This window comes from Haliotis cracherodii, unplaced genomic scaffold (genome assembly GCF_022045235.1).
Source record: "Haliotis cracherodii isolate W230 unplaced genomic scaffold, xgHalCrac1.p SCAF_5, whole genome shotgun sequence".
Lineage (NCBI taxonomy): Eukaryota > Metazoa > Mollusca > Gastropoda > Lepetellida > Haliotidae > Haliotis > Haliotis cracherodii.
In genome coordinates, this window is record NW_027266308.1 from 48,557,041 (window position 1) to 48,701,219 (window position 144,179).

The 144,179-nt window shown below is 40.2% G+C and overlaps 3 protein-coding genes across 3 annotated transcripts; 1 reads left to right on the top strand and 2 right to left on the bottom strand.

Annotated features, from left to right (window-relative positions):
- Nucleotides 1-14,050: 14,050 nt before the first annotated feature.
- On the bottom strand, nt 14,051-47,030 carry LOC139443151 (sushi, von Willebrand factor type A, EGF and pentraxin domain-containing protein 1-like). The gene is made up of 26 exons (XM_071224105.1): nt 46,953-47,030; nt 46,156-46,354; nt 44,931-45,050; nt 44,245-44,374; nt 43,683-43,804; nt 43,208-43,405; nt 42,867-43,049; nt 42,248-42,499; nt 41,642-41,839; nt 41,091-41,285; nt 40,313-40,488; nt 25,503-25,803; nt 24,840-25,001; nt 23,964-24,125; nt 23,292-23,499; nt 22,950-23,122; nt 22,161-22,328; nt 21,684-21,914; nt 20,544-20,714; nt 19,919-20,122; nt 18,238-18,498; nt 17,496-17,678; nt 16,489-16,644; nt 15,801-15,818; nt 15,293-15,383; nt 14,051-14,186 (listed from the first exon to the last, which is right to left on the bottom strand). The coding sequence occupies exons 1-26, from the start codon at nt 47,028-47,030 to the stop codon at nt 14,051-14,053; spliced, it is 4,476 nt and encodes a 1,491-aa protein (XP_071080206.1).
- Nucleotides 47,031-53,859: 6,829 nt separating this feature from the next.
- On the bottom strand, nt 53,860-57,675 carry LOC139443927 (sushi, nidogen and EGF-like domain-containing protein 1). Its single transcript, XM_071224816.1, has 6 exons — nt 57,359-57,675; nt 56,928-57,101; nt 55,844-55,957; nt 55,444-55,698; nt 54,950-55,147; nt 53,860-54,575 (listed from the first exon to the last, which is right to left on the bottom strand). The coding sequence occupies exons 1-6, from the start codon at nt 57,669-57,671 to the stop codon at nt 54,403-54,405; spliced, it is 1,227 nt and encodes a 408-aa protein (XP_071080917.1). The 5' UTR covers nt 57,672-57,675; the 3' UTR covers nt 53,860-54,402.
- A 1,124-nt stretch (nt 57,676-58,799) lies between these two features.
- LOC139444046 (sushi, von Willebrand factor type A, EGF and pentraxin domain-containing protein 1-like) lies at nt 58,800-82,484 on the top strand. Its single transcript, XM_071224952.1, has 27 exons — nt 58,800-58,853; nt 60,456-60,537; nt 61,521-61,689; nt 61,861-61,992; nt 62,315-62,450; nt 64,445-64,569; nt 65,500-65,670; nt 68,568-68,744; nt 68,981-69,229; nt 69,738-69,962; nt 71,200-71,388; nt 71,785-72,258; nt 72,523-72,684; nt 73,152-73,313; nt 73,750-73,942; nt 74,329-74,519; nt 74,891-75,034; nt 75,665-75,895; nt 76,354-76,524; nt 76,971-77,174; nt 77,638-77,922; nt 78,693-78,893; nt 79,388-79,546; nt 80,002-80,037; nt 80,166-80,258; nt 81,156-81,280; nt 81,728-82,484. Exons 2-27 carry the CDS (start codon nt 60,463-60,465, stop codon nt 81,809-81,811), a joined length of 4,563 nt encoding a protein of 1,520 aa, XP_071081053.1. The 5' UTR covers nt 58,800-58,853; nt 60,456-60,462; the 3' UTR covers nt 81,812-82,484.
- The last annotated feature ends 61,695 nt before the right edge of the window (nt 82,485-144,179 follow it).

Genomic DNA, 144,179 nt, shown 5'->3' on the forward strand with positions numbered 1-144,179 from the left:
AGAGAATCCTTTTGTTATATTTCCATATTTTCTGTATGCAAAAACATGGTGCCGTTACAGCCAAGCACTGGTGTTTTAGGACTACTGTTACAGTAGGAGAGAAATCAGACTACATACCACCAAGCCTGTTACAGTAGGAGATAAGTCAGACTACATACCACCAAGCCTGTTACAGTAGGAGATAAGTCAGACTACATACCACCAAGCCTGTTACAGTAGGAGAGACGTCAGACTACATACCACCAAGCCTGTTACAGTAGGAGAGAAAATCAGACTACATACCACCAAGCCTGTTACAGTAGGGAGAGAAGTCAGACTACATACCACCAAGCCTGTTACAGTAGGAGAGAAGTCAGGACTACATACCACCAAGCCTGTTACAGTAGGAGAGAAGTCAGACTACATACCAACAAGCCTGTTACAGTAGGAGAGAAATCAGACTACATACCAACAAGCCTGTTACTGTAGGAGAGAAATCAGACTGCGTACCACCAAGCCTCACACAACACACGCTATATACACCCCACAGTCTACATGTACCGACTCTACACACTACAGCTGCCCATGTCACACTGGACACCAAATCTTGTAACGTTCTACACAACCTGTCGTAACGTTCGTATCATTAGTTGTATGTGTGAGAGAGAGAGAGAGAGAGAGAGAGAGAGAGAGAGAGAGAGAGAGAGAGAGAGAGAGAGAGAGAGAGAGAGAGAGAGAGAGAGAGAAAGGGAGGGGGGGGGTCGATACCACAGTTCATACATAGCCTATATCACAGCACGGGCTGATGTTTGTCATGGCGCGCGTGTGTGTGTGTGTGTGTGTGTGAGTGAGAGTCGATACCACAGTTCCTACATGTCTGTCATGGCGTGTGTGTGAATGAGAGAGAGAGAGAGAGAGAGAGAGAGAGAGAGAGAGAGAGAGAGAGAGAGAGAGAGAGAGAGAGAGAGAGAGTCGATACCACAGTTCCTACATAGCCTATATCACAGCACGGGCTGATGTCTGTCTTGGCGCCAATGTAATGTGTCATATCACGAATGTTTTGATAATCCCGACCCGATTGTGGCGTAAGTAGAATGTGATAATACCCCTGGCAAGATAATGTAACACGACTGTTAACTGTTCTATTTAATACTGATTCTCAATAAGAAGATCATATATATATATATATATATATGGCGTATAAAATGTAGCGAATATAATCATCCAGACGATAACTGTGGGGAACACACACACACAGACACACACAACTCGACTATCGAGGTGCATAACGAGCTAGGATCTATAGCGAGGTACTATATACTATATACGATGTCGATCCATAAACAGGTAAACTTAGTTACCATACATTGTACTATAACAAAAATCAATGCACTTGTTTTGCGCATCTGAACGTGAACATTCGATACTTCAGAATTAACCTCTGTGTTCGTTTATGAATATCGTACAGCCTATATATGACTGTTTACCACAATCAATACCTGATCTGACCAAGCCAAAATCCATTTTTGGCCTATTTCAGTGGTGAGTTATAAGTTAGGCGTTGTATGTCGTTTAACGCCGCACTAGAAAATATTCCAGCAGCACGTCGGTAGTAAGGAATTGAATTGGTACGGTGACACCCAGTCCTAATCAGGGCGATTCTGGGAATCAAACCCACGATCCGCACGCTCCCCGGGTAGACACCTTACAACAAAATGCCGCGCCTTGGATGACTGGGCCACCCCATTGTGTACTGCTTTTTCGGGATTACACAACATTTATAATTAAAAAAATCTATTAATTATTGGTTTCATTTGATGCACAAGATATTTGTGTCCAACGTCAAAACTAGAGCTGATTTACAAATCAAACTGAACTAGAAATGTGCTCAACCTACCTTCACTTCAATATACAGCTATCCACGCCTGATGCAGAACATATACAAACTACTTGCACCACCAATTTTCTCAAACACGTTTGGTATTAATCTACAGGTTGTGTCATTACCTAACCGTGGCAGTTACGACTCACGTGACCCAGAGAACCCCCCCCCCCCCCCCCCCCCCCCAAGTGATTGATTAACCTTGCGCAATTCATGGCGTAATGAGCACGACATTGTAGATGTAACGTCTGAGTGATCAACGCGCATGGGTTTTGTTCTTCCAAATGTAAGACACATCCACGCAATGGTTTAATTAGGTCGTATCCCCTTTCTGACATACACCACCTGCCAGTAAGTAGTTAATTGTAAGGGTATTGTGCGGTGTGACGTAAGCACTTATCAAAAAGCCCCGGTGTCGATTGTAAAAGCTGGTCGCAAGGTTAAAAGGAGATCATATCAAAGGCCCATATAAGGACATAGCTCTCTTTGTATGCCGTCGTTTCCATTATTGGTTTAAAGAAATTACTCTTCCAGAAAATACTGGATAAAATACCTACAATAATTTTAGCTTATGTTTTACATATGAAGAATTTGCCGCTGGACATTCTGGATGTCATGACAACAAACAAACAAACAAACAAACAAATTTAAACAATATAGCACGTGAATACAAACCGGTGCATCCATGCACACATATACGCTTGTACAAATATACCTTCACTCTTCAAATACTAGCATATCAAACAATACAAGCAAGTCTTAGATTTGTGTAAATGTATTAAAACCGCATATTCAAGTGTTAAATGATTCTTATGAAAGGTGTGTTTTTCATAAGGGAACCGACTGTGTAATAGCAAGGTTAATATCAATAGATGTTTTAGCATGTCACTACAATTCTGAATTCAAGTCATGTCCTGTTATACAGTAGTACATACTATTACAAAGATTGCAATAGTTACGACATGAAAAGAAGGAATCTGTATTATCCTCATGTGTTTTTTCTCCTTTACAATTTTTATTGCATGTAGATCATTTACACAATTACATGAAAAGCATATGACATGTTGACCAGAATTTGTAAAATTTATCGGCATTGCTGGTCATAGCAGCTGCATATTTTGTTATACAGTAAACTACGGTTATAGCGAACACGCTTATAACGAACTGACGGATATAACGGACTTACTTTTTGGGTCCCGACTATTTGCTGTAGTTATGCTGTATATATGCTTGTAACGAACTACGGTTATAACGAACTGAAATTAGAAATCCCTTTGAGTTCGTTATAACCGCAGTTTACTGTAGTATAATATTCTGACAGTTTAGACTCATGAAGATCAGAATAGGTCCCTGCTTGTCGTAAGAGGCGACTAACGGGATCGGGTGGTCTGGCGCACTGACTTGGTTGATGCATGTCATCGTATCCCAATTGCGTGGATCGATGCTCATGATGTCAATCACTGGATTGTCTGGTTCAGGCCCGATTATTTACAGACCGCTGTCAAATAGCTGTAACATTGCCGAGTGCGGCGTTAAACAACAAACACATGTGTTGATGGAGGAACGTAATGTCTATTGAAGTATTGACGATGAAGTGTGTTGCTTGTTTATGCCACTCATGTGAGTCTGCTGGTCCTTTTTGACAGATTATTTGGTCGCATTGTGTGACTGTTGGGACCAGGATGACAGTTTAATTTGAATATATTGGAAAGATGGCAATCTTTGCTGTCTACTTTCGTAATTGAGTTTTGTTTAAAAAAAAATATAACTATAGGTTCCCCACAATGTTACGCACATGAGAAGGTAGCAGAATCATGAATATGCTCGTGGTACTTATGCGCATTTTAATCACTCCATCCGAACCTTAGGCAGGAACGGATAATTAGACAGAAACGGGAACGATGATGTGTAGTCTGATTTAAAGCCACATATTTTAAGATCTTCAGTTGTAGTGATACTTTTAATAAAACCATAAACAGTATTTTTGACCGAACATCATCACGTAATATTCTCACTGTAACAGGTATCGCTGTTTCACTGTATGAGTAGCTAACTGTTCTAGCATGTCCTGTGAAGAAGTTCTTAAATAGTAACGAACACCCACTGAGACATTAGGAGGAACAAGATTACATAGATATTCAGGAGGCAACTTTTAAGTCATTTTGTAAAATGTTTTTCATTTATGAGATTTTCCGAAATTGTATTGTACAGAGTCGTTTACCATTGGTGTAGAAACACGAGCACGGGTATGCTGCTGACAAAGGATCTTAATTAGGGTAAATCTGGGATTCCAACCCATGATCCATAGGACGCAACTCAGTACGGTCCACCCACACTACCTGGTCGGAGAGATCGTGCATACAAGCCTCCTGCAATAAAATAACTCTCTTTCATACAGTGAGAACCGGGGGCACGGGTGGCCCAGTCGTCTTAGGTGCCGCGATTCGCTGTGCAAAGTTGCGTCTCTTGGGCACGCCAGAAACCTATGATTGTGGCTTCGAATCCCGGTTCGCCCCGATTATGTTTCTAGGTTTGTCAGCACCATACCCGTGCTCGTGTGTTTCACCGAAGTGGTAAACGTCTGAGACCTGCATCACTTCGGGCTTTCCTCCCACATTTAGTTGACACGCCCGCGATATAACTGGAATACTGTTAAAAGCGGCTTTAAACCAAAGTCACTACAGTGAGGACCACATCATCACAGATACGGCCGTATGTTATTTTACCAATGTTAGTCTCAAGTTCCAAAAGACACTTGAACAAAATATTTTACACACCATGAATCGGATAAATCAACGTGTTTTCTATGTGTTCCAACACCACATCTTGAGGCGAGGCTGGTTATCAAGTACATCAACCCAACTGTCCTACTTTACCAGGGATAACAGGATACCAGGTTTTTGTCACATTGAGCAATCTATAGGCTGTTTGCAGCAGCAGGACATGGCGTGGCAAGTAATGACGTGTTGTTGACGGTCAAGGTTACAGTGTTGTTTACTTTGTCCGTGTATACGAAGGCATGTAATATACTTACGTTGTATGAATATGGTTATTATAACAAACGGGTACACGTGTAATAATACGTCACTGTACATGCGTACCTCTGGGAGAAGCAGAGCGGGTTTTTGAAAAGGCAAACATGATTAAGATTATTTTATTACATGGCCTCTACAAGGATTCTTAAAAGAAATACATGTATCTCATATCAAAGAACATTAAATAGAGATGTAAACATAGATTGAACTGTTGATGTATTGTATAGTAAATTGATTATGACGATAATAAGAAAAATAAATAATAATGTGTGTACTTATATTGAGTAAGCTTTCTCACACAAGGTGCATGGCTGACATTATTATACCGGTCAATGGATCAGAGTGCACTCGAATTTCATTCTCAACTTCCTGGGGAATATACAACCCAACCTGCCTTGCAAGCCGCTAGAAGGTTAACAGTCACATTATAATCTCATACAGGGTGTCATTTGTGTCTGCTGGGTGAACTGGGGCATGTGCCGAACAAAGTCACATGCCTAAGGAGACACCACATGTAACATGTGCTTCAGTGTTGAGGAGGACCGAAGACCTAGTATCTCTCAGAGGTTTACCCGCCGAACGTTATGACCCTTCTAACTACTCTCCCCGACCGACATTGCGTAACTTCACCTGAAGTATGACCTGTGAGCTGTGCACAGGACCACGTCATGTTAAGTGAGTGGCCATATAAAATAATAAAATATCAGTGGGTGACATCGATACCCCACAAGGCTATCGGTACTTTCGTTTAGATGGAATAAAATGAAAGATATATTACTGTCTTGCAAAAGAAAGTATACACCCTTGTTTGATGATGGCTACAATGAAACAAACAAGAAATGGTTATTCGATGGTGATGTATTTTATATGGATATCATTGTTGTGTTCCGGACATTAAATTTGCAGTGTATCGGCGATGTTTTCAGCCTGGCAACGTTTTGATAACGTTGATAATTGTTTGGTCAAATCCTATTTTGAAGTGTATGCTTACTCTTTCTTTTAGTCGTACATTGTGTATACAATGGGTACTTTTAAATGTTATTTAGCAAGTACATTACCGTTAGTTTTAAATTATAACAAAATACAAGTAGCGCATGGGCCCATTACTCAAAACCTGTTGGGGGGCACGGGTGGTCCAGTAGCCTAAGGTGCCGCGATTCGCTGTGCAGAGTTGCATCCCTTGGGCACGCCAGAAACCTATGATTGTGGGTTCGAATCCCGGTTCGCCCCGATTATGTTTCTAGGTTTGTCAGCACCATACCCGTGCTCGTGGGTTTCACCAAAGTGGTCAACGTCTGAGACCTGCATCACTTCGAGCTTTCCTCCCACATTCAGCTGACACGCCGCGATATAACTGGAATACTGTTAAAAGCGTCGATAAACCCAACTCACTCACTCAAAACCTGTTGCAAGAGGCGAACAAAGAGGATTGAGAGGTCAGTCTGAGTTGAAAGAATGTCCAGATGGTGTGGGCCGATCCCGGGGCTTTCAGTAATTGGTTTGTCTAGTGCAGACTCGGTTGTTTAGAGATCGATGTGAAACAGCTGGATAATAGCTGATCTATAGTGGCGTATAGTACCACTCACTCACCTACATTGTTTAGTGGTGATGTTTACAGTCACAACAGGGGACACGGGTGAGGCGCCGCCATTCGCTGTGCAGAGTTGCGTCCCTTGGGCACGCCAGAAACCAATGATTGTGGGTTTGAATCACGGTTCGCCCCGATTATGTTTCTAGGTTTGTCAGCACCATACCCGTGCTCGTGGGTTTCACCGAAGTGGTAAACGTCTGAGACCTGTGTCACTTCGGGCTTTCCACCAACATTAACCTGACTCGCCGCGATATAACTGGAATACTGTTAAAAGCGGCGTTAAACCCAACTCACTCAGTACAGTCACAACAGACTGAAGGGCGCACATCAGCCAAGTCGGACAGTGAATATAAACAAAGAACAGGACTGACACATGTCAGAAAAAGGCGCACCCCTGGCAATAAACAACTACACCAAGACGGCATGTATATAATCGAGTCTGTATCAGGCAACTCAGTGTTTGATAGCATGAGCAACGGTTGATGCTGTCGGTATACGGCGACACTCGCTCACCCAGATCATACACTGCCGATCCCAATCTTCATCGACTCTCACAGCACATATACTGCACACCTTTTATGTTGAACACCTTTTATGAATAAACTTCCTTCCGATGGGTTAATTATGCAGCCATCATGACAGTGATCCTTACTTGTTTTGTGTTGTTGTTTAACGACATACGCAGCAATGTTATGACTATAACGGCTTCCTGTAAAGATTAAACAACTGACCAAGACATCAATTCAATCACCGTGTACGACAAGCACAGACCAAGACATCAATTCAATCACCGTGTACGACAAGCACAGACCAAGAGATCCATTCAATCACCGCGTACGATAAGCATAGACCAAGATATCCATTCAACCCCCTCGTACTGCAAGCACAGACCAAGAGATCATTCAATCACCGCGTACGACAAGCATAGACAAAGAGATCCATTCAATCACCGCGTACGACAAGCATAGACCAAGAGATCCATTCAATCACCTCTTACGACAAGCATAGACCAAGAGATCCATTCAATCACCGCGTACGGCAAGCATAGACCAAGAGATCCATTCAATCACCGCGTACTGCAAGCACAGACCAAGAGATCATTCAATTACCTCGTACGGCAAGCACAGACCAAGATATCCATTCAATCACCGCGTACGGCAAGCACAGACCAAGAGATCATTCAATCACCTCGTACTGCAAGCACAGACCAAGAGATCATTCAATTACCTCGTACGGCAAGCACAGACCAAGATATCCATTCAATCACCGCGTACGGCAAGCACAGACCAAGACATCAATTCAATCACCTCGTACTGCAAGCATAGACCAAGAGATCCATTCAATCACCTCTTACGACAAGCATAGACCAAGAGATCATTCAATCACCTCGTACGGCAAGCATAGGCCAAGATATCCATTCAATCACCGCGTACGGCAAGCATAGACCAAGAGATCATTCAAACACCGCGTACGGCAAGCATAGACCAAGAGATCCATACAATCACCGCGTACGGCAAGCATAGACAAAGAGATCCATTCAATCAACTCGTACGACAAGCATAGACCAAGAGATTTTCAGTCACCGCGTACGACAATTATAGACCAAGAGATCCATTCAATCACCGCGTACTGCAAGCATAGACCAAGAGATCCATTCAATCACCGCGTACGGCAGGCATAGACCAAGATATCCATTCAATCACCGCTTACGGCAAGCATAGACCAAGATATCCATTCAATCACCGCGTACGACAAGCATAGACCAAGAGATCCATTCAATCACCGCGTACGGCAAGCATACACCAAGAGATCCATTCAATCACCGCGTACTGCAAGCATAGACCAAGATATCCATTCAATCACCGCGTACGGCAAGCATAGACCAAGATATCCATTCAATCACTGCGTACGACAAGCATAGACCAATATATCCATTCAATCACCGCGTACGACAAGCATAGACAAAGAGATCCATTCAATCAACTCGTACGACAAGCATAGACCAAGAGATCCATTCAATCACTGTGTACGACAAGCATAGACCAAGAGATTTTCAGTCACCGCGTACGACAATTATAGACCAAGAGATCCATTCAATCACCGCGTACTGCAAGCATAGACCAAGAGATCCATTCGATCACCGCGTACGGCAGGCATAGACCAAGATATCCATTCAATCACCGCTTACGGCAAGCATAGACCAAGATATCCTTTCAATCACCGCGTACGACAAGCATAGACCAAGAGATCCATTCAATCACCGCGTACGGCAAGCATACACCAAGAGATCCATTCAATCACCGCGTACTGCAAGCATAGACCAAGATATCCATTCAATCACCGCGTACGGCAAGCATAGACCAAGATATCCATTCAATCACTGCGTACGACAAGCATAGACCAATATATCCATTCAATCACCGCGTACGACAAGCACATGTTGCTGCATGGGGATCAGTTCTAACACGGAATCCCCACTGTGTTTTTGAAGTCTGAATTGAAGCAACAATTACAAGGCCCTAATCAGGACATGAACATTGATATGATGAAATATGTGAACTTCGATATCTTCTCCATTAGCATTTTAACGCTGCTGTCATATAAAAGGGTTTGGGGTGGGACATCTAACCAATGTACACACAGGCTAAACTCATCCCTGAAGCTGTAGAGCGACCTAGTTATGCTCAGCATGTGTGAACCCAAGTCAACATGCTCTCGTCGCCATCTGCTCAGGTGTATAATGAGAAAATATTTTCTGTAATTGGAGTTTTGGGAACACATTTACGAGATATGAATGCTGACTTAATAGTGTGAGACATTGGCTTTCTGCATTGTTTATATATTTTACCTGGTCACAGCTGAAATTGCTACAAATGTAATTAATGGATGGCAAATAGACTAACATCTAGTCACTGAAATGAACATATTTTACAGTTGTTAAATTATGGTTATAAAATATAAAAAGAGTTTGCCACTAACGTGGCTATATCCCCCGCCCCTGTTGCAGAATTTATGACATAATTAAATCTAAACAAACCCTAATCTTTTTTAACCGAGGTGGAACTTATCATGGAAATTGTAAAAATAGAGGGGTTTGGACCCTAAGTCCATCTTGTTGCCATGGAAACGTAAAAAATAAAAATTTCTAAAATTTCTAAATAGCAAAAGGCATCAGTTCAGCTTGTACTTGACAGACCTGCAAAGCTTTATGAAAAAATGTTGAACGGTTTCTGAGTTATGCTCCGTAAACGAAACGTGACGGACGGACTGACTGACGGACGGAGCCCGTTTCTATATCCCCCGCCAACTTTGTTGGGCGGGGAATAATAAAAAGGGAGCTTAGAGAATTTCTCCATTTTCAGATACTGCAGTAATCTAGACTGTATGCCATCCTGTAACCGTCCAAAGGGCATCCGAGCTTTTGATGTTAATAAAACTTGACCACTCGTGTAATTTTGCATATGGATATAGCCAGAAAACCGCACCTCATATATGAAATAGTTTGGAGAATTGACGTGTACGTTATGTGTGTGTGTGTGTGTGTGTGTGTGTGTGTGTGTGTGTGTGTGTGTGTGTGGCTGATGCCACTGAACAACCATGCCGCAGTTTAACATGAATACCCCACTCCGTTTTAGCTTTCCCCTTAATGCCGAGCACCAGATAGAGGAGAGTTCAAGTATGCCTTATATAGGGAGGTTCACGTATACGTTATGAGAGTTCAAGTATGCATTATACAGGAGAATTCATGTATACGTTTCATAACAGAGTTCACGTATGCATTATATGGAGACGTCCACGTATACGTTATGAGATTTCAAGTTTGCCTCATATAGGAGAGAGAGAGAGAGAGAGAGAGAGAGAGAGAGAGAGAGAGAGAGAGAGAGAGAGAGAGAGAGAGGGGGGGAGGGAGGGTGGGTGAGTGAGTGATAACGCCGCAGTTCAATCACGACGTGGGGGCTAAATGAGAGGTAAGTCAGACGTGATGTAGAGCATTGAGTGATCAGATGTTTGAACAGAAAACAGGAGCAAGTGTATGATGCTGACAAAGGACCTTAATCAGCGCGAATCTGGATTCGAACCCATGATCGACAGGACGCAACTCTGTACTGGCCGTTCCGCACTGCCTGGCCGGAGAGGCCACGTGTATTGTGTAGGTGTTAAAATATAATACTTACTCACTTTCCAGGAGATAGAACCACCTCATTACAGATACGGCAGTAAACGCTAATATTACTTATGTTAGTCGTTAGTCTTTATTTATTCGTACATGTGTAGGCCAACGGCCCATGGTACATTTAATGGTCCACAGCATATAATACAGGTTCACGATGATTAAAGGCGTGATACAAATACATTGCCCTAGTTCTAATTGTAGTTTGGTCATAGTCACACATTAAAGTATCAAATGTATCTAGTGTAGGATGGACATAATACTTTTCATGGATATAGTGTTGCCTTACATTAACATATACTTCACAAATAACAAACCTATTGCCGACCTAAATATACCAGTAGTTTTAAAGCAGATACATATGGTTCAGCACAGAATGATGTTTTAAATAGGGAATAATAATGCATTTGAGAGCTATAAGTAATCGCCGACTGCCATTTCTGTTTATAAATCCATTCTAAGCGTGATACAAATTCATCAACAAATAAGTTTGGAAAATCGACAATCGGTTTATCCCAAACATTGTCAAATCCAACATGACACAAGAGGCGCTTAATTGCAGCCACACAATTATAGATTTCTCTATTAGAAGCTTCAAGATACAACATATTATGTTAGTCACAAGTTCCAAACTGTAATTGAACAAAATATTTCACACACAATGATTCTGATAAAACGGCCAATGGGCGGTGGGATAGCCTAGGCTCGGCACGGCGAAGACCCGGGTTCGATTCCCCACATGTGTACAATGTGTGAAGCCAATTTCTGGTTTCCTCGCCGTGATATTGCTTTAATATTGCTAAAAGCGGCGTGAAACCATACTCACTCATCTGATCCAAAACCGTTCCTTCACTCATCACATGATAAAGAGGATCAAACTGGTTATCAGGTACATCAACCCAGTGGTCTGACAGGGATAAAAAGATGTCGTGTCTGTCATTGTCACATTGAGCAATCTCTAGGTTGGTTGCATCAGCTGACGATGACGAATGACGCGTTGTTGATGGAGGAAATTATTTCACCGCCAGGTGACGCCGCTGACGTTATGTGGATCAAGGTTACGGTGTTGTTTAGGATTGGCGATCTGAGGACACCTGTAACCGTTGGCATCCGTGTCGGAATCCATTACTAAACGGTTTAAGAAAATATACATTTTGAAAAGCGGGCGCATACACTGTAATGCTTCACTTTACATACGCATATATCTGTGAAAAGCAGAATAGGTTTTTGATATGCTGAAGGCGAGTCAGTCGTGTAACATTACATGGGAGAGTGAGTAAGTGAGTGAGTTGGGTTTAACGCAGCTTTTAACAGTATTCCAGTTATATCGCGGCGTGTCAGCTAAATGTGGGAAAGCACGAAGTGATGCAGGTCTTAGACGTTTACCACTTCGGTGAAACCCACGAGCACGGGTATGGTGCTGACAAACCTAGAAACATTATCGGGGCGAACCGGGATTCGAACCCACAATCATAGGTTTCTGGCGTGCCCAAGGGATGCAACTCTGCACAGCGAATTGCGGCGCCTTAGACGACTGGGCCACCCGTGACCCCTTACATGGGAGAGCTCGCGTACAGATCATAGAACAGAACTCAGTGTATATATTGTATAGGGCAGTCTACGTATGTATTGTACAGGAAAGATCACGTATACATTGTGTAGAGCTCCCGTACATATTGTATAGGACAGTTCACGTATATATTGTACAGGAACGATCACGTATACATTGTGTAGGAGAACTCACGTACATATTGTATAGGACAGTTCACGTATATATTGTACAGGAAAGATCACGTATACATTGTGTAGGAGAACTCACGTACATATTGTATAGGACAGTTCACGTATATATTGTACAGGAAAGATCACGTATACATTGTGTAGGAGAACTCACGTATATATTGTATAGGACATCTCACGTATATATTGTACAGGAAAGATCACGTATACATTGTGTAGGAGAACTCACGTATATATTGTATAGGACATCTCACGTATATATTGTACAGGAAAGATCACGTATACATTGTGTAGGAGAACTCACGTATATATTGTATAGGACATCTCACGTATATATTGTACAGGAAAGATCACGTATACATTGTGTAGGAGAACTCACGTATACATTGTACAGGAAAAATCACGTATATATTGTGCAGGAAAGCTCATGTATAAATTGTATAGGAAAGCTCACGTATACATTGTGTAGGAGAACTCACGTATATATTGTAAAGGACAGTTCACGTATATATTGTACAGGAAAGCTGACGTATATATTGTATAGGAAAGCTGACGTATATATTGTATAGGAAAGCTGACGTATATATTGTATAGGAAAGCTGACGTATATATTGTACAGGAAAGCTGACGTATATATTGTATAGGAAAGCTGACGTATATATTGTATAGGAAAGCTGACGTATATATTGTACAGGAAAGCTGACGTATATATTGTACAGGAAAGCGGACGTATATATTGTATAGGAAAGCTCACGTATATATTGTATAGGAAAGCTCACGTATATATTGTACAGGAAAGCTCACGTATATATTGTACAAGAGAGATAACGGATATATTGTATTGTATAGGAGAGCTCACGTGCAGGAGAGGCCACGTATATATTGTATGGGAGAGCTCATGTATTTGTTATACATGAGAGCTCATATATGTTTATGAGCTCAATCTATATGTGAGTATATATATATATATATATATATATATATATATATATATATATATATATACGTATCGATTGTGATGGAGATAATTTTGCATTAACTTGATTTAACACAGAATATTTAAAAAGCAATGTAGAAATACATATTTTACGTGCGTTTCAAACGATATTAACTAGGCGTGCGTCCGTTTGGCAAACAAGATGTTGTTCATCTAAATAACCTTGTTACAGTAACAATATGTTTTCAATGACTTCTACCAATAAAATCAGTCTTTAAACATTTTAGTCTTACCTATACAATTAGAGTTGTCATGAATATAAACATGCAGGTGATGACATGGACACAACTTTTATAATTTTTCACTTATTTCAAGTTATGGGTTGGTGGGATTGCCCAGTGGTTAAAGCGTTCGCTCGTCACGCCAAATAACCAGGTTCGTTTCCCAAAATTGGTACAATGTGTGAAGCCCATTTGTGGTGTCCCCGCAGTGATATTACTGGAATATTGCTAAAAGCGGCGTCACTCACTCTGTTGAACTGCAACCGTGCTTGTCGTTAGAGGCGACCAACGGGATCAGGTACCAATAATGTCAATCACTGGATTGTCTGGCCCAGTCTCGATTATTTACAGACCGCCGTTATATAGCTTGGATATTGATTGGTGCGGCGTCAAACAACAAACAAACAGACAATCAATCAAACATAGGCCCCTCTTTACATCTCTCCATCGTGAAGGGACAGTGCGGTTTTGGGTCGGAAGTGTGTGTTTCTGGGCAGAATATACGGTTGCTGTCGTTGTATTGTCTCCATCTCCATCTGCATCACCTGCACCTTTCGGTAATGCGTCCGCCTGGAATACAAAGGATGTGGGCGCCACTTAATCGGGTTGATATAAGTCTTCATACCTTGCATACACCACTACTACTACTACTACTACTACTTCTACTACTACTACTACTACTACTACAACCATCTAACATAAAAGGGACAAAACCCTTTCCATTTTCATAAGAAAACTCTGCCAATTGCAGTGTCGACTGTACGATTTGAACTATATCATGAGCATAGGTTTATGAATCACTGTCAAATTAATTGTGATGATAGCATATGCGTTCGCAAAAGGGTGAGCGTATCCTGTCCCACCGTCACAAACACATGCAAAAGAAAGCCCATTGTTCACCTGAAAAAACACGGGAACGTATGGTACAAGACAAAATGGGTACTTGCATCGGACGTCATTCTTGTCACTGATGCGTCAAATTTGTAAATTTCATCCACATGTCTACCTAAAACGTTTTGAAAGCTTGAAGGCACGATGGTACCGCTAGAGTTATTACCTCGATTAACTGATCAGTGTACATGTATCGTGCATTCTCTACTCCCAGGAGAGTATGTACAACCCAAGCGGCCTGTGTCGTTCTATATGGTTCTGCATTCACATTTACAGCTAATCTGGGGCGGTCGGGTAGCCTAGTGGTTAAAAGCGTTCGCTCGTCACGCCGAAGACCCGGGTTCGATTCCCAACATGGGTACAATGTGTGAAGCCCATTTCTGGTGTCCCCCGCCGTGATATTGCTGGAATATTGCTAAAAGCGGCGTAAAACCAAACTCACTCACTCACTCACTTACAGCTAATCTACCGGGTACCCATTTACTACTTGGTGGGAAAAACCTCTTCCCGAGGAGACACCAGAGGTTGTACAGCCTATGTTGAAATGCGGGTCAGGACCGAAGCGCTTGTAACTCTCAGGAATGAAGCTGCTACCCATTCATCTGATATGTTACCTGTGTTTTTGACACGAAGCCATGTGCAACCTTTCGGCTAATGGATCACTTAACACACCGTCATACTCATTTCGGGCTTCACTATACTGAGTCGGTGAACGTCGATATGACACCGTTATTCTGAATCCAGCCTTGTAACAGAAATCATATTAATACAGCATATTGTCTCACCATTTCTTACATAGTACGACAATGACGATGGCAGTGAGAACACAGCATGCAGACACGGAACCGGCAATGGCAGCTACAGGAAGGTTCCAATCTAATATTGAATTAGAAATTATTATTTGACCTATAGTCACCCTTAAACTTTTTTAACCTATTCATATTATGGCGAAATAACATACTCATTATAAATACTTTTACATAATTTATGTACATAATTGTTGTCATTGAATCAATCATATCTTAAAAATAAATGTTTTCATTCAACACACGTTTCTCAACTTCGTTAGATAGGAAAACAACACACATAAACACTAAAAATGTTCTCTCGCTATCAATCTATATATCTGATGGTAAACCCGTGAACAATATATTTTAATCCCTACAGTCATACTTAAACTTTCTTTTTAACCTTCTCATTTTTCATATGACGAAGAACATAATCAACGAATATGTGTTTCACTGTATGATCATAAGTCTACAAATAGGTGTCACAGTAGTTATTGATACATACCTGAGCCTTTTACATCAACTGAAAAATACAATGAATTAGTCACGATCATTACAATTGATAGGATATATAACAATAATGTAAGGAAATACACATCATTACGTTTATGATACGTTAGTTTAGCAAATATTATTATTTCCGTACACAGTGAGTGAGTATGGTTTTACGCCGCTTTTAGCAATATTCCAGCAATACCACGGCGGGGTACACCAGAAATGGGCTTCACACATTGTACCCTTGTCGGGAATCGAACCCGGGTCTTCGGCCTGACTAGCAAACGCTTTAACCACTGGGCTACCCGACCGCCCCATTTTCCTCAAACTCATTATGAGAAAATGATTGCAAAAATGTTATTATGTGAATTTTGATAGATCACACCGAAGCAACAAAATGTAATTAGATAATTTAATTAGATTTAATTTAATTTAACCGTTGGTTTTAGTGCGTCAGATAAGTAGGCACTGGAACAATTTTTGTTGTTGAAGTATATGAGTTTTAATCAGTAAATGAAAACTACAGTTGTAGTAAACATTTGACAAAGCTTGTTTATCAATCTTGAAAAAAAATATTGGCCTCATATCCTGATATTTTCGACCAAAAAAAATTTAACGCCAATCTTCACCAAAATATGTTTGTCACGTCATGGATGATATAATTAAGCATTTTTTATATTATAGAAAAGAACATGTACCGTTGCACTCGTTCACGTCAACAGCCCCTCGCCCAAGAGTTGTCTTCCCGGAAGTACAGGCCTTACAATATGTCTGCCCAGTTGCATCCTGGTATCTTCCCTTGTCACATGTCTCACAGAGGCCGTTCAGCAGGTATGTGCCGGGTCCACACGGCACTGTCAACACATACGTCACGTCAAACACGTGACAAGATACACATACATGTACAAATATACATCAACGTTTAGGTTTGGGTGGAGGTGGTGGTTATAACGAGATTTGTTTCAGTCGAGATAAACTGTTAATTTTTGATTGTCCATATGCAATATGCAATTCTTTGGGCTAAAATATAGCCATGTTTTTTCTGGCCTCTGCACGTATTTTTCAAAATTACCGCTTCCTATGGTAAAGTAGACTCTGTCATCCATACAAGTGACACTGGTATTGTATTAAAGAACCGACTTCAGTGTGTTCCCAATTGGTTTAGTTGGTATTCTTTTGTTTACAATACAAATATAAAAAAAATATATAAAAAGCATACACCCCTTCTCACTTTTGAGAACGATTTGTGCAGCTTTACCATCACTTTTTCTGTATTAGGTATACATCCTTTTGTTTGATACATTTATCGACACAGCCACTATTTAAACAAATAACATTCTGAGTAAGGAACTACCGTAGCCTAGAGCATAGTGACAAGTGAGCTGGGTTTAACGCCACTGTGAACATTATTCCAGTTATATCACGGCGTGTCAGCTTGATGTGGGAGGAAACCCTGAAGTTATGGAGGTCTTAGAAGGTTACCATTTTGGCGAAATCCATGAGTACGGGTTGGTGCTGTCAAACCTAGAAACATAATCAGACTCAACCGGGATTTGAACCCAGTCTACTACAGAATATAACCTGGGTATTGACACGAGGGGGCAGCGCAGGCGCTGATACGGTATTTTTGAAGTATTCTATTAATGTTCATCAACGAACATGTTTACAGTTTCGATGACTGATGGACAAGTCGTAATAGACCCACCACAATAGGCATCCACCCTTGTCAGAGTATCGGGACACGTGACGTCCCCTGTGATGGTGGTAGAATGTTGGTTCAAGTAGAAGTTCCTGCCTCCGATGTTGACAGTGAAGACTCCGCTTTGACCTGATGTGTTCATGTGTATCACTGCACTTTCCACATCTTTCAAGCTGACTATGAGGCCAACTATGAAAAAAACGGACAATATTTGTATTTTATCATCCAGCTGAGCTGTCATCAGCAGTTTTTGTAAATAGTTACATTGTCTCTTCATACTAAACAGAAACACGTTATAAGAATGTTATGGGTGTGTGAGTGGTAGAGTGAATTGTGTTTAACGCAAATCGTGTCCCATGAATATTCAGAGTTATGGTTGTTTTCATTGATGTTTGAAAAGAAGAGAAGGTGACATTAACCTATGTTGTGTACTCCAGTTTAACATTCTCAATAATACACACTGAATATATGAACAATAACTTTTTGCTTGTTTGTTGTTTAACGCCGCACTCAGCAATATTTCAGCTATATAACGCCGGTCTGTAAGTAATCGAATCTTGACCAAAATCCAGTGATTGACAACATGAGCATCGATTCATGCAATTGGGATCGATGACATGCATCAACCAAGTCAGCGAGCCTGACCACCTGATCCCATTGGTCGCCTCTTACGACAAGCATAGTCGCCTTTTACCTGTGACCTGTTCTAACCCGGATCTTAACGGGCCGAAACCATACCTGTACATACCAGAAACAGGACTGTTTCCAAACGTCACCGTGAACCCAGTTGGAGCTGCCGAACGTTTTTCCCGCCGTGACGCGTCACAACTGTCGATGGTAATGTTTTTCACCTGACACCGTTTGTCTATAATACAAGGGACTGAGGTTGTTTCAGCACGAACCGCCCCTTCAACCTTTCTCTTTGCATCATCCATATTGGTGTGGTCACATATAAGATCCATATACTCGGCTTTATAATTAACTGTCAAGGCTTCTGCTGGATGGATTTCTACAATGTAGATAAAGGAATCATTTTTCCATGGGGAAAAGGTATATCATGATTGTGTGGAAATCTCAGCCGTTACAAACATACAATGCCTTGACTGTTTTTGTTTGACGTCGCTCTCAACAATATTCCAGCCAAATTCATTAAAGTATACAACAAAGCCAGAATTACCAGTGTCGTTTATCCAACGAAACAAATAAAATTGGACGTAAAAGGCAAAATAGGGTTGAAAATTATATTAGTGGATCACTGAAAATCAGTGATGACACCAGGTGTTCTCGAAACCGGTTTTCATGTCCTGTGCTTCCGGTGGCAATCGCCACTCAGAAAATGTGCACAATCCAGTGATGGACCATTCATCCGCATGAAGAGGTGTCAGTCATATCAGAGTAAACAACCTGATTTTAACGAGATTTATGTCACCTTTACGACAGCTTGTAAATAATCAAGGTTGGACCAGTATATGTTGCTAGGGACCTATATTTTACCAGGGGTCCCCACAGGTCGATTTGTATACGGTTCAGTTTACGTCACTGTGGAGTGCACATAACGCCTACATGAGATGATTTAAACTTCTTAAGAAAGAGACTTTCGGGTCGATTGATCCTGCCTTAATCCGCGATAGTTCAGCAGAGACAGTAGTATTTTACACATTCGCATTTAGTAGTTGTTGCGTTTGATAAACAAAATATCCAATTATGATGGGTAATTTAAGACCATCAGCTCACAAAACACGTACCTCAAAATTGTACGACTAACATTCATATTCATTCCGTCTTAACAGGTCACTTACATTTGCTGATTCGTTTATGACGATTAAATGACAAGCCATGTGCTGGATGAGGAATCATGACACTGTAATAACAGTTGGTCCTAACAGTGTGCTACAGCAGATGTCACGCCTTTTAGTCATGTGTGTGAGTGAGTGAGTGAGTTGGGTTTAACGCCACATTTAACAGTATTCCAGTTATATCACGGCGTGTCAGCTTAATGTGGGAGGAAAGCCCGAAGTGATGCAGGTCTCAGACGTTTACCACTTTGGTGAAACCCACGAGCACGGGTATGGTGCTGAAAAAAACTAGAAACATAATCGGGGCGAACTGGGATTCGAAACCGCAAATATAGGTTTCTGGCGTTCCCAAGGGACGCAACTCTGCACAGTGAATCGCGGCGCCTTAGACGACTGGGCCACCCGTGCCCCTTTTAGTCATGTAATACACTGATAGAATGTATACTAAAGCATTTCGTTTCACATATAAACATGTCAATCAAGAAGAATAAACATCAGTTATCCGCTGATGGAACCACTGCAGAGTTAAAATTATATTAATCAATAATATAATTAGGATGATAAAATGAATATGGTAGTGGTGATAATCCTGTGTATGTTATTAAATACATGTTTATTATATTTGAATCTTACCCATGCACTTTGGCAGTCTGTGGTAGGGGTTGTCTTCAGTGATGAAGTTCCACACGTATCCCGTCTCATCACCACACTCGTACACGTCCAGAGGGGGGATGTCGAAGTCGTAGCCTTCTTCGCAGCTCACGTTGCAGAACATCATCTTCCCGTTCATGTCGCAGTCGAAAGTGCCATTCATGGGTGGGGTAACTTCCGAACATGCTGCAACAATAAAAAAGTCGCCAGAATTGATCATAGAAGCGTAAAATTATAATACTAAACCGATGCTTATACTACAAGTATTTCTGAATAAAGCTTCAAAAGAGTATTCAGTACAAACAAAAAATATTACCATCCAAATCTTTCATAGTTTAATGTTTGTACCCGGTGCAAAAACATCGTCTGACCACAGAACACATTGTGGGCTTTGGGCATCATCTCCAAAATAGAAAATGCGAGTTACAAATGAACCAATACTAATATTTGATAAAGTCGGGTCAGTTATTAATCCGTGAACTCAAACATCTAGTACCCATTGTAAGCACTCGATCAACAAATGTAGTATTTTTATCACAGAAGCGTTACTGTCACCTTTGACTGAGGGACGTTGAACCCCATATGTCACCAGTCGCCCGCACTATACCTGGACACGTCTGTGTGTTACAGTCCCTTGTGTTAAAACTGTCCCCCTCACATTCGCTGCCTCCATGTTGTGGTACCGGGTTGTCACAGCGTCGAGAACGATTTTGTTTCCCTCCATCACATTCCTCGCTGCATCTGCTCCAGTTTCCCCAGCTTCCCCACCCGCCGTGTACTGCAGAACAAAACATGTCCCTATAGAGGTGTCTAGGTCACTCGCCGTGTACTGCAGAACAAAACATGTCTCTATACAGATGTCTAGGTCACCCGCCATGTACTGCAGAACAAAACATGTCCCTGTAGAGGTGTGCACGTCACCCGAGGTGTACTGCAGAACAAAACATGTCTCTATACAGGTGTCTAGGTCACCCGCCGTGTACTGCAGAACAAAACATGTCCCTATAGAGGTGTCTAGGTCACCCGCTGAGCACTGCAGAACAAAACATGTCCCTATACAGGCAACTAGGTCACCTGCCATGTATTGCAAAACAAATGTCCCTAAGTCTGTGTTTTGGTCTCCCATCTTGGACTACAGAAAAATACATCACCATATGAACGTTGTCTGGGTCACCCGTCGTGGCAATCCAATACAAAACATGCACTCGGCAATATTCCCGCTATACGACGGCGGTCTGTAAATAATCGAGTCTGGGCCAGACAATCCAGTGATTGATATCATGGGCAACGATCCACACAATTGGAATACGATGACATGCATCAACCATGCCAGCCAGCCTGACCACCCGATCCTGTCAGTCGCCTCTTACGACAAGCATTGTCGCCTTTTACGGCAAGCATGGGTTGCTGAAGACCTTTCTACCCTGAATCTTCATGTCGAGGTGCAGGAAAATGTACAGGTGACTCGTCAGTAGAAAAATAATCTTTATATTGGATGGCTATAAGCGACACTTTCAATATTTACCCATCTTTGGGAAATGGTCAATAACCCACAACCAATGTACGCATCGACATACTTGTAAATCTTGGGTAATTGTAAACTTGTCGATGCGGCCTAAATTAATATAGATTCACTCACTCTGTAGTTCTATCAAAAGGCTGTTGAGATATTTTTATTTATTCACTCTAATCGGAAAGTGAGCACATAGCGTAAGGGATCATTTCTCATGAAATTCAAAATACTGACCTAAAACATCGTCACAGTATTGGCCCGTGTATTCCGGCGTACACAGACAGGTGTAGCTCGCGACGCCATCCACGCACGTAGCGTCGTTTGCACACACGTTACCGCCACAGTCGTCCATGTTGGCGTCGCAGTTCACCCCGGTGTAGCCCTCACTACACGTGCACCTGTAGCCGCCTAGCTGATCCGTGCAATCGCCATGGACACATGGACCAGAGGTGCATTCGTCACTGTCTGAAGAGAAAACCATGACGTTGTTCAAGAAATACTAAACACACCGTAATGGTCGCTCCCGTATTTTGAACCCTATATATTCACACCATCTTCTATCAAAATGACATAACATCATAAGCTTCACCACTGCATATAGTAGGAATCATATTCCTTTACCATATTTCATCTAGCAACTTCATCTGTAGTAAGCCTAATTTCCGTTTAATAGATTTTAGTTTAATGACTTCTATTGTGCATAAGTCGTACCATCACACTCGCTAGGTATCTGCAGGAAGCTGTCCACTAAATCAGCTTGACCAAATATTCGCCATGAAAGAATGTCTCCACTGTCACGGCTGAAACACTTATGAGGGTTGTCGACATTGCTTCCGGACCAAAGGTTCATCTGTGAGATGCTCCCGACGAACCCTTCCCCTGTTACACAGGAATGATTTTTGTGTTAAACTTGTGCACCCAATTCTACTTAACTCGACCTATTAACGTTTCTTAATACACATATGTCATGTTGTGCCATGTTTGGTTTGGGGGTATTCGATATGTACAGTTACACACGATTATTTATATACCTGTACGTTTATATGACAAAAAATCTCACTTTAGTGACATTGTCGTGTTGTTGTCCATACAGAAAAGAGCAAATAGTGGCAAAATTGAAAACAGCTGGACAAGTACTTAAAGTGTTGTCGTTTATGTAAAGGTTGATATATTAATAATACAGACATCACAAAACAAATTATTATGAAGTTTGTTCATAGTAATTATTTTCGAAGGGCAATAACGCGACAATAACACTTCTTAGATTCCATACATTATATAACAACAATGAGATATTTCTTTCACATTACGTTATATCATGTAAAGTATTAAAGGAGTAAAAGTATAAGTATTATGTTCGTCAAAGGCACACACTACATAAGTTTCAATCAAGTATATGATATTTACGATAGAATACACTCGGCAAATAATCTACGTAATGATGTAACTGTTACAGATTTGGCGTAGTAACGCCATATAATAAATGATAGTTGTCCATACCACCAGCGGTGAAAAACAGTGACTCGTTGATGGTCATGAGCTCTGTGTGTATATACCCTGACGTCCTTCCACGAACACCGTCTGTGTGGGCTTCAACTTCGCCAAGTGTGACCACGACGGTGTGCTGGTGCCACCTTGTATCATTTAGGAGGACCGGTGACTCGATGATGCCACTTCAATATACAAGTATAAAACTATGAATAGTTTACTCTTTTGCTAGAATTTGCAACGTACAATTTCGAACAACAAATAACTTTTGATTTCGACGTTAATAACAGAAAATCAGAAAATAGTAAATTTACAAGTGGCTTTAGGGCACTGAAAAAGCAACTGATGATGTACCTTTGTGAAGAAGTCTTAAGCTGATAGTCTTCCAACCGAATTGACATCCAGTCTTTCCCCTCCGATGTGACCATAAGGACACGACCTTCACCTTTGGCTGCCTTCAGCCATAGGGTTAAAGTGAAATTGTCTACATCCATCTTCTCTCTAACAGATATCTCAACTTCCGCAGTAGAGTTTTCGCTCTCTATAAACTCAACATCAAATTCTACAACAGAATATAGGTATCTTTAACCTTTTCAGAATAGATCAATTAGAACAGATGCGTACCTATACAGAGTGCACAAGTATCTGGAATTACGTAAAAGCCATCCTAAAATAATAATAAACGCATTTCAACATAGAAATAAGTTGAGGATGAAGCTACTGGTACGAATGCATTTTGCCGGACACCTTCCGGCATGTTTGTAAGAGATGTACAGGAAGAGCATGTAATTTGTAGTTTATGAAAAATACCAAGTTTCTGATGAAATGTGTCTCGCATGGATGTCAATGATGGGGTCACCGCATTCCTTTATGAAACTTCTAATTACCACTATTTGTTTGTTTAAATTTCGAGGTTTAATAATGTTAAACCACAATGCAAAGTAGTGGCCGATAGGTGTCCGGTAAAATGTATGTGTACCAAGCTATTTTACCATAAAGACCAAATGACATATGATAATATTTTACCCTGGCATTTGTCAACTGACTCTGCTTCTTGGTTCAAGGTAGTCCTTCCACCGGGACATTCCAGACATGACCTGCTTCCCCATCTCTCCTGATACTGGCCGATGTCACACAGACTGCAGGGCTCCACTCCGCTCGCAGAGAACGTGCCCGGCTTACACATAGCTGGCAACATGGAAGCGAATTGTGAACACCTGCTGAATCAATGTCATTGTACAGATGACATTTTATTAATTGACTTTTTTCATGAATAGTATTTTAATTTTGCTTCGGAATACCCACAAATTATATGCCCGAGAAAGCTTCGCAAGTAAAGTAAATGCAGCAAGTAAAGTAAATACATAACGTCATATCCGAGAAGATCCGGGGTAGGATAGGTCTTCAGCAACCTATGCTTGTCGTAAAAGGCGACTATGCTTGTCGTAAGAGGCGACTAATGGGATCTGGTGGTCAGGCTCGCTAACTTTGTTGATGTATGTCATTGTATCCCAATTGCATAGATAGATGCTCATGACATCAGTCACTGGATTGTCTGGTCCAGACTCGATTATCTACAGACCGCCGTCATACAGCTGGAATATTACTGGGGACGGCGTTAAGCAACAAACAACAAGAACATAACGTCAACTCCAGAGAATAACAAGTCCTGATTATCCACCGAAACATATCATTGAGCGTAAAATCTAAAATAGATGTAAATATAGTAAACTGTTCAATTTCAAGTTCAATATGATCAATGAGTTATGACCGCAAATGTTGTTCAAAAGCAAATCAAGTGCGGGAAATGACACGTAAAAGTTAACTGATAGTTTGCTACTCTGTCCGAGAGTCAGAATTTCTCTATCCTGCGTGGCCAAAGACACTCCACCCTACTATTACCTTCACAGTGCGTTGTAGACGTTGCTCCTGTTGCCACTGTGGTCGTGTGGGTGGGACAAGGACTGCATCTTGTCTGTCCAGCACTGTCTGCATACTGACCCACTGGACATTGTGTACATTCGGCTGTATCGGCGTTGAAGTAACTGCCTCGGACACAGCCAACTGCAGACAGTAAGATATTCATATATACACTGAGAACGAGAAGCGGTTATGAAACATGCCATAACAAATCTTCAATAGAAATAGTTCAAAATTGGCAGGGTTATAGCAAAAGTTTAACTTCACTTGAGACAGCATTTTATGAAGGATTCAAGGAACATTGGCGTTTAAAAGTCAACACAAATGTTGCTCTTTTAATCATATTCAGGAACGGACATGGCCTCTGGAGGAGGCTGCTTTTTTTGGGTTAGAAGCGGGATATTTGCCGGTTACTGTGAAAGGTAAAGCCGAACCATTTAAGTTTTTATACCTTGTTTTTGGTATATGCCTCAGCATCAAATTTGAGTCAACATATATAAAAAACAAAGCCCGGGACAATCATAATGGTGAATGGCGTCTTGCGCATTGTAAATTGGAATATTAATATTATTGTTGTAATTGTTGTTGTTACTTTTACAAAGTGTTCGCTTGCCATAAAGCAACTTTGTGGCATAGCATACTTACCACATCCATATGATCTGTATGAGGGGAATGTACCCAAAGGACAATCAAGACTCAAATGGTCACTGGTCACTCCTACTGTGTTAACAGGTTTGATTGAGGCGGGAATGAATGCCGAGGAGTTACTGTTTACGTCAGTTCTTATCGCCTGTAGCAGGATCTGCATGTTTGAGTTGGCATCTTCAAACTGTGCTTCATTCAAACGTGACGGATCCAGTGGTGATACAATGTTGGTATGAATGTGATATTCCTTTAGATGAGTCTCGTTGACGCTACGCTTTACGGTAATAGCTCCACACGTAACCTGTATGATGGCGAAAGGTTTGGATGTATAAAAGTCTTATTGGAAAAAATCCTATTCAAGAGAGTGGGAAAAAATGTCTAATATTATATTGAAAATAATGCATAATGGTGCAACTTTGGGGAAAAGGTACATGACATGGGCATCAGAATTTCATACAGTGAAACCTTGTTATTTCGGACGGCAACGTTCCCCATCAGTATTCCGGTTTAACAAATTTGCGGATTAAAGTCACATGCGTGGAGTGTGATGTTCCTCAGTATTTATGTATACGTGCCTAGCGATATCGCCCGAAGATGGACTTTCCGGATTAACGGCATCCGGACTAAACAGGTTTCACTGAATATTGGTTTGTGGATGGACTGGTCAGGCACAGTACTAGGTTATGGGAATGATGTTTATGCAACCATTAACTGGTGTGAATTATCCACAATCGAATGCGTGAGTGAATACTGTTTAAAGCCATATGACATCGGCTTGAAACGAGTATTCTGCAATTGGGCAAGCCAGTTGTATAACATTTAATCAGTCAGTTACAATTATACAGTGAGAAATGGAAACGTAATATTAATATGGATAGAAACAAGGGTAGTTGTGTTCACGAGGGGAAATAGACTTTCGGCTAATGAATCATGGTCTTTCGTTGGAAAACAATTGGTAACTGTCACATCAGATAAATGCCTTAGCGTTTCAAATCTTTGAATGGCATTTAGAAGTTAAACACATAAGGAAGAGAATTTATTTATGTCAGTTTCTTTATCAAGAGGAAACAACGCTTCGGAGTATATGCTTACTCTTTCATCGGGTGAATGAATGCTATGAGACAGAGAGCATATATATGCACGTGTTAGGACAACAAAAGTAACACGATAACAAACGATGGAAACTCACATAGGAGGCGAACAGATAATTGCCTCTGATAGGTGATTAGCAAAAGACGATGGAAGCCAACGCTTTACAGTAATTAGCGCTGATGGTTATGGACAACTGAAAGCCAGCCCTTAAATAAAGCCTCTCTGCCTCATGCCAGTTGCAGTTTGTACTCCAAGCCAGCAACACCTCTCCAAGCCTCCAGAGCCTCCTCAAGCCCACGCACAGCACCGCTGATAGCAAGCCCAGGGAGAACTTCAAAGGTAATTATATAACCACTCACCCATCCATTCACAACAACCTACACCTCCTAATCAACGCTCACACCCAAGCCCAAACCTAAAACTACACTCACAAAGCCCACCTAAACAAACTCAAACACTTCAAATTAAAACACAAGCCCTCCAATTAATCTCTTAAAGCTTTAAACAACTCACAAACCCAAAACAACCAAAACACCGCAAACACTACTCACCCCTTCCAAAACACTCCATCCACAACCCCTCACCTCAAACACCAAAACTCACACACACATCCTATACACCCAATCCCAGCATGACAGACCAAAGACAAATCGAGATATGCGAAATATCTGGCATTACATCCCCTACACCTGCGGAGGCGCACAACACCTCCGACAGGGCAACACCCTCACTCATTCCCGCAGGCTACGGCGATGAAGACCCTCAAGCCTCCTACATGGAAACTCAACCCAGCACCCCACCTCCCCAAGCATGCAACTCAAAAAAACGCAAACTAGACGCATCGGCATCACCTACCTCACACACCCTCTCACCCGCAGCCCTCATCACCACATGGGCCCTCTACTTTTTTTCGGCCACCCCCTCAGTACAACTAGCTCCAACACTGACCATAAATAAAATAGGCATGTGGCTAAGGCAACAAAAAATCAATTACCTAAACATCAAACGTAGTTTCAAAGGATATCAGATAATCTTCCCAAATCAAGAATCCTACATAGCAGCAACTAAAATTAAACAAATATTCCAATTCACCGTAAATAGCTCTAAACCTAACTGGCAAATATACACTAGGGGAGTTATTCGAGTGCACCCAAGGGAAACCGACGAGGACCTCGACATATACGCCAAAGAAGCTAACACTATCCAAACCCAACCACAAATAACTAGCCTCCGCAGGATTAAATCAAACAGAAACGGGAAAACCACCCCCACACCTATTGTAATAATAAACTTCAAAAAAACAGCTAAACACCCTGAAGCCCCCAAACATATCACTTTCGGCGCTAACCATAACTTAGAGGTCAAACCATACATCAAGCAAGTAAAGCAATGTTCTAATTGCCTACAATATAATCACACCGCTAACCAATGTACTTTCAAAAAAACTAAATGCAAAAACTGTGCTCAAACGGACTGCCCAGGCATATGCACACCCTGGTGCATCCACTGCAAATCCATAAAACACTCATCACTCTCGAACCAATGCCCCCACAGACTATCACTCACCCAACAGGCCAACAGACATATAGACATAAACACGGCCAAAATCCAAACCAAAAAACACACACCGCAAGCATACAAACCACTACTACCAACACCACCCCCAAACAACAACACTCACGCACGCAAAACAGTATACCCAGTCTCCGTATGGGACCCAAATCAGCGAGACGCATACACCGCAAATGAAATAAACACCCCACACATCCCACAAACTCACACTCTCACCCTCCCCGCCTCTCACCCTACAATTACCACATCTACACCCGCAAGCAAAACCCAACGCACAACGACCACCACACAACCAGCACCAACACAAGCCATCACAGCCACAAGGGCAACAACACTCCCAAACCTACAGGCAACCCCCGAACACCCAGTCAACAGGGAAACTACAGAAACCACTCAGACTCTCGCACCCAAACCCAGCATGCAACCCACCACCGAACAGATTGACCAAACTAAAGACAACTTAACCGAAGAGGACCAGTACACATCCTCAGAGGAAATAAACGAGCTTACCTTGTCAGCCCCAAAAACCAAAAGCTATAGAAAAAAACTCACCCAAAACGTAGCAAGCAAAAATCTGAACAACTTAGTCCTCCTACTAGCTTACGTGTTAAAGCAGTCTAATCCAGAAGCCAGCTCCAAAGCCTTCTTTGGTGTAGCACATAAACTAAAACTCGTCACCACCTCTTTCGAACGTTTCAGCAGCAACCTTAATAACCTACTAAAGTAAATACCTAAACCAAGCCTAAACCAAACATAAATCCACCCATTTTCCCAATGGAAGGCCTAAACATTTTTCAATGGAATGCCAATGGCCTCGCCGGCCATGGTTCTGAACTCAAAGCTAAATTCAAAATAGATAAAGGTCCCCATGCAGCTTGTATTCAAGAAACCAAATTCTCACATAAAACTAAATTCAACCTACCAAATTATAACGCAGTGAGAACCGACAGGTCCAAAACCATGCCAGGCAGAACAGGAGGAGGTCTAATCATCTACGTTAGAGAGGATATTAACTACGAGGAAGTTAAAGTAAACACTCCTAATCTAGAAGCTAATGGAATCCAAGTCACCATCAATAACCAAAAAATAAAAATCATTAACATCTATCACTCAACACTAAAACCAATTAAAGATACAGACCTAGATGTCCTTTACCAATTAGGAAATAAATCAACCATCTTCCTAGGAGACTTCAATGCCCATCATCCTACCTGGGGCATTGCAGATAAACTAGACAACCATGGACAACTAATATCAGAGTGGATCGAAAAAAATGACCTAATACTATTAAACAATAACCAACCAACTAGGTACGACAAAACCCACCACACCATGTCGGCTATCGACTTAACAATATGTACGCCAGACTTAGCACAAAGTCTGATGTGGGACGTCCACCCAGTACCTCTAGGCAGCGACCACTTTCCCATAAATATAACCCTAGGAAATATAAAAATACCAAATCAAACCCCTAAACAGGAACCTAAATTTCAGTACAAAAACGCCAACTGGGACCAATTCCAAGAATTATGCAACGAAGCTAATCTAAACGATTTAGAAACAACAGACCCCGAAACATTCTGTCAAAACCTAACTAACTTCATAATCAACGCAGCCAAATCCGCAATCCCCTTCAAATCATCCAACCCAGGAAAACCCACTGTCCCTTGGTGGAATGAGGAAATAGAGCTAACTAGACTAAAACGCAAATCAGCTTTCAACAGAGCTAAACGAGACCCCTCTCATCTCAAAACAGCTCATGAACTTAACCACCAAGTGCAAAACCTAGTTAAAACTGCTAAAACCAAAAACTGGAAAAAATTCTGTGAGGAGCTAAATCACCACACCGACGCTAGGAAGGTGTGGCGCAAAATCCACGCCATCCGAGGCATCAAACGGCACAAAAAAAGCCCCAATATAAACAACTCAACTAACCCCACCCAAAAGGCCAACAACCTAGCCAAACACTTCTCTAAAGTTAGCAGCAACAGTAACTTCAGTAAGAAATTCCAAGATAAACTAAATAAAGAAACCAAATTCTCCAAAGAAAACAGACAAGACAACCTAGAAATAAATCAACCTTACACCATAGAAGAACTAAATCACGTACTAAACAATAGAAAAAAAGGAACAGCCCCTGGCCTAGACCTCACCTCTTACCAAATAATCAAACACTTACCTACCAAACTACTCCAAACTTTACTTAAACTATACAACCTAGTCTACCTAAACGGACAGGTCCCATCCTCATGGAAGGAAGCTCTAGTAATCCCAATACCTAAACCAAATAAACCAGCAGATCAGGCAAACTCCTATAGGCCCATCTCCTTAACCTCAAATCTCTGCAAAATAATGGAACTTATGACTAAAAATAGGCTACAGCACTACCTAGACCAAAACAACATCATAAACCCTGACCAAAGCGGCTTCACTCCTGGCCGATCAACTCTCGATAACCTTGCCCGACTAGAACAGGATATAAAAACAGGACAGTTAAACAAGCAATACACCATAGGCATATTCCTCGACTTCTCTAAAGCTTTCGATATGGTATGGCACCAAGGGCTAATACAAAAACTAAAAAAAATAGGACTAAAAGGTCAAATAATAAACTTCATCCAAGATTTCCTAAACAATCGCAAAATTACCGTGGGTATAGACCATACACTATCGGACCAGTGTCCCCTAGAAAATGGCACTCCCCAGGGCAGCATCCTCAGCCCAACCCTCTTCAATATAATGATAAATGATCTATTCGAGGGCTTATCCCCTAAACTAAACACTTCAAAATTCGCGGATGACGGAGCCCTATGGATCCGCACTAAAAGCATTAAAATGGCAGAAAACTTAATCCAAAAATCTCTAAATAAAATACAACAATGGGCAGACAAATGGGGCTTCTCCCTTAACTCAGATAAAACAACAGGAATAGTATTCAAACATAAAAACATGAAACCTGCCTACCCAATCCTCCAGCTAAACAACCAAACAATCAAATTCCAAAAACAAACAAAATTCTTAGGACTTATTTTCGATCAACACCTCACCTGGGAGGCTCACGTCCAAAACCTAAAAACTAGATGCAGCAAAGACCTTAACACATTAAGATGTCTCACCGGCTCTAACTGGGGAGCCTCCAAAGATACTCTCCTCTCACTATATACAACACTAATTAGATCAAAACTAGACTACGGCTGTGCCATATACAATACCCTAAACAACTCTCTTTCTAAAAAACTTGACTCAATACAATATCAGGCTCTCAAACTAATTACACGCACCCAACATGGCACCTCTTACACCTCACTTCAGGCCCTTACAGGAGAAATGCCACTAAATCTACGCAGGGAACATCTAAGCCTTAATTTCTGGGCCGCGTCCCAAACAAACCCTCTCATCCAAAACCTAATTAACCAAAACATTAGCCCAAGAAACCAAGCTCTAGCTCGCAAACACCCCTTACTCACCCCAATATCCCAAAGAATAACTAACTACCTCAATGAACACCAAACTCAAAATCTTAAACAAAACTGCAAAAAATCAAATATCTTCACCCCTAAACTCAAAATACCCCAAATAGACACAACGCTAGCTAACCAAATAAATAAACAAACCGACCCAAACATAGCTAAAACCACCACACTTGCATACATACACGAAAATTGGCCAAATTGGTGTCACATATACACTGACGGATCTTCAGACCCGATCTCCAACCACACAGGCTTCGGAGTCCATACCACACAACCAGTTATATCCACACAATCTTACCGACTCCCTAACAACCAATCAATATTCACGGCCGAACTTATGGGCATGGCCTCAGCCCTGCATAACCAACAATCTAAAAACAACAAAAAAATCCTAATTCTCACTGACTCCCTTAGTGGACTACAAGCCCTCCAAAACAAAAATACCAAAAAACGACCTAAATTAATAAACCAAATACTTAAAAGCTCCAACGACCTAACAAAAGCAGGCAAACAAATAACCTTCTTGTGGATCCCCGCCCACGTAGGAATTTACGGCAATGAAAGCGCCGATAAAGCAGCTAAATTATCTCTCAAAATACCAGAAATAAGCCTAAACCTACCCATCTCAAAATCAGAAATTAAAAGTGTAAACAAACAAAAAATAACCAAAAAATGGCATAATCAATATCAAAACTCAAATAGCCAAATAAAAAAAGTGCTCAGAAAACCACTAGCCAAACCTAAAATCCTACACCCCTCTAAAAAAATTGACAGATTAATTACAAAACTCCAAACAGGACACACCAACCTAAATAACCACCTAAAACAACTTAAAAGACACACCACAGGCAACTGCCCCCACTGCAAACAACCCGAAACCACAGAACACGCACTCATTCACTGCACCCACTATCAAACACACAGAACCACACTACAAACCGCCCTCAATCTAAATAAGGTTCCTACTCTAGATGAAATACTAAACCCTCAAAATAAACTAGAAAACTTCAAGGCCCTAGGCGTATTCCTAATCAAAACAGACCTAATTAAGCGCATCTAAAAATTAATTAATCTACCAATCCAAAATCCAATAAACATACAAACACGCACCTCATCCGGCTCCCTTAGTTCCCTCCTCCACCCACCTCGGCATTTATTCCAAATTTAAAAATTTCAAAAAATCAATATAAGCAACCCCTAAAAGCCCCCTCTTGGGTTGCACACACCACTTTCACCCTTCTCGGAATACACTAAATGGTCCGGCCAGGCCCGTGTGCGAAATACGCTGTAGTCGGAAAGCGCACGTTAAATCTTTTATATCAGTCAGTCAGACTCATGCCATTCATTCAGTTGCAGTTTGTACTCCAAGCCAGCAACACCTCTCCAAGCCTCCAGAGCCTCCTCAAGCCCACGCACAGCACCGCTGATAGCAAGCCCAGGGAGAACTTCAAAGGTAATTATATAACCACTCACCCATCCATTCACAACAACCTACACCTCCTAATCAACGCTCACACCCAAGCCCAAACCTAAAACTACACTCACAAAGCCCACCTAAACAAACTCAAACACTTCAAATTAAAACACAAGCCCTCCAATTAATCTCTTAAAGCTTTAAACAACTCACAAACCCAAAACAACCAAAACACCGCAAACACTACTCACCCCTTCCAAAACACTCCATCCACAACCCCTCACCTCAAACACCAAAACTCACACACACATCCTATACACCCAATCCCAGCATGACAGACCAAAGACAAATCGAGATATGCGAAATATCTGGCATTACATCCCCTACACCTGCGGAGGCGCACAACACCTCCGACAGGGCAACACCCTCACTCATTCCCGCAGGCTACGGCGATGAAGACCCTCAAGCCTCCTACATGGAAACTCAACCCAGCACCCCACCTCCCCAAGCATGCAACTCAAAAAAACGCAAACTAGACGCATCGGCATCACCTACCTCACACACCCTCTCACCCGCAGCCCTCATCACCACATGGGCCCTCTACTTTTTTTCGGCCACCCCCTCAGTACAACTAGCTCCAACACTGACCATAAATAAAATAGGCATGTGGCTAAGGCAACAAAAAATCAATTACCTAAACATCAAACGTAGTTTCAAAGGATATCAGATAATCTTCCCAAATCAAGAATCCTACATAGCAGCAACTAAAATTAAACAAATATTCCAATTCACCGTAAATAGCTCTAAACCTAACTGGCAAATATACACTAGGGGAGTTATTCGAGTGCACCCAAGGGAAACCGACGAGGACCTCGACATATACGCCAAAGAAGCTAACACTATCCAAACCCAACCACAAATAACTAGCCTCCGCAGGATTAAATCAAACAGAAACGGGAAAACCACCCCCACACCTATTGTAATAATAAACTTAAAAAAAAACAGCTAAACACCCTGAAGCCCCCAAACATATCACTTTCGGCGCTAACCATAACTTAGAGGTCAAACCATACATCAAGCAAGTAAAGCAATGTTCTAATTGCCTACAATATAATCACACCGCTAACCAATGTACTTTCAAAAAAACTAAATGCAAAAACTGTGCTCAAACGGACTGCCCAGGCATATGCACACCCTGGTGCATCCACTGCAAATCCATAAAACACTCATCACTCTCGAACCAATGCCCCCACAGACTATCACTCACCCAACAGGCCAACAGACATATAGACATAAACACGGCCAAAATCCAAACCAAAAAACCCACACCGCAAGCATACAAACCACTACTACCAACACCACCCTCAAACAACAACACTCACGCACGCAAAACAGTATACCCAGTCTCCGTATGGGACCCAAATCAGCGAGACGCATACACCGCAAATGAAATAAACACCCCACACATCCCACAAACTCACACTCTCACCCTCCCCGCCTCTCACCCTACAATTACCACATCTACACCCGCAAGCAAAACCCAACGCACAACGACCACCACACAACCAGCACCAACACAAGCCATCACAGCCACAAGGGCAACAACACTCCCAAACCTACAGGCAACCCCCGAACACCCAGTCAACAGGGAAACTACAGAAACCACTCAGACTCTCGCACCCAAACCCAGCATGCAACCCACCACCGAACAGATTGACCAAACTAAAGACAACTTAACCGAAGAGGACCAGTACACATCCTCAGAGGAAATAAACGAGCTTACCTTGTCAGCCCCAAAAACCAAAAGCTATAGAAAAAAACTCACCCAAAACGTAGCAAGCAAAAATCTGAACAACTTAGTCCTCCTACTAGCTTACGTGTTAAAGCAGTCTAATCCAGAAGCCAGCTCCAAAGCCTTCTTTGGTGTAGCACATAAACTAAAACTCGTCACCACCTCTTTCGAACGTTTCAGCAGCAACCTTAATAACCTACTAAAGTAAATACCTAAACCAAGCCTAAACCAAACATAAATCCACCCATTTTCCCAATGGAAGGCCTAAACATTTTTCAATGGAATGCCAATGGCCTCGCCGGCCATGGTTCTGAACTCAAAGCTAAATTCAAAATAGATAAAGGTCCCCATGTAGCTTGTATTCAAGAAACCAAATTCTCACATAAAACTAAATTCAACCTACCAAATTATAACGCAGTGAGAACCGACAGGTCCAAAACCATGCCAGGCAGAACAGGAGGAGGTCTAATCATCTACGTTAGAGAGGATATTAACTACGAGGAAGTTAAAGTAAACACTCCTAATCTAGAAGCTAATGGAATCCAAGTCACCATCAATAACCAAAAAATAAAAATCATTAACATCTATCACTCAACACTAAAACCAATTAAAGATACAGACCTAGATGTCCTTTACCAATTAGGAAATAAATCAACCATCTTCCTAGGAGACTTCAATGCCCATCATCCTACCTGGGGCATTGCAGATAAACTAGACAACCATGGACAACTAATATCAGAGTGGATCGAAAAAAATGACCTAATACTATTAAACAATAACCAACCAACTAGGTACGACAAAACCCACCACACCATGTCGGCTATCGACTTAACAATATGTACGCCAGACTTAGCACAAAGTCTGATGTGGGACGTCCACCCAGTACCTCTAGGCAGCGACCACTTTCCCATAAATATAACCCTAGGAAATATAAAAATACCAAATCAAACCCCTAAACAGGAACCTAAATTTCAGTACAAAAACGCCAACTGGGACCAATTCCAAGAATTATGCAACGAAGCTAATCTAAACGATTTAGAAACAACAGACCCCGAAACATTCTGTCAAAACCTAACTAACTTCATAATCAACGCAGCCAAATCCGCAATCCCCTTCAAATCATCCAACCCAGGAAAACCCACTGTCCCTTGGTGGAATGAGGAAATAGAGCTAACTAGACTAAAACGCAAATCAGCTTTCAACAGAGCTAAACGAGACCCCTCTCATCTCAAAACAGCTCATGAACTTAACCACCAAGTGCAAAACCTAGTTAAAACTGCTAAAACCAAAAACTGGAAAAAATTCTGTGAGGAGCTAAATCACCACACCGACGCTAGGAAGGTGTGGCGCAAAATTCACGCCATCCGAGGCATCAAACGGCACAAAAAAGCCCCAATATAAACAACTCAACTAACCCCACCCAAAAGGCCAACAACCTAGCCAAACACTTCTCTAAAGTTAGCAGCAACAGTAACTTCAGTAAGAAATTCCAAGATAAACTAAATAAAGAAACCAAATTCTCCAAAGAAAACAGACAAGACAACCTAGAAATAAATCAACCTTACACCATAGAAGAACTAAATCACGTACTAAACAATAGAAAAAAAGGAACAGCCCCTGGCCTAGACCTCACCTCTTACCAAATAATCAAACACTTACCTACCAAACTACTCCAAACTTTACTTAAACTATACAACCTAGTCTACCTAAACGGACAGGTCCCATCCTCATGGAAGGAAGCTCTAGTAATCCCAATACCTAAACCAAATAAACCAGCAGATCAGGCAAACTCCTATAGGCCCATCTCCTTAACCTCAAATCTCTGCAAAATAATGGAACTTATGACTAAAAATAGGCTACAGCACTACCTAGACCAAAACAACATCATAAACCCTGACCAAAGCGGCTTCACTCCTGGCCGATCAACTCTCGATAACCTTGCCCGACTAGAACAGGATATAAAAACAGGACAGTTAAACAAGCAATACACCATAGGCATATTCCTCGACTTCTCTAAAGCTTTCGATATGGTATGGCACCAAGGGCTAATACAAAAACTAAAAAAAATAGGACTAAAAGGTCAAATAATAAACTTCATCCAAGATTTCCTAAACAATCGCAAAATTACCGTGGGTATAGACCATACACTATCGGACCAGTGTCCCCTAGAAAATGGCACTCCCCAGGGCAGCATCCTCAGCCCAACCCTCTTCAATATAATGATAAATGATCTATTCGAGGGCTTATCCCCTAAACTAAACACTTCAAAATTCGCGGATGACGGAGCCCTATGGATCCGCACTAAAAGCATTAAAATGGCAGAAAACTTAATCCAAAAATCTCTAAATAAAATACAACAATGGGCAGACAAATGGGGCTTCTCCCTTAACTCAGATAAAACAACAGGAATAGTATTCAAACATAAAAACATGAAACCTGCCTACCCAATCCTCCAGCTAAACAACCAAACAATCAAATTCCAAAAACAAACAAAATTCTTAGGACTTATTTTCGATCAACACCTCACCTGGGAGGCTCACGTCCAAAACCTAAAAACTAGATGCAGCAAAGACCTTAACACATTAAGATGTCTCACCGGCTCTAACTGGGGAGCCTCCAAAGATACTCTCCTCTCACTATATACAACACTAATTAGATCAAAACTAGACTACGGCTGTGCCATATACAATACCCTAAACAACTCTCTTTCTAAAAAACTTGACTCAATACAATATCAGGCTCTCAAACTAATTACACGCACCCAACATGGCACCTCTTACACCTCACTTCAGGCCCTTACAGGAGAAATGCCACTAAATCTACGCAGGGAACATCTAAGCCTTAATTTCTGGGCCGCGTCCCAAACAAACCCTCTCATCCAAAACCTAATTAACCAAAACATTAGCCCAAGAAACCAAGCTCTAGCTCGCAAACACCCCTTACTCACCCCAATATCCCAAAGAATAACTAACTACCTCAATGAACACCAAACTCAAAATCTTAAACAAAACTGCAAAAAATCAAATATCTTCACCCCTAAACTCAAAATACCCCAAATAGACACAACGCTAGCTAACCAAATAAATAAACAAACCGACCCAAACATAGCTAAAACCACCACACTTGCATACATACACGAAAATTGGCCAAATTGGTGTCACATATACACTGACGGATCTTCAGACCCGATCTCCAACCACACAGGCTTCGGAGTCCATACCACACAACCAGTTATATCCACACAATCTTACCGACTCCCTAACAACCAATCAATATTCACGGCCGAACTTATGGGCATGGCCTCAGCCCTGCATAACCAACAATCTAAAAACAACAAAAAAATCCTAATTCTCACTGACTCCCTTAGTGGACTACAAGCCCTCCAAAACAAAAATACCAAAAAACGACCTAAATTAATAAACCAAATACTTAAAAGCTCCAACGACCTAACAAAAGCAGGCAAACAAATAACCTTCTTGTGGATCCCCGCCCACGTAGGAATTTACGGCAATGAAAGCGCCGATAAAGCAGCTAAATTATCTCTCAAAATACCAGAAATAAGCCTAAACCTACCCATCTCAAAATCAGAAATTAAAAGTGTAAACAAACAAAAAATAACCAAAAAATGGCATAATCAATATCAAAACTCAAATAGCCAAATAAAAAAAGTGCTCAGAAAACCACTAGCCAAACCTAAAATCCTACACCCCTCTAAAAAAATTGACAGATTAATTACAAAACTCCAAACAGGACACACCAACCTAAATAACCACCTAAAACAACTTAAAAGACACACCACAGGCAACTGCCCCCACTGCAAACAACCCGAAACCACAGAACACGCACTCATTCACTGCACCCACTATCAAACACACAGAACCACACTACAAACCGCCCTCAATCTAAATAAGGTTCCTACTCTAGATGAAATACTAAACCCTCAAAATAAACTAGAAAACTTCAAGGCCCTAGGCGTATTCCTAATCAAAACAGACCTAATTAAGCGCATCTAAAAATTAATTAATCTACCAATCCAAAATCCAATAAACATACAAACACGCACCTCACCCGGCTCCCTTAGTTCCCTCCTCCACCCACCTCGGCATTTATTCCAAATTTAAAAATTTCAAAAAATCAATATAAGCAACCCCTAAAAGCCCCCTCTTGGGTTGCACACACCACTTTCACCCTTCTCGGAATACACTAAATGGTCCGGCCAGGCCCGTGTGCGAAATACGCTGTAGTCGGAAAGCGCACGTTAAATCTTTTATATCAGTCAGTCAGCCATTCATTCACCTGATCAAGGAGTAAGCATATAATCCGAAACATTGTGTTTCCTCATAATAAAGATGTTGACATCCATAAATTCTTTTCCTTACCTTAGCGTTTCATTTCCAAGCAAGTAATGCTGGAAAATGCATGCTAGTACTGCAGCAACTCAGGTTAAGAAAGTATTATCAGGAACTTTTACAAAATAAAAAAACAACTAAAGTGGTATTTCTTATAACACATTCTTTAAGATATTTGATGATAAAATATTTCCTTTACTGTTTTATAACTCAGAGATATGGAGCTTCCATGAATCCAGGGCTATTGAATGGGTACACTTATATTGATGTAAACTAGTTCATGGTGTTAAACAATGTACTTCAAATGTAACGGTCTGTGGCAAATGTGGGCGTGTACCTATACATGTGTATATGTGTTTCAGTATACTAGAATAATTAAAGATTGTTTTAAAATTTTAAATTATGCCTTGTAATAGTTTGCAACAAAATGTTGTAATTTGATGTTGTTATATGAAAGCCAAGGAGTTAAACACTGGGTTTATAATGTAAAACGTTTGTTAAAAGAATGTGGGCACAGTTATGTAAGGAATCGATAATGTGCACCAGAAAATCCAGATAAAGTAGTATTCTCCATAAGACAACCCCTTTAAGATATGTACCTTAAAAATGGTTTTCTATTGTTGACATTTTTAGTAAATGTAATTACTATAACCCTTTTAAATCCCATATAAACACAGAAACCTATCTTCTTTATGTCAATCTTAGAAAATACAGAATTTCCTAAGCACAATTTCGATCCAGTTCCAACAAACTAATGATTGAATTGGGAAGAATAAAATTATACATAGACATTTAAGATTTTGTAATTAGAGTAATTTAGCTCTTATTGAAGATGCATATCCTGTTAATATGCCATAAATATGTTAATCTAAGAAGTAGATACTTACAAAAACTGTTTCGTTTTATGTAAATCCAAGAATCCACAAATTTGTCTAACTAATATTTTCAGTTAACATTCATGTTATTTGAAATTTGTCTGTGTATATTTATCATGCTATGTCAGTTTGAAAATAGTTTATGTTGTATACAACCGCTTCCTAAATAGTGTATACCATGGGTCTGTGGCCTTACTGTTTTCTATGAATAAATTATCTATCTATCTAAAAAAGGTATCAAACCTTGACGTCGTCAGCCCGACAGTTGGACTTGTCGCAGGCCTCCTTGAAAGTGCTGGCTTTGAAAGCAGTTACAAAATTCAGTCTGATTACATCCATGGTAGCTGCATTTGGACATTCTCCATCAAAGTACCAATGAATGCCCATGCGCAGTGTCGCTGATCCGGGGTGTCTTACCTCTGACAAAGAATATGTAACATCTTAATATATAACATTAATACATCAGACCTAGCCCAGGGAAGTGAGGGACCCACCGGCCTTCAGGTATGGAGTTTCGGGTATGTATAGCTAAATGTTGAGATGTCTGACTATTTACAGCTGATGTCGACACAAGAATATATTCAACTCACAATATCATCTTTATTTTTAGATGGCACGAATATGGAAATGAATGTGTCGCTTTTATTTATTGCAAATACAATAGGTTCTGGTGTGTCTAATACTTATACTTTGTTTGTTATATTTGAGTAGAACACCGTAATACACCTTCATACCGTCAACAACATATATGTAAAGTCGTTAATCATTTAATGCCGTATACACATGGAAGCTAGGTGAGACTCCAGAGTATTTTGGTTTGCATTTGCAACTACACGGTACTTATTTGGTTCGGGAGGAGGCCAATTTCCCAATACTTTCTTCCCACTGAGCTTGTCGTCTGAATAATAACGTATACAACTGGTGTGTAAGTAGTGATGGGTGTTAGTTTTGAAGAATAACCTTTTAACACATGAAACATTGGAACAAGGTTAAGCAATGAAAGTTAAGCAAAGTTCAATACTTGCGCAGTCTGGTATGCTTCCTGCGAAATCCCATGAACCCGACTTTCCACACACGAAGAGTTTCTTGTACAGGAATGTTGGTGGGACATCTGTACCCTTCATACACTGCATCTGACAGTAGTTGCCTCCCTCCCACAGATCACAGGCCAGGGCACCGTTACCGGGTGGAGCCAATTGGGGGCAGGTTCTGGATACTTCATACACATGAAATATTTACGATTATAGCTGTCAAAGACAGTTGACAGGTAAACAAGTGCACCGTGAACTTGAATGTTGGATTCGAGAGATTCTTAATTGTAGAATTGAAAGAGACAAACATAACCAATAATGTACAACGTGAAAAAAATTCAGAAGACAATGTAACTAGTTTTCCCCTACACCCCCCCCCCCCCCCCCCCGAATGGTCCTAGCACAGGATCATCGTAAGCTCCTGCCCCCCCCCCCCCCCCCCCCCCCTCACACACACACACACTAACAGTGGTCTGAGTGTAATATATAAGTTCAAAAAGTCCTATTCAGTTCAGTTAAACAATCACTGTTTTATACTCACAGTGGCAGACTGGTTGCCTGTTCGTCCATGCAACATACTTGGCGTCTTTCCCTGGTTTCTCACACCTCGTGTGATCTGGCCCCCCGAGCAGGCTGTAACCTGACTGACAGGTGAAGTTACACCGCGCCCCGTATCTGTGACCATGGGGACAGTCCACTCGCATGTAGGGATGGGCGTATTGGCCCGGACACTTCAGTTCTGAAATTGTTTGAAAGGGCCAAACGCTTTTTGTCCGTTCCATCCAATAATACAGTCGTGTCGTGTTGGGAATCTACCAGAGAATATTGTAAGTATTTTGACCAGATAAGCGTGATTTAACATTAAGTCGAGACTTTATACAGAGTGATTAGGGATACCACCGATCCTTAAAAATGGAAAACAATTTATAAATGAAAACTACCATTGGTTTATTCCTCTGAATGCAAAAGAATGTTAACCACAAAAGATGGTACAATAGGTTTGTACACACATTTGTCCTCAAATAAAGAGTAATGTGTTGCTTTTAGCGGGGAGACTGTAGAAAAATATACCAGTTTATAGACTCCCTGCTCTTAGTGTACCTTAGATCACATCATCGTGTAGCAACCTTACTTTGCTCAGTATTACCTCTTATGACGACCTTGAAGCTACACTGTTGCCCTTTGTTACCCTGGGCGTCTGTGGCTGTGTACACAACTGAGTATACCCCCGCAGCCTCGAACCCATTGTTGGACAGTTTGCTTACAGGGGTCACTGTGACCTTGTTACTGTTATCACTTGCCGTTGGTTCCGCCCAGTCAACGAAGCCGTTTCTTGACCCTTGCTCCGTGAAGAACAGCTGGTAGCTGGGACAGGTTGTGAATCTGGGCGGTTCTGTGTCTGTGGGTAGACTTCATTATATAACAGATTGTATGTAATGGAAGGCCGAAGGAGCTGTTGATGAATTATGAGAATAACATTCTACAAAATGTATCATGTAACATATAATTGCCAAACATGGTTTGTAGATTCCCAATGCGGCTACATAAAAATCTTGTGTGATTATATAACGTTGAAGATAATAACTTGATTACTAAAACAAAACATGTACAAAAAGGTAAACGAAATAATGACGATAGTGATGTGTACGTATGTTATCATGAAATGACCCACCTAACACGTAATCATAAAATGACATAGAGCATTCTTATTGCATGCAATCACCTAGATGTTGGATGCCTTAAAGATTGATAACGTGAATAATTACCAATGCACACTGGATTTGTCCCACGCCAAGTTTTCTGAGCAGTGCACACTCTCAGACGGGTCATGCCTGGCTTAACGTCATATCCGGGGCGACACTCATAAGTACACATGCTTTTGAAGTACTCCTTATCAGAACACTTGACGTCAACATTTGCCACAGGTTCTAAAGATGGACATGTTACTCCTGAAACAATTGTGCATACATGTATACATTGCTAACTGTATTCTCTTTTAGAAGTATAGTCAACGTAACAATGGTATGTTATGAAAATCAGCCGACTCTTTGAGAGCATGTTTTGTATATGGCTAAGGGTTTTTGCAAACAGACTTCAGTAACTTTACTTTCACAAGTTGGTTCAGGTGCCGACCATCTGCCCTTGTCCCCTTGTGGTTCGCATGTCCGGACACTGTTTCCGTGTATCTCATACCCGCTGTAACAGCCGTAGGTGCACCGTGTACCCTGAACGAAGTCCGAGCTTGGATGACACACGTAGTACCCGTTGGGGAACACCTTGCTTGGACCAGGGCTGCATCGAATCACTGAGCACAAAAGCCTGTTATGTCACAAACAATTGATATTTTCACATGTCGGTTTTACGGCAAATAAATACAATTGTATCAGATGAATGAATCAATATTCTATGCTTATGGATGCTGCATCGGAGTATCAGGTAATATAACATCTTCTTCACGTCATACCTTAGAATCTGCCAACCAAACTGTACTGTCCGGTACAAAATGGTGTTATCTTAGAAAAGGCGTTAGTTATTATGTAACGTAAGTCATGTCATTAAACAGATATAAGGCAAAACCCTACCCCGTACGCAGACATAGAATGACATTCGGTTTTCATTTCCTGATCTGTCCTTAGCGGAATAGAGTACTCTTGTTCCGCCCTCTCCGAACGTGTATCCCGGGCCAGGGCCGTATCGATGTACACTGTTGGTACGAAACAAGTAAACGTTAAACTGATTATTGTCAAGTACAAGGAGAGCTGATTTGTCGTATATATGACAGATATAAAAAATGCTTCAGACTGTGGAAATATAATGAATTGTCTGCTACAAAAATTACATTGATGCAAGATGTCTTCCTTAAAAAATATTCAGGCTTATTGTTTGGATTAAGAAAATATTCTCAACCAAAGAAAAAGAAATAATGCTGTGATAGCGACTGACGCTAGTTGTCTGCGTCATATCATCCAAATGTAGAGTGCCCCAGAAGATTAATATACATTTTAGGGCAAAAGTAATGTAAAATATGGTAATTTGTCGCGTTACGTGTAGAAGAACAATTACCACATCAAAGTACATGTGTTGCTAATTTCACGATATATCTTATAGAAATGCAAACATAAGCATTATATGAAAGAACCCTACCTCACAGTTCCGTCTCTGTCATCCGTGGCCGTGGGCTCCTTCCAGGTGACACCGCGTTTGTTGGTCTGTATTGGGTCAGCCGTTTTGTGAAGATCGGGCAATATCGAATTAAAAACAGGCTTTTGGTTATCTACAAATGTATAGAGAATAAATAGAGAAAGGCTTTGAATAAAAAAATGTGGTGGTTTGGTCGGGCTCGGTAACTTGACTGACTGCTGTTACACTACACCAGTGGAGTCGATCGTTCTCATGACTTTAGTAGACCGCCTCCGTGGTCTGGCAGTAGAAGAGCGTCCCCGGCCGCCTCATACCAAACGACGTTAAAAGATGGTTCTTGTTGTTACCCGGCCTGGTAAGGACTGCTTGGCTCGGAGTCAGTATATTGTCTGAGCGGGGTATTCATGTTAAACTGCTGCATGGTATCTCAGTAGGCTAACACTATACAATCGGCATCAGTCCGGAGTAGTACAAGCAGCCACCGACACGGGCTAGCACGTCGCTATATAAGCGCAATAATCTTGAACGCGTCATTAAACCCCATTTCACCTGACCTCACCTCATGATTTTGGTTACTGGTTGCCATGCTTCAGGCTCGACCATTTACAGGCCGCCGTGATATAGCCGGAATATTGCTGACTTTGGCGTTAAACAGCATCAACTAAAATATGTTACATATATTATCGTACCTCTTGGTCGACTTCGGCAAAATACCATGCATGCAATACCTCCGAACACAGCAAATAGGATACCAAGAAAGCGTTTTTCCTTTGGTGCCACTTCTTTCTGCAAAAACTTGCTTGTTACCCCTACAACATGTCAGATATACTATACATTACAGTTGCAGAACTAATAAAACATTCCACAGAGAAATCGCATGGCAGGTAACTTCAAGCCCATTTCACTGTATATTCTACGTTAGTGCAATGTGTGCATAATGCAATTTGCTTTTTGTAGACTTGTAGACTTACCAAATTTAGACATGAAATAAGGAGTGCAAACCTCACGACTATTATTTTAGTTATTATTTGTGTCTAATGTCAATGTACGTGCGCGTGTAGCAATGCCCAATGAATGTGAGGTAAATGATTCAATAGTGGCAGGCAGGTTGTAGTTGGTTAACTAAAAATACAGATGTTTTCCAGCATCATTTTCTACGTATCAGGGTTTCAATGTAGTTTTAATTAAGAATATGTTTTTCATACTGACGATATATTAATGCCAGTCGTACGACCTTAAACGCCATTGAATTAAAGGATGCAAAATAATAAACCAATACGTAATCAACTGGTAGGCTGTTGATGCAGCTGACAGCTCTCATGATCTCACCATCTTCTAACTCTATGAAACATCAACAGGCTGTTTCAAGTTCATGGTACATTTATTGTAAAAGTCAAAAACAATTTCATGGTACAAAAAGCAATCAAATACAGAGATAAAAAGCTTCTGAAAGCTTTCACAGCACCTCGATAATGGCATCAATATCTTGGGTGGCATCTATATCTCGTTACACTACATCCGATCATCATGATTGAAAAAGTTGAGCATTCTTGCAGTGTGTACAATTCCTCTCCCTCTCTTCTTTTGATAACTTTGGCCTTTTCGTCGAGTGCTTTTATGAGTTGTGATTTATTTTTTTGGGGGTCCCAACCTGACAAATCGTTCAATTCAAAATGCAAGGACTTCTAACAGTCATGATGTTGAGCGTGTTTGGGCAATCGTTTTCAACATGAATTTAGTTTTCTTTAGCCAATGGATTAAAAAAACTACTATCAGTCTAACAACGTATACAAACCAGGTGAATATCACGTACCTTTCTTCATATTGATTCACTCCCTTATAATGAACTACTAGTACCCGATGGACGTGTTGCATGTTCCCCTAATCTCACCCTTTGGTTCCTCAAAATCTTACCTCTCTGACATGCCAACTCCCATTCTCCATCTACACATGTCGCAGTTCCTCGGTCGTCAGGCGTTTGGCACACTACGTCACACTTAGTGCCTGGTTCCAGTAGCTGTGTCCGGTTGTGAGGTAACAGTACTGTACCATTGTTTAAGTTGCAGGACGTCAAGGCAGGATCTAGGTCAGAGTGCCACGGGCATGGCTGAAACTAAGCAAATAGGCACATCACCCCTTTTTGTATTTCAAAGTGTTTGTATTTATCGCGTAGTTATCCGAATTTCGATAACGAACGTCGATACAGCTAAATTTCGTTTATCCGATATACTCGTCAATCCGACTTAATCATATGCAACGGGACCTGACTGTATGTGGTTCCCTGAAATTTTAAAAATTCCGCGCATCAAATACTCCATAACATATGATGTTTATCGATAAACAACGGATCACGTCAAATGTGTCCATGACGATTAAACCCGCCAGAACCCGAACAGAACGCGAAGAGGCCATCGAAATCGAATCGAACCTAAAATATCTTTTTCAATATCGCCAAACCGAATGTCAAGTCTTTCAAATCCAGGATTGATTGAAAGAGTATTTTAAGAAGAAAAGCATTCTTACGCAGTGATAAGGCAAGAAGATTAACTAGCTTGAATTTTACTGATTAGGTACATCAATAGGTAGTACGAGTATTTACACATAATCCCTTCATTACACGAGCATTGCATCTATCCATATCTAGTGGTCAACGCAAGTGTACGTATTCATGTATTGTACATAAAGATGGAATGTTTAGTCTTTTATCGTACCTTGAAGTCTGGAATTTCTCTGTGTGTGGCGCCCGAGACCACAAATGCCAGAAACAGCGGATAAACTTTGTTAAACATCTCCCTCACCGGCCTCGAAACCTACTGTGTGCCACAAGTGCTACTGACACATACGTCATTACATCTAGTGTTACCTGATTGACCGTCTCAAGCTGTCAGTCATTGAGGACCGCAGCCAATGGGGTTGAAAGTTGGCAGCGTTTCAAAAGATTCGTCATTGTCATAGCATTGCCAAAAAGTTTGCAAAACAGCAGCTAATGTTAGGTCAAACTGCAATCGTTTATACTCCAGAATTCATTGCTTTGAACAATTACTACTCTGACCATAGAGTCTTTTCGGATCGTCCATGCAATAATTCAGTTTAATCCCTTTTATTAAGTGTAATAAAAGGAGTGAGTGAGTTAGGTTTTACGCCGCTTTTAGCAATATTCCAGCAATATCACGGCGGGGGACACCAGAAATGGGCTTCACACATTGTACCCATGTCGTAATTCGAACCCGGGTCTTCGGCGTGACGAGCGAACGCTTTAACCTCTAGGCTACCCGACCGCCCCTGTAATAAGAGGAGGGACGTTTGACCTGGCATGACCAAAAGGCAGCGGTCTAAAGGGCCGAAGCGTATAACTTCACAAACATTTTATATGTTTCCTTGGCTAGACATTCGGCCAATATAACGTAGCTATATCCTTCAAGTAATCTGTTTTATATCACTGGGCGATCTAGTTTGGTTTGGTTTAGTTTGTTGTTTAACGCCGCACTCAGCAATATTCCAGCTATATGACGGCGGTCTGTAGAATAATCGAGTCTTGACAATCCAGTGATTGATATCATGAGCATCGATCAACGCAATTGGGATCGATGGCATGCATCAACCAAGTCAGCGAGCCTGACCACCCGATCCCGTTAGTCGCCTTTTACGACAAGCATAGTCACCTTTTACGGCAAGCATGGGTTGCTGAAGACCTATTCTACCCTGGAATTTTCACGGGTCACAGTGTTATTATCATGTAGTTTGCTATCATTAATACTAATACTCTTATTTCCTTGATTTTAGTTTAACATATGTTCTCGTCACAGAAGTCGACATTTTCTTCCTACACATGTGAGCATAATTCTGATTTAGATTATGGTACCTTGATACTTGCTTGACTCGTAAAAAATACGAAAATTAACAAAATTCACGCTTATTATAAACAAAACAAGAACTAATCTTAAAGTCTGCTTCACAAGATTACAATTGTACATGAGCATAGCATCGATTTACAATAAACAAAGCACACACCGGCTCTATCTCAAATTAGGGAACAAAAATAGAGGCTTTTTTCAAAGCTGTGCATTTATAGAACAGACTTAGCTTAAATGCGGAACTTTTAATGTTTGAGGTTTGATTGTTGAGGTGACTGACATGTTGTGCAAGTGTATTGTTAATTTTGTTTTGAATTGAATACACTGTGTCATGAACAGATTAATTGAGTATATTTCTTTTTTCAGGACTTTGAAGACGTGATCTACTGACAGATTCCGAGATAAACGACTGCGTGTGGTTGACAGCAAGGATTGGACAATCTTATCAATGCAGTCTAAAACATTGCATTATCAGGTAGATCGATACATAACCATAGGATATACGTCAATACATCTTACAGACTGGTTTATCTAAAGATTGATGTGTCACCCTGTGTACCAGGAAGTTGTACTCGTGAAGGAACAAACTAATCCGTTTTGATTTTCGGTTTATAGGTTTGTTGTCATTACCTCTAACTGAGATAAGTACATTGAACTGGATAAAGGTAATCCAGCTTAGTACCATACCATATAAGGTGAAATATTTTAGAAAGCATTATGAAAATTACCTGAAATAATGTTTTTGTCCCATTTCATAAGACATTCTTCCAGATCGATGCTCATGATGTCAATCACTAGATTTTCTGGTCCAGACTCGACTACTGACAGACCGCCGTCATATAGCTGGAATATTGCTAAGTGTGGCGTTAAACAACTCTCAAACAAACAAACAAACAAACAAACAAAACATGAAGACGCACTGTAGATTACTAAGGTAGGGGTAAAAGGACAGTGTAAATTATCTAGATATTAGTAAATGCACATTGTAAATTATCTAGTTAAAGTACTTTAGAAATGCTAGAAAAATGTTTTATGGCTTCATTTAATAAATACCAATCAAAGGGCTATGAAATTAGCCAATATCGAAATAACACAAATCTACCTAATCTATCCTATCCTAACTGAAACAGTGATTAGCATTAAAACTATGTTTTCATGCATATATGAAACGAGGTGATGATCGCACACAAGCCCGTGCATTCTCACATGTGCAGCTGTCCCCCGAGCTGTCACCATACCATTGCTGTTATTGCACTTTATTGAGATATGCGTTGTAAAATATGTTCTGCATTATATTTGCTTGTGAAAATGATAGAATAGTTACAAATTATTAAACGGTATGAGTATTGCAAGGTTGGGTTTTTTAATCAAGAAGTATTTGTTGTTGTACAGATAATTTCTTTAGCCAGCATCTGACTCAGCTGATGGCGTATCTGAACTGTACTCACCCAAAGGTATGACAACTGGTGCAAGGCTGACAAGAACGTATTCTTCAGCCTTTTACCATACATCTGGTGTGATTCTAGCAAAGGCTGCGTTGATCAACCCTTTGACAAGTGCGAGAATATGTTTTTATGTTTGGTTTTTGTTTTTTTGTTGTTTAACGCCCCACTCAGCAATATTCTAGCTATATGACGGCGGCCTGTAAATAATCGAGTATGGACAAGACAATGATGATTGAAGTCATGAGCATCAATCCAAGCAATTGGAGCAAGCCTGACCACCAGATCCCAATAGTCGCCTCTTACGACAAGCATAATCGCCTATTACGTCAAGCATGGGTTGCCGTTGACCTAGGACCTTCACGGTTCTCTCCACTTGTATGACATGGCATATCGATCAGTTCCTTCAATTCTATGATAAAATCAATTTATGCAGGGAAAATCATTAAGATTTTAGCATTGAACAGAACACTGACCCATACAGCAAAACATATCTGTTATATATTTCATTATCATTAGAACACATTTTGTGACAGGATATTAAGCCTATGGACGATGCCTGTAACAAGGTGGAGTGAAGTTACAGTATGTTGTTACAGTCTTGATACTGTGATGATACTGTGATGACATGCTGATGGAAATATTTCTGAAGATCATCCTGATGAAGGAAATCCACCTCTTGAAAACTTGCATATATATTTCAAGACTTTATATTTCGAAAACAACAATGACAATCTCATTTATTTTGCTATGTCAAAACTACCAAATTCAAACGATATACTTGGCAAGGAAATCACTTAAGATGATATATCTGAATGTATAAAAAACGCAAACCCTAACCATAACAAATCATTGTTAAAAGCAGAGTCAATTGTACGATTCCGACTATATCGTAAACATGTGTTAATGAATGACTTTCAAATAATGATGATACCAGGTGTTCGCGAAAAGGTGAGCGTATCCTGTCCCACTGGTGGCACCCGTCACGAACACATGCAAAGGCAGGTCAATTGTTCATCTGAAAACACAGAAAAAGATCCTTGAATGTTGTAATCCTTGAATGTTTGGCAAGTCTAGATTACTGCAGTATTTGAAAATGAAGAAAGTCTCTGGGCTCCTTTTTTCTATATTTTATAGCTATAATTTAACAACTGTTTTTTTCTGTAAAATATGTTCCTTTCAGGAACTAGATGTTAGTCTAGGTACTTGGCTTTGTGATCATTATTGTTTTGTTTGTTTGTTATTTAACGCCGCACTACGCAATATTGAATGATATTAACGAAAACTAACTACAGTTAACTCATAAACTATCTTTGTCGATCTTAAAGTTTCGCTAAGTAACTTCTCATTGACATGTGAAATTGGTCGTTGGTCTAATCAATCTCATTAAAATCAGATTAATAAACAAAGCGTTAGCGAGAACTAAGATCTGATTTAAATGAGATTGTTGGTCTAATGTACCTTTCCAAGACAGAATCCGTCATATTTGTAAAACAGGACCAATTTGTGAAGAATATAATCCTATTTTTTAGCCCAATTTTGTCCCTATAAATCTAAGCTTCTTTAAGCTCGAGTATATTTTTATTTATACTAAATTAATTTTTTTAACAAAACTAAGTAAGCTCATTATACGTATATCCAAAAAGTTAAAATGGGCTCCTTAATTGAAGTGCATATTGTATTGTAATGTATCATGTACAGCTATGAGTGGTTTTGATGAATAAAGAACTTGGAATGAAATAACCCTATTGTCTGATGATGATCGGCTTGAGTCTTTTTATGTGGATGGCTTCTGTTGTTTTCCTACAGGCTAGGATTTTATCCTTTTAAATTAATAGTTTCCAGATTTTTTTTGTCAAACCCCTTGCTATGACCATCGCCAAAAACCGGTGTTAAATTACGGTGTCGTTTTCTTTTCTCTTATTTCTTAGACCTTATCAGCGTCGTAATCTCTCTCATAACTAAAAACGTCAAACCTACCGTCGAGTTAGTTTACATAACCCAACCAACTGTTGACACATGTCAGGAAGTCTGATGATTTAACGATCTTTATCAAACCTGTTTTATCGAAGTAACCCACTTCCAATCAGTATGTTTTTCAATGTTGATAGCAACATAATCCTTCACGACGTCATGTGTCAGTTGGAAAAAATTGTAAATGATCAATATGATATACAACATATGACAAAATATAGCTTTTAGTTGAAAATATAAACCACTTTTCATTCATATAACCTGGAAACGGTTAAGTATATCTTAACAAGACTCTACCTTTCAGTATAAAAATATGTACCTTTCTTTCGAAACTAACGTAAATACTGTGGACAAAAGTTTCTTTCCTCTGCCCAATAAAAAAATAGTCACAAATAAGGTAAATGATAAAGTGTTGCCTTTTAGCATTCTGAATGAAATGATTTTATTAATTGTGGCTCTTACGCAACGGAAACACGATCAAATTTAGAGATATTCGAATGGACTATGTTTCTGGAGTACACATCGATTTAGATTGTAGACTCCCTCCGCGGTCTAGTCTGGAGAGCGGAACGTCGGGGTTCGATCCCCGGCGACGTCATACCAAAAGACGTTGAAAGATGGTACATGTTGTTACCCTGTCTGGCGCTTTTCGTTAAGAAACTGGTCGGCATTATGTTTTCGACAATATACGTTACTCTCGTGCATAAGAGTAAATGAATTTTGCTCAACCTGCTACCTTGTTCCTCACCGTCTGGGCTGATATCCTAGACAACCCTATCATTGCCGAAGTTGTAGAGGCGGCTGGGTTGGTTCTTTCCCTTTCAACGACGTTGTCGTCCTGTGCTCTAGTCGTGATACGTGGTCGACCGGATCTAGGAAGGCTGAATATGTTTCGCCTGTATGCAGTCGGCCGATGGCGACGTTGTATTGGGTGGCATGTTTTCGCTGTTCACTTGCTGTAAGAGTGTAAAGGCATGCGAATTAAAGTCCGACGTTTTAAAAGCCCAACAAGTGATGTTCCACGTGATTGTCATCTTGGTGTGTTTCGGCGCCAGGCTCTCACGTAGTTGTGTTTTTTGCGATTTGCCATCTTTTCACCACATTTCTTTCCAAACATATCAATTCCAATCCATGCAGAAATGACCAATGCATTTATGGTATTAACTGTGTATGGATGTTGGCAGATATTTACGATTTTACTACTTTGGCGGAGTATAGATGCAGTAATTACTAGAAAGGTTTACTACATGAACCTTGTGATTATTTGGGCAAACATTTGACTTTGATACGTGATAAGATGAAAATTAAATTAAATATATTCATACCAACATTCATCGACATGTTTTAATCATATCACTTGGCCCGAAAAAATGCACAAATGTTTCGCGAAAGTCCTAGAAAAGGTTTTGTCTGACAGATTGGGAAAACTTGATTGTTGTCTTCATGTGTGTCCCAATAAGCGATTGTGGAGGTTGATATATTGACCACATGAGTACAACTTTCCGCGCCAGTAATAATAAACTTGGCCTTCTAATGTGTGTCCCTAATATATTACATTATGTCAGTAGATCAGATTTTGGGATTGAGAAACGAACTCATCTGGTTGTATCAAATTCACACTGAATTGTTGAAGAGTCATAAATACATCAAACAAGCAGTTGTATACGAATAAGGACTTCATGAGAAACACGCATAAACATGCATCTCTATACATACATAAAGATGCACCTCCAAACACACAGATCAAATATGCCCCTCTGCACACACATTAACACGCACCTCTACACAAACATCAAACATGGACATCCACACACATGCACATGAAACGTGTATTTCTATACAGACGAGTAAACATGCACAACTATACACACCTGCTTCCAACATAAAACATCAATACACACTGTTAAAATGTTCTTATGTGTTTTTTAAGTATCTTCAGATAATAGTATAGTGAGGTGCATGCACGTGTGTGTGTGTGTGTGTGCGTGCGTGTGCGCGCGCGCGCGCGCGTGCGTGTGTGTGTGTGTGTGTGTGTGTGTGTGTGTGTGTGTGTGTGTGTGTGTGTGTGTGTGTGTGTGTGTGTGTGTGTGTGTGCTTGGTCAAGTCCGGACTTAATGTACTTGATGTCTTGTAAAGCTAGTCACTGAGATACCATGCCTCAGTCTAACATGTTAACCCAAATTTCACCCCCTTCATGAGGAGCGGCTGACATGATAACAACAAATACCATCTTTTGACGTCGTTAAGGGGGATGAAGCGGCTAGGAGATCGAACCACCGACCTTCCGCGTAATGACTGTAACTTACATAACACATCACATGGAAATACGTAGTATCGACATAGTTTTTAATAAATGAGATTGTAATCATAACAAGCCAATCAATCGGAACCTTACGTTTACAATTGGATTTATAACACGCATTTTCACTCAGAAAACAATATATTTTTCAAGGCGCATATGACTTACAATGTATCAGCAATGCAATGATTGAAATTTATTTACAGATGGCAAAACCAGGGAACATACAGCAATGTCGCACACGAATATTTCCTGTCAATAACATACATTTTGCATCTACTAGAATATGCCATACACTTTATGTTCACGACAATCAAACACAATCTGATGTTATTATATATCACATATAGTCGAACATCTTTGTGTCGAACTCTCGAGTTCGAGACATCAGGTAAATTGTATGCGTAATCTGGATACTTGGGACACCTAAATGAGTTCGAGACAAACGGGAATTCGACACATCCGTGTTTGACATATCTAGGTTCTACTGTATATATTCCCTTCAAACAGTTCTTCAATTATTTCATTAGCATATTTTGACGGTAGTTCAAAAACGATTCTGTCGATGTTCACACTGGTGTATGTCTACCATCTAAGCCCCGCACACAACAGTTACATTGTCAGGAGAGCACATTGAAGGGTTGTCAGTACAGACAGAGTTGAAGGACGATCGTTTCAGTGCATGGATATAGTCTTCCCTTTGCTTGTTAGTACCACTGAGACAATCTCCACGGGTAAACACCACATGGCCAGCTGAATCACCTTCTGTAAAAGAGAAGCAGTCATATTGCATGTATGAACACAACAGCTGACATCATAACGGGTGTATTCTGGTTCTGATCGTACCCAAACAGACATCACATTGTTAATCGTATTGCAAGACACTGCAGTAATTTCAAATATGACAGTGTCCTTAGAAAGTTCAGGAAAATCATACATTCGAGCCTCGTTATGTCGAACTTGGATGTGTCGAATCCCTGTAGTCTCGGACTTATTTAGGAGTCCCAAGTATCCAAATTAAGCATTAAGCATAAAGTTTCCCTAATATCTCGGAACCCGGATAACCCGAACTTTTTTCCTTATCCCCAGGACTTTGACACAAAGAGGTCCGACTGTATATAGAAACTCATGGCACCCACCATTGCATCGTCGTGGAATAGGATCTGGAGTCCAGTGTCCACTTGCACCACACACTACCCACTGTCGCGCGTCAAAGCTGAGTGGAAGGGAGTAGTTGGCGTTGCATCCAACGAGACAGAACTGACCATAGTCCGCTCTCCACCCGTTACACAGGACGTAACCTTTGCTCGGAGCAACAATAGAAGGACACGGCTTGGCTGTATCCGAAACATAATGAAATACAGTGAATAATATTATCTCCCATAAATATCAATACATTATAAGAACATGAGAAGACAACAACCGAGTGTAATTGATTACATAAATAATCGTTGTTGGTTGTGTCCTTATATGCAGACAGATCCTTAAAGTTTAGCTCACAATGTTGTAACCTTCTGTTGCGTCGTACATGCAACATGAACTTCACAATCATTGATGGTTTTGTTAGTGATTGTGACATGTATGTATATGGCCAGTGTCACGTGTATTCGAACGATTCAACGAATGCCCTTACGTCTGACGCTGATTGTAAAGCTGCAGTTCGTCTGAAGGCCGTTACTCGGTTTGACTGCAGTGTAGAGGACGGTGAAGTCTCCCCAGGGGAAGGTGAAAGTGTTACTGTCATAGCTGTCATAATTAGAGGAAGTTTTCACAGGGTTGCCATGCGGGTCAGAGAAGTCAGGAGCTGTCCATGTGTAGTTCATCTCACGAGATGAGGTAGTCACACGAACACTAGAAGGGCATTGATCAGCCACTGGCGCTTGTATATCTAAAATAAATGTAAATAAGTGATTCCTGTATCGGCAACCATACCTTGTACAGTTTACCTGTGTTCTCGTCTATGGTTTCGTGGCTAACGCTTATGCAGTCTTTATGGAAAAGGCCGTCCGCCGCTTACACTTACACTTACTTACCGACATCACAGTTTTTCCCAGTCCAGCCGCTTCCACAGATACAGTCATACCTGTCCAGGCCATCAACACATGTGCCGCCATTCTGACACGGGCCACTCTTACACGTCTCGGCGACTGGAACAATCCAGGATATACTAGTACGTGATGCGTCCAAAATCAGATATGAAGAAATACGTACACTCAATAAAATGTTGATGCAATATACAAGAGACATTTTCTCGAACACAGGAGTATTACAAAATATTACCTGTGAGGGTAAACATATCGGGGTTCATGAAAATCGTATGTGCCCTAGGGTCATATCACGTCACGAGACAACTGTGTATTGTTTCCGTCATCCGGACGGCATTGTTGACGTCATTCAAATCTGATTGTGACATGAGGTCTCACTAGAAACGACGTCAAAATTGGAGATTGTTGACGTCATTCGACAAATTGTGGTTCCACTGCTGTTGCGACTTGCTGTCCTTTGTTCACACTAAAATTCGTCTCTGTGTGTGACATCTTCTTCGGTAATAAATAGAAGATTATATTCTTGTTCATGTCATACCAAGTTTACGAAACTCGTGCCAAAAGTTCGGTATTAGTACTTGTGTCGTAAACATAGTATGACACGAGCACTCAATTAACATCCTCTATATTATGAATCTTAATAATACAATGCGACACACACACATATTTTCCTCCGGGGAGATTAGGGATTACGGTCCCAAATTACCCATGTTTTTCGTGTATCGTGTTCTCAAGCTCGGTTGCTTGGTTGATTGCGTGTGTTCCAAGCCCGACTGGAAGGGATATTACACATGATATCAACCACTGGTCCAGATTCGATTAAGTACAGGTTGTAGTCATGTAGCTGCAATATTGACGAGTGCGGCGTTAAACAAAAAAACACATGATGCCGATCCACATGTTGCCACCATATTCATTCAATCAAATCCATAAAGAACACTTCATAATTCACGCAGCTACACGTGAATTACATTTAATCATACACTGATCCAGAATAATAAATTAATTATAATTACGTTGTGTTATTTAAAAAAATCCGTATTATGCTTTCACAATGACATGTCATACGTACATAGACATCTAGGTATTGAACGACTCCACCCTCCGTTAACCAAGCAGGTCCTCTCATAGGAACCAGTCAAGTTATAGCTGGTGTCACATGTGTATGTGATGACGTCATCATAGTTGAACCGTGTCCCGTGTACCTGTCCGTGTGTTATGGACAGTGGTCTGGCGCATGTCACAACTGAAGGAAGCGGGAGGAGGAAAATACCAACAACAAACATTTATGTAACATGATTGTGTTTAGATAATCATTGAATATTTCGCCCCTTTTCACTTTAAATAACATGTCACAAAACCTATTTCATTAACATAATCATTGTTTATATTCAGTTTATCCATATTTTATTATTAACGAGTTACAAACATAAAAATCGTTATCTCGAATACACTATTTTGAAGAAGTTATGAGCAACATTAAGCGATGAAATAGATACTTACCGTCACCACAGCACACTCCATATCTTCCCCGTGGACAAGTGCAGCGATATCCATTATAGTAACCTGCATCACAGTGTTTGTTGCAGTCGCTTCTTTCCCATCCACCGTTTCCTGCATCGCATGCTTCAAACCCCGCACAATCTGACGTGGTGTGATGCCACACCTTCCTCTGGCGAATCTGTCTGCCATAACATCTACTGGAACACTTAGACCAGTCCTCCCATGTGGCCCAGTGACACCCACAACTGTCCCATTTGCCTGTTCTTTGACATGAAGAGATGGGAATGATTGCGACCAAGATCACCCACAGCATGGTTACACCTGAAATGAACTCTTGGTTTGTGCCGACTCGTACTCTACACTTGTCTGACACGCCCTTGTATTCATGCTGATAAGAGTTGGCAAGCATTCAAGGGACATTACACACTGTGCCGTGGTTAATGTGCTTCATATTTAGAGTGATAGTAAGGTATCCACCACAGTGTATGACAATAGGGATGACTTCAACTATCCATCAGTAAAACTGTAACTTCCTCTTTATGTCACTTGCCTCTGCATGTGTTTGTGACGGGTGCCACTGGTTGGGCAGGATACGCTCACTTTTTCGCCAACACCTACTATCATCAATATTTGATGGTGATTCATAAACACATGCTTATTATATCGTCGGAATCGTTTTCATGATAGTATGCAAAATGTTGTCTTGCTTTCAAGAACGTCTGCATGTTACATTCTGCTACTGAACCTTTCATAATACCAATATATCTTGTAATGTTGCATTTATTCAATGTCCATTCAATTTGTGTGACTTTAAGGGAAATAAAAGATGCTTTGTTTCTCTAACCTGAGCCTAATCAAATATATGATAATAAAAAATTCGATGTTTAAAAGTAACGTGACGTACACGTGGATCTAAATGAATAACAGTGAAGATCTAATCGAATTTCAGTGAAACCGGTCTGAAATTGTCCGGATTAACAATGTTCAGATTAATGGCTCCTGCTTACGGAATAACGTTATTTTGTATATATGTAAGCGTTCCCGTGAGGAAGGTGAGCTTTCCGGATTAACATGATTCAGAATAACGAGGTTTCACTGTTATACAATGTCTATGAACGCTGTGTAGAGCTTCATTGAATTATGTTTTGTGTGTTATGTACATCATGTGTGAATGATGACAAACTTAAATCATTCTGTTTTTAGAGCCCCAATGCCTTAACACTACTTTAACGTAAAACGATTTCATTGGTTAAAAGATATAGGGTAAAAGGCGTTATCAACCAGGACGTCTGAATTAAAGGCCCCACAGCATGACTAAAAATCCAGTGACATTATTGATTTGCTTGTACCTCACCTCGGAACTTTTAGGCACGCCACCCGTGTATGCAAATCAGTGGGCGGGTAAACCTGATAAGAGTTGGCAAGCTGTCAGATCCTACAGGTATATATATATTTCCTTGCTCTCTTATGTCGAGACATGTTCGGCGAGAATAAGGTAAGCACATTATGCTGCTCATATTTTCTTTTTCTTAAATGTGTTTCATAAAATATTTTTAGCTCATGGTAATATATTATACGTCTCTTTTCAATTATGTTAAAATATTAATTTTAATTATTCAATGTCAAAGGAAATGTTCGTCATTTTGACATGGGCTGCACGACTCGGCGCCTGGAAAATGTTTTGAAATGAAACATTTATCATACGCGAAAATATTTGTAAATCGAATTTTCCTCCCTATGACATTTGCAAACGGAAATACCACTACATGGTTAACAGATAGTATTATCTCGTTAATGTTAATGTCAATACTCTGGAAACCAATCATTGGAGAAACACATCGATATCAAGGTGTAGAACGGCTCCATGCTCCGTACACTGTGCAGGTTTTCCTGTAGCAACCGGTTAGAACTGGCAATATGTGTGTATGTAATGACGTCACCATACTTGAACCGTCTTCCATGTACCCTAACCAGAGATACTGACACTAGCTCAGCGTAGGTCATAACTTAAAGAAAGTATGTTCGTTCTCCAGCCATATAAGGACGACCTATTATTGAGTCTGAACTAAATAAACCAGTGATTTATATAATCAACAATGATAGATAGAGTATTCAGCAAGTAATAGCCATGTGTCATAAATAGTTGATAGACTTTCCAGTGAGTATCGGTACAAATGATTGGCAGTTACTTAATGATATCACAGCAACCAAAAAATCAACACTGTGGGTGATTGAAGCCGGTGAAGATCCCCGCTTCACAATGTTTGCTGCAGACAGACCTGTCTATACTAGCAAACGGGTTTGCAGGACTAAACTTGTCCACAACTGGACACCAGTAGCACTCATACTTTTGTCTCACGTTCCTGGCTTCAGTAACACCTGGAACACTTTGACCAGGCCTGAAATGGTACATAGTAACACAGGGATCACGCCCAGTGTATGCATATCAGTGGGCGCCTTCATATAGCTGGAACATTGCTTACTACCGCGTTAAACAACAAACAAACAAAAACAAAAGATCAGTGGGCGGCGGAGCTTTTTTATTTGTTTTTTTAACGTCGCACTCTGCAATATTCCACCTATATGACTGCGGTCTGTAAATAATCGAGTCTGCACAAGACAATCCTGTGATTGATATCATGAGCATCGACCCACGCAACTGAGATACGATGACAAGCTAGGGCAAGAATGGGTTGCTGAAGACCTATTCTACACCGGATCACGGGTTCGGCGAAGCTGATAAGAGTTAGCAACTTTTCCGATTTCACGTGCTATATAAGTAGTACATTCTCTACACACATGCATGCGGGAAAGGCATGAGGCAATGTCATTATGCTCCTGTTCATGGTTCGAATATGTGTGATTAATGTCGATTGGTATTTTGATATATTTATTCCATAACATAATATGACAATAAATATATGTTAATTTGAATTGTTAATGTTAATGTTAACGTGGAAGGCCATTCATAGTGTTACCCTCCGTGACAGTAAAATCCTACTCACTCACTCATTCATTCAAACTGCAAAGTGTCTTCTGTGTGTTTTGGCAAACGTACAATTTCAATGGTTAGGACAAATGTTTTTGCTATTTGCAGGGCTGTCATGGCTGGTCGTTCGTCCTCTCTGGCTGCCTACATAGTTACCTTGATGATACTTATCTGTACACATATAACTCAGGTATGATACATTCCATTACCTATACACTGGAGAAGTAAATTATAGAAATACTTCACCATAGTGACACTAATAATATTTTGTGATAACTAATTTGAAATGAGCATATATAAAGTTGAATACTCGGAACCCGTTTTATAAATTATGATTTAGAATTTATGAGCACCTAAACAAATGTAGAGCCACGTGAATTAATCATGGTCGATACATGTACAGTAATCTTAATGGCTCTTTTAAACAAACACGATAATCTTGTGTTTGTGTTACAGTCTTAGCGCTACCAGAACAGAACAGAACAGAGTTTATTCTCAAAAACACACAATAGTGGTATAGAGAACACACATGACGAAGTATAATACAATTGTATAACGAATGTAATGTAGCACAATACAAGCAATTTGGAGTTAAAATATAATGTGCATTATATATAATACTTTATACAATATATACATTCATATTTGCATACACTATATACATCATATTTGCATACATACATGCGTAAATAATGATATATTAAGGTACTATCTTGATATGTAGTGGCATGTAGATCACTCATTGTAGCAGTGCGAGTCCATTCTTTATATATTTACATAACTTTGTAAGAAGAGGTTTGAAATCACGATTCATTAAGTAGTTGTATTTATGTACAATAGGATACTTACAAAAATAGTCTGGTAATAGGGTTGGTCTAAGGTTGAGTAATTCGTTACAGCTGAATAAAAAATGAAATTCGTCGCCAACAGCGGCATTCCGTAGAGTACAATATCTGTTGATACGCGGTATTCTGTGCCATCTTCCTATTTCTATCGGCAACTTGTGATTTGTTGTTCTAAAACGCGTTAGCCAAATACGTAGATTTTGCGGGAGAATTAAAAGATATGGTTCTAAAGTGGGTTACCGCTGCTTTGCGTAACGGGTCCTAGGATTACGCTGAAGAAATGTTTGTGTTAAGTATGATCCATGAGTGTTTTCAATTGATTACCCAGGCTGCAAACACTGGATGCAGGTTGCCAGAGTCATTTGATGGGGCTTGTGACAAAGATGTGATTCCTGATACCTACTCAGTTACCCAGCATGTTCTTCCAGGAACTAAGTGCAGACTTTCGGGAGCCATGCGAGTCATGCTATGTAACGAAGACAGCACGTGGACACATGGTAACACAATTATGATCTTAAGATTTTCATCCGAATTACGATAACCAAGCCTTGATGATAGTACAATTCAAATTCACTACAATAACAAAAGGAAAACAGTAATTATATATTATCAAATACAAATTACCTGACACGCAGTCTGGTTGTCATATCGTGAAAACTGTATTACAGAATTTGATGTCCGGAAACAAACTGCAGTAACCAGACAGAAACGTCAATTGGAGTTCGTGGCGCCAATAATTGGTGCAGTAACTGGACTCATCACTGGAATAGGACAAGTGGTCTGCATGTTTGTTTGCAAAAGTAAGCTCTTGATGGTATATTAATTATATATTCTGAAGGGTTTTTTTTAAACAGATTCCATTGTTCAAACTTTTACCGAGTAATCTATGTCTTTCAATGGTTTCCAGATTTCTTTGAAGAGTTGCATGATTTATGCATTTAGGTTTTATGAATAAAATAACATAAAAAATGTTCATTTGAGGCCTTCATCCATCTCAATGTTTTCAAGATTCTACAGTGTGGAGTTGTTAACACATTACAAAGGCTTACTCCAACCCAGCTTTAACCAAACATCAACCCACGTCCATGAGTATTTTTTAATCATCACAATGTTTGACAACAGAGAGCCCTCCACCAAACGCACCCCCAACGATCACCTGTCCACGCGTGAGTGATGTGATAGCAGAGACGGGTAAGACAACAGCACATGCGACATGGGCTCAACCAGCTGCTGAAGACCCAGAGGATGGGAGCAAAGGGTAAGCAGAAGCCGTCGAGGTCAATTACTCACTGTTCACTATTCTGATAGTAATAATAACAAATACAAATTTTATTTTAATCTGCACATAATAACACTACTACTACTACTACTACTACTACTACTACTACTACTACTACTACTACTGGGGCGGTCGGGTAGCCTAGTGGTTAAAGCGTTCGTTCGTCACGCCGAAGACCCGGGTTCGATTCCCGACATGGGTACAATGTGTGAAGCCAATTTCTGATGTCCCCCGCCGTGATATTGCTGGAATACTCACTCACTCACTACTACTGATTACTACTACTACTACTACTACTGATTACTACTACTACTACTACTACTGATTACTACTACTACTACTACTACTACTGATTATTACTACTACTATTACTACTACTACTACTACTACTACTACTGGAGCTGTCGGGTAGGCTAGTGGTTAAAGCGTTCGTTCGTCACGCCGAAGACCCGGGTTCGATTCCCGACATGGGTACAATGTGTGAAGCCCATTTCTGATGTCCCTCGCCGTGATATTGCTGGAATACTCACTCACTCACTACTACTGATTACTACTACTACTACTACTACTACTGATTACTACTACTACTACTACTACTGATTACTACTACTACTACTACTACTGATTACTACTACTACTACCACTGATCACTACTACTACTACTGATTACTACTTCTACTACTACTACTACTGATTATTATTACTACTACTACTACTACTACTACTACTACTACTACTACTACTACTACTGATTCGCTGTGTTGAGAAGCCCTACACAGTCCTTGGCTTGGATAAGGTCGGCTGGCCTGAAAAGTGAAACAGAAGGCTTTCTGTTTGCTGTTCAGGACCAGTCACTTCCCACTCGAAACCGTCAATGTGTGATTTTGAAATGTAAATATGAAATGTAGATAATGTAATGAATTTAATGAGAATGTCCAACACATTGTCAGTGGATGCCTAGCTTTGGCACAAACACAGTATCTTAAGCGACATGATGGAGTGGCTCGATCAATTTATTACCGTCTTCGCCATGTGGTTGTGGTTTTGACATAGAGGTCCATCCATGGTACGACCCAGAATATGTAGAGGGCGTCATGGAAAATGATAAATTTAAAAATTCTTTGGACTAGGCCCGTGTACAGCCTCAGACGTATCCAGGCCAACAAACCTGATCTTGTCCTTTTTGATAAATCCAATGAAATCATTTATATCATTGAATTTTCTGTCCCCTTTGACACTAATGTGATTGACGAGATTGGGGAAAAACATGGCAAATATGCGGACCTCGCTTTCGAAATGTCACGCTTGCATCCCAAGTACCAAGTTGTTCGACTCCCCATTGTTCTCGGTGCCTTAGGTTTGGTACCTCCCAATCTTTTGACTGACATTGGGAGAAATTCCCAGATTTGCTACCAGGAATACAGCCCTTCTGACAATCTGGATAATACAGAAGGCTGCAGTGTTGGGGCGTCTTCACATTCTCTGAAAAGTTCTGGGTGGGTTTGACTAGGCAGCGCTGGGAGAAGTCCCATTCGCTGTCTGGGCTGCGTGTAGAGGGGGCAAGGGCCCTGAGCAGATGATGAGCCTAACCAGCCTGACTGTGCCAGGATCACTCAAACCCTCTTTGCTGCATTTTTTATTCTAATCTGTAAATAATAATGATTGGTTTGTTACCAACTGACCTCTTAGCGTAGATCAGGAGAGCTCTGGGTTCTCTGCCGGGTTCGCAGCCCTTCTGTTCATTTTGGGTAATGGAGAGGGCAGCTGTGTTTGAGAGTCTCCGTATTCTCCGAAAAAAAAAACTCTTGTTCGGTTAGGAAGCATTCCTTAAGGAGAAGTCTATTCTTGGCTGCGTGTGGAGGGGGCAGGAGCTTACGATGATCCTGTGCTAGGACCATTCGCACACCCTCTTATGCACTTTTATATAAATCTGTGAAAATAACTAACACCTCTTAAAATTTCATGAACCAAAGAGTGCAACTTATTGCGGGAAAAGATCCCGGAAGTGAGTTTGACGAAGGTGCCCATTTCATACAATACAAGACACAGGACAACGGAGGGCTCACTGCATCCTGTACTATACAATTCAATGTAAAAGGTTTGCTCAAAATAACGGCTTATTTACTTAAGTTATTGTGTTTGTTTGGTTGTTGTTTAACGGAGCACTCAGCAATATTCCAGCTATATGACTGTTGTCTGTAAATAACCGAGTCGGGACCGGACCAGTGATTAATATCATGAGCATCGATCTACGCAATTGGGATACGATACCGTTAGTACCCTCTTACGATAAACATAGTCGCCTCTTATGACCAGCCCGTGTTCCCGATGACCAATTCCAACCCGGATCTTCACTGCTATCTAGTTATTGTGTGATGGTTGACGTAATTATAAGTGATAGTATGGTTAAACGTGGAATGTATACTGTTTGTAGGACCTGGTTCTGTATTTCTTTAATGGGATGGTTGGGTATACGAGTGGATAGCTCGTCACGCCGAAGGCCCGGGTTCGATTCCCACATGGGTACAATGTACAATGTCCCCCGCGGTGATATTGCTGGAATATTGCTAAAAGCGGCGTAAAACCATACCCACTAAATATTTTTTTAATATTCCACAAACAAGTAATGACCAACAGGAGTAAGATTTTACTACGAGCCCCGTACATGTATTCTTTCTCTATCCGGATAATATTTCAGTTTGGTTTTTAATCCCATCCGACTGAAACGCAAATCCATCCCAACTTGAACAACTGATATTTAAAAAAATTCCATTAAGAATTAAGGCTTCTCTCGATTCCTGTTTTAGGACAGACACAAAGAGAAACTGCAAATCACACAAATATTAATTTTCAGTTTTAATTTATGCCCAACGACGACCAATATTCTTAAGATGAATTCTATGTGAACAACATTTAAAAAATATTTCCCCATTTTGTGTTTTTGAAAACCTACGAAAATTTACTTACCATTTCTCTTTGACGAGCGATGATCCAATAACGTCTTTATGGTGACTTTTACAATATTCAGTGCAACGTTGTTCCCCGATCCACTGGCCGAGTACGGGGAGAGTGGAGTGCGACAAGAGAGAGATTTCTGGGTCCAAGTGTAAACTATACTGTGATGAGGGATACGAGCCAGATGGTGCCACTGAATCCGTCTGTAACAAGGAGACATGGAGTACTTCTTTCAAGTGCACAGGTCAGCTGGAAACCCGAAAGATTTTAACGCTTGTCCAGCATTAGCATTGTCTCCAGATTGTAACATGATATAATTCTTATCACTCTTATCAATTCTTATGAACAATATTAGATCCCCAGAACGGCTTTTTCGAGCATCATTCTCAGTAATGTCATTTAATCACATGTGAAATATGTCACTTTGATAACATTTCTATGCTCACAACCTATCTTTGTTTCTTAGTACAAGCAGCCACACACAAACACACACACGTACATGCACGTCGCTATATAAGTGCAATAAACTTGGACGCGACGTTAAACCCAATTTCACCTCACCTCACCTATGTCACATGAGACTTATTTTCAACTGAGTGTGTAACTGTGATAGAAACCTCAACACACGCACAACTTACAAATGATAAAAGTATCATTTATTATCGTGCTATGACAGTGTGTAATTTGCTTCTTTTCTTCAATATCCAAACGACAGAGTGTAAATGGATCGCATCCGGAAGTATCGAATCGTCCATGTCATCTGACCTAGTTGTATAACAGTTGCTTCAATGCTTTCACATTTTCCCCGCTTCCTTTGTGGCTTACTTTAATGAGTGAGTGAGTTGGGTTCAACGCCGCTTTTAACAGTATTCCAGTTATATCACGGCGTGTCAGCTTAATGTGGGAGTAAATCCTGAAGAGATGCAGGTCTCAGACGTTTACCACTTCGGTGAAACCCACGAGGACGGGTATGGTGCACATTAACCAGAGGCTTTAGAGCCTCTAATCTACTACAAAAGGGGAGGGTGGATCCCTGTCTCTTTGTCGGCATTGCTTGTCTCTGCATCTCCGTCGCCGGTGGCGTCACCAGTTGTCCTGTCTGCTTCCATGAGAGAATTTACTCTCCTCTACCCTCACCTACAGCGTGCTGTCGTGGCGGTGGTCCTACCTGTTCAACGTGCTGGTCCTTTGGATCCGGTTGCATCACGGAAATTCGCTCGCAGTCTTACAGACGCAAGCGCAAATGGATGACTCATTTTCGGCTAACGCAACTGTTGCAACAACCCAGGTCGGCATCGAACTGTATTTGAAGGCAACATCTCCGATCTCCATGATCAAATGTCTCACGCTGCGGCTACACTATAGTTTCTCAAAGCCTTATCATCGTAATGTTCCCATTTTCGCACGTTTTTCACCAAGACACATATCATCCGCCACATCCGTCAAGGCAAGCCAAAACGTCCTCTACCAACACACCCAAAAAGCCAAACAGCCAAGAAGACACGTTAGAGAAACAAGCCAAAAGACTTTTTTCTGTCTCCTATGGGGTGACAACTCCATGGGGTGACAAGTTCCGGTATTACAACCAGTTCTGTTCGTGGCGCGAGCTAATTAGTAGGTTACCAGTGACCTGATGAACCCCGTCTCAGTTGGCTACACCATCGCCGACAAAATGGATGCTCTACCTTACTCTCATCTGCCAGATGTTCCCTCCTCTCTTCTGTACGCAGTTCAAAAGTAGACCTGTTCACCTCTCGATTCAATCACCAGTCCCGGATTCTCAAGCATTGGATCACTACACACACCAGAAAATCCCCAGTCCTGTTGCAGCATAATGTGGTTTCCAGACCTCGTTAGCATACAAAAAGAGTACTTGAACTACGGTCGTGGTGCAATGTATTACCGCACTGAGCACACCGTGTTTTGCTCATCTAAAAAAAGCACGGACATGACATGGTTTCTCTGGTAGGGCGGCTCAGGCAGAAGTGAATGTCATTCCATTTCCCCTCGTTCCAATTATAATAACAAGTATCATTAAGTGATTCTCATGGTCATCGTCGTTCTGTCCTCCAGCATGGGATCTCAATGTAGTCTAAATCATTTGATCACAAGTACATTTGAGCCATTGTAACAACTGGCTTATAGCTGTTTATGCAGAAGAAGGTGTTTTTGATATCTTTGGCAATGACAGTCCAGCTGCGAAATAAATGCTCTTGATGTCATACATGTCACATTTGAATGGAGTGACACAACCACATCTTGGTTTCATGTGGGACTTTGTCAATGACGGCTGCTGGTGTATAATTTTGTTTCGCTTTATGATCCCGGGACTCCAGGACTTCGATGTCTCTCGCCTTATCCTGTGCGATGACTTGATAATAATAAAAGTGATAAAACCCTTTCCACAATCTAGGAAATATCCTTTGTACGATTATTACTTTATCACAAGCTTATATGTTTATGCATCAGAACCAAACAAGCGTTTCCACTATCAGCATAAGCAATCATTATCACCAATCTCACCTATGCGCAAGGTGGATGACTGAGAACGACAACCTTTGAGGCTTACCAAGATGCTTGATTGCATCTCCACGCCAACAACCCGTATGAAACGAAAGCGTTGTTATCTATTCTGATATACAACACACACGTTTCAGTCGTCATCACCATTGCAAGGTGTTTTAAGCAGTCGCGCTCAATGTATTGCCACATCAGTTACTATCTGACTGTTACTATCTGCGGGACTTTTCAGTGGAAGATGTCATGTGGCTACAGTCCACTCATCTTGTGCCGCAACCCACCAACTATCGACACCAGTTATCGTCGGCGTTATCATCGTCTACATGTTTCTACATGCAGTAAAAGAACCGGCGATGATCAGCAAGGGATACAAGTGCTAACTTTACATTGGGTCTGAGATTGAATTTCCTGTTAGATTGTACTGGCTCAGGCGCATTTGCCTCTTGCTTGTTCCCGTCTTTCCTGTCCGATTGAAGCCAGAGGAAGAACAAGTGCATCGAACTCCGAACCTAAGTTTTACGAATATCACAGATAACAAGCAAACTGCACACTGTCTAAGTAGGGTAGGCATACAATGTACGGAATACTCAAATTGATTTAAACTGTATTGATATTTTACAGAAAAGGAGTGTCCGACAATACCTAATGTGACAAACGGGAATATATATTGTATGGGAAACCCGCCAACATACAAGACGATGTGTACACTATCTTGCAAAAGGGGCTACTCAACTGAAGGACCACCAATGATCATTTGCAACAAGAAGGGCGAGTTTTCGCCACCTGGAAAATGCATAGGTATGGCCTTTAGCTCAATTAAATCGATTATATAACTTACTATCCTAGCAAATGTTTTTTTGTCACTATCATACTACATTGGTTCTTATCTTATCATTGGAACAATGTATAACTCGATATAAAGTCAATGGTCAACATGAAATTAACAGGGTTTCAAAGTATGGTATGTTGATGATTAAATTTGCCATATTATTTGCAAATTGGTGCAACAAACAATGCTGTTATTTAATGTTTAGATACCAAACCACCGGAGTTTATTGACGGTTGTCCCCCTGACGTTGAAGAGTATGCTGAGCAGAAAGGTGGAGCGAGGGTGGTGTCCTGGACAGACCCAGCTACCAAGGACAACTCTGGCGTGGCTCCAACAGTGAAGGGCACTCCGTCGACCGGGCACGCCTTCACTTTGGGTCGAACACCTGTCCATATTGTTGCTACTGATCAGGACGGGAACACAGCATCTTGTACTTTCACCGTTAACATCAAAAGTTAGCACACTCCTGACAAACGAAGGGAAACATTTCATCTTTGGTCATAGTGATGTTGATTAGGACATATTGGTATTTCCATTAAAGATTTGCCTTGTTTATTTAAAAATGAATTGTAATCGCAGTCTCGGCCTAATTTGCATCCTACGTCTAGGCATTGTAATATTTGTTTTGTTTGTTGTTTAACGCCGTACTCAGCAGTACTCCAGCTATTTGACGGCGGTCTGTGAATAATTGAGTCTGGACCAGACAATCCAGTGACTGATATCATGAGCATCGATCCACGCAATTGGGATACGATGACATGCATCAAACCAAGTCAGCGAGCCTGACCCTCCGATACCGTAAGTCGCCTCTTACGACAAGTATTAAGTATTTGAAAATGTGATGTTTTTGTGTAAAGTTGTAGTTACCAAAACAAGTCGATATTCGAAATAAGAAATACACAAAAAACATTTGCTAGGACTTCCAATTTGTTCCAGCCGGGGTTCCCGTTATCATATTTCAGCTCTGGTTTGTGACGATCCCAAGTTGGACAAGTCTGGAAGAGACCTTCTGATGTACACGTGTTCTGATGGCATGACCTATGGAGACTCTTGCACAATGTCCTGCAAATCGGGCTACCCACTGGAAGGCTCCAGCAGGATTTTGTGCAATAAAAGACCTGGTTCTGGTACACCTCCAAGAGTTCATTGGACATGGCCAGCTGATACTCTTGAACCCTACTGTAAAAGTGAGTGATAGAATAGAGGAGTGCATCTTTGCTCGTCTAGGCTTGTATTAGACGACAGATATTTGGAACAACAGTTACTGACAAATTTCAGCCATATAACTGGATAATAATGAAGGTCAAGACCAAGGTAATTCACTATCAATTAGGTATAAAATACTTCTTTACTCGACAACATGAGTATTTATGATTTCAGTTTGATGATGAGTTTAAGGTCAAGGTCACTGGAGGTCACATATGAAATATGTCTCAAATTTCAGGAAATGAAGGATTAATTCATGAATAATGTCCGAAAGAGAAAGAGTGTTCGTAAAACAAATTATATACACGATAAAACTATGTGTAAAGAATCGCTCTAATGTGTTTTAAAACCCACGCATCATCGCAAGGATCAAATATTTTGCCCAAATGTCCAACCCCAAAATTTTACATTGATGTTATCAGTCAGAAAGTGGTGAAGTTGAAAAATAAAAAGTTTTCAAGAACTGAACCTGGTACTTTTGAGAGATTGTTAAAAGTCAAACAAATCCTTTGTGTGTTTTTTTAATCCACATGGTATTCATTTCATTTATCTCAAATACTTTATATCAAGTCAAAAGTTAATAGTATTGATCACGTATACCAAGGTCTTTGATCAAACAATTAATGTAATGATGCTTACATATAACGGTTATGTTACAAACAAGTGACCAGCATATTTTGCTAGGAACCTATTCTAACCCAGAACTCCCACGGGTGTTTTTGGGTAGCTGCATGTAGATGACTTTCTCCTCCACATTGAAGAGGCATGGAATTTTCTCTGTTAAAGTTGTACTGCATTGGGCATATGTTTATCTTAACCTTGAATGATTTCAGCAATCGGAAGTACTTATAATTTATTATGAGGGTACCAAGAGGATTTTTTTTCTAAAAGCTGTACTGCCTTTGGGCATGTGGTTTTTCAAAATCCAGAAGAGATCGCAGAGAGAGAACTAGGCTAGTGGCATGAATATTTCTGTTTTATGTTATACGACATTGGCCACCTGTTTCCTAAATCTGGAAGTCGTACCACATTAGACAACAGTAGGGATAAAAGATGAAAATAGGTAGATATTGTTGAAGTCAACTAGTTGGGCAAGAGAATGGGTTCATACTGCAGTTGGTTTAGTAATGAGAGTATACCTTCAAATCAAATCGTGAGACGTACATTTGTTTTGAATTGTTTGTTGAATCAATTAGTTTGCTCTTTGTCTTGTATTAGTCAACAAGTGCCCGGACCTCAATGAACCCCTGAATGGAGCCCTAGCATGTGACCGATGGAATCATGGGAAAATGTGCCAGATGCAGTGTAATGAGAAGTTTGATGTGCCAAGAACTGTGCCCGCCCAGTATGTGTGTGGGGAGTCGGACGGCATGTGGCGCCCAAGTGACAACATACAGGACTGTACAGGTATGTTAAAATACATTTCATTTTGTTAGCTTGCGGAAAGATTTTTTAGCTAAACGGATGCAACCCATTCACAAGTATTATATTTCTATGTCCGCATTTGATTAAATAGAGCTTTATCAATTTCTTATAATTATGCTAATTACTATTAGTATTTATCGATTTCTCAAGTTGCATGCCAATTTCATCAAGTAATTTCATGAATCACGCGCCAAGGAGTGAAAATATGTCACGAGAATTTGTCAAGAAAAATAATCTCACTCTGAAGACCATTGAGGCACACTGTAATTAGATCCGTAAGAAAGTGCTATCTACAGAGAGAAATACCGATTTCACATTATCCGATTATTTCAATATTTCATTTCTTAATACTTCATAACACCATATATCATTACTTAGTGAAACGTCGCCCTGGATCTATGAATATGCCCTCTGAGCTGTATTACTACAGCGGAGACTGCCCTGATGATGCAGCAAACAAGCAGATTAGGGAGAACTTCATCAAGATGCTAAAGGCCAACCCTTTGTTCAAAGAAGAGTGTGGCGGAACGGTACCAGACTGCAGGGCCGAGTTCGTCAGCGTTAAATGCGGTGCAATATCTGGCCGTAAACGTGACGCCAAAGTCAATGTCAAAGTTGAATTTAACGTCATATTGCCATACAGGGAGAACGATCAAAACACGAGCGTTGTCGTCAAGTCATACGAGACTGCATTCGACAGAATCAAGGATGCGATAGATAAGGCTGTTCAGTCTAAAAGCCTCGATGTTGGAGTTCCAGGGCTAGAGCTGAAGGATGATTCCTACGCTCCTGGCTTTCCAAATTTCTACTGTGGGAAGGGCATGACACCAAATTATGACACTGCTTCATGTGGTAAGTGTTTAGTGTTTCGTTGTGCAATAATGGAATATTGCTTGCTATCCCATTTCTTTAAACTTGTTTGAGGAAAGGCATTCAAGAGAGGAACTGTCCTTCATATAGGCTACTGTTGGTTGAAAAGTAAATAAGGATATGTTACTATAATGCAAATCAGTTCAATTCTATTCTTGACAATTGAAATTCAGGATGGAATGATGACCATAGGAGTTGAATAATGTACCCATAGAGTAATTCAAATGTGATTTCAATTACAAACAGCCGGCTGTCCATCTGGTACTTTGTACAACGAAACTGCGGACAGTTGCGCTGATTGTCCCTTAGGATCATACCAAGACAGTGGTTTTGCTTCGACGTGTTTGAGATGCCCAGATGGCTTTTCTACAAAGTCCACAGGCGGCAGAAGAAAGGAAGACTGTTTAGGTAGGTTGATATATTGATGCATATGTGAAGCCTTACTTATGTAAGTTTGATAAGTGACACCTTCAAATAACACAAGCTAGGCTCATGTAGGCGTTTATGCACACTTTCTGTACAGATAATTAATGCTTACTTAACCGAGAAATGTAGCATATAACTCCATTATTCCAATGAGAGATAATAATATTTTTGCTACAAGAGTTTATACCTCTTATAGGCCAATCAAATAAGTTAAAGTCATAATAATCATGCAATATGATGTTTGCTTGATGGGAAGTGTAATACTTCAATGACCACAAAACTGAGCCTTGAAATGCGGATGTGGAATGGATTGAAATTAAGTCAACCAATATCTTATAATTTGTAAATATTATCATGTGAATGTTATGAAAACACAACACAGTCAACAGCTGCTGAATATATACGCAGCAAAAGCCATGATGTCTTTCAAGTTTGTATTTGTTCTGCAGCTGTGTGTGAAGCAGGGTGGTCTTCTGGGTCCGGTCTTTTACCGTGCAGTCCCTGTCCAGTTGGGACCTTTCAAGAGATGCGTGGTATGACGGCATGTAAATCGTGTCCAGTGGGACAGTCAACCTTGAATCAGGGTACAAACAGCATTCAGAATTGTGTAGGTAAGTGTATCGCAAGACATACAGGCTTAATAATGAGTTGGGTTGAAAGCTGCAATGAAGAGGCAAATACCGATTGGTGAGATAGATTGTAAGAATGGGAGATTTGGACCATCATTTGAACACTATTTTTTGTTTTATATCACAGTGTGTCAGCCTAATCTAGGAAGATAGTCCAAAGTGATACATGTCTAAGACGTTTAACACTTTGGTGACATCCGCGAGCACTGGTATGACGCTGACTAACCAAGGGTAATAATCAGGGTGAATCTGGGATATAAAAACCAGGACCAGGGATACTGGTCGTACGCCGAAATGCAGGGTCTCAGACGTATGGGTCGCCATGCCCCCATGAATATTTGGAACTATAATTTACACATCGTTCATGATGATAATCGGAAATATATTATTATCAATCACGTCCCTCTTTGTTTCACAGATTTCGATATCTTTGTCACGAAATCTAAGTCGGGCCATTCTGGAACAGTGAAGGCTGATTTGGCGTCCCTATCAATGTTTTTCTGGATAAAGATACAAGGAAACGGTAGTTTGAAGGTGGAGATTTCAGACGAGCATGGTGCAGAGACGTTTCATATCAACATTGCGGATACAATTATGGTTAGAACAGGAAGGTAATATGTCATAGATATTGACGGTTAAAATTTAATATTATGTAAACAGTCCGCTATTTTATTAAAGATGAGTATTGTTACATATATGTCATTAAGAGTTTGTTTGTTGTTTAACGCCGCACTCATATGGCAGGGGTCTGTAGATAATCAGTCCTGTAGTTGACACCATGAGCATCGATTTACGCCATTGGGATATGGTGACATGCATCAACCAAGTCAGCGAGCCTGACCATTCGATCCGTTAGTGTCCTCTTACGACAAGCATAGTCGCCTCTCATGACAAGCATTGGTTGCTGAATCTTCACGGGTGTCTCATTTAGAAAACCACTAGAAACTACCAAACTAAGCAGGGACGTCTATTTCCTATACATTTCCCCATGTTGCAGTGGCTTAGTGGATTCAGGTTTGTCTGCAAGGAAAAATGACTGGATGCACATTATTACGACGGTTGACACAAGCACGAAAAAGATGACTATCTATATTGGCGGAAAACAGGCGTTCACAAAAGTACTTATCAGCACCGCATCTCCAATGGTCCTAAACGGGAGTACTGTCTCACTGACCTCCGACACAAAAGGTTTGATTATAGCAGCCAGTGTTAATACTAGTCTGCATTATATGGCTATATTATACATGTTTCCTTTCAAGACATTATTCCGTGGTCGTGACAGATAGCAGAATTGTTTACGCGACATAAATATTCACTTAAAGAAAGTAACACTTGTATAATTTTCGTTGATTTCTCTGTTGTTAAGAACATGGTCAATGACGTCATGTCACGTCCTACTTCTCCTAATACTGGCAGTTTGTTTCTTCCAGTCACCATTAGCCGATTCAAAATTAATATATTTTACGTTGAAATAACAAATTATTCTTATGTTTACATTTTTTAGACAATATAACGGACATTCACAGAACACTAACCTTCTGGACATTTGTTTATTCTAGCTACCGTCAGTAGTTTCAACATACTTGGACGGATGTTGACAAGTAGTGAGGTCGGAGAAGTCGCTTCCGGGTGTGGCGTCCATGTCCACGACTCCTCCTTCGAGGTTAATCCCGAGGGATTAATTGTACCTAGCACCTGTGATTGTAAGATTAATTGCACAATCATTGCATATTACGTCCCTTTTAAGACTTAACCTGATACCATTTTTAAGGTTTTATTAGTGGTCGTTGGTATGTGTGTAATAACGTGTGAATCCTTTGATTACATATTTACAAAAATCAAATTGATGCTCTTACATTATTACCTTGATCAATGAACGTGCCCACACTAACACAACGGTTTGCTGAGGGCGACCCCAGTCGAGCATGGTTTGGAAAAGTATAATTTTAACATTTTTGAAGGGGTCATTCTTAAAGATTTCGTCTCAGTCCTTCACACCCTGCAACAAATGTATTTGCACCTTCAGTATAGTGCAAGATATTTAAGTATGAAGCACAAGAACAAAATTTCTGAGAGTTATAGTTGGCGCAATGCAGACGTAAGTGTTAACGTGATAATCACACACATTGCAGCATGGCATTGTTGACGTCATAGATATGTAGGCTCTGTTACCTTCGCGTTTTTTGTTTTCACAACATTCAACACCAGGTGTCTATGGGATCACACTGGTTTCATTATTCATGTATTTCGTTTGCTTTCGCCTTGCAAATGCGATATTCTTATATTCGTCAATCTGATACACAAAACCGCATATACTAATCTGTGTTTTTCAGCTGTTAACGAATGCATGTCGAGTCCCTGTGGCAACCACACCTGTGTGAACGAGGTGGGCAGGTACAGGTGTGACTGTTCACATGGCTACTCTGGACGGCAGTGTGAGGTACCCCCTAACCACTGTCTACATCATAGCTGTCAGCACGGAGCACGGTGTGTCAACGACTACTCCAACTACACATGTGTCTGTGGCCTGGGGTACCGGGGACGACTATGTGAAGAGGTTATTGGTAGGAAGAATATATATTCATGACAAAAACAGCAATACTTTCTACAGTAAAAGCTTAAACAACACTGCAGTGACTTTTCCTTTCATTACCTATTTGTTCCTGTGTTTCCCAGATTATCATTACACTTCATTTACCTTTCATTGCAATTTTTTGTTTAAACAATTTGTCCAGTTGAACTATCACCAAGTACTGAAGGGGCGGTCGGGTAGCCTCGTGGTTAAAGCGTTCGTTCGTTAACTCGAAGACCCGGGATCGATCCACGACATTGGTACAATATGTGAAGCCCATTTGTGGTGTCCCCCGCCGTGATATTGCTGGAATATTGCTAAAAGCTGCGTAAACCCATACTCACTCACTCACCAAGTACTGAAAGTACGAATGAATTTATATCTGACACATACCTAAAACGTACCCAGGCGAAGAAGGCTGTACATACCTGCATTTTTTGCTGTTTTAAGTGAACGGTGGGTGGAGTTTATGGTCTGACTGGGGTGAATGTAGCGTGACCTGTGGGGGAGGAGTGATGACCCGGAACCGGAAGTGTAGCAGTCCTTCACCTGATCCGGACGGGAAACCATGTGAAGGAGCTGACACCTTGTCCGACAATTGTAATGCACATGAGTGTCCAGGTAAGCACGCGATTCTAAACGCTCAGTCGGCAACGGGGTATTTTCAAATAAGTGTCCATCAGGGCTAAAGCTCATTCCTCTGAACGCGTGCCGAGTGTCTTTTCCAGGAACCGTCTGATAAAGTTTAGAATTTGTAATCCTTAAACAGGTTTGCTCGGGTGTTCAAGTAACCATTGAAAACAATCTAGACTTGGAAAAACGTTACTCAACGCTCTTACCAAGGGTCCTTTTAAATAAGCATCTGAAGCAGGTTCAGAAATGTATGCATGTTTACGCTAAACATTCTTGCTCAGTGTCTATTCAAGTAAACATTTTATACAGTTCAGAATTGGACAGACATACTCTACACATTCTTGCTCAAGGATTGTTCTATTAACACAGTTCATAACATTATATGTTATCAGTACCACTGATATGACTGGTACACGGAAGCAATGGTGTTTCAGCATGTAGGCATCTACCGAGGTCATACGGTGTCGAGACACACTGTAACACGACTGACGACTTGATCCAGTGCTCAATCTCGTGTCGGGATGATCTGATGTTCGTCAAGCCGGTGCTGCCGCTGTACGAGTGTGGACGGAAGACCAACTACACATGGACTCACCAAACGGAGGACAACCCTCATGCCAGGCTGCCGGCGTGTTCTGGTGCGTAGCTCATATAGACTGTGTTAAAGCTCGGTCGGTTACAGAAGTAGATTGCCACCTTAATCAACAAAATAACAAGTCTTCGTCGAGGCTTTTGTCTTTTGGAGGGCTTAGGTTCTTATGAGAACACGTCGATTTATAAATAGTCCAATAAACTAAACACCTTTCGTACTAACGCTACCACATAAATAATTTTCAAAGTAAAACAATTATTTTGTTTTTTTATTGTATCCGATAAGTGGTCGAAGAAAAGTGCATACTCGAATATTAAAGTTGAAGTACCCCATGATAACGTTTCTATCATTCTGGATGCACTATAAACTATAGTGTTAAATACACTCACGCTCACAATTATGTTCACTCCTATACCAAGAAGTGACAATAATTAAGAAAATTGGTACATGGGGGATCTAAGTATCGTAAGTCACATCCTTACCATTAATGTTGGTATTGTCGGTATTAGCTGTAGCAAGTGCCCGGGGCTACAGCATACATCACCAAGTGGAGTACCCATCCCTATCCTGTGACACTACTGAACAAACCAAGTCCTCCCTGACAACACAGCTCCTTGCCAAGACAAATACACTGAAGTGTATTGAGGACAACTCCTGCCAGACTCGGGTAGAATTCTGTCCCGGTACCTCCAGAAGAAAGCGGTCCACTGGTGCCCCCGTTACAATTGTGATGACGTCAAACAACAACGGTGTTCCTCCTATGAACATATCGCTGGTATTCAGTGATAAGTCACGTAAGTTGACAATCTGCATAATCATAAATAATATACCACTCTCAACTGGAACAATGGGAAAATGGTCGCTTTCAAAACTCCGTGGCATAAAATTGGTCTTTGCATCCTAATTCAACTAACTGCTCATGTGTCCGAAAGAAAAGAACAGACAATCTGGCAGGAAGGTATGTGAGTGAGTGAGTGAGTGAGTGAGTGGGGACACTCCAACATCTATTCAGTAATCCGTTGAGGATAAGGAGTGGTCATTGGAGGATTTTGCTGGTAATATAACGTTATATCGTCCACACCTGCATGTCGAGTCGGTAGTGGGTATCATTGTATGCGGTACGTTTGCGGTATAACACTAGGTATGAGTGAGTGAGCTAGGTTTAACGCCGCTTTTACAGTATTCCAGTTTTATCACGGCATGTCAGCTTCATATGGGAAGAAAGCCCGAACTGATGCAGGTCTCAGACGTATGGTTCGAGATTAAAGTAATAAAGTTAATAAAGTCCACGCGAACACCTGAGATGATGTCACGCTTTACAGCAATTCCTGACCAAATGCAAATTCCATTTTATGTGTAGCAGTCGCTATGGAGAGTTAAGCCCCAGACATGTCATTACCCTGTGGATGTGGGTCGAATGCCAAATTCGCCCTAAACAGGATCCTGTGTTTGCGGCAAACGCCAAAGCCTGCATTACTCCGACGTGCTAACATGCAGTTCAAAGCAGCGTAAAACCTTACTTTATGTACGTTTGTTTTGCGTCCACGTCTTATTAACGTCACAGGGTCCGGGCAGCTGAAGGCGTACTTCACTCACGTGGCCACGTTTGAGATATCAGCCCAGCAGCTCGTCAACAACAGCAAAACGATATTCACAGTCAACTTGGGGGGCAGGGCGTACACGGTGGACCCCACCAGTGGTACCACAGCTGTGGACATCAACTGCCCTCCCGGAACCATACCTACAGATGCTGCTGGGCTTTGTGGTACGAAGTTCCTTGATACGAAAGTACCTGGTGTACTGGTTAATGCTTCTTACTTTTGATGACTTTTAGCAAGGGATTAGGTCGACAATTTTATAACCGAATCTGTATGGACACTCCTCTGTATTTTGTGTCGATCACATTTAATCATGAAATAACTGGTACGTGACCCCAGAAAGATTAAAATAATGTCCTTGGCACACACGGCAAATTATTACAATGTATATATAGACAGCGTACATTCGAAGTAGTAAATTATCACTCCTTAATAAATGAATTAGCACAGTTGCAACATGCTCAGTATATTAGGCTGCTACATGTACACCTAAAGAGCCGTTGAACGGTGAAAGATCGTGTGTGGATAAAGGAGTTTTGACAAGCACGAATATCTGACCTCTGTTTTTTTGTATATTTAATACTTATACACCTGATGAAATCACTTGTATATATAAATACGATTCGGAGGAAACTATTGAAATTATAATTGTCTGTTATAGGTGAATGTCCTGCTGGGTCGAGAGAAGAGAACAACGTATGCGTCCTGTGTGGGAAAGGTTCCTACCAAAACCACCCTGCCAGTATCACGTGTACACCGTGTCCGTCAGGAACGACAACTCCAGGTCTCGGAGCAACATCCGCTAATGATTGCAGTACCGGTACGTGAAGAAAATATGCTTATGTCCAGGCACGGACGGGGCATGTGTGCCCCTATCGTCTGATGAGGGTCCTTTGCTTCGAATCTCGAATTCGGTCCGTCAGCACTAATTTCACGTCCCTGTGTTCGTTGGTTCCTTCAAAATGGTGATCTATATAATTTTAAAAAGATTTAAATAATGCACAGAACTTCATAGACTTGCTACATGTTATTGAGAAATGTCATCCTGATAGAAACAACTTGAACTCTTTCCTAAATATATTGGTAAATATAACATTATCTCCTCACTCCTGTGATAGCCACATAACCATATCAGTACATATTTGACACGTGTTACCCACGTGTTAATAAATATCTGAATTTGCAACTGTAGCTGTAAAATATCTAGTTTCCATACAAAATCACCCAGTTACAGTGGCTGTTCAGTCATCCAACCATTCTTTTTATTTCTTTCAGATGGTGACCACTTTTCTCCCAGTTCTGATGTTGAGGGTAAGTCCGAGAAAAGGTTGTATTTGTAGTCCATTTAAATGGTACATATATTTCATTTAATGTAATTGAATAATATAACCATCATACAATGTGTACTCTATGAAGATGATGGAGTATTTCGTTGGCAGATTCAACAAACACGACGTTGGCTATTGTGCTTCCTACAGTGATAGCTCTGGTGCTGATCGCTGTAGTCATTGGGGTGGCTTTTAAGGTTAAAAGGTAAGCACAAACAGTTAATATGAAATCTACGATTTATGAATAGCATTTAGATATACAAATACGGAAACAGACATGTGGGATAAGTCAATATTAGTATCTGACTAAAAGTCGTGCCCTCATGACCACTGAGGCCATTACCGTTAACAAGCTGACAAGATGAGGAAGTCATCTATTGGATGACTCCACGCCCAGATTTAATTTCACTTTATGGGAGGTCATTGGAGTATGAACCTTCATAGTGTGAGGGCCCAACTGTATGAACGTCGGAGCTTGCAACGACGTTCAAACAACTCACTCTCTGAAGGTGCATATTCCAGTGAACGTACACATAGTGAATGTAAATTATTATAATGTTTTTTCTCTACTTTATACCTCAAAGGATGTATACACAATTATATTTAGTATGCGCGACTTCATGTATAAACTTACAGACATACAACAACCAGCTGTTATTCCACAAAAGGAGAGGTGTCGTGAGCGTATGTTTGCTCAAATTGTTCTACGATAACATCTATTGTAGTTGTGTTGTGGAAGTAGTCCGTCAATGTTTACGTCATCTTATGATTACAGTCTCGTGAAACATGTGTGAACGTCAAAATGTGTCGCATATTATTCGCGGTCATGTGACCGGCCTCTCGTCCTAAGACAAAACCGTATTACCCGTCTCATTAAAAACACTATACATGTGTGAATCGAGACGATATCAGAACTTTTAAAGGTCTAAACGTTTTTGCTCGGGGTGGGTGATAAAGGCAGTTCCTGTACGTTGCTTTCCTGTCACATCGCAAATGGGGACACCAAGCATGGGCCTCAGATAGTGTACCCATGCGGAAATGTTAACAGGCGCTAAGCTTGAACCACAGCACTCACATGATCAAATGGTCATTCATACAAAGGCACCAGAGAGAAGAGAAGTGGCAGCTCTGTTTGGCCCAAGAAAGACAAGGTAGACTCTTCTCCTCTTCCTCCACCCTACATTCCCAGTCAGCTGGTTCTGGACACAGGGAACGTGGGAGCTGCTGTAAGTAGACACGCCCTCTCACCCTCACAGTACAAAAAAATGTATTTCAAATTTTGGACACAACATGGAATTGACATTCATTTTCAAAATGTTAATATATTGAGCTACCGAAGAAAACATATAGACAGTCAAGAATATTGCGAATATTTATATATTTCGATCGTATTCGTTTGTGTTGAATTTTATTGTATAACATTATGTCCTATATGTTGTGAAGTCTGCATACGGTCTGATTAAATGAGTAACCAAATTTGTTTGGTATTATTGTTGTTTTGCATCATCGTAATTCCATGTTTGGATAAGTATCAATGATTTTAGAGACAGTGATATATCAGATTATATAGCATACATTACCCGTGTCACTTTTGATATGGAAAACAATATTTTACCTTCACAAACGTATGTACATAATGAAATGTATATATACCGCATTTCATATGGTTTCAGTGGTACCCACAGCAAACAGCCCCCTCATACTCAAGCATGTATCCGGTGAAGCACCCCCCACAGTTAGATGTGACAGCCGAGTAGGTCCTAGATAGCAGATGGGCCTAACAAACACGCCATTGTTATAATGGTCATAATGCTCAATGCGTGCGTGCACCTGTGGAGTATGCAAAACAATTATTTTGGGTGCAGTGTATTCTAGTTAGTGGCATATCACATGTCTATATGAGTAACAATGTTTTCTTTCGGATTTTTATTTCACCATTGATTATTTTTAACAGAAACAAATGCAGTGTGTTGTAATATGGCAACCCCTTTTTTCCACTTCTATTGCCGAGTTACTCATTTTCATTATTTCTATTCATGGCACCAATAATTGTAAAATGCATTAACAACCCGCTGTCATAAAGCTTGAGTAATGATGTTTGCTGCGCATACCAAACATACAAACAAACAAAACTTGATTTATTTGCATCCAGTATTATGGACTTACAGAATTCTAAGGCGCCGTAATTGGCTGTGCAGAATTGCGTTCCTGGGGCACGCCAGAGACCTATGATTTTGGGTTCGAATTCCGGTTCGTCCCGATTATGTTTCTTTGTTTGTCGACACCTGTGATCGAGGGTTTCACCGGAGTGGTAAACGCCTAAGACCTGAATCACTTACATCACTTCGGGCTTTCCTCCCACATCAAGCTGACACGCCGTGGTACAACTGGAATATGGTCAATGCGGCGTTAAACCCAACTCACTTACTAATAAACGTTAATAATTAATTGTTTCATTGTTGTGTATCCCATTTGGTCAGTTTTACATATCAATTAGTTAAAGTTGTATGTTTAACCTTTATTGCGAGTCGAAATTACAATAGGAGCGACGTGGGTAAAGATGATTAGCAACGACAGACTTAGGTGTGATAAGGTGAAGCTCTAACCGTAAATTATTTCAACGTGACGTTATATGCCTGAAACATTACAACCACAACAGGCTAGAATCAGGCCCCGGTCTTCCAAAAAGAGGTGTACATAAAATCAGCAGGGCAACAGAAATGCGTTAAAAGGGAGGCTACTCTTACAATCTTCATATCCCCTTGAACACCACCACTGCAAATGTCTGTGTCACTTGTTTAAAGCCGCACTCCGCAATATCCCAGCTCTATGAAGACAGCCTGTAATTATCCCAGCTCTATGAAGACAGCCTGTAAAAATCAAGTCGGAACGTCAAGCCTGCGACTGATATAATGAGCAACGACCCATGCAGTCGGATACGCCTTACCTCTCCTACGCCAAGCATAGGTTGCAGGGGACCAATTTCCATGGGCTCCCAATGTATTCATCTCTTCCGACTAGGAAGTATAAAATGTGAGAGCAGTGGAAATGACAATGACAAGAATGATAATCACCTCGCCGCAACAGTGGTTAAGCTTCAAGCCAAGGCTGAACACCAGGATGAAACGTGATCTTCACACGAAAGCTGGTCTGGATGTAATGTCAGATGAAATGTAAGAGGAATTGTTAGATGAGCCAGAGACGCACCCGCTCCACCAACATAGTCTAGTCTAGCACATTCCACACAGTGCTTGTCCAGCCCAGAGTCACTTGAACATCACCGAAGGTTCTACATGTTTCCATAACGCTTGACATTCCGGACGTTCATTTGAGCATCTATATATAATAACTTCCTCACCGCCGCTTACATTAAATAGTACTACATTCCTGACAACTACTCATTGTCCAAATACAATGCAATGAGGATCTAGTGAATCTCAACAGAAGCAATATAATACAGTTACAATCATTGTTCAACAATAAATTACACTGCCATGTAACATTAAATAACTGTAACCTGGATACACGTGTATTGTAATTGTAAATGACTGCCTAAGTTAGTAAGTGAGTGAGAGAGTGAATGAGTGTGGTTTTATGCCGCCTTCAGCAATATCCCAGCAATGTTCCGGCGGGGGACCCCAGAAATGGGATTCACATATTGTACCCGTAAGAGTGATTCGAACCCTGGTCTTCGACGTTTTATTCAAAGCTCAACACCTACAGTATATGTAGATATATAATGAACTAAAGCTAGCGTGCACCTCGCTGGTTTCTGTACGGTATTGATCGGTGTAGAAATAGTTCATTAAAAATCAAGAGTTATTCCCCTTGCACTATCTGACGTCCTTGTTAGCATCCTTGTATGATAATCTCGTAAATAATTCCTTTTGTCAATATTCATATCTAATTCAATTTGAATTCATGAAACTATGTGTTTATTATTGTGTGGGGACATACAAAAACAACGGCAATACTCATAGACACTTAATATAAGCTAATTTATACATAACAATATGACGTGTATCTAAATTATTAATACATGCAGCATTATCTTTGTGATATATTCAACTATTATTTTGCAAGGTGCCGCCCTACACGTGTGAGAGGGGCGATTTGCATCCCCCATCAGTTGCTTTCTCGTGGCGATGAGTGCAATATATGAATACGAACAATAAGATCGCGAGTTATTTTACACAAAGTAACGTGTGTATTTTAAACATAACATTACAAACAAGGCCCATGTTATATCATCACAATTAGTAGTAGTAGTAGTAGTAGTAGTAGTAGTAGCAGTAGACCCTGAAACAAATATATCCAATACAGCCCATGCAAGTCTATAATGTTTGGCAAGTGTAGATTACTGCAGAATCATTTTATTATACTTTTTAACTATAATTTAACAACTGTTTTTTTTTCTGTAAAATATGTCCATTTTAGAGACTCGATGTTAGTCTATAGTAGTAGTAGTAGTAGTAGTAGTAGTAGTAGTAGTAGTAGTAGTAGTAGTAGCAGTAGTAATGCAAAATATTTTCAGTTTCGGGTTTCACACGGGTAATCGTGCCTTACCTTTATACAATATTCATATCGAGTGACACAGTCACAGGCACCCAGCCTATATTACCACATAGATATCGTACAATGATCCTCGCGATACTGTTTTTTTTAATCTTCGCCAATTTGAAACTCAAAATGTGATGACAATCCAGTAACGAAATGTCACGCACGACGCCTAATATCACAGCAATGGCAACATATCAGTGGAAAGAGAATCGGTTGTTCCTGGTGGGGAGCAAGTTAAAGACGATACCGGTGACATCAAGCGATTAATTGAAATAGAAACTCTATTGATAACTCAATAATCACAAGCAAACATTTAAATTTACCCATCCATTTTTTCATCCGAAAGCCTGAGGCTTGTATGTGATGCGAGATCTTATTGCTTAAATCTCATCTCCGTATCGCCCACTATCAAATAAATTGTATTTGATTTGCTCCACCAATCCTAATCATCTAATCCCGAAATAGATAATATCATACCGACCTCAAACGAAATTTCTTTAGCTGTTTATTTGTCTGAAAACTTTTAAAGCGCCATCTTCGACACACCTGCGCGAATACAGTGTAATTTCGCAGTGCACGGACTATAGCTTACCAATTAGTCTCTCTCTCGCACGTGTGAGGTTTAGATTCTGCCGCAGGGAAAAAGAGTTCGTCGTTTTACTTCATATGAAAAGATACATATTTTCTTCAGAAATAATTCAACAGCGACACAGCTGTAACAGCCTATGGCTATCTTCATATTGGTGCTAGTAGCTTGTTTAATGAAATTTGGGTGTCAAATTGTTCTAAATTAACCCGCCTCGCTAACCGGTAACAAGCAGCCCCCGATTGAGATTCACAATACACGAGATGCAATTCACAGCCGATTTATGAAACATATTAGATTTCTTTCAATCGGCCAATAGTCGCTTTCAAAAGGCAAGAAAAGATTATATCCATATAGAGTGTTACAATAAGGAATGGGGGACAGCGTTCTTTTAGAAAAGGGGGATGTTATTCTATCCCACTGGACCGAGACACAAGCCTTTACTCGACAAATCGAGATTTAATGGGATCGTATTATAGCATGGCGAAAATCAAACATTTTGAGCCGAGTGAAGAGTGGGAGTAATTTGACGTATAAACAGTCGAATCGTGTCTCTAAAACTGACGAAGTTGGGTGCCCCCAAGATATCACCCATGGAGAAAGGGCTAAAGAATTCCCCGACAATGGGCCAGTGAGAATTGATGAAGAGGGAGGGGCAAGCGCTGCCCCCGGGGCAAACGAAATAGGATTAGAGCCAAGTACACGGCCCTCGGTCCATGCATGGAGAAATGAGGAGAAAATGTCCTCTGCTGCGAATCCGTTTTCGTCACATTTGCTACACCTCTCATCTTAGATAATTCAATGGCGGATGCGATCCTTGCTCCTATATCGGGTTAATCCTTAACACCTCGTTACGTGAAAGATTCTCCTCTGAAAGAAGGGCTTCTTCTTCCTTAAATGGGAATCAAATTAGATACTGGATGAAATCTGTCCTCCTTTAGAAACATGCGCATCCTATCGAAAAGACTTCATTGCTGGGTCAATTTTCAAAACAGGTTACCGCGGGTGATACCGCCATGATGTCCTCTTGTACTTCCTACTTCACCGTGGAATCAGAACATACTGTTCTCTAGGAGTAAGCCTCTCAAATATAACAAAAAGTCAGCGGAATGTGTATTGGATCTGTCAAATGGTGGCATACCAAAATTGAGCTTCGCATTGAGCTTTAGAGAATAAAACTAGGAACCTCGAGTGACGACCAGGAGCACTAACAATTGGGCTACCCGAAGCATGTTTTTTATGTTGTTTCATGTCGTTTTGACTTAAGCCTTGGAGAAGGAGTATTGTACCCAGTTGGAAGAAGAAGGGTGACAGTTAAGGATATAGGAGGTGTGACGGGTATACCATGTCTGCAAGACAACTGTAACGAAGTCTTGTCATGGTGTCTATCCAGTAACACCTCACTATAACTCCACGAATGATCCAGTCGTTTCGATGTGCCGAGATGCGTCTCTTATGTGTGTCAGAAACCTATGATCGTGGGTTCGAATCCCGGATTCGCCCTGATTACGTTTGTGTTTTGTCAGCACTTTGTCAGCATACCTGTGATTGTGGGTTTCACCCGAGTAGTACGCATCTAAGACCTGCGTCATATTCAGCGACCACAAATATCACAGCCTGAGGTAGTGGACATATTGTCTGCCCGGAGAGCGGAAGGTAGGTCTCGATACCCTTGCCGCGTCATCCCGAAAGGCGTTAAAGATAGTGTGTACTTGTTGTTACCCTGCCTGACGGTAAAATGGATAAAACAGGAACTGGCTGGCTCGGAGTTCTAATAGTGGTTCTGAGTCAGGTATCCATGTTAAACCGCGACATGGTAACTGAGATAGCTAACACTATAAAACCGGTACATAAAGTCCGTACTAGTACCTGCAGACATTTACGTCGATATATCAGTGAAAAACAACCCTTGAAAGTACCAAATCCGATTTCACCTCACCTCACCTCACCTCACCTCACCTCACCTCACCTCACCGCCAGTAAAATCAAACCAACACGCTGTGAGATAACTGAAATACCGTTCAAAGCGGCGTAAAATTACACACACTCACTCCTTATGGGGCCATATGGGTCAATGTGCAGTCATGTGAAAGACTCGCGAAAAGGACGATTCAAACACATGCTGATTGTAAAGGGAGGTAACTTTGAGTGGAAGACTCCTCTATCAGCGCGACAAGACGGTGTTTGTCCGCTTGCAATAACTGTTTTACAAAGAAAACACTGTGGTATGTGTTATGCCTGCACTTGCAACTCCCCAATTGGTGCTTTTGCAACAAAGAGACGTATAAACCAAACAGCACCCCGACTCATATAAATGTACTCCAATCCATAAACATGTACGTTGAGACCTTTACGGGACATGACCTTTGCGTAGGGATGAAGCACACACAAGCTCCACCGAAACAACCTTGTTGAAACTATCGTTTACCCTGCATGTGGACACTTCTTTTTATAGTGAGTGAGTACGGTTTTATGGCGCTTTTAGCAAATTCAAGTTACCAGTATATCAAGTGGGCTTTCTTATAGTGTCCCCACGAGAGGAACAAAACTGGGCTTTTGGCTTGACGAACGAACGTGTGTACCAACAGGCCATCACAACGGCATGTATGTATAGGCAGATTATGTTCCGTGGTTCTTATTGTCTTTAACATCGCTTTAGACATATATTTGTTGTTAGACGTCTCCCTCAGCAATATTCCACCTAGTTGACGGTGGCCTGAAGATAATCGTGCCTGAACCGGACAAACCAGTGATTGATATTATGAGCCACGTCACATGCCGTCGGGGTACGATGACACTAAATCAACCAAGACTCGGAACCTGACCACCCTATCAGTCCTTTTTGTCTCGTACGATATGTATAGGTTGCTGGGGACCAATTATATAAACCATTTGAAGTCCCAAGGGTATTTTTGTTGTTTGTTTGTCTGATGTCGTTTTCTTTTGGTTTTTTTTAAATTTATAAATTTCATCAATTTTCTGTCTTTTTATTTATTCTTTTTAAAAAAAATTATTTTATATTTTATTTTACTTTTACTTGGGTTGCTGATGTGAATGACCACAGATTGATTGCATCCATCCAAACAAGTACCACTAACAACATGCTCTCTCCCCTATGATCTGGTCGCATGGGTTGTCATCTGATTTTCCCATACAACAATTACAGACATCTTTAGTCTTCCTTTTGCTCTTCTGTAAGCCATTGTAAAGAAACGAAACATTCATAGACAGTCCACAATCACTTCGGCTAAAAACGATTTATTAATTGATTTTATTAAAATACGGCATATAATCTAACCGAATATCCGTCCACTTCATTATCTAAAAATCTACATCCTCTCCTGATTGGGGTCTTACACTTTGAGTAAAGAACTACTTTCTTTCCCCTTTAAGCTGAGCCCGAGAATGGCGTAAGGTTTTCCGACTGACGCACCACACCTGGAAAATATTCCGCTCGGGAGTATGTTTATTTCCGCTGTGCGTGTGTTGGTTTCAAAATAGCGACATATTCCTCTAATTTACTGCTCTGACTTATATCGAGTCTGACACGGGATCAAGTGTTCTTATATCTGTCAAAGAGGCTGCTAATGGCTCTCGCTGTGTGGTATCAGAGGGCACGGTAGAAAGTACATTGTGTTTAAGCATTCCTCGTCAAGGATGCACACATTTATTGCAACGTTTAAGTCAGTGACTTGTGATTGATACTATGAGTGCTGTTAACTTCACATGATTATGCCAGGAGTTAGACAGGCAAACACATGGACATCAATCTTGTTTCCAAATCCATGTCTTAAAATGTGATATGAGAGTTATCAATGAAAATAGGAGATGATATTTTAAAATATAATAAATACATTGACTCACGAGAAAGTATTATCGATTTCATATCTGAAATGTATATTTATTCATATATATAGTTATAATCTTTATCATAATTATTAGTATCTAAACATGTTCATCACAAGTTGGATATTTTTTTATCCAAAATTAAACCAAAGGCCATTGCACTTAATCTTGGCTTAGCCAAACAATAGTTGTATGATGTAACCGCAAAACCGGGCACGTAATAGATTTTACTGTGCCTGAACGTAAAGATAATATAAATTACATGTTTCTATTTCTATTAAAATCGGATAGCGGTAAGGTAATAAGTTATCATACTGATAGTCAAGTATGTTTGTGCTGACATTCACGTTTTGCCATATTGACATACATGCGGTATAAATCATTCTGACATTCAAATATCATCATGCTGACATTTAAGTGTTATCATGCTGACATCCGAGTGTCATCATGCTGACATCCAAGTATTACCATGCTGACATTCAATTGTTATCATGTTGACATCCAGGTGTTATCATACTGACATCCAAGTGTCATCATACTGACATCCAAGTGTTATCATGCTGACATCCAAGTGTTATCATACTTACATTAAACAGTTATCATGCTGACATTCAAGTGTTATCATTCTGACACCCAAGTGTTATCGTGCTGACATCCAAGTGTTATCCTGCTGACACCCAAGTGATATCATGCTGATACCCAAGTGTTATCGCGCTGACATCCAAGTGTTATCATGCCGACATTCAATGGTTTTCATGCTGACATCCAAGTGTTATCATGCTGACACCCAAATGTTATCAAGCTGACATTCAAGTGTTATCATGCTGACACCCAAATGTTATCAAGCTGACATTCAAGTGTTATCATGCTGTCACCCAAGTGATATCATACTGACACCCAAGTGTTATCATGATGGCATTTAAGTGTTATCATTCTGGCCTCCAAGTATCATACTGATGATTCAAGTGTTCTACTGACATTCAAGAGATCTCATACTGACATTTAAGAGTTTTCAAACTGACATTGAACTGTTTTCATACATTTTTATTATACTAACATTTAAACGTTATCATATGGACATTTTTATTGTTATCATACTAACATTTACGTGTTATCATATTGACATTCAACTGTTTTCATACGGACATTTAAGTGTTACCATACTGACATACAGGTGGTATAAAACTGACATTCAAGCGATATCATGCTGGTAACGTATATTTCAAGTAACAACATAAGAAAAAAATAGATTAGGTTCCCTCTTGACATGCGCAATTATTTAGGCAATTTCCTCGATGTAAAAAGTGCGAATGCCAAACTCTCCCGACTTGATTGAGACGTTTCGAAGCCGGTGGCATTCTGAAATCTATCTTAACTGGAACCGTACACAAACAGGATGTCGGTTTAGCTTCATGGATGGTTGGTAGCCATGACCCAATATCAGTTACAATGTTTCCGATTCGCTTGTGTTCGTTTTTCGTCATGTGCGCACACACATCTTAGTTGACATAATCAAATAAACACGATGCACGTGATACTTTGCTTACTCCAAAATTCGCCCACCTTTGCCCGTGACAGGTTCCTTAAATGGATTATTGACATGGTGTAACGGCTGTCGATTTCGCTTGATTTGTCACTCCATCTAATTACCGGTTGATATATTTGTGTTACCCTGCTTGGTTTTGTAAGTATGGGGTTTCTTCGTTGCATATGGCGTCAGTGGTAGCTTCCTCGGACGGAAATGAGGTGTATATTCATGAAAAGTAAATAAATACTAAATTACCTGCATAAACAGTATTTGGAAAATACTATCACAACATTTGAGTAGCAGGCAGACTAGGATGTCACTCCCGCATTAATCAGCGTTCAAAAATACGATTTTAAGATGAAAAAAAAATATCATACTCCCCGAGTTTCATCATAAGCTTAGTAGCATTTATATAAGCTGAGTCAGCTTCGTTAGGAAATGATTGGCCTGAGACATTAAAACTGCTCCCTTCTGTGTTGCAAAATGAATATATTTCTTAAACGTTTTTCTTTACTTATGAGCAGCAGAATCTCTACACTTGGACACACAAACACAGCAAACGTAATTCCAAATTAACATATCGTGTTTATTTGTTTCATATTACTGGATTTTCTGGTTCATCGTTCACTTGATTGTCTGGTTTGTTTACAGGCCGCCGTCGCATGGCAGGAATAATTACTTTTACAAGCATATTTTGTTGATGGCAGGTACTACTGGTAGGACAGACATGCTTACCCTTTCGCGAACACTTGGTGTTGTCACTGATTTTCAGTTATATATTAATATAATTTTGCACAGCTATTTTGCCCTTTAAGCCAAATGTTAATCTGTTTCGGCGGATCATCTAGACTGGTTACTTTCTTGCATTGGCAATTTATATTAAACTGGTCATTTTTTTACTCGTGCATTTCTTCTTCTGTTAGGATGTGCATTATACGATACAAGAAACGTGTTTACATCTGGCTGTTCATGCGAAAGATTGTCTTAATTCAGGAATATATGCAGCTCATGGCATAACGTATTAACTATAGTAATGTGAAAAAATCGGATGTTCTTTACCCTCTTGTGAGTAGTATATATGGTATGAGAGGGCAAGGTAGAAAGTCCATTGTGTTTAAACATTCCTAGTCAAGGATGCACACATGTATGTCCACATGTCAGTGACTTGAGATTCAACTATGAGTGTTGTTAACAGACCTCACATGATTATGCCAGGAGTGAGAGAGACAAACACATGGACATCAATCTTGTTTTCACACTTATGACGAATACCTATGTCAGTTGTGTTACCATTACAGCACGCAATAAAAGATGGTGTTTTGGACTGTATCATAAATTCATTTAAAATATTGGGCACGAGAGCCTCAATTGCAAATATATGAAGATGAAAAAACATCGACAAATCTTACACTGGGTCATGACCATGCAGCGTTCTAGGTTCAAATAGCTTCACTTCTGATTGACCCACGTTAGAAAAATCATTATTTTGTTGTTTTGTACATCTAAGTAAATTTTTATACGTGTTTAATTAAGAAGTAAATTCATGTTCGAATCTCTGTCACAAGAAAATGGAAACCATGACAGGCGGGTGTCTGTGTATGTTTGTGCGTGTGTGCGTGCGTGCGTGCGTGCATGCGTGTGTGTTGCTAAACGCCGCCCTCTGGCGATAGCCGACGAGTTTCATTATTTATTTAAATGCTCCTTTTTTGATACCATGAGATCACATTATATTCCAATTTATCTTTGTAAATGGCCGAATCTCGCAAAGCTCAAAGTTTTGTTTACCTCAAATAATTGCTTAATCGTGAAAAATATCTCCAGATTTATAAGAATTCTTAATAATGCTGTCAGAAGATAAGTACAACACTATAATCTACAACTTACCAAGTGATCACTACAATTTATTGTTTATGTTATAACTTCATTTGTATTGTTCCTGTACCACCTATGGTGGTTTGTTGGAATAAAACATTGATTTATTGATTGATTGCAATATTCCACCTGTAAATAATCAAGTCTGGACCAGATAATCAGTTGACTGTTAACAAAGATCCGCGCAGTCGGGGTACGATGACGAGCAGTCAACCAAGTCACCGCGCATGACCATGCGATCCATTAAGCACCCTCTTACGACCAGCACAGCTATTTACGCTATTGGGAGATATTTGTTGTTCCTAGTTCTAATGCCAAATCTTGCACTTTGACCCATCGCCTGGACCCACTGCCTCTGCAAACCCATTTGGCCCCAAATGATTACTTTATATGGTATTAAATACGTTTATCTTAATAGGACATCACAGTTGTAGTGATGTTTTGACGATCCTGTAATACCACAATTGTCAAAGTTGTTTGCTTGTAATCGGAGCTTAATGATGGATTAGGTTGTGATGTAGACAGTTTTATCCCCGATTGCCGACGGAGACGGCCACGAGATATGTGTCATCTGATTCACTTGCCTGGAAAAGCCTCTCATTGCGTGACAAGCCAGTCTTCAAATTAGGGCTCACTGCTGCAGAGCAAGCTTGATTTCATTTCACTTTTTCCCATATTTAGAAGGCATAGACAATACCAGATTATATTGATGATGATAATCTTTCGGATGATGTGGATGATAATCGTTCGTATGATATTAGTGATAATTAGTCTTATTGATTATAATTATTCTGGTGATATCTGTTATTATTCTGATGACATTGATGAAAACTTGTTTGATTATATCAATGATAATTAGTCTGATGATATTAACGATAATCTTTCGGATAATGGGTTTTTTTGTGGATGATAATCGTTCCTATGATATTAGTGATAATTAGTCTTATTGATTATAATTATTCTGGTGACATTTGTTATTATTCTGATGACGTTGATGAAAACCTGTTAGATAATATCAATGATAATTAGTCTGATGATATCAACTATAGTCTTTCGGATGATGACTTTTTTGTGAATGATAGTCGTTCCTATAATATTAGTGATAATTAGTCTTAATGATCATAATCATTCTGGTGGCATTTGTTATTATTCTGATGACGTTGGTAAATTGTCTGATGATATCAATAATAATTAATCTGATGATATTGATTATAATCGTTCTGATGAAATTGTGAATTGGTTATTTAGTCCATAATTGTTTATTGTTAACTTCGATTGACAAAGATTATTTCAAGTCTGATGATAGCATTGATACAAATTTTATTGATATTGTTATTTTTTAGGATGTTGATAATAATCATTCTGTTTGCGTAAAATAATCATACTTAGTCATATGGATTATTATGATAATCATTTTGGTAAGAAAAGTATACTATTTCTAATGATACTGCTGGAACCTATTTTTATGATGCTGAGTATTAACAAGATTCACTCACTCCCATGTTGATTAGTGTGTCCTTGTTATTGATGAAAATCATTAGCATGTTGTTGATAATACGTAATCTCATCATAATGATTATAATCATTTGTCCGAGACATGTATGACGTAAGAGTTAGTTAGTTTAAAATAGCCAGATTTTAAAGCCATTGAAAGCTTTCTAGGTTTTTAAAACATGTCTTGAAGTAATCTGAAGAACACATGGTAAAACTCGTTTCCTCGTTTCAGTAATTGCAGGTTTTGGAATTGAAACAACATCATGTGGAGATTTGAATAAACCATATGAAACAAAATGGAGAACAATAACTGTGAGCACATTTCGTGGATATCTTTGTCACAGCTGATGACTTGGTTGGGCGTAGGGGAGGGGGAGGGGGCACGTGTGGCCCAGTCGTCTAAGGCGCCGCGATTCGCTGTGCAGAGTTGCGTCCCTTGGGCACGCCAGAAACCTATGATTGTGGGTTCGAATCCCGGTTCGCCGCGATTATGTTTCTAGGTGTGTCAGCACCATACCCGTCCTCGTGGGTTTCACCGAAGTGGTAAACGTCTGAGACCTGCATCACTTCGGGCTTTCCTCCCACATTAAGCTGACAAGCCACGATATAACTGGAATACTGTTAAAAGCGGCGTTAAATCCAGCTCACTCACTCACTCAATGGTTGGGCGTAATAGAAGTATTAGTGAGGGCGAAGAGAAATAACATGTACTTGTATCCTTCGGGTCAGACAAGAACTACTAAGGGTTATAAGAGGCACCGATGTCTACCCGCATAGAGATGCAGCTCATCCTACAATAAACTTGTTTGAACGTGTTATTGAAATGGCGGACAGTAATATACGTTGATGAACTTGGTTTTGATAGAAAATAATGCCGCTTCTCATTATGTCATCCCTTTGTCAAACACTGTATACGTCACCTAATATTCGTGACTTGGGCAGTACGGGGAACCGACCGATATAATAGGGAGTCCTTAGTTGGACCTGTATGACATCGTGACATCGTGCCCCGACGATGTGGAGACTGGTTAAGAATCGATTACATTTTATAAAGGTTAAAGATAGCGGGCCTCCGTGATATAACTACAATCTTGAACAACAACATTCGCTCTCTACAATTTTAAAATAATAAAACTGAAATAATGTCACACATTACCTAACTCAAGAAGCCAAACAAATTACAAATAGATAATGATTTTCAACATTGTTCAATTTTTAAAAATAAAAAAAGACTGTCTCCAGAGGTTTTTTATGCATTTGCAACTCACCAGGGACTCGGGCAAACATTATCTCGGATTTGTTTAGTTTTTAAGTCCAGATCGCGACCCAATCACACAGTTAGCCTGCTGTTCAAAATATCCGCGCACCTGTCGAGGGGAGACTTGTTTGAACACTAGTGTACTACAAAGATGGCCAAACCAAGGCTGGACATTGGTACAAGGAAGATGACCTCCTTAGGTAAGTTAACATCTGGTCAGACAGGTGGACCTTTAAAACTTTATTTCTTTATTTCCTTATATGTAACCGATGCTGGGTGAGATACATCAAACGTATAGCATGAAGGTGTTCTTTGGAGTGTTGCAGCTTGGACTTGAGGACATGTTGTTCGCTTGTCACACTAAGTCAGGTTTTACTCAACATATGGAAACAGTTTGCAAAGTCCACTTATGAGGCATTGGTGATAATACTACAGTATTACAAAACAAGCATAAAACTCTCCTCTCAATGCAATATATTTTAAGAATGTTGCTTCTAATGTCGTAGATAGGGCTAACGTGTTTAATCCGGCTGCTTTATTTTACTAACTGGTATGAGAAGACAAAAACCTAATTAAGAAATACAGGTAGTAACCATATTGATGAGAATATTGTATACAAAACGGCAAAACGGTAATATTGATACAACTAATTGTGCCTCGAATAAAAGCGTTTCCAGCTGCAGAGCTTGTAATTCTTCTCCGACATGAATTGCGTGGTACGCGCTGCTCTGTTTATCATAAACACTATGAAACTGAGAGACATACGTTTGAGCATGCACACCGCTAGCTCCAGCTATACACGATGTTACATTCATCCCCGATGCAAGACGAACGTCTTATACAGCTTGAAAAAACAAATCCAAATGTTATAATATTTCTCGTTTCTCACTACCATTCATCCGTTAAGATGTGAATGAAATTTCATCCAAAGCTATATATGACGTCAGGATGATGGGATTAGTCGTCATTGTATGTGCATCATCCGCTATAGCTCAACGCGTTATCACGAAATCTTCTACTTGAGGACCGACATCATTAAGTCCATATGTTGTACTTGTTCCACAACAAAACGTCTAATCTTTGCCTCAAATGCCCTTAAGACATATTCGAGCTAAAACATACTGTGTCAACTTGTACGAGGAAATGTTTTAGAAAAAACGGCGATAGGTTATGCACTCAACTTTCTCTATTCATTGAAGCAGTTTCGAGGGTAGTATCATTTAAGCTCGGGGCGATGAGTATGCATTATGGGACCGTTTCTGTCATTGAATCAGTGGTGAGGGAAGTATCACTGAAGCTTCGGGGTTCTGACACATCTTGTTGTAAGCAAAATGTTTACTTTAGCGACAGTATTTGCGATAGATCACTGTATAGAAGGAACATACACAATACACCGTGAGCTAGAGGGGGAACCAAAGTGCATCGGCGCAATATTAGATTCCTTTCATTAAATCAATGCGAACAAAAGCGAGTAAAGCTTTTAAATTCGTGATACCTTTAGAGCTGCCCGACCTTGGAGACTCGCGAGGGGGTCGAACGTAAATATATGGAATTTAAAAACTTAAAACTTGTGTTATTTCTATTAATTGAACAAATATAGAGTTAATGGAAACTGATTATCACTGACAAAAAGTAAACATATATTCTGTGAGATTGAACTAAAAGTAATTTAGTATGTTTTTTGGTATAATGTAGAAGATAGGGCTGAAATACCACGTTGCACTTCTCGAACCCAATACCGTTGACCTAAATTCTCTGAAGCGATAGTCTAAAACTTTATAAAAGAAATATGTCATTTGAAATAGCTCTCCAATGACCCACAACAACACGTAGTAAGGTGTTTCATTGATGAACAATAAATACCTAAATACAGAAAACTTGATATTCTTGGGGTTAGGGGGTGGAGGTTGAGGGGTGGAAATTGAATATTTTTCTGAAAATGTAAAACTGTTCACTGGACATTTATGATGAATGCCCCGAAAAAATGTGTTGTGACAGAATATTAATTGCCTGGAAATAGTAAATAAGACCTGTCACACACACACACACACACACACACACACACACACACACACACACACACACACACACACTGAAAAATAAGTTATGACATTCTTTGGAAGAGGTCATATGACTGCTAGTTATTTGATGTTATTTTTACTTACATGTTTTATACACTATTTGACCCAAGCTTATACTTTTAAAGGAAAGAAACAGAATACTCATTTGAAAAAAAATGTTTGTCGCTGTCAGTCGAGAATTCAAACGTTCATTGGTGAATGAGAATGTTTTACGCCGCATTTAGCAATATATCAGAAATAAACAACAAAAATTAACTTCCAACATTGTAGCCTTGTGAGGAATGGAACCGGTGCCTTGGCTGTGACGGACGAATAAACTTTATGAAACAAAATATTATCACCGTAAGATAGATAACGGTTTTGCAAAGGTTTTCTCAGAATGTTTGTCAAGTGCAATGCGCCAAAATAGCCGCGACCATGTCCCCAGAAACAGGTAGGTGAAAGCTTTAACGCCTGTCCACGCAAGCCGGGTCGATGCAACAGCAAACACCCAGGTATTCTCATGCTAAGAACCACTCATTTCGCGTGGTCCAAGTACCGCGATATATCTCACTTACTGCCGACAGCGACGTAAAACAACGTTCAGTCACTCACACATCGCCCCTGACGCGACAGTGTTCAATCATTATGACATTGTGATTTTCATTACATTGTAACTTAAATATCTTGCACAAGAAGATAATGATGTATAATTCTCCTTAAAGTACCTCGATCATGATTGCATAACACTGACATTACATCAATTATAAAATCGGTCCATGGTATACATTGAACTGGTTTAACGTTAACCTACTTGTTATATTTAGACGTGTTTATTTCCCATTTTAAAATCGAAATATATTTATGTTTATTGATTTGAATTCTTTACGATGTTTTCGATACAAAAACAAAGACTTTTGAATCTCAAAACTGATCTACCTTCTGTTAAACGAAATGACCCCTTGAACACCCCCTTCTGGAACCTCATCTCATAAAGCGCCCCTAGGCAAAGGGTGGACACACCTAAACCAAATAAACCAAAATGTTTACACTCACTAGTAATCATATGATACAAAATCGTTAGAGCGAGTATAAAGGAAGGTGTATGAAGAATGCAAGTATAAATACGCTGACTACAATCGTGATTAAAGCTTTGCTTCAAAATATTGACTCGTGGAGATTATTGTATAAATATGAATTGATCTGTGTCCCGTAAAGAACCCAAGCTGCAAGCATATGGCGAAGAACACATAGCGTAGTGAGCCCGAATGACAAATAAGCCTTTCAATCGCGTGGATGGTATTAGGTAGGCGGTCTTGTTGAATTTATTCCTTTATCAATCCCTGTCTTTCTTCGCAGCGGCGCGCGCACCTTGCAACAGGACAGAGCCAGGGTGCCGTTTTAGCACCGGACCTTTATTCAGGGATTCGAAAGTGATGATTAAAATTTCCAAATTTGAACAAAGGTGGAGGGGTCTTTGGATTTCCTTTAATGTGTGTCCGGAAGGGATTAACCTCTTGCCTTTGCAGGCACTTTGCATTCATATTTAGACAATTCATAGGAAAAACACTTTGGTACTCATGTGTGACAGCAATTAGGCTAAGTCGAGCGACTTTTATTGAGAAACGAACACCCTCTCCCTCCCCTCACCACTCTTAGGCGCGTGTCAAGCATCCGAACAAGGTCTGTATATTAGGAGGAAGAATACTTTATTATTGCTTTGAATCAATCGTCAATATTATCAACAGCAGGTATTCTTTTTCAATGAACTTCCACACATTGTAGATCTCTGCCCGAAGTCATCTGGCAGGATGTCCCAACAAAAGACAAGAACGTTTTGCCAGAGCCTTGTCTGTTTAATTCACCTACTTTTTTCCATACGAACAAAACGGGTGCTTATTTTCAGTATTCATTCAATGACGTGTTTTACTAAACATCGACTGTGATTTTTTTATACTGATTATATCTGATTTTTAAATCCGTGTTGATGTCTTGTAAATTGGAACTTTTCTGTTTGATTACAGCTGATGTATTACCAGAAAAACGACCAATACCGGGGATTAGATTCATGGTATGTCATGTCGATGCTTACTATAAACATCCATGATTCATGCGTTTGTAGGTCCATGTTATTTTTATGCAATGCATCCACTGTAAACACTATAAATATAAAATGACAAAAACCAATTCCATAATCATAAGAAATTTCTACTAAAAGCAGAGTTCACTCTACGATACCAACAATATCATAAACATAATGTTTATGCATCACTATCAAATAGTGTTGATACCAGGTGTTCGAGAAAAGGCGATCGTATCCTGCCCCACCTGTGGTACTCGTCGCAAACACATGCAGCGGCTAAGTCAACTGTTCAACTGTGCAAAAATATGGACATAAAGTACAGGTGAAAATATCAACAAGGCCTGTTTAAATTCAAAATGAAACATCTTACATCAAAGAACAGTTAACAGGGATGTAAACATGAATCGAACTATAGATTGAACTATTGTAATTGTCTTGTAATCAACCTTCTTCTGATTGGTTACACACCCCAAATGTACTTGATCCTTAGATGTTTTTTTGGTTGTTTTGTTTATCGACACACTCATCATTATTGCAGCTATATGACGGCTTCTATAAGTATTCCAGCCTGGACCAGATAAAACAGTGGTTGATATTATGGGCATCAACTTACGTCGTCGGGACACGATGACCTGCAATCAACCAAGTCAACTTCTCACCTGGAAAAACACGGTAATTTACGGTACAAGTCATAACAGGGAATTGAAGTCATTTTCGTCAGTGGAGCGGCAAATTTGGAAATACCCTTCACTTGTCTACCATGAAACTTCACATGAATATTGAATCTATCTCAGGGTAAATTCAGATATATTTGGTGCAATGAGAAACATCGCGTTTCTTTTTTGTAAAGTTGATGAAAAATAGACACGTCAATAAATGGTGTCTATATCTTTTCTGTTGCAATACTCTTTCAATAGCCTTCACCATAGGGAGGATCAGGATGTCGGGACACCTGTGACGCGCAATCTGAACACCTGTCATATCATTGTGTGTTGCTGAAATTTATAATTTGTAATGTAACATGTTTTCGCAATTAAAATACTTTTTTCGTGAACTTGCCTTTGAAAAATCTAAAATAACGATGTCTTCAACCATATAATGATGAAATACAAGCTACAACAATATTTCATGTTTTCTATTTACCTTTGTTCAATTTGGACACCTGTCTCCAACATAGATTATGATTAATATGAGACTTGGCCGACGAGGTGCCCTGGACTTATAGTTAAAAAGTTAATAGTTTTATGTTAATGGGCGGGTCAGGGATGACCCATTCGTCTAAGGCGCCGCTATTCGCTGTGCATAGCTGCGTCCCGCAGGTGTGTCAGAAACCTATATTATCATGGGTTCGAGTCCAAGATTCGCACTGGTTATGTATCCAGATTTGTATGCACCATATGCGTGTTTTGGGGTTTCACCAAAGTGTTTAACCTGCATCACTACGGGCTTTCCTCTCACATTAATCTGACACGCCTTGTTATAACCGATTTACTGTTCACAGCGGCGTTGGTTATTATGCCTATGATCTCGGTGGACTCTGATTTTAGCTAAAATAATTTCTTATGACTATGGGAAGGGTTTTGTCGCTTTTTATTTAAACCAAACCATATTGATGTGTATGTAACACAGAAGGTCCTCTGAAAACACATTTTGGATATGTTATATAATAAATAAACATTCAATTGGTGCTTTAATCAAAAAGTCTCTCTCGCTTTCTCTCTCTCTCGCTTTTTCTCTCTCTCTCTCTCTCTCTCTCTCTCTCTCTCTCTCTCTCGCTGTCTCTGTGGTGTAAACAAAGCAACATTGAAGATGAAGTTCATTTCTGTACATGTGTCTTAAGCTGTATCTTACAAACATCACAAAGATTGTACAATATCTTGTTAATATTAAACGTGTTCAAGGTGACGTTATTATTGCCGCTGCGCTATTTCTAAATATATGTGTGCAATTATGCCTATAGGCCCTAGTTGGGAACTCATGCCTTGATTGATTGAATCTATTTTGAAATTCCAAAATCAACTTCATTAAAAGGAATATGTTCTGTAACATTTACCCTTCAATTTGGCCATTGTTGGACACTCGTATTACTTAACCTAACACGTTGCTATTTAGTTCTGTTCGCACATGACGCAGAACATCCAAATCAACTGCTTCACAGCCAGGGCTTTTTAAGACGTCATCACGGGGTTAATTCAAAGTTTAACCTGCAAATAAAACGGATCCGGATTTTTTATCAGCACAGGGACGCTTAAAAGTGGAAAGGACAAAAATATTAAATATTTCCATCCCCCGGTGCTCGTAATGCTGAAAGGTTTTAGCCCGGCACTTCTTAATCAACAAATTTGCTGATGATGAACCAAAGCGACGAATATCCTGTTACGAACACGATAATTGCTTGGCTTCGATCACGACACCTGTGCGCTTTGAGATATTCTCCTCTCCTCTTCTCTCAAGAGTATTTTCTGATAAAAGTTCAAATGGCACAAATCAATCAGAAATCACGACTTTTCAAAAACACCACCTGCCAAGCCTCAAATGCAAACCAGACAGAGTTACCGCCCTTTGTATCTCGCTGTATCGTTTTACACGTGCAAACAGTGAGATTTGTTTCGTCTAAAAGGATATATTGGACGTGTTTGTATTCGACTAGATGTCAACCCCATAAGTTAGGGGTAGGTAAACACCCGTTCAGAAGCCAGTCGTCTCCAATACAGGGTCAGGTATCACCGATATTGGAGACCCCACACCCGTCCCCAGTGTAAACAAATTAAGACTATGTTTGCTAATCAAATGATAGGACTGTGTAAAGGGTTGGATGTTGATTCTGGCACTTGTGAAGTATTATGTTTAACCCTATATATTTACGATATGCCGGTAGCAAATGACAACTACTTGTGTTCAGATCAAAAAGAATTCGAGAACTCATTATTCTCAACGTTAGTCAAATGTAACGATGGGTCAATACAAAAACTGCTTTCTTTCGAGTAATCTTTTTTCAATGTTCCTAACGTATTATCATACATATTTATGAAATACTTTAATGCATTCTATAAACAGATACATGATATAATCCATCAGAAGTTATCTTACATGCTTTAAGCGACAGAGCTAGTTTTATAGTATTGTTATAAGTATAGGGAAATCAATCACAGTTTTACGTAAAATCCTATTATAATTTTTATTTCACTTTTAAAAATATCTATAGACGTATGGATAAAACGTGCATATACATATTTACATAAAATTATAATTTCTATATGATAGTGAAATATGTTATCAGCAAATGAATAAAAACGCGTTCATTTACGTATTTTGCTCAATTTACAAAGTGCAGCGACATTCGATTGATATGCTGATACAGGGATATGATGTCACGAAACGAGGCTACTAAGACGCTTTGACCTTTAGTGTACGAGTACCACGTGCCCCTCTTCAAATTCGCAGAAAATTTAGTCGGGTTTAAGCACCACTGATGCACGACAGTTGTGCAATACGAGTAGATATCCTTAAAGACACAGTGAGGTGAGGTAAAATGGGGCCTAATGTCGCATTATTGTTTCACGTATGCTTGCACTAGTCAAGACTCATGTCGGGTTTGTAGTTCTAGTCCACTGAAATACCATATTTCCGTGGATACCCCGCTCAGACACATTATATCGACTCCGAGCCGACCAGTCCTTGTTTTATCCCCTTAATGCCGAGCTGAAGGCAGGGTAACAACAAATAACTTTTGGTATGACGCGAACAGGTATCGAACCAGCGACCTTGGAATAGGCTCTGTCCAGTTCTCTACGGAGGCGGTCCCCTCAAACAGTGAGTGAATGAGCATCGTTTTACGCCGCCTTTAGTAATATTCCACAAATATCAAGGCGGGTCTCAGATATATAGTAATACCGGTACGTAGTATATGAAGTCATACATAGTCATATCCATTATTTAAGATGTCACTTGCAGAATGTCCTGGGATCACTGTCTTTTAGTCATGAAATATGTGTCTATAAACGCAGCGTTTTGTGCAACCAGACAAATAAACCAGGTTTTATATTCATTCATCTTTTGGATACAAAGTCCTTGAAGCCTTCGTCCATGGTATGACAGTGCTATGCGTGGTAGTTGGTGATCGTACAATAAAACACTGCAGGGAGAATAAACCTTGAGGGGCGCAGAGTCGTTTAATTTTTATATGAGATATCAGTATTATGTAAAGCCTCTTTAAGGACATTACTAAAATGCAAAAGCTTTAAAAAAAACTTTCCCGTGTTAAATAATGACGACTTCCTGGATAGAATCCGACCTCGGCAATGTAGGACCATTTTACGAACAGGTGGGATAAGTTTTGTATTTCCCTCATATTCCCACAATCCTCTGTACCTGTTATCCTAATACCGATTGTCATATCCCTCCCACTTTTCGATCTTTCGTTCTGCCTCGGCGTTTATCTGCGTAGCCCAGCTTTATCTATGGGGGACAACTTACCAAGTCTTCAAGTTGCGAACGCATATTCGAATCTCCAGAAATGACGTCATGATAGAACAATATCTCATCGTGAAATAAGCCACACTTCGTTCTTCATTGTTCTTTGCGATTTATGGCTTAGCTACCGTATATAGTGGAATAATCATCAGGCTCCAAAGGATAGCATTACTTGATATACTTTGTTAGGTTTCTCGTTGAGCATCATACCTTGTAGGGGGCACGGGTTGCCCAGCCGTCTAAGGCGCCGCGATTCGCTGTGCAGAGTTGCGTCCCTTGGACATGCCAGAAACCTATGATTGTGGGTTCGAATACCCATGATCGTAGGTTTCACCGAAGTGGTAAACGTCTGAAACCTGCATCACTTCGGGCTTTCCTCCCACATTAAGCTGACAGGCCGTGATATAACTTGAATACGGTTAAAAAGCGGCGTTAAACCTACCTCACTAACTCATCCCTAGCGTTACACCGCAAATGTACCGCATTGAAATGATACCCACAACCGACTCGACATGCAGGTGTCGACGATATAACGTTATGTTTCCACCAAAATCCTCAAATGACCCCTCCTTATCCTTTCAACGGATTACTGGATAAAGGTTGGAGTGTCCCCTGAAGAAAATTTCAGTGCAGCCTCCATTACAGCCTACAAATATCTGAACCTTGAAGTCTTGTCATCAAACCCCGGAAACTATATGGGAAACTATATGGTCTAGAAACCTTTGTCAACAACAGTGAGCGACATAGAAAGGACATGAGCCTCTTTGTGTCCTGTATCAGATGCCTGCAGTTCATATTGGAATTAAACATGGCCCAACTACATGTACCAAATTACCATATCGTAGACAAATCCTGCTGCTACAAATGCATACTTATTTCTACTTGCAATCATTGTTTAGAAGATTGTGCTGCGGGTGAGATTCTTCTTACCAATTTTCTCACTTTATTCATGTTCTATTCATTATCAAAGACTTTATGATTCTATCTCAGTTAAATAATCTTTTCATTAATTTTTTATCGTCATGGCGACAGTGTTCCAGTAATCACAACAACTGCAGTATAATATATCGTTGCATTATTAAGGTCAGCTTAGTGAAAGGTAGCGTCCATTTACTGCCTCAATCTTCTATCACGATGACAATCTACCACAAAAATTCACTTAATGTACTATTTATCCGAGTATAATATTCCAAATACGATATCACACCGTGTTCTTCAGCAGAGAAACCGTCGGTATCCCTTACCTTTCACAATAGGGTATATATATGACCTCAACTACAACACCAGCACGGCGGTCAGCGTTCTTAGAAGTCAATTGAATGATCAGATCTTAATCGTGGCGGGTGCGTAAGATCATATAGCAAAGCTTACTGACGATTTCACTAAAACCGCGACCTCAGTTTTGATATCATAAACCAAATCATTTATAGATCACGAGGGGGACTTCATATACCCATATAAATCACAATTTAATTCATCCAATGCAATTTGAGACACGGAAATGGGCCACCTCTTTGAAGTGACCCTCTTATGAGCGATGTTGTAGGCTTGTACAGCCCAGGGAGTGTGGCATGCTCCCCAAACAGATATCATAGAAGATAAACTCAACTTTAATGTATTTATGAACGATGTTTCGTGCCCTAAAGCTTTGAAATTAATATAAGACAGGTGTGGAGCAAGGTGCCATTCTTCCAGCCCTTCTGTTTGCATATCTTCTTCCAAATGTCAACAGTTTCACGGGTATCAGTGCTCGGTTATTTTCCTTTCATTTTCCGAAAGTAAGTGCCCTGCACACTCCAAATCTCTTCGGTTGTGGGCTTCTGTTTTCCTAAATATGGAGTAGTCAAGTCTTACATCTCAAGATGAATATATTCAACCTGAGTTCGTTCTTACAAAAACAACAGAGCAGGTTCCTTAACATCTTGGGTCTAGCTAGACGCCTCAGTTTCTAAGCTAGCCAAATTTGCCCGTGTTTGTCGCCTACTTAAGGTTGGGTGTTATACAAAGCTTCCCCCGTCGATGATGGTGTCACAAGCTCGTTATGGCAATGAGTCTAATCAAGTGGTTGGCAAATGTTAGTCCTCGCCTTGCCTGATGTATAATTTCTCGCTAAACTATCACTTGAAACTTGCTTCAAACATATTGCATATCACATACTAATTTACATGAACTCTTCAACAACACGCTTTTCTTCAGGACAGTTTTCATAACACCGTACCTGGGTGCAGTAGAATTGAACTGATTTTGACACATGCCGTACACACTGCGTAGTAGCTGTTTCTACAACACACTGGTGGAATGTGCAATGAATACCTGACTGAAAAGGACGTATATAGGCCACTGCAAGAACAGCGTCCATAGAAATCCGCATTTAATTATGTTCACTTTTCATACTTGCCGCAAGGAGGAAAGATCAACTCAATTTAGGTATCAGTTATCATCATGAATGCGTAGATGTTCTTAAAATATGACGCTATTGTGGTTTTACTTACAGAGAACAGTATGTTACAGTGCTTCCTTTAACCGATTTCATATCACAATATCATTCATATAATGGTATATTGTGTACGTTTAAACTGAATTAATGCATACAAACATGGTATAAAGACATGTGTCATGCATAGGCACCGCTTTTAAAGAAGAAAAGATAATAATGATAGCTTAAGACTCAAAATGAACTGGTTTGAAAAGGTTTGAATAGTGGGGCGTCTGTTGAGAGTCGGCCAAGCAACCCATACTCGCTAAAACTCACTAGGCATTCAACCATTATGCCACATCAATTAATCATTGTTTTCGGTTGTAGTCTTTTATTTGAGGCATTGGCAAACATTCGTTTATGCTCTTACGATAATGTAAATACCATCTTGTTGAAAACTTTCATTATTTTGTTATTCAGACATATACTGTCATTGAATAGACAAAGAGTTTAAAGACAGTGTTGAAGGTTTTATGTCATGACATCTTTGACCTGAAGACATGTTCATTCCCCTTCTGTACTGGAGGATTTCAAAGTTCCATAAAAATCCGTACAAAAAGAGATATGTTGCTGGGTCCAGCAAATGTACCACCAAATCCAAGTCTCAAAAGATTCACCATAATCCTTAATACAAACAAGAAAGGAATTTCTTTATATCCATAGATAGTATACTAGATGGAATTACTACCAAATAGATTCTAAAAACCTCAAAGAATTTGCTTGATTTTTTGCAAACTCAGGAATGAACCAAGTACAATTATGTCAAAATATTTGATTTTTCACCTTTACTATACCACTATCCCACACGACAAACTTGAGGGGAAAGGACGAGGTCCTATATAGTCATGGTATTACTAAGTAATATAGAAACTACATATTTTCAACATCTTCTCAGAAGAAAAGACAATGAGTAAAATACAGAATAACCTGGATTAATGTAGAAGGTAACCCTGTCCACATTTGGGTATGTCTCTCTGTTTTACTGTTTAAGAACAAACGACGAGTGGGAGTAGTTCATCGTACAATAAAACACTGCAGGGAGAATAAACCATCAAGGTGGCATCCCCGAGTGGTTTATTCTCCCTGCATTGTATAAACGTACGGTATACAACAAATTATGATGACTCCCTCAATTCAATCCGACCTCGGCATTGTCGGACAGGTCCATTTTATGCACAGGTGGGTATTTCCCGCATATTCTCACAATCCTCACTTCGATTACCTGTACCGTTTCTCCCAATACCGATTGTTATACCTGTCCCGCTTTTGGATGCGATCGTTCGGCCATCGCGTTTAACTGCGTTGACCAGCTACATCTATGGGGAACAACTCACCAGACAATCCCCTTTAAAAAATAACGTATCATATATACGACGTCATCACGTTGCGAGCGCATGTTCGAATCTCCAGAAATGACGTCATGATAGAACATTGTTTCATCGTGAAATAAACCACGCTTCGATTTATCGCGTAGGTATCTTGTATTCATCAATAAGTTATAGTACGATGTTCAAACTGGATGTAGTTCTTGTGAAGGTAACCAATTCATGTATGGGTATGTACCACTGTGTTTAATGTTCATCAATATATCATGGTACAAGCAAACACCTTTGTGTCGAACTTTAATGCGTATTCCTTATTTTTATTTATCATTTTCGTTTGTGGCGAACATCGGTTATCTCGAAGTATTTACGACGGTCCCAACAACTAGGACACAATGGTATTTGACTGTAATATGTTTAAATTGATAAACAGATCCGTGTTCATGTGGAAGGTAGCCAAGTCAAATGCGGTTATGTATCTGTGTGTTTACTGTTAATAAATGTATCATGGTAATAGGACGGTTTCACCTGTTCCGAACGAGAGGACTATTTATTGAGTGCCTCCATATGCAGGGACTGCCCCCCTAGTGAGGTCTACACATGTTAGCTAACCACATGCACCTGTAATATGCTGGCAGTCTGTCAAAATACACAGTCATAATTATCTAGAATTAGCGGTAGACTGTAAGAGTATTTACTTAAGAAGAAACGTGGTTTTCATTATCGTGTAAGGCGACTGAAACACAAAGAGATAAGGGGGTGGCTTGTAGCCCTGGTTCACACCTAGAGCGCCGTGTTTCCAGTTATGATAGGGATGGTGTTAATGTTTAAAAGATGCCATGAAACTTGTAACACTTAGGTTGTAACCTAATTGCGCTCGTCATTTGATAACTGGACCAATTAAAATGTTTCTATGCTTAAACGGAAGTACTGTAAAGCCAAGTTCCTGTGAAAGTCTGCACAGTTGGCGGTTATATGGATAATTATATATGTTCTGATAATTATATATGTTATATATATATATATATATATATATATATATATATATATATATATATATATATATATATATATATATATATATATATATGGATAATTTACACATATATGTCCTACAATGTCAGGCACATTTTATCTGCAACACCGTCTATACAGAGAGAAACAGAGCATGATCTAGTGTCAAACAGAAAGACCGATGGAAAGACAATGGGTGAAATCAGAGAGATCGAGGATAAACAAAGAAAATTGACTGAGACAAACAGAGAGAGAAGAGGATGAATAGAGAGAAGAGAAACTGACTGAGAGATCGGGAGAGAGGAACAAAGAGGATTAGTGAGAGAGGGTAAACAGAGAGATCAGGTGATGGAGAGAGTAAGAGTATGGAAGAGAGAAGGGAGGGTCCAGTTGTATATGAAAATGTAGAATAACGCTTCCAGTTCTTATGAGGGATTGTGCGGTGGGGTAGCCTCGTGGTTAAAGCCCTCGCTCGTCACGCCAAAAACCCTGGTTCGATTCCCCACATGGGTACAATAGGTGAAGCCCATTTCTGGTGTCCCCCGCCGTGATATTGTTGGAATATTGCTAAAAGCGGCGAAAAACCATACTCACTCACTCCACTTCTTTTGAGGGATTGTGCGTTTGGGTAGCCTCGTGGTTCAAGCGTTCGCACACACGTGTTCCCCCTCGGTTATATGGAAGGAATATCCCTTTAGGCGGCGTAAAACTCAACTGAATAAATCATGTACTTTACATCTCTTGTCTTATTACATCCCGTGAACAATCAGCAAGTTATCGGCTGATTTAACTTTGTCTACTGGTTCAGACAGTCGTCCTAGACGTCTTCGTTCCCCCAAGAGTGACGAGTGACTGTTGTTATACGTCACATTCAAGACTATTCCAGCTATATCACTGTCTGGACAGTCAAACCAGTGGTTGACAGCACGCCGTCGGAGCCTTACACTAAAATACATATTATAACCACCGGATCCACATTTGTTAACTTTTACAACAGACATAGCTTACTTAATTGGAACCAATTCACCCGGAATTTCTAAGATGTTCCAAAGAAACCTACGGCGTGAAAAACACCCATCTATTGGTATAAAACCGTTAATGCATCATACACACACTACCATGATAAATATCTTTCAAACTTTAGCATTCAATATTGTGCTTTAACATCATTATCATATTAAGTTTGAAATATCAAAATGATGTATTAGTAGCAATACATTTTTTTTTAAATGAAATCATTTTTTAACTTAAGCTGAATAATACCTTCAGTCTAATGCTTAATTGATTCTTGTTACTCGTGTGCTCTGGCTTGGTGGTGAGATGTCAGCGGATCGGCTTCACCAGACACCATTAAAGACCCGATGTCCCGACAGTCAACACTGATGGTCCTCGGTGTGTGCAATGGAGATTTGTTATTATTGCTCTTCTTGAAACGTGAAAAACTCGCATGTTTGATAAAGAATCTCATATCACAGGGGATCTATAGGATGTCATTGGATGGCACATAAAAAATCCCGGAACAAAGAGGTATCAGATCATCATTTGGAGAAGCAGAGAAAGAGGTTTTAAAGTGGGCCCCCATATAACACATTGATCGAACTCAGCCTCCACAAGCACCTCACCGCCCAAATGGCTTATCCGTCTTTGTTTGACAACGTATTTGGCTCATTATAGCAATTGGCATGATTCAGTCACATACAAGGATAGTGTTGGTAAAGTTTGTCCATCATTGATTAAAACCCTTCTCTTCCCGATCATATAACAGTCAGTGCACGGATTAAATTAATCCTCTTTTGCACGGGCAGCACGCAATTATCAGTCCCCATTGAGATTTTCAGGAGAGAGGAATTCTTGGAGCCCGGGGGAGCGGCAGCAGGGGCTCCGGACTGTGAAGAGGGACGGGATTGCAAGGATTACTTTCGCATCATTATCAGGCGTAAAAGTGAGAAGCCATATTTGTTGAGTATCATATTGAGAGAGCGATGCTTGCTCGAAGAAATGTGCTAGTCTGTTCGTCAGAGCATGCGTGTTTAATCGGAAGCACATTTAGCCATATTATCATTTCACCTTGTTATTTAGGCTTGACAAAGCGAGAAAACTTTGCTTTCAAGATGTGAACGCATGCCCTTGGTGACGTCGGTTGAGTTAACAGATAGCGTAAGGCTTCATCTTTACAGTGATGCCCACTTTATACTTTCCGCCATGATGGACAGTGTCATGGGATCCTACGTTTTATCACACAAGATTGTCTCACAGGATTCTTCTCAGTGAATAAAATAGCTGGAGGGTTGTTATCCCTCTGTAGGATAACTTACAAAGCTGTCATAATTACAAAATGTTCACAATGAAGCTATCAGTATCACGCGACACCATGAGAGGGGGATGTCTCAATGATGTTTCCTCGGGAACAATGCTGCTCATTGTATCTGTCTCACAGCATATTATAGCAACCCCCTAACTTAACGTTTGAATTCACATTGCAGCAAAGTTTAGCTCCGGATGTAAAAAGGAAATATTCAGCACTTCTATGCCTGGTTTATCAGATATTGTTAAGCTTGTCAAGAGAGGACACATCGCTTATAGTCAACCACCCATACTTCCACACATAAACTTATATTTAACTCCATGTGAATGATCATACCTCAATCTGCGTTTCATTATGCAGCGGTTATTCAAAACGCAGGGTTCTGGTGCATACACTTGCGGTAACCGGTATCAAGGTACCACACGCGAAGAGAAGACGACCACTTCTTATTTGTGTTGCCCAAGTTGTACTGATCTGTTAGATCCAACGTTAATGTAATCTATTAATATGTCGTAATCGTATTTACTCAGATAAAACGTGAGGTGATAAGAAAGAAGTTTAAAAAATCATCTACATATAAACTGCGACTTCGCATTTTCCGGTAATATTGCCTGTAGCGTTTTGATTCACTTGCTGAAAAAAATCCCTCTGGACCAAAATCAATAGAAACACTAAATACGGATATCGGGTTTAAAATTTGCTCTAACTTATCTTCTCGTGCAAAAAGTGTAGCGAAGGAGCGAGATAGCTTTCAGAGTTGACAGTCGCCTGTAACGCAGGGCTTGCGTCCGACACACCCTGGGGATTGGGCACCGGTTGAGACGTTGTCAGTCGCGAACTTAATTGTCCAGCGGGAGCACACAGCTTGTTAAAAGATCTTTCGTATCCGTCCGCCTCTTGTCTTTCTACCCACTCTCTTCCGCGGCGTAAGGTGTCGTGCGGTTTTTCCCGTTTGTATAATTGCAGGAAACCACCAAACTTGGTATAAAACATACACGTCGACCGATGTGACGTCCATGGACTGCGACGTGATATGGTTGTAATTGCCTACTCCGACGAAGATGAGGTTCCTTAGGGTAATAAAGCTTCTGTATTATGTCAAACTCATGGTAAGACGGCAGTGAGAAGACATTGGATAATTAGCACAGTTACTTCCCTTTGCATCAAAGTTACCTCCCTTGTAAAATGGCTGGTTCCGCTGTGAAGCGCGTCCGTCTGTGAGGGACTTATTCAAGCTGACAGATAATAGGTGAGCGACTGGCTCTGCTTCCTTCACTGGTCTCCCATGGGAGGGGGGATAATTCTCGACGCATTTACACAAGTCATTAGGAAGGGGCTGGTTGTTCTTGCTTAGCCAAATCAAGCGCTGTCACGCAAAAGATCAAGGCTCACCGAGCGAAGCAGACGACATTGCCTGCAGAGACAGTACAAGAGCTGACCTGTTAAAGTAGGACATGAACCGTCTGGCTGCTGCATTTACTTTGATACGAAACATGAAGCACGCACTAGAAAGATTCACAGCTTGTGAAGTTCGGAACCTATGTAGACAAAGTTTCGTAAACAATTTAAAATAAAAGTAGATAGCTCGCGCGCACAGGTGGTAGACGCCAGGTTTATAACTGACTGGGGAGTTATTTTTAATGTTCCAATGTAGGTCTCTTGTATGGAGACAAACGACAGATCGAACTGATTAATATTAAAAGTAAATCTGTATTTTGAATGGATTTACGTACCAGTTATAATCAATGTCCAGTTGTATAATCACATAATAATTATGTATGCATTACTTTATGTTAAAATTATACTTTATTTAAAGCCTTATCGACGTGTTTAGATTGAGCGAGTTTGTGAGTGAGTAGGGTTTAACGCCGCTTTGAACAGTATTTCAGTGTCCGTGTCAGGTTACAGTGGGTGATACGCCCAAGGTTATGTAGATCACAGACGTTTATCGCTTTGATGAAACCATTGGTAAGGTGCTAATAGACCAAAAAAGTCATAATCAGGGCGAATCGGGAACAGAAATCTCTCCGAGCAGAGATTCTTTCACACCTTTGAGAAGCAACTCTGCACATCCAATTGCAGCGTTTTAGACCCAAATGCCTGGTTATATACATGAGTATATACAGATTGACCATCTTTATATAACAAGGTTTTATTCAGCCAGATGGTTGCACGCCTCTTTTAGCAATATTCCAGCAATATCACGGATTGGAATACCAGAAGTTGGCTTCACACATTGTCTGTATGTGGGGAAACCTTCGGCGTGACGTTCACCCGCTTCAACCACTCGGCTTCCACACTGCCCCTCAGTTTAATGCTACTCACGAAAAAACAGGGGTTTCACCAAATACAAATGGTGTATATAATCATAAATGATTATTGTCCTGGGTGCTTACAAAACAGTTCGTTCAGATTGATGTTTAAAAAATGGCAAAATAATTCTCCAGGACTTATATACGAGACTAAATAGGGTTTTTCTCCGAAAAAACATCAGTAATCATCAATGTTTTATCGAACGACAAAATTCGACAAATAAAAAATATACGCAATGAACTTCTTTCATTTCTACAGAGTATAAAAATATAACACGAGGTCGATCGTGAAATCTAAATTCGATGAACACAAACAACACTTAGTGGGGCGTTCATTTAGCAAAATCCATGTGCCCAAGTTCGGACCAAAAACAAGCATCATTCCTCCAATCGTCCCCTGAAGGACTCTGTCCCTCTGTCTATCCCAATGTCCACCTCCAGCCAGGAAAGCAGGTGGCATTTTGCAGCCAAATTAACTTCCCCCTGCTTGATGAAGTAGTGAGCTTTACCAAGGAGGGTTGCTTTCACCTCTCGCCTCCGGCAGGTAAAATCCAAATCAAATTTGGTAAGGAGTATTTGACCGACGAAGACGTTTTGTCAAGTGTGAATCGATTCGATGCCGGCGTGTAATTCTGTTTATGGGGAAGTCTAAACGAACAGCGCTGCTGTTCGGATCAAAAGGCGCGTTGTTCGAGGGGCGGAAAATTTGATTTCATGTTTTTCAATCTATACGGCTAACTTTCATGTGACTGCAACCGATACCAGAGGCACTAGACAGAGATGCAAGTATCACCGGTGAAGATGGCATTAGGGAGAACATGTGATTTACCATTAAGGGCTAGCGCCAGGGCCTTTCACGCCAAGATCGGCCCAGTCTCCTTGCAGCTATGAATTAGACATCGCGAGACTAATTCGGATTCTGTTGCTATCAGGGCTAAATGGAAAACGCCAAACGTAATTACGGCGGCAGATAGAGTATTTAGCAATTTCAATATCAGTCGCTAATAGTATTATGGTCAATGTGTGTGAATCGTGGGTTTGAGCTCTCCAATTTGCAGTTTCATCCGGGATATTAACGCTCTTTACGTCGCCTTGGCGTTGATTGGGTGAGGAATGGGGCCACTTGCTCCAAACTTGAATAACGGACACAAATACCTGTCTAGACATCGTGGCCACAACAAAGAATCAGCGATGATGAGGAGCTTCAAAGGGGAGTAACTCTATATTCGACGTAATATCTGACGTCAAACTTGTCGACGTCATATCGACGTGTTGTTTGTCAGACTGCGTGTAATGGCGAGTCAGAAACAATGAACGATTTAATAACTGATAAAGGCTAAGGGCCGATGTCATTATACAAGTAAAGCTAATTAAATAGGGTTTTCCCATGTTCTTGATTAGGAGAGGTAAAATTTGATTTTATCAGAATCTAAAGTTGATTCAAAATGACTGCAGTACAAAGGGCAAACGGGGCTCTTTCGAGCAGAAAATAATTCCGAGCTGATCAGATCTCGCTTTTTCACAGCATTGTGTTATTACAGGGACTGGAAGATCAGAGGGGGACACTGGGTCCTAATCGGGCGGAAAACTGCCACGTATGGGCGGCTGATGTTCACAATAGAATGTGATCGTCACGGCAAACTTCTAACATGTTCTTTTCTTCAAGCATGACCTAGGGCGACGGGATAGCATAGTGGTTACAGACCTGGCTCGCTGGCGCAGGCACAGGTTCGAGTCCCAGCATGGGAACAATGAAGCTTGGGGAAAAGGGTTGGACAAGGTCCCAAACATCCCATTGCTTCGTTAGAGGCGACTTAATTATCGGGTATTAGGCTCTGTGACTTGGCTGATTGGGCGTCATCGATGATACGACTGGATATTGGAATATTAGGGGCGTAAACAAATATCATTAATTCAAGCGAAGGAATGGTCTATCTTGTATAGCCTTGTGGGCAGCTTCAGCTGAAATGTGACTGGATCGTGAAAGACAAATTGAATACTCTTCATGGTCACCTTCAAGCAGGATTCAATTTCTTTATTGTAAGATAAAGACATACTTGGGACTAAGTTAGAGTGGCTGATAAAGAGAGACCTAGCTTGGTTCAACGCCTCTTGGATAGTGTCTCAGTTACATCACGGCGTGTTTATTGTGACACCATGACAGAGAAGTGATTCAAGTCCTGGGTCACTTTGGTGAGAACCGCGGATTTCGGCACGACATGCTTGGTCAGTGAGATGTTCCCTGACAACGCTTGTCCACCCAGTAGACAGGCTTGATCAGTAAGAATGTGTACCCTGACAACGATTGTCCACCACACAGTATTGCTTGATAAGTGTGAATGTATACCCTGACAACGATTGTCGACCACGCAGTCTTGCTTGATCAGTGTGAATGTATACCCTGACAACGATTGTCCACCACGCAGTCTTGCTTGATCAGTGAGAATGTGTACCCTGACAACGATTGTCGACCACGCAGTATTGCTTGATCAGTGTGAATGTGTACCCTGACAACGATTGTCCACCACACAGTCTTGCTTGATCAGTGTGAATGTGTGCCCTAACAACGATTGTCTACCATGCAGCCTTGCTTAATCAGTGTGAATGTGTACCCTGACAACGATTGTTCTCCGAGTGGACTGGCGTGAACAGTTCAAATGTTTACCTTGACGACTTCTCCATCGAGTAGTTATGTTTGACCAGTGAGAATGTGCATGTACACTAACAACGGTTGTAGTCCGAGCATTCTTCCTTGATCAGTGAGAATGTGTACCCTGACAACGCTTCTCCGTCAAGTAGTTCTCTTATGCCAGTGTGAATGTGTACCCTTTAACGATTGTAGTCCGAGCAGTATTCCCTGGTCAGTGAGAATGTGTACTCTGACAACGCTTCTCCGTCAAGTAGTTATGTTTGACCAGTGAGAATGTGTACCCTAACAACGACTGTACTCCGAGGAGTCTTCCCTGGTCAGTGAGAATGTGTACACCGACAACGTTTCTCCGTCAAGTAGTTACGTTTGACCCGTGAGAATGTGTACCCCCACAACGCACTCTTGCAGTTTCTTGCTTGTCCACCCTTCAGTCTTCCTTGATCAGCGACAGTGAGAAGCTTGACAACTCTTGTCCACCATGCAGTCCTGCTTGATCAGCGTGAATGTGTACCCTAGCAGGCTTGTTCGCCCAGTAGTTTTGTTTGATCAGTGAGAATGTGTACCTTGTAGCCTAACCAAACTGGTAATTGCCTGTATCACAAGAGGATTTCATCCTAAATTAAAACTAGACGAAATACTTCAAGAGGTAGGGTGCAGGTTGAATAACATCTTTTTGAAGCACAAACAATTGGAAGTTATACGGCCATACGCGGATCCAGTTGCAGTGAGACGAGATTAATGATAGAAGGTTCGCTGTAAATTCTTCAGTAGTCACGTATAGAAAAATTGAAATAAACGAGGAACGGATCTGGGGATATGGTAACCGCATCTATTTTGGTGATAAGTTGCCAACAACAACAACAACAACAACAACAACACAACCAAATGCAAACTGCTACACGGATGTAAATGTAACTTGTGATCACAAAATGTACCCTTCCCTTACATAAAAATCCAAGAGAATAACCAATCTTTATTATCCACTGAAACCGATTTCATTTGGCGTAAAGCGCAAAAGAGCTGTGAAATTTATAAGAATGGACCTCTGAATATCAGTGATGACACCAGGTGTTTGCGAACCTACCCCAGCGGTAGCACCCGCCATTCACATAATTTAAAACAACAACGCTTCTTGGTCTTCCTAATATCGGGTGTATGTTCTGAATGATGACACGAATCGATGGTGTCAACAACTCAAGTGCGGTTAATAGCATATTTCAATGCTATAACAAATATGATGGGTTGGGCGGGTAGGGAAGAGTATTCCCAACGCCTGTCATAAACACGGCCAACACCTCAATGGGAATTATACAGGTGCTCAGTTCGAAGAGAAGTGCCAATGATATAATGATAACAACGAGATGTCAGGATATTTTTCGAGAACAGATATTGACAAGACCGCCCGGCATCTCAATGTGTGGACAACTTGATATGTATGATTACTTCATAGGAAACGGGTGTCATCGCTTCATTACCTCATTTGCATAAAAAGGAAAAGAGAATCACACCTCATTGACCCTGAAGAGTTCTATTGACGCCTTGAATTGCCTCCCCTTGAGTGTGTCAATAACCATTGTCCAAGTTATTGGAAAATAATTACGCTCTAGTCATAACTACAACCATACCGACATGACGGACGGTTCTCATACACTTCCCACCATGGTATAACAAGCGTTGCAGCCTGCTGTGAACCTGCTGGAGTCATTATACATCGCCTTGTTGGTTCCCACTGACCACACCGAGCCCAGACAAAATGTTTTGACTGGTCGCAGTTGCTTCACATCAGCACTGAGCCATGAAACTATCTTGGCTTCGGAGTGCTAACGAGCAAATGACATATTTGTTTACACTAGATTGATATTAAGGTTGGGTTTCATAAGACAGGGTGACCGGCCTTATCGGTGTCTAAGCAGGATGGGAAAGGCTGGGATCTTAAAAGGGGTAAATTGAGCATCTTTCGACACCAAATTGCTTTTATTCCGAGCATAACCGATTTATGTGCCCCGGTGGCGAGCTGACGGGAAGTTATGAATTGTTACAGGATTTGTGTTGTGGCCGACCACATCAAAAGAGGAGAAATGGTCATTTTATTTTGGTTTTGATTGTAAAAACACCACAGTGCCCAAAGGGGTCTCTGCATCTCTGCTGGAATCAATTTTCCTCCATATCAAAGTAGTCGGCCTGAAAATTGGTTATGACAAAGATAATCTAATCTTGTCTGCTCTCCATTCGCCGAATCATTTCCAGGAATATATCACGAATCAATGCGCAGAAATAGGGACTTAAAAATATACAGGTGTCTTTGGCGAAATGAATTGCACACGATTAATAATATTTTTATCCTTAAATTAATTGTAAAAAAATAGTAATATCTCCAGTTCTTGTAAACACTTGTAATTGTTTTACCGATAAAGATTTTTTGTCGCCAAATCACTTTGATTATTATGTTTTATGGATTTTTTTTCTATTTTCTATTTATTATGCCGTTTACAAAATTTACAAAATAAATTGTGTATTGTAAAATACTGTAAATGGTTGATTAATCCAATAGTTTTCAGTTATCAAAAGTGACATATTTTTATATATGTATGTCAACAGAATGTTCCGTTGAACTCCGTTGTGTCGAATTTTCGGTTGTATCGAACGGAATGTCCTGTCTCGGCGAATTTCTTAAATTTGCATTATTTTTTTAAACTTATAATAAGTGAAGGAACATATCTTTTATTTCACAAATGAAGTTTTCTAATAATATTACATATATATGTGCCTTGTTAATGCACGGTTTTGTTTGTGTGTTGCCATATTCCATCTATACGATGACATGCAGTCAGCCAGGTCACCGATCTATGTAGTCGCCTCTTACAAGCACAGCTTGGAGGTGACCAATTCTTACCGGAATCTCCACAGGTTCGTTAATGAACATAAAACCAATACCAATGCTATCATTAAAGATATTTTATATATTTCAATGAAAGATATCTCTCGTCAATTATGACTATTGATGACAATATATTCTTTTTGAAGAAATTGAAGCTGATACAAAAGTATGCATAAAAATCAAGGATTAAAGTTTTCGCTTACATTAAATATTTGCCAGTGTGCATCTTATCACACCGAAATGTACAAAGAAGATAACCGTACACATTATTTCAATCAACCCATAGAAGAGACAATCTACTGAAACCACCCGTCTGGGGAAAAGCGGTGACACGGCGTTATGTTATCGTATAATTTCAGAGTTAACGCGCGGCAAATCGCTCTTGTACACACCAACATCTGCTTGGGGCGGTGAAGTTTCAACGAATAAATGTAACACATTTCTGTTTGTTCACACCAATCGGGTAAAATGGCCGCCAAGTAACGTGATGCTCTACGTCTAAATTTTTCTATTTACAGAGAAAACAAAAATGTTGACAACAAGACGTGTAACCATATTGAAAAGCTCGAGTCGTATTTCTTCATTCTGATCTCCCCTCCTCGAGGTGTAGCCCACCCGGGGCATAGAAGATATGCCATGTTGTGTTAATGAAGCGATTTAAGTAGCGCAGCCCTAAACTTTCAATAATCAGACGGATCAGGGAAGATATGACCTTCACCTTTGACCTGCTGAAGGCGCGCGCGCTCGGCGGCAAGATGCTGTTTTCTTTACAACTATTAAAATACAAATAGACCAAACTGACACGGCCAGATTATAAACTTCTCATTAGTGACTGGGGAGCAGGAAAACAGAACGTTAAGTTGTCTGAGTAAAGAAAACATCAAATTGGCCTGAAAACGATTCCCGAAGTGGCGTGTTAAACTAAAAAGGCAAATTTGTATCGGGTGTTTGAATGAAATTGAAGAGGGGTCATGCTTTGGTCAGTCTGAACCGACACTCATCAACATAACCCGAACAACGTTACTGATATTTCTTTCATCTTCAATGTTAAAAGGAAATATTTAAATGTGTGAAAATATGCTTTTTGGTGTAATTATTTTCTTTGCATTAGACTACTTCCTGGCAAAAGTGCTTCCCTCTATGTCAAATGACACTGCATCTACTCTCTGTGTCTTGTATCTTCTTATACTGAGGGTCGACCATTTAAGATTCCTGGTGTGGCGTGCCTAGGACCTTTGTGAGAGACAGAATGCCTTTCGGTAACAGCTACGGGACCTCCATTCTTTTCTCCGAAAATATTAGCCAAACAATATTTCTTTCTTGTTTTCAAATACATTAATTTCAAACATTACGAATTACAAAACATTATTAATTCTTAATCATGTCTATAATTTCAACAAACTATTACAGTGGCAATATGATGAATTTAATATTAACAGTGAGTGAGTGTTTGGTTTCTGGGCGCCTCTTTGAACGGGGTGTGCTACAGGAAAAGCCAAGTCACCAGGACAGCCATTTACGTATGTGGTACAGACTCACACGAAGGCTATGAAATCAAGTATTACAAAATACATTTCTCGATAGACACACCATGATTTTATCGTCTAGACTGGTTTTGAATAATTTTAATGCAGATATTCCACAGTAATGGTACAAGACTAGGATATGGCACTCCCCACAAAAAGAATTATAAATAGCAGCCGCAAATAAAAGACATTGTGAATATATATTATGCTGTATATATGTAAACCAACGTGCTCGAATTACCATTGTCAGTATTACATTTAGAGACACAACAAATCATCAAAACTCAAAAAGAGCAAAAATTTGAATATTGGCATAATGTTTCCCTCTACGGCATCTCACATGCAATGTGTTTCTATGTATTCCTCTGTGGAGTCATTTTGAAATCAACACCAGTGTTTTTCCCCATCGCCCCCGGGCGGGAGAACTAGAGGCAGGTAATGATTTCAGCTTGTAAAAAGATACCCCGCCTCTGTGTTTAAGTCTTGGCCACAGGGGAAAAACTCGCACAGTCTGTATTAAAGTTTTGCATTTCGCGTGGATGTATTTAAATCATTGGGTTTGTAATTAAAGATAATTGACATATTATTCTATTCCATCATTAATCATCTTCCGCAAATAACCATTGGATATTGTGTTTTAGCTTGTGGCGGAAAACTCGTGAAGATGATCCGTCACTTGATGCCTTTGTGCTGCATTCTGGTGACCCTACGAGGAAGAGATGACCATTTGCCTTCTAATCACATCTCATTATATCTTCAAGGTAGATCTCTGTGCAAGGAAACACGGCTTCATATAAACGTTAGATTCACTGCTGAATTAAATAACTTTGGGGGAATTTGCTTTAATTTATTAAATATGTTCATATTCATTAATTCTATTCACCTGTAAAATGATAAAAATAAAATGTTTTGTGTCATTTATTTCCATTGGAAATATATGAGTGTAAACGAGAATGGCTTTACGGCACTGTTAGCAAATATTGATTCATATCACGGGAACACCAGAAATTGACTTCATACATTTTACCCATGATGGGAATCGAACCCTGGCCTCGGGCGTGACGAGCGAACGCTTTAACCACTAGGCTACCCTACATATACAGATATGAACTTGATTGTTTGATTTATGGAATTCTTGTACTTTTCCTGACTAACGTATTTTTATGTATAACTTAAGTTGTGTATACGGTTTAATGCTATAATTCAAAAAGGGGATACGTCGACTTAAAGGAATCCTCAATTTTCATACATGTATATGAAATGGGGATGAGAATGAGATGTCATAATTTGGATCGGGATAACCTGGCCTGAAAAGTGAAACAGAAAGCTGTCAGTTTGCTGCTCAGGACCAGTCACTTCCCTCTCGAAACCGTCAATGTGTGATTTGAATGTGAATATGAATAGTGGATTATGCAATAGATTAATGAGACTGCCCAACACATTGTCAGTGGATGCCAAGCTTTGTCACAAACACAGTAAGTAAGCGACACGATGGCATGACTCAATCCTTTTATTCCCGTATTCGCCATGTTTGTGATTTTGGCTCAGAGGTTCATCTATGGTAAGAATGTGTGGAGGGCGTCATGGAAAATGATAATTATAAAATGTTTTGGAATAGGCCAATAGACAGCCTCTGACGTATCCAAGCCAACTGACTTGACACTGTCCTTTTTGATACATCTAATGAAATCATTTATATCATCGAATTCTCTGTTCCTTTTGACACTAATGTGATTGATAAGATTCAGGAAAAAGATGCCAAATATGCGGACCTCGCTTACGCAATATCACACCCCAAGTACCAGGTTGTCCAACTCCCTATTGGTCTCAGCACTTTGGGCTTGGTACCTCCCAATCTGTTAACTGACATTGGCAAAGTACCTGGATTTGCTACCGGAAACACCACCCTTCTGACAAGTTGGGTATTGCATAAAGCTTGAAGAGTTGGGGAGTCTTCACAGTTTCCGAAATATTCTTGGTGGGTTCGACTACCTGGAACAAATCCCATTCGCTGTCGGGGCTGTGTGGAGCGGGTTCAAAGGCTGAGGGCTTAGGGCTGATGATGTGCCTAACCATCCTGACTGTACCAGGAACCTTCTTTGCTGCATTTTGTAAAATATGAATCTGTGAAGTAGTGAGTGAGTGAGTATGGTTTTAGGCCATTTGTAGCAATATTCCAGCAACATCACGGCGGGGGACACTAGAAATGGGCTTCACACATGGTACCCATGTCGGGAATCGAACCCGGGTCTTCGGCGTGACGAGGGAACGCTTTAACCCCTAGGCTACCCGACCGCCCCGAATCTGTGAAGTAATAAAAACAATAATACATTTCATACCCAGGTCACTCAATAACACGAGCAATTACGTGTATACATTGCACCAAAAGCAACATATGCAATAGTTTGAATTGCTCGCCTTATCCTGAAAGACGAAAGCAAGAAGCACTCATTAACGAAGCAAATCTATTGCATATTCTTTTCACGTTTTAAGTAGAAAACATAACATCCTCTGTGATTGACGTATAATTTCAAAATATTGTTTCAGACAATGCAAAACGCTGCAAAAACTGTTGCATTATTTATGTCTTGAATATACACGATAATCGTGATAAAAGCGTATTCAAAATTCATGAACAGGTAATATTCCATAAGATAGTTTTAAACCATAATATTTATACACAACAATAACTTTTGGATTTCAAGATTGCTACAAGATTACTCGTAATAGTTATGGTGTTAGTGTTAACAATTCACGATCGGAAATCATTACCTTGATCAAAGGCCTTGCCCTCTAGTCCTTCCTTCGGGTGGCGGGAGTTTGTTTGGCTTCCAAGAAGCGGATGTCCTCAACATTAAACTAACATATCAACAAAAGCCTGCCAGCCTTCAATGATGTTTTTCGGAGAAATGTTATCAACCTGTCATTAAATGAAAACCAATTAAATACCATCCTGTGGACATGTGTACCTAAGTTGAGGGGTTATTCGTTATTTATCTTGTCATTACATATGTCTATTCATAATTTTGGTTTAACGATATTTGTTCGATTAACGGCACGGGTCATTGCCCCTTTTTTAATTTTGAACAAACATTTCATTTGATTGGTTTCCGTTTCCGTGGATATTAAATCATATTTATAATATTTCAAACATTAAGACTGAAGGTTTATTACCCTCTGACAAGCGCCATTTTTTATACATCACAGAAATGTATGCAGTTACGTTTTAGTTAATTCGTATTGTTAGGCTGTAGGCAAATGGTTAGTGCCTAAGGAGAAACAGACCTGTGTTGATTCCAAACATTTCGTTTATTAGACGATGACTACAAAAGAGTGTTTTCAGGATTTTAGAGATTTTAATTAATTCGATATAATGAAGGTTGCGATGTTTGTGTCAAAATATATAAAATCACAGTTGGTTTATGACTTTGTGAGAAGCGAGTAATGACTGAATGGGGTCTTACACGATTTTAACAGTTTCCATTTGAATATATCGGCGTGGGAAACCAATAATGGTCTGCACTCTTTATACAAATGAAGCGAGCGAACGCTTCAACCACTAAGCTACCCATACAGAGGATGATGGTTTCCAGCACAGACCACCACGGACATTGGGTGGGTCTATGGAAAAACTTTCTCCACAAATTAATTTGGCATGGGTGGCTCAATCGCCTAAGGCGCCACCCTACGACGTGGAGAGTTGCCTCCCTTAGGCGTACCAGAAACCTATAATCCTGGGTTTCGAATCCCAGATTCGCTCGTATTTTGTTTCTTGATTTGTCAGCACTCTGTTTTCGCTGGTAAGCTCGGGCTTCCCTCTTAGATTAGCTTACACCCTTGATATAGCTTAAATACTGTTCATAGCGGCGTTAAACGGAGCTCATTCCTTAGACTCTTAATTGTTTCGATAGCTTTGTCGTGGTGCTATGTGCCATAATAGCTTCCACTCTGGACAATCTTCAAATGGGATTTTTTTTATCATCCGAGAAAGCTGGCTAAGATATTGAAATAACGCCATGGCTGGAATTTCTGCAATATCTTCTTCAATATCACATACTATGATCTATGTTAAGCTATTAACCTATACTATTACTTCCTTCACTTGTCACGTATGACTTTTAATGTCGAGCAGATAATCGTCTGTGTGATCTAACCCAAATAAATGCTTCACAATGAGATCGTTCCGACTCCCAAGATGGCCGACCTTCGCCTCCTGGCTTGACATTTTCTCCGTGTAGTGTTTGTTTGGCCGCTATGTAACACTACTGCGAGATCCCGCCCTTCCTATCACACACCACTTCGCGGACAAACATCAGCTGGGTTAGGTTTCAGTCCCCCACGGTGAAGCCCCTCGGGCCGGAGCTGTGCGCTATACCATAGGTAGACACGTTACCCCCGATCTGTGGACGTGTACAATAGAGGGGAGGTATTGTTATGAGCTTGTCGTTGACAGGCATGCAGGAAGACAGGATGGAGACTGGTTATTAGAATGGGTTACTGTCTACGATATCTGAAAATGAGGCATGTTTAATTTGCATACTGTTGGGTCTCCTGTAGGCTTCTCTTAGACCACGTGACGCTGCACTGAGTGGAACTGCTTTTAGTGATGCAGGCTTTAGATTTTGCATGAACTGAACAAAACGCTAAAGTATCCATAGGATTCGGGTGGGGTTTGTTCCGATGGTAATGAATTGGCATGTAGTGTAGAACGCTGTCGGGATGAGAAATGGTTTGTGTTAGTTCCGACAATCCATTTGAGGTTTGTTCTGATGATTCGCTCCTGGGGCTTGTCAGGAACACAGCAGTCCGGATGAGTTACCGGTGCGGTTTGTTGTGATCACTGTCCTGACAATTCAGTGAGTCTTACTCTGATGATTCACTCCTTTTGCTGTCATTGACTATATAAAGTTGCAGTGCGGGTGAGCTTTTGGGGAGGTTTATTCTGATGATTCGATAGAATACTGTCATGATCGGATCGCGAATTCGTACAGATGATGCACTAGCATTGTGTTATTTTAAGGTGAGAGGTTTTGGTGAGCACCAATTTCCAAGTAAATGTCAGTCGGGCTAAAAGTGTTATCCGCTCGAGAACGCATCCTCGTTATTTTAATGAATCAAATAAGCTGCTGTTTAAACGGGAATACATTTTTTATTCGAGGTGACAGGAAAATGTAATTCTTGCAGGAATATACTAGCTATAATTTTTTTCAACGTAAACTTTATCAAATTATTCAAGAGCATCATTGACGTCATGGCCTAATGTGAATTATGCCATTAGGACCACACACCTCACGGAAGCAACCCCCGTTCATCTTATACAGATACACAGTAATAACTGGCTGGAATTCTATTAGATGATAGAGAAAAAATATGCGATTTTTTATTTGTTTTTGTGGCAGTGTGAAATTACTGTCTGGTGTATGTTTATTTAAGTTACTTCCCCCGTGGATGTAAAATGAAGACCCTAGATTTTTATCTTCTTACATGCTTTGGAACAGTCAAGGTTAGATAAACTCCAAGTGATATCAGACATAAATTATAACTCTTGTAACAATTTATTGTTCTTCTTCTAAAACGTGTCTGGTAACAATGCAGACTGTAGAGGGTAGTATCTCGACGTGTCTGCATTGGAGATGTCATCCAAAGGAGAAGCATTACACAAGACGTCGAAAGGACTCAAAATAAGATCAGATGCTATGGCTGGGCTCATTAATTTCGTTGTGCTTTGCTTTGTACTTTTACTGAAACTGTTGCGAACGTATTCCTGTGGATTCTTCGGCTCCTGGGAGTTGTTGCTGTTTGACAGTATTTCAGTTATATAACGACGATCCGAGGAAAACCTATAGTGACGCTTTTTTGAAACACACACAGGCAAGGTGCTGAATGACCATATCTAGGGTGTAATGTTCCTGTATCTGTTGTATCTACCGCTTGTACGATTAGCATCTCAGAGTAACTACGATTGATCCAGATCATCCTCCGGAGCAGCTATGACTGATCCAGCTCTTCCTCGTGAGAACTATGACTGATCAAAACCTTCCTCCGTGGCATCTGTTTTAACGTATGGTGCATTAATAACGTACACTTACGCGATGGAGATACAAACGATTACGCTCTGTACATTATTGACATAGTGCCTATCAACAACGCACAGAAAATCCTTCTCGTACAATTACGCACTGCAAATTCTGACCTGACAATTATGGACTGTAGATTTTATGTTCCAGTTCTTCCAGAGCAACTACGACTGGTCCAGATCTTCTTCCAGGGCAACTATAATTTATCCGAACCTTGCTCCAGAGTAACTACGACTGGTCCAGACCTTCCTCTAAAGCAACTACGACTGGTTCAGACCTTCCTCCAAAGCAACTACGACTGGTCCAGACCTTCTTCCAAAGCAACTACGACTGGTCCAGACCTTTCTCTAAAGCAACTCCGATTGGTCCAGACCTTACTCCAGAGTTACTACGACTGGTTCAGACCTTCCTCCAAAGCAACTACGACTGGTTCAGACCTTCCTCTAAAGCAACTACGACTGGTCCAGACCTTACTCCAAAGCAACTACGACTGGTCCAGACCTTACTCCAATACAACTACGACTGGTTCAGACCTTCCTCTAAAGCAACTACGACTGGTCAAGACCTTACTCCAGAGTTACTACGACTGGTTCAGACCTTCCTCCAAAGCAACTACGACTGGTTCAGACCTTCCTCTAAAGCAACTACGACTGGTCCAGACCTTACTCCAAATCAACTACGACTGGTCCATACCCTACTCCAAAGCAACTACGACTGGTTCAGACCTTCTTCCAAAGCAACTACGACTGGTCCAGACCTTTCTCTAAAGCAACTCCGATTGGTCCAGACCTTACTCCAGAGTTACTACGACTGGTTCAGACCTTCCTCTAAAGCAACTACGACTGGTCCAGACCTTACTCCAAAGCAACTACGACTGGTCCAGACCTTACTCCAATACAACTACGACTGGTTCAGACCTTCCTCTAAAGCAACTACGACTGGTCAAGACCTTACTCCAGAGTTACTACGACTGGTACAGACCTTCCTCCAAAGCAACTACGACTGGTTCAGACCTTCCTCTAAAGCAACTACGACTGGTCCAGACCTTACTCCAAATCAACTACGACTGGTCCATACCCTACTCCAAAGCAACTACGACTGGTTCAGACCTTCCTCCAAAGCAACTACGACTGGTCCAGACCTTCTTCCAAAGCAACTATGACTGGTCCAGACCTTACTCCAAAGCAACTACGACTGGTCCAGACCTTACTCCAGAGCACTTACGACTGGTCCAGACTTTACTCCAAAGCAACTACGACTGGTCCAGACCTTACTCCAGAGCAACTTCGACTGGTCCAGACCTTACTCCAGAGAAACAACAGAATGGTCAAGACTTCCTTCCAGAGCAGGTATGAATGATCAAGTTCTTCCTCGTAAGAAACTGTGACTGATCCAGACCTTCCTCCAGGACATCTGTTTTAAACTACTGTACTTTATAACCGTGCATTTACGCATTGTAGATTGGTTCCTCCAGAGTAACAATAGGCTGGTTAAGACCTCCCTCTACGCATTTTAGATTCTTCTCGTACAATTACGCACTGTAGATTACGCCAGTACGATTACGCACTGCAAATTCTGACCTCACAATTATGCAGTGTACATTTTGTTCCAGTTATTTCAGAGCAACTACGACTGATCCACTTCTTCCTTCAGAGCAACTACATCTTGTCCAGACCTCCCTCCAGAGCAACTACGACTGATCCATTTCTTCCTTCAGAGAAACTACAACTTGTCCAGACCTCCCTCCAGAGCAACTACAACTAGCCCAGACCTTCTTCCAGAACAGCTATCACTGACTCAGACCTTCCTTAAGCGTAACTATCACTGAATGAAACCTTCTTCCAGACCAACTGCGACTGGTCCAGACCTTCCAGGGCAACGTCTGATCTATTCCTTACTCCAAAGCAACTTTGACTGATCCGAATCTTCCTCCAGAGTTACAACAGGCTGGTTAAGACCTCCCTCTACGCACTTAAGATTCTTCTCGTACATTTACGCTCTGTTGATTACACCCGTACAATTACGTACTGCAAATTCTGACCTTACAATTATGCAGGATAGATTCTGTTCCTTCAATTACGCACTTTTGATGCTGCCATTTATACGGTTAGGCAGTGTAGATTCTACCCTCACAATTAATACACTGTAGATTTTCCCCTTACAGTAACTACAGATTCCAACTGTACAATTACGCACTGCAGATTTGAACCTAACAACTACGCACTGTAAATTCTACCCGTGCAATTACGCACTATATAATCTGTCTTTACAATTACGCACTGTACATTGTATCGGCATTGTGGACTTTTATCCGAAACAAATACTATATTCTTCAGCACACAAAAGTCTAACTTAAACGGTACAATCCCCACAGAAATGCCACCCACTCCACTTTGACTAACACCAGTGTTATCCAACATGTCAGTGTTCTTGTCTCTTATAGGAACCCTTAGCACCGGCTCAACGACATTCATCACAGTGCAAGAAATTACAAGTGACAAATTATTCCAACCGGGCGACCTTGGATTTAATGATTAAAGAACACTTTAGGAAAACAAGCACGCACCTCTCGTCCAGCGTAAGAGATAGGGAGACGTGCTTCAGTAATTAATAGAATTCCTAAACCTCATCTCAACATCTGATGACACGGCATTACGAAAACTCCCTTAGGAACTACGGGGACTTTAAACGCCTCGGCGTCCCTGAAAGACAAGGAGGGGTATCTTTTGATCCCCATGGTGGTGACACCCCTTAATAATGATGATAGTCGCGGTTGTGTACTCTCTATCGAGGGTGAACGTCAAGTTTACACACTTGTGCCACTGAACGAGGATTGAAGTCGCTGGTGTGGCCACTGTCACGCAACATCTTGCCTTTTTCTATTGCCTAGACGTAGGGGAAAGTGAAAAATCCATTCCCCTCTACCTTTGTTCTCGAAAACAAGCGATCAATTGTACACAGGATGTTGCAAACAGGATTATGGTTGATAGTTTCTCGAGCGTCATTCACTATTGTGCGTTGTTCGACTTTTTCAATGGCAGCGCTGCACGAGAGGTCCGCCCGTGATTCGGTCGGCGCCATCTTGCCCGGTCCTGCTGTGACGTCAGAGTGACAGACACCTCCTGGACGTTTTATTAACTGTGCTTGGAATAACAAAGTTAATGATTTCATTAGTGACTGATGATTGGCGGATAATGTTGTAGCTTTATGTGTTACGGGTGTGTTACTATGATTTCGTGTTTGACTGAGTTTCTTTACATTGTGATGAATGGTAGGACATTGAATAGGCTACATATCATCTCCCTCTCCGGGCTTTATACATCAACGTTTACTTTTCTAAATATCCAGTGTTGAGCTTGGTTGATTTCGTGGTATCAGCTTTCTTTCACAATGAGTGGGTACACAATGCAGAAAACCAGGAAACTGTATATAGATAAATATACATATTTACATGTATGTGAGAGCCAATTTGGATTTAATCTGCTCAGAACATTATTTATGAGTATTTGATATTATTAGGATGCTGGGTGAGAGGAGGGGGAGGGGGCGTAGGACTGTAAGATCAAATTGCCTGAGGTTTTACTGAAAAATAGGGTACGCTGGACATTTTGAAAATGTATAAGAATGGCTTGTAAACATCTGTTCGGATCCTCATTTCTGAGAACATTAACAATCACTCATTTGTAATCACCCGATCTCCACCAGTCCGACGACATAGGTACTTTGGGATTATTCTGCCCCGAGTGGCAGCCAGTAGGAATGCTGTTTACAAACGTTGTGTGTGTATGAAGTGAACAGATATTTTGCATTAGATTTGCGATAAGAGGACTTTATCTGCTTTCTTAAATTAAAATGTTTATGCAAGTATGAGGAAAGTAATTTACAATCGTTAATATTTTTTTAATAAAATAAGTTAGGGAAAAACATACAGAAACGTATAATTTACTTAAGCTGCAAAAGGAACCATTTCAACAACGGGGTAAATTGATAGTTTAGTGCCCGGATCTAATTCAGCTTGTTCAGCAATTTAATCTGCCATTACACCTGTATTTTCCCGCGGGAACCATCCTTCAGTAACAATTCACGTAATCCTTGTGTTCGGCTGGTTTCGCAAGTCGAGACCCAAAACTCCGACCAGATGACACTGGGGAGAAAATGACAGCTTCTTTTAATGAAGATGTCAACATAGCTCCGCTGGTGCACAGTTACCTTCCTTGTATATCAAACAGATAATTAACAAAATCGTTGTAAACGTGTCTTATTCAAGCCTGATGTTTTCAACGCCGTCTCAAAACATATGGCTGCCATGTCAACACGAACATCGTCTCAGTTACCAGCACGTCTTTAAGGAGGCAGATTTGTGTAATATTTGGAAAATAAGAACGAATGTTGTTGATTTCAGGTCCGTGTAAATACGACATGTAATAAAACTTTCACATTGTATACGGAGGAGCATAACATCGTGCACGTGGTTTTAACTTGAGATGTTGCTGCTACTCTCCTAACAAACAAAGTTACCCTCATTCTGTGACTGGAACTTTATGAGGTGCTGTGGGGTCGCATTAACGGCTTGCATATTTAAGAATGTGGAGATACTTCGTGGAGGAAATATGACCGTCTCACCTGCGTCTCTGTCAATATTTGTTCACAAAATATCGTTTGACATTTGAATAACAAGAATGTGTCCAATTCTAAATTAAGTGAAAAAGTTGTTAGTGTGGAGTTTTTAGGAAATATTTTGTTTGGTTGTTTCTGACTTACATATGATTCCAATTAGATATATAGGGTTTAAATTAGGCTGGTGGGAAATTTGAATTTCATAATGTATAGACATTTAAACATTTTAACCATTTTACTTTAAGTTTGGCCACATTTTAAAATTAAAATGGTCATTCTTGGATCGAGGTTAATTGTAGTATGGCCGCTCTACCACATTTCATACTGCAGTCTTTGCTCTAAACCAATGGCAATGCATTACTGGTGGTCCAGTCGTCAAAGGCGCATCGATTCGCTGTGCAGGTTTGCGTCCCTTGGGCACGCCAGAAACCTATGATTGTGGGTTCGAATCCCGGTTCTCCCTGATTATGTTTTTTTAGGTTTGTCAGCACCATACCCGTGCTCGTGGGTTTCACCGAAGTGGTAAACGTCAGAGACCTGCATCACTTCGGGCTTTCCTCCTACATTAAGCTGACACGCCGTGATATAACTGGAATACTATTAAAAGCGGCGTTAAATCCAACTCACTCACTCACTCACTCAATGTTTGATGGGGGATAAACATGAAATAAACAAGACATGGTTATTCGATGTATTTGAATAAAGATGTGTCGATGTATTTGATACGGTTATCATAGATGTGTTTTGGACGTGAAGGTTGCAGTGTTTCGGCCTAGTGACGTTTTGATAGTGTTTGCAAATGTTTGGTAAATCCAATTTTCAAGTTATCCTTTTCTTTTACATAATCGGTAATACCTCTCAAGCAGAGACCATAAACCGATACAACAGACATGATGTCTATTGGAAGCAGACACTGTTTCTTTAACTAACCTTTCAAGACTTGTGTCCCATACAATTCGTTGTTTTCCACGAAAGCTCGGATACCAAAATCTAGGCAACACGGGAGAGATATGACCTCTGACCCCGTAAGATGAATCTTGTTGGTCATTGTCATGACGAGGAACATGAACCCAAATCAATGACAGCAATCTCGTAGTAATGGGAGCCATTTTGACAAGCAATGAACACTTATTGTCCTAATCTACTGCCGCATTGATGTGTATTCATTCAGTGTCAATACTGGAAGTTGTAGCTGATTATAATCAGTGTTGACCAGTGGTCATCTAATGACCTTGAAACGACGTGACCATCGATCTAAGATACTTGTGCAATACTTCCCGGAAAAATTACTCCTCAAGTCTGCGCGCGCCGGTCTCGATATAACGCAAGCCGGAAGTCGCCTGCTGTAGAATAAACAAAAGTAAAATGGCGAATAATTGGCAGTGATTATTGGCGGGAGGAGTGTAGCATTCGGTTATTGTGGGTTGGAAGACATTTTCAAGCCGAGTGAAAAACATGTGCACACTAGGCGAAGGAGACCGAAATTAATTAGCCACAATGTTTATTTTGAAAACACGTTTTCGTGTTGTATTTTCAGGTTCTCCCTACATCCAGAATGCGTGAATAAGACTCATTCAAATGTTGTCCGTATGTTCCAGCTCAGACAATGAAGAAGGCAAAAAGCATTACGTAGTCGCTGAATATTTATATGAGTTTCCATGCGTTTCGTTGATTGGTTTAAGATAACAAATTACACGTGTTTGTGAAAGTAAAACATTAATAACATTACACATGGCTAATGCACCGTTAGAGTGATGAAAAATGCTAGCTAGTGAAATATCAAATGAAGGCTTACACAGCAGCATCCGTGCAGTTGTGCTTGCAATTGATATTAATGTTCCATTCATACTTTTGTTATACTTTTATCGTTTTAGAAATTGTTTGAAACTTACAATTCCCATTTAGTCGGAATTTCAGGAAAATATTAGCGCGGACTTGCATGGACGCCCTTCGTAAAGCATGACTGATCTGATGCTGCAGACAGCACAAAAAACTAATAAAGAACAAAACAAAGAAATGAAAGGATGAAAGGAAATAGCATCAGGCACATGATCAAAGTGTCAGGCATTGATATGAATCTGATTGAAAAGCTACAAGTAAGACTGCAGTAAATATAATTATGTACATAATAATGTGCATATACATCCTAACATGAAAAAGCATGTGTCCAGACTGTAAAAGGCTCATCAGACACTTAATTATGTAAAAATATTTAAACATAATATTATATAAAACACTTTATATCCTTTAAAAAAAGTGAGAACATTATATTAAATAACTGTTAAAGTATGTGCGCCGTAATCATAAGCATAATATGATTTCAAGTGACGCTAAAAACATCTTTTAATCACAATTTCAAGACACATGAATTCATTCAACAAAGGCATAATGATTCAACATTGGTATATTTAAGTTAAAAAACGTCTGGCTGACTCAAATCAGACTTTTGACAATACCAATCAAATAAACGTGGCAAAAACCCTTTCTATTAACCCTTTCTCGCATGAGATCTCTACTAGAATCTAGTTTAAGATTCATATAATCAAGGTCTCCGCGAAAAGGGGAGCGTATCCTGCCCTACCGGTGACACCCGCCACAAATAAATGCAACCGTTAGACAATTATTCACCTGAAAAACCAGATGGACTCTATCATGTGGATCAAGCTTTCAACGACACATCTCGTGCTGGCTACTAATTTGATCAGTCAAAACATAATTGAAAGAACACAACACTCGCATTCTATGAGACAAAATGAAATGATATTTTGGGAGAAGGTCAAAAAGGCCTCATGTCTGAATGGCCTGAAAAGGTAAAGTCAAAACGGCCACAACCCACTGTCACAACGGCCACAAGAAAAAGTCATAACGGCCACAAAAAAATACACAAAGAAGACAAAACAGAAGTATTTGATATTTGTGAAACTACACATCGCCTTTCTAGCGAAATGGTGTAGATATAAACTGCCCGGGAAGAGAAAGAATACACACAAAATATTACAAAAGTTGTCAAAACTTGATGAATGTAATATTGCCCGTGATACCCGTATCGAATAACTGTTTCCTTTTCGTTTCATGTTTAAACACCATCAAACGCGGGTGTACTTTCTTTTGTCCGGTAGTTTATTATGATGGAATACATCACAAATCTGATTATTGTGGTTCTCAAATAATCATAGCTTCTAGTGCTTCATTTTAATGTATACGAAAGCTGACCTCATATCACATACAAATACCACAAAGACGCGTTTTGCTTTCAGTGTGAAAGGTCCATATAATACTATAAACTAAAAAAAAATAATTCTGTATTCTGTATTGTTTCATATAGGTTAATGTTTACAGATTAATAGTTTCAATTCTAACCGCTTCGCGTCAGAAAGAGATGAAGACCATAGCTTCTTAAAGGTATCAGCACCTGTACCAGAACGTCACATTGAAAGTATAGAGAAGTCAACCCTTTCTTCAAGAGGAAAGCTATTAATTTCTATACGATTTCTGTTTATCCTTGCTTTCAAGATCTGTATCAACATATGTTTCATATTCACATTTCGTATTCAGACAGCGTATCAAAGGGAACCTTCTTTCTAAACCATCGGCATACGATGAGATTGCAAAGAACTTTTCTATTGTTTAAGGCCTATTAACATATGATACACTTGCAATTTTCTTTTCTTATTCCCCTAAATATTTTCCGATACTTAGACTCTTCTGAACCATGTCAATAGATCTATCGTCTTTGGATCTATCAACAACGAGCATGTTTTGCACCTATGAATAGTTCATATCATAAAGAGTATAAAATAACATTAATCCCTCTCTTTCAAGTCCAACGTGAGTGAACCGCGTTATTTTCTATGATAACATAGCTTCTATCCCTCCGGTATCAATGCATTAGAAGTCTAAGGTTAGTTTGTTTTGACAGATGATCTAAAATTAATAACTTCATATTGCTTGGTTATTTTCTCTGAATAGAATATTATAGACAGAGCAAATTGAAGTCAACTTTTCTTAGTATAATTCGGATAAAAATGCTCCGACACTCCCCGAGGTGAAACGGTGATGCTTATGTTCGCTATTGGGCGTATACAAGGTCGTGCAAAATTGATATAGTCATTAGTGACGTTTTAAAGACTCTAAAAGAACGTTCAAATGTCATCTGTTGTAATCTGACGATCCCGCCTACAAACAAATGACCTTGCGCAGTTCCTAGTTGTCTCAACTTCCTCAATATGAGCCACAGTCAAGAAAATGATTAATTAATAGCCGCGAAAGAAATCATCATTTTGCAATGACAGTGCTGGAATATGACAATAAGTTACAGAAACGAATTTCTTTGTGACACAGAGTTCTGACTTATTTTCGCACACATATTACATCGGGTATTTACATTTTCTTTAAGGAGTTGTTTAATTGAGCTGTAAAATTATTGTTCATTTTATAATGTACGGTGATCTATTTTCAATATAATGTTATCAAATTTAAACAGGTTATTTCATTCGTTTTCTATTATATTTCTTCTTCTTTTTATAAAACTACCTTAATTGCAATCATATTTATTAATATTTAAATCTTATATTAACACATTGAGTAGTTTTTGATAAATAATTCATCTCGGTACCTAAGCAACCTTATAACAGTGGTCATGTTTAAAATTCTAAAGCCTCAAAACAACATTTAATGTCGAGTTCACTCAACTATTAATTTTACGTGGAAGTTAATCTGTTTCATTAAAATCAAGTTTTATTTCAGGTCATTCGTTACAATTAAGAAATATTCCCTTTTCAGTTCTCAATAACATTTCTATTTTATTTCTTTTACTCTTGTCTACAACAAGCAGACTTCAACAGGAACATGTAAAGGTATTTGTTGTTCGTAAACAAAACACGGTAACCCTACATGGATGGATGAGAAAGACAATAGATTTTCCAAACCCACATGAACCGTCTGTACGAAAAAGGCTCCTTTATTTTCTTAACAAAAAAGACACAAAAGTAAACTTGTTATTTTCCGGGAAACGAAAGCTACCAGAAGACAAAAATAAATCACCACAGGGATCAAATCCGGGTGTCATATTTTCACACGGTCCCTGCCCCCCATCGCTTGCCCCACCCCCCACTAACACCTGTGGTAACAGTTGTACATACATTACACCTCACAAAGCCACCCCGTCGTGTTGCAGGGATCGACCGCTCAAGTATGTGCATAGGTAATTGACTTAAGTTTCGCTCTTCCTGTTGCGAGGTGGGATCAGCCTGTCACCCTACTATTATGAGTTCTTGTGGAGGTCTTGCGGAGATCATGGGGTGGTGTGGACATTGCGACGTCTTCAACTCCATGTGCTGGATCTGTCACCATGATTTCTTTGATGATGTCGGTTCCTGTTTTTACTATTTCCATAGTGTTGGTTCCTTTCTAATCCAAAGTGTGATTCTTCCATGCTTAACGTGAGTGGACAACAATGCAACTTATCTTACGAGTTAATCCAACGGCACTACAGTTACGTACATTTGAATAGGCAGTATGTATTGTTCTTTGTTCAATGATAAAACATAAGGCTGGAATGAAAGCAAAAGGTCTATTTACAGTGAGCCCCTGTTAATTCTAAGTGTATCTTTCCATGTTGAACGGTACGAACTGACATATTTTCGAATAACTGAAACTCAAAGTGAACCTTTACATAGTATGATACTATCAAATCTCTATGTAATATATATTTACCCGTGAAGATACGGGTTAGAATGGGTCTTCAGCAACCCATGCTTGACGTAAAAGGCGACTACGGGATCGGGTGGTCAGACTCGCTGACTTGGTTGATGCATGTCATCGTATCCCGATTGCGTGACTCGATGATCATGATGTCAATCACTGGATTGTCTGGTCCAGACTCAATTATTTACAGATCGCCGTCATATAGCTGGAATATCGCTGAGTGAGACGTTAACCAACCAACCAACAAACAATGTTTCTACAATGTATATTAAAAAATACGCAGAACTAACAATGTTCATACAATGTATATTTCATATACGCATAACAAATAAAGCTGTTTACCCAAATCACTTATCTACAATTCATAGGTCTAAAACAAGGACAGGTCGGCTTGGAGCATACTGTGTCTAAGTGGGGTAATCGTATTAAAACTGCATGGTATCTGCAATATCTGTCCCAACTAGTGTATGTGTACGCGCGCGCACACACACACACACACACACACACACACACACATACACACACACACACACACACACACACACACACACAGATGCATGCACGTCGCTATAACATTGCAATAATCTTGAACGCAACGTTAAGATCACCTCACCTCTTAAGTGAGTGCGTGAGTATTGTTTTACAGCGCATTTAGCAATATTCCAGCAATATCACGGAGGGACACCAGAAGTGGGCTTCACACATTGTACCCATGAACGCGGGTCTTCGGCGTGACGAGCGAACACTTTAACAACAAGGCTACCCTACTGCCTCCTTCACCTCTTAACTTGTCACGTACACAAGGAATGTTCAGTTTGCGTGGGCAACAGTTTATCAGTGCATTAATTGCGGGAAAACAACTCGACGTCGATGACGTGAACACCCGGAGATACCTTTCTCAGGAAATCCAGCATGTCGCGAGCAGTTTTTTGGATACATTTACATCTTATCAAAATATGATCATGCCTTCTAACGCCTTGTGTTTGTTTGTTTGTTGTTTGTTTGTTATTTAACGCCGCACTCAGTAACATTCCAGATATATGGCGGCTTCTATAAATCATCGAGTCTGAACCAGACAATCCAGTGATTGACATCATGAGCATCGATCCACGCAATTGGGATACGATGACATGCATCAACCAAGTCAGCGAGCCTGACCATCCGATCCGTTAGTCGCCTCTTACGACAAGCATAGTCGCTTTTTACGTCAAGCATGGGTTGCTGAAGTCTGATAAATTCGAGTACATGGTTCTATACGGTGATTTACGTATACGTCAACTTACAGTTAGTTACGTTGGTGAGTGGAAATTGTTTTAAGATTCAATCAGCAATGTCGCGCAAAACGTACCAGTGGGTGAAAGAATGAGCAAACGTCAACTCCGTTGGGGCACAAAGACAGATAATGAACCATTCGCCTTCTCTTCAATGTGTACTGGAATCATATACTGCCCCAGCATCCTCACGGTTTTTTAACGAGTAGAGGCCGGTGTTGAGATGCCAAGTGAATCAATGGCATCAAAATTATATTCTTCAAAGTGTGTCAACCAGGAGTTGATAGTATGAACAACAATGTATGCCACTGCGGAACACGATCAGCCTGGTCACACGCTTCCAACCGATCTAAATTTTGGTAAATTCTTACAAGGATCCGGAATTCTTCAGGGCTACAGTATATCTGTTCAAAAATAGCACCGTACTATTTTCAGTGGTTGATTTAGTCACTTCTTTGTAATTGAATATCATGTAATATTGTGGTTCGAGGTTCCACCTCAAACCCGGCATCAAGTCAACTGAAATCGCCTATTGCCAGATTTCAGTGAATTTTAACCATATCATGAATAATAAAACAAAACATTATATCAGAGAGAGTGTCGGATTAGAAAATGTCGTTTCAGAGAATGGCTATACTAAACTCTAATGACGTGTATTCCTTGAACAAACAAATTTGATTGAGTATTTTTTAGGTGTACTAGTAGAGACAAGTCCCTTGGGGCTCGCTAACACTCAAAAGCTGAGGGCTGTATCAGATAGGTTTGCGTGAGAACATTCCCATCGCTCCATTAGCGTACTCGCGAACAGATGAAACGGAGAAAGTAAATTTTTCGTGGTCCGTTACAGGGGTGGTTGTCCCAAAGGAAAATGGGACAATAGCTTGGTGATTTTACTCAGGCTGAATTAGGATAGTTTGCTTGTCCACTCGACAGGACATATTTAGGGAGAATAATTAGATTTACATTACCTGTCGTCGCGAGTATTGTTCCAAGACAACTAGAGTCGGATTTCAGATTATCTGCCATCGGTTGCAGATATCTGCATATCTGGTGTGGCGCACCAACGCATCATATACCAATTATCTTAAAACTTGACTCCTCTCAACACGAACAATGCTCAACTCTGGTGATCAACGCTGTAATCCCTACGTTCCATCATCAGGCGGGATTAACTCACTGTAAAATATGATCCCGTTGCGGTTCTGATCTTTGTGACATTAAATCTTTTTCCACCGGGACTAGAGCTTGATTAAAGAACCTTATAATCAAACTACAGTCGAGCACGAGAGATCAAAATCCTGCCAAACAAATCCGACAGAAAATACTAAGTATCGTCTGCTAATCACAGGCTTCCCGCGCGCGCCAAAATCAGAAACGAGCAGACGATATTTGAAGTCGGATGATCGATGGAAAACCAAGGTTCAGCTGGAACGATCGCTATACGTTGAATAGGGATTTTGTATTTCAAAATGGTAATTTTAGTCTTTATCGTTTTTCAAATGCTTACCGTCGATGCCAAATGCGGCTCTGAAGAAGCAACTCAAATGCTTGAAATTGCACATTGAGGAAGTGCAAACCAATTTCATCGATGCCATGCGTCGTGAATTCTAGATATTAATTAAACTACTCAATATTACAAAAAGCTACCAATTAAAAACGAACTTGGTTCGGCTGATATTGTCCAATGTAAGTGATCTATCAAAAGCCAAAATTGTACTATTTAGCAATTGTGTTTAGTATTTGATCAGGGCCATAGCGGATGAGGGAAATTGACGTTTGCGCAAAACATGTGTTTAAATGTAAATTAGGAATGTTAAAAAAAGGGGAATACACGTTCACATGACAAAAGCCGAAGATACCAAATGCTAAGATATATTTTGCTAACCTGATATAACCCTTTATTATATGGCTAAGTGTTAATAATTTGACGGTACCAAAAATGCAGGCGTGCGAATCAGGTGATTTGCGACACTGTTAACTGGGTATCAGTAAAGCCCAGTTTAAGTTTAATCAAAGTTCAATCGTTGAATGAACATGCCTTTTTCTGATGTATCAAACAAAGCACACGGGCCTCGGCGCACACTAGACAAATACATGATGTCATTTTACCTGAAAAGACTAAATGTAACTGAGAAACTATCCGCAATTATCAAGTGTATTATGTATCCTTTCAATTAAGATTAACATCCTATTCCTTTGTTTTGTCCGGTTCGAATGACACGACGATTTTAAAAAAGGGTCCCATCAAAGCACGCATATACTTACGAGCGAGAGAAATATGTTAAGTGAATTATAGAAGAGATCGACATCACTTCCCCAAAATGTGACTGTAAATGGGCCCAGGGTGTTTGTCGTAACAGAATGTAGATATAATACACTGGACACGCGAGGATGCTACCTAACCGTCATAACTCACTACATTTCAGCAACGTTCTCTTCCAAAACATGATGGCGGTGGGGTAGCCTGCTGGTTGAAGCCTCGCTCTTCACGCCGAAGGCCCTGGTTCGATTCCCCACGTGGGTACATATGGTGTGAAACCATAGTTCTGGTGGCCCCCTTACTGATAGTGCTGAACTATTGCTAAAAGTAGCGTAAAATCATATTCACTCACTCTTTCCAAAACTTGATGTATTACTAAACGTATTGATATATAGCAACATATCGCCTCTTGTCGGTCGATATTGTGAAACCATGACAGTGCGGGGGATCAGCCTTACTGCAAACTTATCCTGGTCGGATCCAGATCAACAAAAATAAACGATTCACGACCAGAAGGGAAGTTACATACTGTAGGGCGCTCCGCTGTATACGTGTATATTTTGTATAGAAACCGTGATCTAGTGGATAGAGCGTCTTCCAGGAGAGTGGAAGATGGGTGGTTATACCAAAAGATGTTAATAAATGGAACTTGCTGTTACCCTGCCTGGAGCTCAGCATTAAGGGGTACAGCAAGGACTGGTCGTGTCGGAGTCAGTATATTGTGTCTGAGTGGGGTATCCATGTATATAACTAAGGAATGGTATCTCAGTGGGCTAGCACCGTAAAGCCGACATAAGTCCGGTCCAGTACAAGCAGCCACAAACACACATACATGTCGCCATATGAGTGAAAGGGTCTTGAATGCGACGATTAAACCCTATCTCACCTCTCCTCACTTTGTATAGCAAATGGGTGCGTGTGTGACATCAACTTGGTATGAAAACGCGTATATGTGCAGAATATACATATATATAATTCAAATTAAGGTAATTAAATAGGTTGCGGTCCGTGCAATGTCTCACTCTCGGGTCAGGGAGGTCAGTTGAGGGCAGTGTTAATTATGTAGGGATGAAAACTACATCAGATCTCGTAGGAGATGTAGCCAGGTCCGTTTCAACAGCTGATGAAATATACATGAAAGTATAATGCACGAGATTATATCAGTACTTGTCTATTTCTAATCAATCAACATGCGGATTTCGGAAGTTAGACTGACGAAACGACGACAGCAATGACACTCGCAGCGTTGACGGGTGTCAGTGCATTTATTACTACTAATTGCTTATGAATGTAGTTCGACATGTATGTATGGATGAATGTAGTAAAATCTTTGAAGCTGTATATTGATATGATCATACAACTTAGTCAACTCTACTGAATGAATATGCAACTGTATTCAAAGAATTCCTTGTATTGAATATGGTCATTTGCATTTTCATTTAATCAACATTTTTAATGATGTCGCGATTCAAATTCAAGTTCTGACAAAACATTATTTCAAGAAAATCTCAGCGAACTAGGCCAAAAGCAGCATCTCTGCGCTGATCCTCCTGGTGGCGTCCCGGTGCCATTGCTAGTCCTCTCGCCCAAAAGATTTGATCCACAGTTTTAAAAAAAAAACAATTCTGAAAGAAAAAAATTAGATTTTTAAAAATAATTCTGCCCTAGTGTTCTATATAGTGGCATGTGCTCTACACAGTGGTGATTTGAACTGGACATAAGTCTGCGTGATACATGTGTCTTAAGTCTATGCAAAGATAATGTGTACATGTATTCAATAATAAAGGTACGGTATTTGTGGCTTTGATTGATATCAGCAATATTTAAGAAACAAGGTACCACATTTGGACCCAAACTGTTAAATGATCTGCAATTTAATAATCAGTTTTCATATTTCAAAATTACAATTACATCACATTAAAGTAAAATTGAAATTAATATTTATTTCATTCTTTAAATAATAAATTTCAATATATATATATATATATATATATATATATATATATATATATATATATATATATATATATATATATATATATATATATATATCTTTCATATGTACTGGCAAAGTTAGAGTATAATCATAATTAATACTTTTCTTTGTATTGTTTACTACCGAACTCGACAATATTCGGCATATGAATGTGGCCCGTAAATCATCAAGTCAAGACCAGACGAACAAGTGATTGATATTATGAGAAACGTCTTATGCCTTCAGGGTACGATATCACGGAATCAACCAAGTCAGCGAGCCTGGCCACCCGATCTGTGGTGGCCTCTTACGACAAGCATGGGATGCTGGACACCTATTGGGACAGGAACCACTTCAGGGACTAATACGTATTACCTATTTATTTGTTGTTGCCTTATCCGCTATGTTTTTAACGGATATTGTGATTACAGATATATTTGATTAATATTAATAAGTCTATTTTCTTTTGCGCCACATGAACCCTGGGACACTAAATACATGATCCAGAGAGGACAGATACAATGAATAAGCCATGTGAATTGTATACATACATGTCTATCCTTGAGCAGCAGAGTGCATTCATAAGCATGATTAAGTTCCATTGTATATTGTTGAAAAAATCATTGTTTTAAGTCCACTTCAGAGGCAGACTACAGACTCTGCTTACTGAAAAATTCAGTCTTTCAAACACCCATATTTAAATTAAAGTCAAAACAAGAAAGATCCATTTGGTATTGGAAACGTGTTTTTTACAGTTTGTGTCACTCAAAGAAATGAATACACGCACTAAAACCGTATGGACTTAATCATTAACAGAAACATACATGTATCTCTTGACATATTAAAAAATCTACACGCGAACTGACAGTCAATACCATCATGTTTTGTGAGTGCAATTAGCTATATTATTAGTTTAGGGTCACCTTATGTTTGTTTGAGCGTATGTTGAGGACACCTTATGGAAGAGTGAACCCAGTTCACGACTTAGATTTACAATCTGAAGCAGGAACTCAGTTTATGGTTTAAAGGCGTCATATTTATTCTATTTATCAAACTACGTCCAACTAAGGCTTTGTCCTCTCCGAGGCTATATGCTTGGCGTTAGCGAAATTTCTCAAATCAATGTAGAAGGCGGCATAAATCTGGGAGGTTTGATACGACAAGCATGTGTGCAGCACCACTGAACTGAACTATTGGGTTACTACCGATTGCATGGCCCGGGCAGCTTGCTAATTGGCTTTTGGTCAGTTTCGGCAAATTAAGACAAGACAAATCGCAAAATATGAGCTGCAGTGAAATAGACAGTAACATGTAAACGATTTGATTTGAGGCCCAGGGGAAGTGGTGATTAGATTTAACGATGAACAAACTCGGGCTGCTATAGATTATTAATTTTCACAAGTGATTTTCTAATTTACCATGTTATGAGAAAGGGTTAGCACATTTCACAAAGTCACATCAATGTTTTAATAAACTTAATCACTTGGGTCTCTCTTTATTTCAGGGGAACTATTACAGCAAATTAAAAAAATTCCAAAAGTTTCTCTTCAGCCTATGGTTAAATTGTGTGCAAAAGCTCTTAAGATTGGTTATTACTTCATAACTATATAGAATATACGTACGACTGCCTTGTTATTGACATCGTAATTGTTACAGATGACGTGAAATAGACATCATATTGAAATAAACATTCGTTATGCAATTAACATCAACAAAGTTTCGTGAGGAGCTGATATTAGTTTCCTTCTTTTTCTCTCTATCAAACAGCTTGGACGGAGATATATTGCCTGATACCTTTACATACTCATATTATGATTTGAGAGTGATATTTAATCATTAATAAAAGTTGATTAATAACAAAACGGGAGATAATATTCATCTAAGGGTGGCATTATCTCAATCACTGTAATCACTGGGTTAAATTAGTTGTGTAAATTACAATTCGTCAACCTATTTTCATGCTTCATAATAGCTTA

Excerpts from the sequence above, each read along its gene's own strand:
- LOC139443151 (XM_071224105.1), bottom strand. The coding sequence starts at position 47,030 with ATGTTTAACAAAGTTTATCCGCTGTTTCTGGCATTTGTGGTCTCGGGC. Across the intron at positions 45,051-46,155 it reads GGAGTTGGCATGTCAGAGAG|GGGTAACAAGCAAGTTTTTG; the intron begins GTAAGATTTTGA and ends GACATGTTGTAG. Across the intron at positions 41,840-42,247 it reads CTTCAAGGTCGTCATAAGAG|AACTGAAGTGTCCGGGCCAA; the intron begins GTAATACTGAGC and ends AAACAATTTCAG.
- LOC139443927 (XM_071224816.1), bottom strand. The coding sequence starts at position 57,671 with ATGCTGTGGGTGATCTTGGTCGCAATCATTCCCATCTCTTCATGTCAA. Across the intron at positions 57,102-57,358 it reads TGGAGTGTGCTGTGGTGACG|TTGTGACATGCGCCAGACCA; the intron begins GTAAGTATCTAT and ends CGCTTCCTTCAG. Across the intron at positions 54,576-54,949 it reads TATTCCACGACGATGCAATG|AAGGTGATTCAGCTGGCCAT; the intron begins GTGGGTGCCATG and ends TCTCTTTTACAG.
- LOC139444046 (XM_071224952.1), top strand. The coding sequence starts at position 60,463 with ATGGCTGGTCGTTCGTCCTCTCTGGCTGCCTACATAGTTACCTTGATG. Across the intron at positions 64,570-65,499 it reads TATACAATTCAATGTAAAAG|TGCAACGTTGTTCCCCGATC; the intron begins GTTTGCTCAAAA and ends TACAATATTCAG. Across the intron at positions 77,923-78,692 it reads GGTATTCAGTGATAAGTCAC|GGTCCGGGCAGCTGAAGGCG; the intron begins GTAAGTTGACAA and ends TTAACGTCACAG.